Genomic DNA, 127,605 nt, shown 5'->3' with positions numbered 1-127,605 from the left:
CATTCCTTTTTATTTCTTTCCATCAGATCCTTGTGGATAAATAGGTTTTATGTCTAAAAACTGTCCATCTCTATCTAGATTAATTTAGTATTTATTGGTTTTTATACCATAAGAGCAAATTGCAATAGAAAGGAAAAGATAGAGTGAAAATACTCGTGCAGCACATGAGATGATTTTCACCTAGCTGATGTCATAAACTCCGCCCTTTCTGCAAGTGTGGATACTTTTTCTTTCCCTCTCCCTTCTCTTTTCACTAAGGACTAATTAGAGAAGTAGTCTAGAAGAATAAATTCACAGAGAAGGAGCTACTGCACTGACACACAGTAAAGGACCTCAGTTTCACAGGTAAACATTTAGCTTGTTGTAGTAAGCATTTATTCATTAAAATAATACATTTCTAATCACTGCTTACAACTGAACGAAGAAATAGGGGAAATAGAAAAAAAGAGGGATTAAGTTCATTGTTGTATAGAAAGATTAAATTATAATTAAGCTGGGATGAAAATATTATACCTATATATTTATGCCTTTAAATTGTGATGAGAGAAATGATCAGTGTGAAATATAAAATCATTTGCATTGTGATATGGGTACAACTGGAGAAACAGATGAGAGGAATAGCTCTAAACAGAAAATCATTTATCTGGAAAAAAGTTACTAGAATCAGATTACAGTTGCCTTAAAAGAAAATAAAACCTCTTTCTTTTCTCACTAACAAAATACCCATCATTGTATTGTAAATGGTGTTTTATGCCATAGAAACAGAGGATCTTATGTTTTATTTATTTATTTATTTTAAAGATTTATTTATGCAAGAACTGGGGTACAGGCCAGAGGCACAGGAGGGTGAGAGAATTCACCAGAGACAGAGTGGGGAACAGAGCAGGCAGACTGACTGAAATACACTGCTGAGGGGAGCAGCAGGTGAGTGAGAAGAGGTCTGCTGCACCATGTGGGTAGCTCCCTGGCCAGGGATTGAACTCATGCTGCAGTGGCTGCAGATAGCTTCATAGGTTGTGTCTTAACCCCTTGCACCACCAGGGAGGCCCCTGTTTTATTTATTTATAAGAATTAAAAGTCTCCCAGAAGAGTATCAGACTTTCATTATAGGATTAATATTAATCAACAAAACATTTTAGGTGTTTGCTTGTGCACTGATGGACCAAAGAATACACAAAAGAAACTTCAGTCCCTAAAACTTAGTATGGCTATTTTCTTTGATAAAGGCTTTAGTGAGTCTGTTGTTGATAGCAGTTTGGCTAAAAGAATTAAAAACCTTTGCCTTACAATTTTAGAACATATTATTTATGGAAAATTTACAATTGAATGATGAGGATATGATATTCTGCTTTTGTAGCTTCCAGTGTTAATAGTAATATGTCTTTCTAATATGACTCAAAATGCATAAAAATAGTCTCCGCTTCTATGAGAATTTCTAAATTATGTTTTGTGGTCTTAAAAATATCTTTTGTATAGTAAATGTAATCTCCTTATGATATTCATGACTGTTTACTGAAAGGATATTGTCCAATGCTGTTTATGAATTACAGTTTGCTTTTTGTGTGAACCCATGGGAAAATGTCTCTCTGATTTTAATGTCTCTAATATGGTCATCCTGAGTAATTTGTCTGTGAGTTGGAAGAACTGCTTCATGTGGAAGGCCATATAGAAACCACAACAAGGAAAATTTTTATTATTAAGCAGTTAGAAAACTGGATCTCATTTAGAGATGGTACAGGTAGAAAGTCAAGCAAATGCTTTGGTGAGGAATATAAGGATAATGTTATGGGCAAACTCTATCATACAACTAATCCAGTTTGTTTCTCTTTGTGTTAGCCGCTAGAAAGTTTGGCAGATAATTTAGGGACTCATTTCCTGCAAGTACGGTTGACTCTCATTATCAAGATAGTAATATTCAATAAAGTTACAGGGAACACTGATATGAGTGAAAAGTCAAGGAGATACAGTGGTGAAGAGATGATGGCTATATTTTTTTCTTTGTTTAACATAAATTTTGGAGACTTCATCTTTCCAAAGTTCCATATTTACCCAGACTATGAGTGCCAGGATCCAGAAGTCTGATTTTCTGATGCTAGCTTAACCCTTAGTATTTTTTCTGGCTCCTCTAGAGAAACAGATTCTTCAGGTACGCAACACAGTGAACTAGAGCCCACAGGACTTGATCATAAGAAAGTATGCTTCTTAGAAATTCAGACTCACAGAAACTCTGATCGAGTTTATCCCTGGATTTTAAGTAAATCATAATCAAACACTCTGAGTGTCTTATCACACAGAGATGCCACATAGGTAAATCAAGTAGATGTCTCTATCTGGAAAATGTGCTGTAGAGAAATGATCCACCATAATCCAAGAAGCACCAGATTCTTGCCTGGCTAAGTTAACTTTGCCATCCTAGTGCCTGGTTGCTAAAATAAGTGGATAGGCTCTAATAGATTGAATATAGAAAAGCATTTCTTTAATTTAGCCAGGACCTGATTGGCATGGTAGGAAAAACATTTTCTTGGGAACAAAAAGCAAGGGATATGGACCCCCATATCTAGAAAATATAGTTGCATAAAAATCAATGAAGTTACCCACATTATAGACACGTTTCCATTATTTAATTTTATCTGACAAGGTGAACCTCAACTTTTGTTTTTACATCTAATTCTTCATCTTGAATCCAGATGTTCCTCTCCAGATAATTCCTTATAACCACTAGATTCATGATTCACTCAAGTATTTCTCTAGTCTATGCCCCTCGTTGTGAAAAGGAAATTTCCCTACTTAATGGTAAGATTCTTACTTTGAGTTTCACTTCATCTGTTCAACAATTACTTAAGATGCTAATTACTATGTGCCACACCCTGGACTCAGACCTGGGGAGACTGTGGAGCACAGTACAGAAGTGGGCCCTTCCTTCATGCCACTCATAGGCCATTTTAGATACACTGAAATCAAATAAAACACATATGTAACATTATAAAGTTTTAAGTGTCCCATGGGAAAGTTTACAATTAACATGTATAATAGAAAGACTTCACACAGTGTAGAAGCTCACATCTTTCCAGGATTCCATCATTAACCCTCCATGCCCATGTATTCTCTGATTTACCCAGCCCTGAAACTCCTTCAGAGGGAGCAATGGCATTCAGAATTACACCCATTGAAAGCAGGACTTCAAGGATTTTCCTTGGTAGATTCAAATGTTAACAGGCAGACATTAAATGTACACTTTCAAGTTTTTAATTAGGTGTGGAATTGCTAGAGCTTTGGAGAAGATGCTGGTGCTAAGCTGTTCTACCAAATTACTGATATTGGAAAAAATGTTGAAGAGTCACTTTCCTGAATCACTCAAGGTACTTTAAATTTAAGAGTTCTACTTTATATCTTTATTTTATTAATTTGTGGAGTAATGTCAGACATGTGACTATGTCCCAAGATTTTCTGATGATTATGCTTTCTGGGAGCATTTATTTAACATGCAGCTTCCCAATCCCATTCTTTTAGAGACTGATTTGATGGACTGTGGATAGGATCCAGATAATTATATTTTTAGCAGTCACTGTAGATGACTCCTGGGAAAAAATAGGTAATGTTAAGGTAAATTTGGGTTCTAAAATTTGTTAAGTGGCAGAGAAGTATAGGGTATGTAGCTTTACTTATAAGAACATAATCTGTATACACAATGGGACTGAAGTTTAGGGATTATTTTAAAATTTTGTTTATTTCAAGTTCTTTATTTTTGAAGTTTATTTAATGGCCTAGTTGGGCACAATCATCGCTCTCTGTTAAAGTCTTCTACTAGTCTAGGAAGACCTGCTGGTAACTCATAGCTATTGTGGAACATGACACTAATCAAAGATTATGGAGAAATATAAGAATAGAAATATTTTAATCTCCTAGAGAAAAAAAAATGCAAGATGAAATGAAATTGTCTTTGAGGACTGAGCTTCTTGAGCAAAGTGATAGCCCTCCAACAGTGGTTTTCAAATATGAACAGCATGCTAGAAGAAAGATATAATGAATAATAATTTCTCAAGAGAGAGACCTGTATTTTTAACAAACACACTGCACAATCCTTACATACACTAAAATGTGAGCAAAAGTGATCTAGACAAAGTCCTGCATGCACTGTGCTGGGTTGACTAAATCAGTCATCTTGCCTTATTGATTTTGATTACACTATATGATTTAGGGAAAATCTGAATGATAATTTATGACTATATGGCTAAGAAAAAGTACCAGATGGACTGTCAGACCTAAATTTTCCCAGGCTGCATGCTGACACTGAGGTGAATAAATAAGATGGTAGGTTACTTTACTTCAACATCTTTGACTAACTCTTTTTCCAACGATAGCTAAAAAGACTTTAAGTGGTCACAAGAGATATTATTTCATAAACACAAATGATGGACCCTTAGATTATAAGTATTATATTTGGATAGTACTCTACAATAAAAGTTTGGATATTTTTATCCTTCCAGCAACTTCATAAGATGTTTATTAGTCCATTTTATAAATGAATAAATTGAAGCTCAAAGAAGATAATACAGAAAGTAAAGAAGTGAGGTTAAATCTCATTCTTTTGATTTCATATTTATTGTTTTTCCCACAGCAACATAACTACCAGATGCCTGGGTATAGATATTGAATTTGAATTAAGATAGCACTAAAGAAGATAAAATGTGGGTTCCAATTCTATTGTAATTTAATTTTTTCATTGAATTCAATCACATACTGAAAAGTGAATATAGTATAATTATGCAGCTCAATGTATTTTCACAAAGCAAATCTCTGTGTAATCTCCACTCCAATCAAGAATGAACATTACTTCAGACACTAGTCTTCCCCATTCCCCAATGCTCCTTTCCATACTTTACCTTTCCCTGCTCCCTAAACATTACCACTACCCTGACTTCTGAAGCCAGAACTGTGTTTTGTCTGTTTTTGACTATATTATAAATTGGATCACACAATAAGAATATTTTTGTATCTATTTTCTTTCACCAACATTTTGTTGCTGTTTTGTAATTCATAGGGATTACAAATATGCAACAATTTAATTATTCCACTATTGATGAACATTAAAATTATTTCCAGTTTTTGTCTATTATGAAAATGCTCCTATGAACATTGCCTACAGCTCAGCTCTCCTTGTTACCTCCACAACTTTCTCTTTTCTTTAAGTACACATATAACACATGAATGTTATTTTGTAGGATAGACACCAGTGATTATCATGGAGATAAAAATTGTGAAAGACCGCAGAATATTCTGGAGTAATACTAGAATAGTTTAATCAATAAGCAATTGATAATCTAAGACTCCATGGATATAATAGTGAAGGAGATGTAAGACTCTCCTCAGGAGATACTAAAAAGTCTTACTTCATCCGGAGGGAGGTGGTTCATTTCATTCCCAAGTGATGTTTAATTAAAATTCAGGGTTGAAGCATTTCATGGGTTGTTTTCAGATAGTATAATAAACTTCCAAAGCATCTGAGCATCAAAATAATCTCTGGAACTGCTTAATTTATACAAGCCCTAAATCTATATATCAGATTACAATCCATTCATCGAGTATGTATTAATGATTTATGTGCCAGCTACCCACCTAGTAAGCCAGTTGATGGCTACCTCTTAGTGTTATAATATTACAAGCAAAGTTCGGGGAGAGTTTCCATAGACTTTTTACCAGTTTTCATGTGTGCCAATGAAATAACAGGAGAGAAGTTTGTATGTGTGTAAGTTGTGCATATGTATTTATCATTTCTCCACTCATGGCCATGGTTATACAGCAGAACAAAAAGTATAAAGAGTAACATGCAATTGAAATAGCTAGCAATGTGGTTAACTTTTTTCTGGGTTCTCTGTCTCAGGTTTATGGAGCAGTGATGAACATAAATCGTGGGAATCCCTTTCAGAAGGAAGTAGTATTGGATTCATGGCCAGACTTCAAAGCTGTCATTACACGGCGGCAGAAAGAGGTACAGTTGTGAAAAAGAAAAAAAAAAAAAAAACTAAAAAAGAGTGGACATCAGCTGGAACAAAAAGATTAAATAAAAGGGATTCTGTAACCATCATAGCCATATGCTTTAGCTTATCTGGCTACATATTTCACCATTAAAATCTAATTTGACTGACTTTAGAGTATCAGAATATGAGAAAGCTCTAGTGTAAATATGTTCAATAAATGTTTCCTTAGTGTCTGCTGATCTCCAGAAACATAAAGCATACAGGCTGGTGTGTGCTGGTTTTTTCCATTGGGTTAATGATACCATGTAAGTGATGACTTATGTCATGTGGGTAAATATAAAAGAAGATTGAAAAAAAGAAAGGCAGGCAGCCCCATTATGCTTTTGAGAATAAAGAGAGGCTCAGGTGATCAAAGGTGTGCTCTCCTGACCACATTAGTAAAATTTGAATGTTCTGTTTTCTTCTTAATGGTGGGTTCACTGCTTATAACTTTATATATGTAAAACCCTAGTAAGCTGTGAAATAAATATCTTACAAACCTACCTGATAACAGAAGCTCCCAAATCCTGTTCTTTCCCTGATATATTAGCCACATTTCCACCTAGCCATTGTTCATAAGTTGGTGATTTTGCTGATGAAATTATCTAGACATATATAGCTAATGTAGCTAATCTATCTAGGATTTGAATTTTCCAGAGGGTATTTTTTTTATGATTATTTCTTCTGTCCTAGACTGAGACAGATAACCTGGACCATTATACTAATGCCTATGCTGTGTTCTACAAGGATGTGGCAGCCTACCAACGGCTGTTAGAGGAAAAGGATGTTATTAACTGGGACCAAGTTTTTCAAATACAGGGTAAGGTCAGGTACAAAACATACTAAGCAGCCATTTCCCCCCTCTTTTTTGGTCATATATATAAAGTAGATATTGCATTTATTTCGTGTATACACACATATAAGCATAAATACCTATACATACTTTTTTATAATTACAATTTATGAATTACAGTTTTGTAGGAACACTTATTTTTTATTTCTAATGAGGCACACTGTTGGGGTAAGTGGAGACCATTTAATGGGGGCTGCTTTTAATTGATATTTCCTCCATGGTTGCTATAATAATACAGTTATCAGTATCACAACATATTTTGCCTTATTACTTCTAAATTTTTCCTATCACAATCTTTTAAAGTAACTGTAATTTAAGCCTAAGTCAGTAGACAAACTTTTTCTTCTTTCTGAAGCAAACAATTCTGGAAAGAGGTACTCAAGAGTATATGTGGGCCTCCCCGGTGGCGCAGTGGTTGAGCGCTGGGTTGCGAAGCTGCCCGCAGCCTCTGCAGCACAGGTTCGATCCCCGTTGCTCCCTAGCCACCAGAGGAGGGTCCCACATGGCCCGCAGACGTCTCCTGCCGCCCGCTGCTCCCCTCAGCAGTGTACTTCGGTCCTTCTGCCTGCTCTGCTCTCCGCTCTGGCTCTGGTGAATTCTCTCACCCTCCCTTGCTTCTGACTGTACCCAGTGCTTGTGTAAATAAATAAATCTTGTATAAATAAATAAATAAATCTTAAAAAAAAAAAAGAGTATATGTGAGTTCCAAGGACACAATTGCATGACCTTCAGTGCTAGTGGAGAACTTGAGGCCAAGACAGAAGCATATTAAGAATTTCTGATAGTTTGTATGCACAGTTTCAGCTTCAGTATGTGACTTACTCCTTCAACTTTTCAAAATGATTGGGAGTTGATATAGTCAATGAACTTACAGTTTATAACTTTTCTAATGAAACCTGTCCTTAAATCACTTGACAGGAAGATAGGATTCCCATGTTAGAAAAGTAAAGTCTAGTAGTATTTTTTTAGTCATAGACAGCTGAAATCCTCTTTTGAAGAAAAGTTTCTCAACTACAACAATTAATGCATAAATGACTAAAGTTTTGGAATGTTCTATAAAATCCATCTGCAAATTCTTAAAAAGACCTCATGTAAGAAATTCTAAATTAGGGCCTCCCTGGTGGCACAAGGGGTTAAGGTGCAACCTATGAAGCTATTTGTAGCCACTGCAGCACGAGTTCAATCCCCAGCCAGGGAGATACCCACATGGTGCAGCAGACCTCTCCTGACTCTCCCCCTGCTCCCCTCAGCAGCGTATTTCAGTCAATCTGCCTGTTCTGTTCCTCGTTCTGTCTCTGGTGAATCCTCTCATACACACACCCCCACACACACCTCTGGCCTATACCCCAATTCTTGTGTGCATAAATAAATAAATCTTTAAAAAAAGTTCTAAACTATCTCTTGCCTTTATGAAATTTAACCCTCTTATGCAGCTGAGAAGTAAAACATGGTTCGACCAACAATTTAAATTTTTCTCACCAATATTACTTTAATGTGAAAATGAGAATATCTCTTCCTTGAGGTTGGATAGATTTTGGTCCTATTGACCTACTGCCCTCATATCACCAGAATATATCACTATGTGAAGAAGTTCCCTGTCATTGCAACAATTCTTTTCAGAAAGCTAAGTTTACAGTTTAGTCAGTTATAGTCCTTTAGGTTGACCCAAAATTCCCTTCGAGAAGGTTTGGTGGGACAGGTATAAACTATAATGCCTAATGTTGGTGACTGGGTAAAGACCCCTCATTTAGCATATAAGTCAGTACAGGCATGACTCTTGGCTTCTGATGTGGTCTCTTGACTATATACTTTTTGTTAATAACTGTTATCTCTGAAATATTGAATAGCTTCTAAGAAGTCATTAGTATCTTTACTATTCTTTTTTTAAACATTTTTCATTTTTTAAAAATATTTATTTATTTATTTATACAAGCACTGGGTACAGTCAGAAGTGCAGGAGGGTGAGAGAATTCACCAGAGCCAGAGCGGGGAGCAGAGCAGGCAGAAGGACCGAAGTACACTGCTGAGGGGAGCAGCGGGCGGCAGGAGAGGTCTGCACGCCATGTGGGACCCTCCTCCGGTGGCCGGGGAGCAGCCGGGGATCGAACCTGCGCTGCAGAGGCTGCGGGCAGCTTCGCAACCCAGCGGTCAACCACTGTGCCATCAGGGAGGCCCTCTTTACTATTCTTTATCAGAGTCTAAAGTGATGCTGTTTCCCAAAAATCCTCAAATCATGAACAATTCCTCAGTCTAATTATCTTTTGTCGCACTGCAGGCTCCAGTCAGAGCTACCGGCAGGGCCACCTGCGTAGATCAAGCCTTAGCCTTAGACACAACTTTAGCACTGAATGTTCAGAACAACAACATACCCTGCACAGAAATGCCTTTTTCATTTTTAACCTAAGAGCTATCTATCCACAAACCATGCTAAATTAGGGTTAACCCTAGCACTAATCTTCGCAGTGCAACAAAACTCTTGTGTTTGCCATGCAAGAGGAGGAGATAAAAAAATACAGAGCTCCCCAGACATGTCAGACTCTTTTGATTGCACAATGAGAGAGGACTTGTGGACGTGAGTACTAACCTGACATTTTCAGAAGCCAACAAAAAATTTGGGAATCAAACAGGGAGTCATTGCAATAATTCATTTGTAAAAATTCATAGTGATTGAGATAATATAAGGAGGCAAATTGATGTATTATGTACAGTATAAAAATACGGCAACTAATTTATTTTTTGTGTTTTTAAGTAAAATCTCCTCATTTTTCATTATGTCTTCCTATTTGCAGGGCTGCAGAGTGAGTTATGTGATGTTTCCAAAGCTGTTGCCAACTCAAAACAGTTGTCTGTAAAGCTAACTTCTTTCAAGGCGGTTCATTTTTCTCCTGTTTCAACTCTGCCAGATACCAGTTCCTTGTATGTAAACAAGGTTTCTACATTTGGGATTAGGACTTATTGTATAGAAATAAAAACAGTCGTCACTGAAGTACTTAGTATCATGTAGGGATATTTAGGGCTTGGATTTGGATGTTTGAGTAATTGTGTGTGTGTTTTGCGGGGGTGAGGGGTGAAAGATGTATTTACTCCTTTCCTTTCTGTTTTGCTTTACTGCTCATAATTTCCTGCTAAGCAAATTATTGTCTTTGTCCATAGTAGTAAATGAACTCTGGAGACCTGTATTTTCACAGTAAATATGGACAAGTCATGCCTTGGTATTTCCCCTCAAATAATTCTTTTTTAATAAGCATTTATTTTTTATTGAAATAATATTGCATTGTAACTTTATGTACATTTCTAGTATGTATATTTTTTAGATTTCTTTATATATATTTTACATCAGGTGTAGTCCCCATAGCATTCCCACCACCTATTCACCTGTGAACCATCACCATAGTCCCTTGTGCTCTTCCCACCCTCATTTTAATCCTTCTCCCTCTCCCTCCCCTGCAGAATGTCTCTGATTTGTAGTCCTTCTTAATAGCCTCTGTTATCTGAATTCAAGAGAGTTAACAATGAGAGTGTGTAACTGACTTGTGCTGAGCTTTTATGTACCAGGTACTGAAAGTTCTAAATATATTATCTCTTGAGTCCTTTACACCACCCTTGTAAAGTAGTGCTATTCCTACTCACTTTGTGAACAAAATTGAGGTAACAGGAAAAAACAGTAGAATCAGGAAATCTTCCCAAGAAGTCTGGGACCTGAATCCAAGTCTTCAAAACATTTGTTAGTTTATATCTGCTCTCCAACTTTCTTCTTACTTTGGAGTCCTTCCTCTATCATTTACTGTTTACCTTCTTTTCTGCTTAACCTTTGAGTCTCAATTTCAGCTTCTCTCTTTTTTTAAAAAAATTATTTATTTATTTATTTATTTACTTATTTATTTATACAAATACTGGGTACAGTCAGAAGCGCTGGAGGGTGAGAGAATTCTCCAGAGCCAGAGCAGGGAGCAGAACAGGCAGAAGGACCGAAGTACACTGCTGAGGGGAGCAGTGGGCGGCAGGAGAGGTCTGCGCGCCATGTGGGACCCTCACCCAGTGGGCCGGGAATCGAACCGGCACTGCAGAGGCTGCGGGCAGCTTCGCAACTCAGCGCTCAACCACTGCGCCACCGGCAAGGCCCTCAATTTCATCTTCTCAAAAATTTTTCTATAGTATCTTCCTCACATCTTTTTTGAATGAAACATGATACTTGAAGAGTACCCACCTCAGTGAATGTTAGTTTTCTTCACTTCCATAGAGTATATTACAAAGTAATTCCTTCATAAGCAAAATAAGACTTGAGTCCAAATAAGAACAGGCACGTTGAGTCACATAAAATAATAGCTTTCTCTTTTTATTTTTTTCAGTTATGAAACTTTCCAAAGACTGCAAAGTTTGAAAGGCTAGTATAATGAACCTCCCATCAATCAATGGCTAATCTTATTTCATCCACTCTTCTATCTACTCTTTCCACTCCTTGGATAATTCTGAAGGAAATAGCCCAGGCATTATCCTACTATTAGTTATTTTAATATATATCACTAAAAGATACAGATTCTTAATAAAATTTAAAAAACACTATATAGTAGTATCACTTCTGTGTCAGGGGTTCCCAAGATCACCCACAGGCTTAATGGTTGCCTAGGAAGACTCATTGGACTCAACATATAGAAAGCATACAAAGCAAGATCATCAAAGGGAAAAGGAGCATTGGTGAAAATCAAAGGAATCCAGACACGAGTTTCCAGGAGCTTAATCTAGTGGAGTCACACAGGGCATGCTTAATTTCCTCAACAATGAGTTGTGACAACACGTGTAGGATTTTTATTAGAGGTAACCACTGCCTAGGATATGCCAACTTCCTGCATTCCCAGGGGAAAGCAGGTGTTCAGCATGGAGCACACAATTGTACACACAGTTAGGCACAGTGAGCCACTCCTGTCTGCTCTGGGGATGGCAGGGAGGTTCCAGAATCCAAGTTGCCAGACAACCACCAAAGGCCAACCTGGCAAGAAAGCTTTTCTAAAGAAAAGCAACTTCAAGCCTGCTTTGCTAACTTTTTTCTCCTTAAAATTTCAATAACTATTTCTTTATGATAAACTAGCCAGTTAGTAGCCACATTTCCCAAATTATAATATCATTTGCCATTTGTTCTTAATTTTATTTGACATACAGATTCTCTTTTCATCTTTTTTGTTTCTTCCATTACAGTTGTAGAAGATAGCATGCTATTTGTCCTTTAGAATTTTAGAGTTTCCCACAGTCTATTTAATGTCATATCCCCGAGATGTTATCTAAAAGTTTTCTTTATCCCCAGTCAGGTCTTTTAAAAACAAATTTTGACTTGAATTGCTCTTTTATGCATGGGAAGTTAGATGATTTGTCTTTAACACGTCACCACTCAAATTTTGTAGACTCTATTTTGAGTACTCTGACCTTTCGATACAAAGTCATCTATCCAGTCATTGCTTGTATTTATTTATCTCTGCTTAGTGGTTAGGCCATTAATTCAATGTGAGAGCCCCAGTATGCTCAGAATGTGGACTAACACTCCATAACAATGAATGAAAAAAACAAAACAAAACTTGTACCTTATAAAGAAGATCAAAGCAAGAATGGCATTATCAGTCTCTTAACGGTTACAAGGGATGATCTTATAATATTTGATAACCTCAAGAATAAAAATTAATTCTGAGACACAGCTAGCCCATAGGACTTCCACTAAGTAATCGATCTCATTTCTTAGAAATTGCACCAATTCCTGTCTTTTTCTTTACCATATCTCCCAGCCATTGGCTTTTAGATATTTTCCCATATCTTTTAGATTAAGGTTTGGAAGCACTGCAATTTCATGAGCATCTACATAACCCTGGAATATTAAGCAACTCTTATTTCTGCTCTGGTCACAGATGCATAATATAGAAGTTCTACCCTAAAGCATTTTTTGTGCTAAAGAAAAGACTAAAGGCCGTAGAATCTGTATTAGTTCAAGGCATCAGAGAGTATCAACTTAATAAAAGCCAAATCTGAGAAATGTTTCACAGAAAAACAAAATGCTTTTTAAAATCTACATTGAAGGGTCTCCCCGGTGGTGCAGCTGTTGAGCGCTGGGTTGCGAAGCTGCCCACAGCCTCTGCAGCGCCGGTTCGATCCCCGGCTGCTCCCCGGCCACCGGAGGAGGGTCCCACATGGCGCGCAGACCTCTCCTGCCGCCCGCTGCTCCCCTCAGCACTGTACTTCGGTCCTTCTGCCTGCTCTGCTCCCCGCTCTGGCTCTGGTGAATTCTCTCACCCTCCCGCGCTTCTGACTGTACCCTGTGCTTGTATAAATAAATAAAAATAAATCTAAAAATTAAAAATAAATAAAATCTACATTGAAGACAATAATAAATGTGCATAAAACTAAAAGGAAAGACTTAACTTTGATATAATGTGTATTTTGTTCTCTCAGAAGTGAAATGTGATGATTCTCAGAAATGAAAGTGAGGGATTCTAATGCACTGAAGATGTTTGGGTGTTTACTAAGTGCTATTTCTGGGATGGTTTTTCAGTTTGAAACAGTGTAAAAAAAAAAGATGTTGTTTGTAATCACATGAGTCCATATTTCTTTTCATGTCATCTTCTTCTAGAATGACATCTCCTCCAAGACTAACCTACCTGAGTGTTGCCGATGCTGATCTACTCAATAGAACTTGGTCTCGAGGTGGCAATGAACAGTGTCTCCGGTACATTGCCAGCCTCATCTCCAGCTTCCCCAGTGTGTGTGTCCGTGATGACAAGGGAAACCCAGTCTCCTGGAGTTTAACAGATCAGTTTGCTACCATGTGCCATGGCTACACCTTACCTGAGCATCGCAGAAAAGGTTATAGTCGGCTGGTGGCTCTTACACTGGCCAAGAAGCTGCAAAGCCGGGGATTCCCCACTCAGGGCAACGTGCTGGATGACAATAAGGCCTCCTTAAACCTCCTGAAGAGTGTTCATGCTGAGATCTTGCCTTGTCGTTTTCATAGACTTATTCTCACCCCTTCAGCTTTCTCTAGCTAAACTTACCTTTTAGCCCAGTGAAATACTAGGAAGTGTTTTCTTTTCCCTTAACACACACACACGCACACACCACACACACACACACCCCTTAGCAGCCTATGAGGGGAAAATTAAAATTGGAGTCAGGAAAATCTTAGGTGGTTGATGAGGTCCTGGAAAAGACATGCAGGAACAAACAGAGAAGCCTTAGCTCTCTCTGTCCCAGATTTCTACAATAAATAACTGTAAGGGTCAGAGACAACTATGGCTGAAAATAAAGGATAATTATCCTCTTTTGTGTTCCACCATCGGAAAAAGGTTCTGAAATCAGCTCTTGCTAACACAATAGCAGAAATGAGTACCTGGCGACAAATAATTTAACACAGAAGCCTGTGGCTCCTGTTTTATTATCACTTCTGTTTTATAATTAGTATTGGACTTCTACTTTACATTCTCAAATCCACACCAATTCCCAACTACTATAAGTAACAGTACCCTTTGCCCGCTGCTGCTATATTTCACCAAACTCTTCCTAGCCTCTGACCCAAGTTCATTGCAGAATATCCTACTTTTTCCCTTTTAATTATGGGCTCTCCACTTCTACATGCTATATGAGGCTATAGTTCTTCCTTGGGAACATTCAAATGTAGAGATTTTCTTCAGAATGCCCTGGAGGGCTGGTTGCAACACAGATCACTGGGCCTCTCTAGCAGTCTCTGATTCAGTAAATCTGTGACAGGGTCTGAGAATTGGCATTTCTAACAAGTTCACATTGTTCAGTTGCTTGGATGGAAGAATGACAAGGGCATTTTAAATGGTAGAAACAGCAGATGATGTCAGGATAGAACTGGACCTTATGTATCACCTATTCCAGACTCTTTGTTTGCAATCCTCTCGCTCATAAGAAACTAGGATACATACATAGGTGTGAAAGTGGATGTTCAAATGCATATATAAACATACTTACATATACAACACATATATATTCATTCCTTTCATATGTTCTATCTGCATATGTATATGCTCAGAATTTTGATAGGATAATAAATGTTAATTCTCTCTCTATGTAGGAAGACTTTGAGGACCAAGGAAAATAAATGACTTCTCTGAAATTATATAATCAATGCTAGAGACTAAGACAAAATGCTGTCATTTATATTTTGATTTATTCTTTTCACTAAATCTTTTTTGTAAAGGATAGTTAAATGTTTAAAAAATTAAATTGACACTTTAACTAGTCTTTTATCCTTTTCATTTTTTAAAAATTTGTGTTTTCATTGGTTGTGGATGTATGTCTTTCAAGCAGAGTAAAGGAGGAGATAAATATCACGAACGTTGCTCTTCCACTTGCAGCAAAAGCAGGCACAAGCACAATGGTTGGGTTTGCCTGGTCTAGATAAAGTTGACTTTGCCATGTAGAAAATATTGGTTTCTTATTCCAGTGGAGGACGCAAATTCCCAACTACAAAGATAGAGGTGAAAGTGTATCCTGAGAAAAGTAAATAAGCTGTCTGAAGGAGAGTTTCATTTTGATAAAAAATAAGACTCCTTGGGAATGAATATATGCTTAGGTCATCCTGAGCCAGTGGTTACCTGGAAACTTGTCCTTGGTGCCAGAGGGAAGAGCACCAAGTAACAGGAGTCCATAAACCTCTTGGGATAATGTGGTCTAGTTTCTGCCCCAGGGATGCTCATTATCTTTAGCATTGATTGAGCATGGGTTTCTCCTACCTCATACAAAACAATATTATTATAGCCTTATTTTCTCCCTAATAATATGCCTGCTATTTATTTAACCATGTGCTGATAATTGAGCCAAATAATATCTATATCTTTGTGAAGGGTTGAGATAAGATATTGTCTTACTCTGGAAATTCTGCCTCAGATGTTATGACTCACCAAATGTTATGCAGATTTTTAGTGGTCAAGTTAGATCAGGATCCTGCATTTATCAGATTCTAAAGCCTGTACTGTTAGTCTTTATGCCATCTGACTTCTTAAGCATATTAGAACTCTGTGGGAACAATTATTTCCTTATTTCATTGCTTTCTGAATTTTCCACCTCTGTCAACTGAACAATGAATTCCACATTTTTTATATATATTTTATTTTTATATTCTCCATACAATTGCAACCCCCTTATTTTGACCCCAATCCCTCCCCTCCCCGCCCCCCACCCCCCATAGAGTGTCGCTGGTTCATAGTTGTTTCTTGATTATGAATTCCACATTTTGAAGGGGATTTTGTGTCTACCAAATTGCATCAATCATTTTATTTTACTTTTATCTTTACTGTAAACATATTAAGCCTTTTAAGAAAGTATGGAACAATTTTGGGATTAAGGAGAAAAGTGCAAGAAGAGAAAGATTCAAGTAGGAAAAGTCTAAACAAATGTAAGTAGGCACTCAGTGCTGATTTCAGAAAATTCTTCAATGTAATATATAAACAAACCATTGAAGAGTTTTAAGCGGAGGGCTCCCTGGTGGCCCAGGCAGTTGAGCAATGAACTGTGAGGCTGTCTGCAGTCCCTGCAGCGCAGGTTTGATCCCGGCTGGCTGGCGAGAATCCCACATGGTGAAGCAGACCTCTCCTGTCTCACCCGCTGCTCCCCTCGGCAGTGTATTTCGTCAGTTTGCCTGTTCTGTTCCCGGCTCTGTCTCTGGTGAATCCTCTCACCCTCCCCTGCATCTGGCCAGTACCCCAGTTCTTTGTTTATAAAAATAAATAAATCTTTTTTTTTAAAAAAGGGTTTTAAGCAGAGACTTGTCTATTTGGAAATCAACTGGGAGACTACTACAACAGTCTAAGTTAGATGTGATCCACATTTAGCTTGAATAATAGTGATGTGAAAGTGAATTATTGCCAGAGTTATTTAGAAACAAATGTCAAGATTTAGTGGTTGTAGCAATAAATGTCAAGGATGACTCCTAATTTCCAATGCTGTGATATCTGTTGCTGGTGGTGTTTTTAATTAGATAGGAAGAATTGGAATACCATGAAGCCTTGGGAAATTGGGAACAGTGGAAATTATTTGGGGATATTAAGTTATGAAACATGCAAGCAATGAGATCAAGTTAGATATTGGGGAACTTAAGCCAGGGAAGTTGTCTGACATAGAGCATAAATTTAGGAGTCATAGGCATGTAAGTAGTAACCAAAAAACCCATGTATTTGATGGAGATTACCTGGGACTGGACCTTGTGTACACCAAATATCTAAAATTGGTCCTCCCCGGTGGCACAGCAGTTGAGTACTGGGTTGCGAAGCTGCCCGCAGCCTCTGCAGCACCAGTTATATCCCCAGCCACTGGGTGAGGGTCCCACATGGTGCACAGACCTCTCCTGCCGCCCGCTGCTCCCCTCAGCAGTGTACTTTGGTCCTTCTGCCTGCTCTGCTCCCTGCTCTGGCTCTGGTGAATTCTCTCACCCTCCCGCACTTCTGACTGTACCCAGTGCTTGTATAAATAAATAAATAAATAAATTTAAAAATAAAATAAAAAACAAATATCTAAAATTGAGTGAAGAGGAAGACTTTGGAATAAAAGAAGTAGAAGTCAGAAGATAGAAAGTCGGGAGATGATCAGCATGGAAGAGAAAGGAGGAAAATATTAAGATTGAGGGGTTATTAATAGTGTTAAATTACTGAGAGGTCAAGAACACATAAAGAATAAAAATTTTCCATTGCACTGTGAAATATTTTCAGTACATGTACCGAAAGGAAGCCAGTAACAAGAATACATACTTTGTGATTCCATTTATATAAAGTTCAAAACCAGGCAAAACAAGTCTATAGCTTTAAAAGTGAGGAGATAGTTACCCTTCAGAAGTTTAGTAAGTGAAAGAAGATATGAAAGTGGTTACTGGTTTCTGATAATATCCTGATTCTTGTTCTGGGTGGCTCATATAGGTATATTCACTTTGTGAAAATTCATTTATATACTTTTCTGATGTATGTCACAATGCAACATGAAATATCCATTAACAGAAAATAGACTTGAGAATCTTGAGAAGAAAAAACCATACTTTTTAATCAATAATTCCACCTCTGAAAATTCATCCTACTGGTATAATAATATGCAAAGACTTATATAAAAGAATTTTCATTACAGCATTATTTGTAAACATAAAAATATTTTTAACTCACTGATTAAATATAGTATGACTATTGAATGCAATGCTAGAAAACTGATTGCTAACATGAAAAAATGGATTTGATAATACTAAAAGCAAAGCAAAGTAATTCAAAGTAAAAAAGCATGCAAAGCAATGAAAAAAAGAAAAATATGTATTATCTATTTAAATTCAACTATGAAGGTAAGGAAGGGAGTACACAGACAGGTAAATCCGTTCTGAAAGTAGACTATGACTTTTACTGGGAAGAGAGCAGCCTTTGGTTAACAGAAGCAAGTATTTCATGGTCTTCCATGGCTACATATGATCATAGAAGGAGTCAGTACAATTAAAATGCCCAGCTCTCCTGAGTCTCATGCTTGTCTGCTCTGGGTTGGATGTTGACTAGGTTTTGCAAGTGTGTGTATATTAGCAAGAATGAGTATTCACTCTAAGAACCATTAGGAGTATATAGGGAAACATTTGAGATTCAATCTGCTCTAAAATGTTGGGAGCAAGATAAAACTGCAATTTAGGAGTGGAGGAGGGGACATTTAAACATACTCTGGAACAGAATATACCATCTAATAATATGTTTTGATTCTATTCATTTTGCATTTTTAAACACTAATTTTTGTTTGTGATTTGAATTTTGAAGAATAATATGAACTACCTATCAGTTAAATTTCTTTAAGTTGTCCATGATAACACAAAGTTTTGTATTCCTTCTCCCTACCTCAGTAAACACTAGGAGCAGGGAAAAATAAGCCGAAAGTAAAACACAGAAGACAGATTAGTAGAACACCAATTACAAAGACTGTTAAAGACTGTTTCTTCTCTCTGGGATGTTTGCATTAAAATAATTTCAGTGGGGAAAATGAAATTCATGAAAGTTTGAAACAGATGTGTGTTTGAAACACACCCACACACGGCTGGAATTAATAGTCCAGTTTCCATTTCCCAAGTTTCTAGCAGTCTAAGGGTCTCAATATCTGATGGAAATCTTAGCCCCAACTATAAAACCCAGTTGCTGATAACCCTTAGTTTTTTCTGATCTGGGTTGTTACGATATGTAAAGAATGAGATAAAATAAGGGGAAGTAGCCACTTTCAGCCTCTCCTCTTTTCTTGACTCTCTCCTACTTCAGCAGTGCTGGCACCAGATAAGTCCCCAATCCTGTTCCAATTTTGTTCACTTTTTGAATTATTGTTTTTTTTTTTCCCTTGAATGAATTTCTGTTTAGTTCCCCTTATTCCTGCTATTGGAATTCAAAAAAATTAAAAATAAGAATTTTAATGTCTGGCATTCCTCTTCATAATTACACATGTGCATTTTTCTCTTATACTAACAAATATGCATCTACCCAAGGCAAATATGCTTAAACACTATTAAGTAGTCTTAAACACTATTAAAAGGCATTGTTTCTAATATGATAGGACAATCAATACTTTTAGTAGTTAGTACCATGCAGTTTCTGCAGCGAACACTAGATGTCAGATTTTAGTTCCAAATCGTTTCCCTACAGCTAGCATTTGAATTGTTTCTTGTAGTTTCATTCAAATGTTTACTACATTTTTTAATTATTTCCTTTCACATTTCTGGGACCATACAAGTTTGGTCTAGGGGTCAGTTGGAAAATGAATATGAAAGAATAGTCATAAAAATTATGGGGGAAAAACTGGCAAAAAAGAGAGATTAGTCCGATGAATATTGACGTTTTCACTAATAATGCTTATATAATTTTCAAGTGCAGTAATGTTACATGATTATGAAGAAAAATGAGCCAGAAATAAAAAAGCTCAGAAATGACGTTTCTAAAAAATTTAAAGTAAGATCAAAGTGGCATTTCAAACCACTAAGGAAAGGTGGAATTTTTAATAAATGGTAAGGAGACAACTGGATAGAAAATTGAAAGAGGCAAAATAAAAGTGGATTCATACATTATACCCGATACCAGAATAAAGTTTAAGTTGATCAAGATATAATTAAATGAGTACCTTTAAAAGGAAAAAAAAAAAAAAAAGACAAACAGATACTGAAAGAAAACATTGGTTATTTCCTTATGACCTGGATGTGAGAAAAATCTTTCTAAATTCAGAAACTCCAAATTTGGAAGCAATAAAAGAAAAAAACTTCATTTTGTTAAATTAAATATCTATGCCTGCATCTGTGTGTGATTTTTCAGTGGCAAAACAATAGAGTCAAGACACTAATAACAAACTAAAAGAAACAGTGCAATTTATCCACAGATAAAGACTATTTTCTGTATAGTCTTAAAATTGAAAGGAGAAAAAAATACTCAAACCCAGTAGAAAAATGGTTGTGAAACATTGTTAGTTCACAGAAAAATAAACAAAAATGGCCCTTAAACACCTAATGTCAAACAAAATGTAGAAATGCTACTAAACTATTTTGAAATCCCATCTCTTACCTCTACATCTGGAAAAAATAAAAAATATCAAAAACACAAGATTGATAAAACTGTAAAAAAAAAAAAGCATACTCATACATTGAAAGTGAGACTAGGAGGGCCTCTCCCATGGCGCAGCGGTTGAGCGCTGGGTTGCGAAGCTGCCCGCAGCCTCTGCAGCGCCGGTTCGATCCCCAGTTGTTCCCCGGCCTCCAGAGGAGGGTCCCACATGGCGCACAGACCTCTCCTGCCGCCTGCTGCTCCCCACAGCAGTGTACTTCGGTCCTTCTGCCTGCTCTGCTCCCCGCTCTGGCTCTGGTGAATTCTCTCACTCTCCTGTGCTTCTGACTGTACCCAGTGCTTGTATAAATAAATAAATAAATCTTTTAAAAAAAAAAAAAAAGAAAGTGAGACTAGGAAATGGTTCAACACCAGTGAGAGGCTTTTAGTAATATCTAATAAAATGTATGTACATTTATTCCATCAATGAATTACACTTATAGGAATCTACCCTCCATCAGTATAAAGCAAATGTTTGCACAGTGTTATTCATTCTGATAGTAATTATAATGGCAACATTTGGAAATAACCTAAGTTTTCTGGAAACAACCTAACTTCCAATCCTTAAAAGTCTAGTCTTCCTATCCTTCAGAGTCTAGTGCTCCTTACAATGGAGCACTTATAGTAGTAAGAATATTCTCTATGATATAGTTTGAAGAAATATCCATGAGGGCCTCCCTGGTGGCCAGGGGAGTTCCACCCCCCACCAGGGAGCTAACCCCATGGTGCAGCAGACCTCTCCTGTCTGTGTATTTCAGTAAATATATCCATTCTACTCCCCACTCTGTCTCTGGTGAATCCTCTCACCCCACCAACTTCTGGCCTACACCCCAGTTCTTCTATGCAAAAAAAAAATCTATGATATATTTTTAAGAAATAAAAAAACTATATAAACGATAATATGGAAGAAACAATGAAAAAAGTAGTATATGTCAGCATAGATCTCTTTATTTTTGCAGACACACAGGAAAACTATTTTTAACTCTTTAAGTGATCTATAAGTACTGAACATGAGGATGAGGATAAGACTTCTCTAAATATATCCCTTTAATATAGACTTGACTTTTGAACAGCATATGAACGTGGGATTAAAAATAATATCTAGCAATGTCAGTAGCATGGCAACATGAAACATTTTTAAAAATCTCTCTCCTTTAATCTACAACTAATAGATCAACTATATATAGATAAACAAGGGTTCCTCTCCATCACTCCATGATGATGTGGAAACCCTCTTGTTAGTGATACCGAAATGGGAGAACTGGGTCCCATGGAGACAGCTGAGACTGTCAAGCCATCAGCCTGATATGTGGCCTCAATAAAGGCGGGCAGAGATGGGATAGAGGCCCACATCCTCAGTCCATGAGTAATAGTTACTAATGCATTTTGTGTTTGTGCTGTTTTCCTCTGTTCTAAAGCCTTAACCCCAGATGTAGAAGACAATTTGGTTGAGCAATAGAAGTGGAAACCTGAGAGGCAAGGAATGGAGAAGTAGAAACAAAGAGGTCTCAAGAAAAGGAAGAGGAAGCAGGACTGCAAATAAAAGTAGATATATATGGTAGAAATAAAAAGTCACTTAATTGAACAATGGTATAAGATTCTTCTAGGAATTAGGGACATAGCAGTAATAGAGTGCAGTGAACAAAAAATGAAAACATACATTCCTCCTTTCATTCATTCTAGAAGAAATGACATTTACTATGTGACAGGTACCATTATAAGGGCTTTACCTATATTAACTCATTTATTCCAACAACAGTGCTGTGGGATTGGTACTATTCTTGGTCCCACTTTTCAAATTAGTAAACTAGTTGTTTGTTTTTTTAATGTTTTTTTTTCCTGATTCTTTATTTGGTTCCCCTATATTTCTACTACAAGTGAAACCATCCTATATTTTTCTTTTTCCTTCTCACTTATTTCACTGAGCATGATCTCTTCTAGCTCCATGTTGCTGCAAATGGAATGAGTTTATCTTTTTTGATTGCTGAATAGTATTCCATTGTGTATATATACCACATCGCCTATATATACCACATCTTCTTGATCCAGTCATTTATTTTTGGGTATTTGGGCTGTTTCCATATCACCTATTATAAACAGTGCTGCAATAAACAGAGGGATGCAGGAATCTTTTTTAATTAATGGTTTTGTGTCCTTTGGGTAGATTTCTAGAAGTGGAATTGCTGGGTCATATGGTAGCTCCAGTTTTAGTAGTTTGAAAAACCTCCATACAGCTTTCCATTCCACTATTTACTCTAAAATTCCATATCATATCACTTTAGAAAATAAGAAAGAGGGGCCTCCCTTGTGGTGCAAGAGAATAAGACACAGCACGATGAAGTTATCTGCAGCCACTGCAGCATGGCCAGAGTTCAACACCCAGCTGGCCAGGGAGCTGATGGTGCAACAGCTCTCTCCTGACTTGCCTGCTATTCCTCTCAGCAGTGTATTTCAGTCAATCCTGTTCTGTTCCCCACTTTATCTCTGGTGAATCCTTTCACCCCCCCCCCCCCCACTTCTGGCCTTATTCCACTTCTTGTATGCATAAATAAATAAATGTTAGAAAAAAGAAAATAAGAAGAAATTGCATAAAAGGCAAAAAATGGGAAAAAAAGGAGAAGGAAGAGGAATTACAGATACAAAGCATAGTCAGAAGAAAGAAGAGCTATCAGAATTATTAAAGTCAAGGAAGGCTAAATTCCATGTTTTTCTTAATGAATTCATGTTGTTGAAAATAAGAAAATAGTTAAGACTGAACTTTAGTTTTAAGTATTGTGAAAGAAGAGGGAGTGAAGATAGGCAGTGAGATTACCATGACCAATCAACTCACTATATTTACCATGTTGCCTAAGTCTTGCCCTTGAGGGGTGAATTATGAAATATGTATAAGAGATAAAGAGGGATTATTCCTAACAGTTTGTGTTCACAGACACTCCAGATCAACTTGTTTGCAGACCTGCTTGAACGGAACATACTCAATATTTTCCACCCACTCTGCTTTGTTGATAAAACATAGTATAACAGCTAGATATTCACCGAATGAAAGTTCTGTGTATGTGAAATAGTATTAGAGTATTTCCACAGCTGTTATAACCCTAACCCGGTCACATGTGAATTGATTAATATAATTGTGTAATGCAAAGAAGAATTGATTTGCTACTGGGGAGGACTATCAAAAGAATGAGACCCCTGGAATGACCAGAGAGCAATCTGACCCCAGCAATCTGAGGCTTCTCATGTCCTTTGCCTGGAATGTGAGTTCCCAGAAGTTGCTCCAAGGGTACATCTTTGAGAGGGTGTGTTACCATGTATGGCGTTTTGTTGAGGTTAACAGGACAGTGTGCATGACTGAACACAGTCTGTGTGAAACACGACTCAGCATGTAGCCATCCAAGACAGTGACTTGTCTGCCTTTTCCTTTGGTTTCTCCCTGACCTCTGTTTATTGGGCAGGTTTCAGATTATACCTGGGAAGCACCTGAGATGTGCCCCCCAATACTTGCCCTCTTAAATATTTTTTACCATAACCTAATCAAGATTTAGTATTCAGCTCATGACCTTTGTTTTGCTAATCCAAGTGATTATTTTATTTGAGATATTTAATAAGTATTAATTCACTTATATTAAGTCAAAGATGAAATTATCTCTGGAGTAACACTAAATGCTGCTGTTGAACAAGTCAGTTTTTGTTTATGTTCAGAATGGGTGGAAGGGAGAAAATATTGGTTCATTAAATGCTGACTCAATTACTAATGATGCAATTTCCTGCTTAATAAGTTGCTTACTCATACTCAATGAGAGAACTGGTCTTGTATCATGATCTCTGAGAAGAGAGGATGATGATGAGTATACCTGAAAACTTTGGCTAATGCAGATCTCTGGCACTAAATTATACTTTTAAAATCTCATTTAAGCAGTTACTACTCAGAGTGCTGCATGAGTCAGTCATTGCAGTTAAGTAGCAAAACTAGGGTTGTCTTTTAACCCCAGAATTCAACGTGTCTGGCCAACTTCATTTAAGGGTCACCAACTCTTTCCAATGGAGTGAAAACATACTAAAATGTTTCATTCAAAAATATGTGTTTAGCAAATTAGTCATAGGGTCACATGTTAGGTAAACGAGGTATTTTTTTCCTTCACAGGAACACATAAATTGGTTGCGCAAAATTTAAGACTAAGATTGCTTTTTTAAAAACATTGCCTATTTATCTTATCTCAGACCTCTGGGCTAAGCTGCTTGGTAGTCACAGAATTGCCATACTCCCATTTCTCTTCTATCTTCTCCAATTTATAATTACAAACTGTGCCCTTCTACCTCAAGATTATGAGTTTGGGTCTTGTTTCCTAACTCCAGGACTTGTTTTCTGACTACTTTCCTGAGGATCTCATTAAAAAGTGATGTTTTGGTTCTCAGTTACAAACTACAAACTTTCAAAAATGAGTTTGAGTATTTTGAAGGCTTACCAACTCTCAATGTTACCAAAGAACTGTTTCATTTGGGCTACACAACCACCCTGAGAATCAAGCAGGACAGGAATTATTTATACCTTGCAGATGAGAACATAGGTTTAGACACAGGGAGACTTGCCCAAGATAACATTGCTCATCCAAGTCTCCTGACTCAGTCCAGAGTTGATTTTCTTTGCACAGTCAGAGTTCTCCTTTGTTGTCAAAGGAAGTATGATTAAAATCTCCTTTAAAAGACTCATAATTGTCAAGTTCCATTCATACTCAGGCTGGACTTGTTTCTGTAGAATAATCTCACCTTATTCTCAAATTTGCATTATGTGTACATTTAGGTAGTTGTTCCTTTATTTATTCATTCAACCAACCATATACCATGAGAGGCTAGAGTACAATTCTGAAGATCTTTATACCATGTCTATGAGTCTGACTTTATTTTTGTAGTTGCAGGGATCAGTAAGGGCAGAAAGGGGGGGAAATGATATATGCACACAACTCACGCACACATACACACGCTCACTTGCTAGTCATGCTAATCCTTGAGATTATGTTTATCTTGAAATAAGCCACACAGAACGGGGAGATATTGAAAAAAATAATTAATGAGTTTAATCTTTCAGGCAGTTAAGGTTCAGAGTTATTGTGGAAAGTTCATAAGTCATTTCCAATAGAAAGTTGAACAGAAATATTTTTTACTAGATTAGACTTCAGTAAGAAACAACCCCAAAATTACAATAAAAAAAGTTTCTGCCCCAGAATACAAATCACTTGCTGCAGATCTGCAGATTGTCTTCATTCTCCAATCACAGTGGCAATAGCAGCTCTATCTGGATCATGCCCAGAGGCAAGCTGGCAATTACCTTTTAAAGCTTCTGCCCACAGAATGTTTATGTTCCTTGATGATTCTAAGGCAGCAGGAGCTTCTGTTGGATTAGATGTTGTGAAGAAGTGGGGCAAATTAGAGAAAGGGTAACTTGGCCATTGTTATCTAGAAAATGAGAGAATTAAAACAGGAACAGAGGGTTCATTAGTAAATCAGTGGTAGTCACATATATTAGCCATTGAGGAAAACTGTTAGGCTTTTCTGTGATCCTGAAGTTGTCTTACCTCTGATCATTGTGTGCTAAACATGGACAATGTTTGTTTATATTCTGTGAATGGACAATGCTTGTATTCTGTGAGTGTTGATTATGCTCAGCTGGGACCATTCACAGGCCTGGTTGACAATGAGGCTATATTTTACTTTCTCACAGGTAAAAAATTATTTACCAGACCAGTTTTTCAACTCAAGAATTCTAGATCTGATAGGAGAAGAAAGCTATATTATTATGGTTATAAATTACATTCAGGTGTATTCTAAAGGCAGAGGTGCTAGAACTGAGAGTGATACTAAATCATAAGTATTTAAAATAAGTTCTGAGTCTAATAGACTATTTGAGAGGTTTGGTTTCTGGGATGCTGACCCTAGCAGTGCATAGTGTCTGCCCTCATGTTTCAGACCCCAGGAATATAATTTTTTTTTTACTACCCCTCATTGGCTTACATATCTGAAACTCTACCAGGCAATTCTGAGAGGAAGTAAATGGGTTCACTTGAGGACCCTTTATCAGTCTTTTAGGCAACTTGAGATATTAAAGCACAGCAGACACCATTAGCCTAGGAGCAAGATATCTCTTTCTTTGGTTTATATTCTTTTTAGTCTTTACCTCTTGGAAATTTTATCTACTTAAGTTTCCTCTTAATGTTCTTTTATGCACAATAGACAACTTCTTCACATCTAGAAATTCAGGTCTCTGTTAGGGTGAAACTGTCTCATTTGTCAGCAAATAGTTTTTCCATCCTCAGCCCCATCTAATTCCTTGCCCAAATCTTAGTGGCAAGAAAACTATTTGAAAGCAATGAATCTTGTGGTTTATATTAAGCTTCCTTCAGAACAAAGATACCTTCATTGGAATTCCCCCAATGTTCCTGTAAAGAAGGTAGTGTTCTTACTGCCACTTGAATGCCAAAACTGAGCTAGAGTTTATCTAGGCATATTTTTGGTGATGTTTCTCATATTGTCCATGAACCCCTAGCATCAGAATTACTGAGGGGTTTCATAAAATTCATAGTCAACACACTATGGCATTCATCTGCAGGTGATCTCCATGTCCATTAAATTTATCACTGATGCATAATGCATCAAGTTCTTGAATAACATTTTGTTCAATACCATTTCATTTTAACATTGATGAGGGGAAAAAAAAGTCCCCGCCAACAAAGGATGAAAAAGTGTTGAGGACCTGCTGTCCTTATATAGTGATCCCCTTATGGTAGCAATTTCCAAGAACCTGTGGTCAGTGTTAAGTGAGGACTTACACTATAAAGAATGAAAACGTCAAGATTGACAAGCATTTTGGCATGTTCCCTCTTAAGTTCCCATCACCTATAACAATGGTTGACAGCACAAACTCAACAATTACTGGTTAAATAAAATAACAGAAAGGAACATGAAGTCACACACTTACAATAGGAAGCTTAGTAAAAACAGGAACAAGCATTTAAACATATAAAAATTCCGGCTCCACTGCTTAGCAGTGCTTGACCTTTGGGAAACTGTTAATCTCCCTGTTCTTTAAAGTTCCCATGGAGACACTAGTAGTAGTACTAATTCTTTGGTTTGTTGTGATGAATGTTTAAACATCTAGGGTAATTGGAACCATTCTTGTCTAAAATGCTCCAAAACTTTAGTTAAATTGTGATTTAGCAATAACCAGTCCAATATCAGGCATCGAATCAGCCAGATCTGACCCAGGTTTCCTGGCTCCTTCTACTCTTTAGTTGTATGACCTGGCAGACATCAGAAGATCCTCTTTTTCCAAAATTCCTCTTTCACTATATTTCCTATACAGGCAGAAACTTCCACCATTACAGCTATTTTTCTAAATCAGACAGGAAACAAGCACTAATTTCCTAGGATGGACTGAAAATGCCAAACTACGTGCCTCTTTTTAGCCTGATTTTCCCACTAACCTCAGGCAAAGATTAGTGTGTCACAGAACCTGGCTATGTGTAGATTCAGAGTCTACCCAGAGATGCATTATTTTCCTTAACTTCTAGAGTTAAAGCGGGGGTGAGGCAAGGGAGAACAGAAAGAGAAAAACAATTAAATACTATAAACACAAATAGAATTTTAAATCTTGAAGAAGCTCATTAAGCAGTTTGGTTTTTGGAAGTCTTGTTTTTTTGTTTTTTGTTTTTAATTTTTATTTATTTATTTATTTAAAGATTTATTTATTTATTTATACAAGACCTGGGGTACAGGCCAGATGCGCTGGAGGGTGAGAGGATTCACCAGAGACAGAGCAGGGAGCAGAACAGGGAGACTGAAATACACTGCTGAGGGGAGAGGCGGGTGAGACAGGAGAGGTCTGCCGCGCCATGTGGGACCCTCTCCAGCGGCTGGGATCAAACCGGCACTGCAGAGGCTGCGGACAGCTTCACAGCGCTGTGCTCAACCGCCTGCGCCACCAGGGGAGGCCCTGGACGGCTTGTTTTAAATTAAAACAAAAACAAAAACAAAAACAAAACTCTAAACTGGAATGAGCATAGATTATAAGCATAATGAAGACAGGTGTCACCAAGGCCCTACAATTCCTGGCATTCCAAGGCAGAACAATCAGGCCTAAACCATTTTCTCACACTCAAATTGACAATCTAATCCTTTGACTTGCATTCGATAACCCTGGCAAAGTTGGGGGTGAATTTAGAGTGGCCACAAAACCCTTTTCATAACATTTTGATTACATTAGCTAACTGAAAAAAGAACCCCGCCTCCAAAAATAATAATAATAAAAATAATAAAGGCAACCAAACTTCCTTGTTCCTCCATTGCGAGGAATGCGCTCGGAGAGAGACACACTTTGCCTGGCTATTTCACGAGGGCGAAGTGCAAAGGAGCCTTGCGGCTGAGGTCTGGAGAAAAACGGGAGATGGGGTGGAAACTAGAACAGCGCTGGGAAGAGGAGGAATCAGAAATTCGCCTAAGGCAGGAGGGCTGGTGTCGGGGGTAAGGATCAGAGCAGCGATTGGGGGTGGGATAAATGTCAGGCGTTTTGTCTTTAAAAGGCTAGAAAGCCGCGGCTTAGACTAGGCGGAAAGTCGCGCGCAGGGAGAGGAGGCGGGGTTCAGCACCAAACTGGCCAGGTGCCAGCCGGTTTCCTGCTCTCGCCAGCGGGAAGTCGGGGACGGCGCGGGACAGCCGGGGAGACCACACCCCGGGCCCGCCCGGCGCGCGCTTCGCGAGCTCAGCCGGAGTTTGCTGCCAGAACCCACGCAAGAATCCGCGAATGAATGACCCTCCTCCCAGGATGGGGGGGCCGGGGGCCCACCGGGCTGCTCATTTCACGGACTACCCCCGCAGCCCAGGGCGATCCCTAGGGCGTTCCCGGTCCTTTAGGGGCGAGGTGGGGCGCAGGGCTCCGCTGGCCCCAGACGCCCCTAATTCTTCAGCGGCGAGGGGGGATAGAAGCTGGAGTGACGCCCACGACGACTGCAGAGCCAGAAAGAAGCTGAACCGTGATTCCTGGGTCAGAGACAAAGTGCTTTTTCTTCTGCACCCGGAGAGGTGGCTGGGCACTAAAACGGGCCCTCCTGGGGAAGAGGTGGCCGGCGGGGAGGACGTGACCCAGTTGGAGGGACACGCTAGGGAACGGGAGTGCGGGTCTCCTCTCTGTGCACGAAGAGAACCAATTTGTGGTAGCCCAGGAGGTGCTGCCCCTGGCGCCCCGCGGCAGGACCCCGCAGCCGCACCCAAGTCCGTGCTGGTGCGGGTCGTGGATTATCAGGTGACACAAGAAGTGCTTCAGACCGCGTGGACTAACAGCCGCATGACCACACGGACCGAGGAGCGCTGCATGACCGCCATCACTTTTCGGACCAACAGGTAGAGACGCAGGTTGTGGGGCGCGGGGGACCCCTGGAAAACCCCGGGCTCTGGGCCCTGAGTGACACTCGGCTTCCACGCTACGGAGGGGGAAGCGTTTCACCATCTCCAAGGAATTGATTCCCCGAGGATATTAAACAGGAAATAGGAGCAGAGGGAAGATTCCAGGCTGCTGAATGAAAATGTTCTTTTGGGAACTCCAACCTGTAATTAACCAAAAGCAAGAAGCTTTAAAGAAACTGGCGCTGTGCTTCTGGGGGGCAGATGGTACCCAATGCATACTGAGGAACTCTAAGCAACATAATACCTCCTTTATGACTTAATACTGTGATGGGCTGGGACCTGTGTCAAATCAAAGGAAGAGAAGAAAAGGTATTTTCAAATTGCAGAATGTCGGAATTTTTGAAATTAGAAAACTGTTGTTAATTCTCATTTTGCAATACCTAGTGTTCTCTTTTCTGCCTCTCCTTTCTCTTTAAGACCTGAAACCAGAAGTGAAGTTTGACATCTGCTCTCTGCAAAAGGGGTAGGTGTAAATAGAGAGGCTTGTTTTAAAAGCTGAAAAAGAAATGGAGACTATTGAAATAAAGTGGCAAGTAAACAAAGTATCTTCCTTTTGCTCTGTTGATGTGCTTATTTTTTCTTCTTCCATATGAGAGTTAAGAAGAAAGGAGAGGAACTAGGAAAAGGAGAAACAAGCTGAGCTTTGAAGGTGAAATGTGATTTAAAAGAGCTTTACCCTAAAGTATTTAATTTAGTACAATAAAAAAGCTTTTAATATAAAATTTTAGTTTATCTTAATGCTTAAAATATTGCATATATGTCTTGATCCAAAGATAGATAGAAATGGATAGTTTTCCATAAAAATAATGGGTATCTTATATTTGTCTACAATTCTTTATTAAAAACTTGCGGTCAGCATGGAATAAAAGTACATCTCTCCTAATCCTGTTAAAAAAAATCTGGTACCTCTTCAACAACTCATTTTATTTATTCTTCTTATTTTATTAGACATCATTTTAATTAACTCTTTAGTAGCATGACCTGGTTTGGAGCAAAGCACTCCCTCTAGAAGTGAACTACTTGACTGCCACTGCTGAAGGAGTATTTGGTTACTGTCAAACAAGTGAGACTCTGGGTTCTGAGGAGTCAGCTGTTGAAAAGTGCCCCCTCCCTCCCCTATCCTCCCTTTCCCTCATATTTTCAGGTTAGATTTGAAATGCCCTCAAATGCCTTCTGATTCACTTTTTGCCTCCTAGCAGACAAGATAGGTAAGGTATGTCCCTGTTGTCCAAATAAACCAACCTCGGCCTAGAGGCCATGTGGCTTATGTAGGTCATACTTGCCACTTACTGCACATTTTGTGTAGTAATTGCACATTGTAACTAAGTTGATAGGCATATGATCATCATTCTTCTGAAGAATGACCTTTAGAAGCAATTAGTCTCTGCTATCAAAAGATGACTGAGGGCATCCCAGGTTTTCTAACTAATGTTTATGAAAAGTTGAGACTCACCTTGATGTCTTTTGAGTCTTTCTCGGCCCATTGGCAGGAGAATCCCCACTAGCAGTTCTGAAGCCTGTGAGAGGAAATTCAGCACCTTAGCTCGGCTCTGTTCAAAACTGGTAGGCAAGATTATAATATAGGCCCCATAAAATAAATTACATTTTCTTTCAAAAGTCTTGCTTTGCTATGTGAGGTCAAACTTCTTCACAGTTGCAAACCTGACAATACATTTAGTTGTGCACCATCCCATTCCACAGGTGACTGAGCACTGAATGCAGTCAACAAGAAAAGCACTTAATAGTGTTGGTAAACAGTTGTAGTGTTACGGAATGCCATGCCGGCCTCCGTTTCCCTCAGCCAATAAAAGGAAACCGAGTTTGAGGAAAAGGAAAGCAGTTTTTATTTGTCGACAAATGAGGAGGGCGGCAGACTCCTGTCCGAAAGACCACTGTCCTGACAGTGGGCAGGGGTATTTATGCTAGGGGTAGATGGGCAGGGGTTCGCGAAGGGGAGGGGAAAGGGGTCCGCATGGAGACAAGTGGGCGCCAGCTCAACACCGAGATGGATGGGTACCAGCTGATTTTCATTAAAGGGAGGGGGAAAGTGTCAACAAAGAGACGGGAAAGGGTCTTCAGAGGCCGATGGGTGTCAACTCATTCATCATAAGGGAATGGGAAGGTGTCAGCACAGAGACAGGTGATCCCCAGCTTGTTTTCTTTAGGGGGAGGGGGAAGGGTCTGCACGGAAACCGGTGGGCACCAGCTTGATTTTCTTCTCAAGGGGAGGGGGTTGCTGCAAGAAATGGGAAAGACAAGCTATTAATCCTGTTCGTGCTAGATAAGGGGGAATTGCAAGAAATGGGGAAAAGACAAACTTGTTAACTGTATCAGTAGCTTTCAGTTGCCTGTCTGTGAAGGCAACTCTAGAGTTCATCCTCCTAGGTTCAAAACCAGCTCCACTCTGTGACTTTTGAGGAAGTGCTTAATCTTTATATGCTTCTGTGCTCTTTGTTAAATAAGAATAATATGTACTATCAACCTCATAGGGTTTTTTTCCCCCTAGGATTAAGATAAGAGAAAAACTCTTAGCACAATGGTTGGCATATACCAGATGCGCAAAGTTAGCTAGTATTATTAGTGTTATTATTTTGTTAACTTTTCATCCTAACCAGGCTTTAGTCTTAAATTTATTAAAAAGCAACTGAAGGCATACAACACAAATCCTATAGAATCCAAATCAGTAGTTTTTAATTATCTTTTTTTTTTTGCATTCCTGAAATATTTATTTCTGGTATCTTCCAATATTCAATAGATCAGTAAATACATCCTTTAAATTGCGTAGAAATAACCTCCACGAATTGTGATCAAGATTCTTACTATGGTTCAAAAGCCTAACATGTACCTCACTTGACTGTCTTTGAAGATGTTCCACGGACTGCTAATTCTCATGTTGGAACATAAGAGCTTTGAGTACTTTCTTTAGGACCTGTCAGATTAGTTTGTTTTCCCTCAAGGGTATTAAATCTGAGAGTCATCTTAGAAAAGCAGAAGGGGTACTATTAGTTTTCATTTATCTCCATCCTGTCAAAAATGTATGTATTGAAGTCAGTTTAATGCATCTTTGGGTTAATTTTATCTCCTTTCAGTAAAAAAAAAAATATTTTGAAAGTATCCATCCTCCCTATTAACTGCCTACAAGATGCTTACAGATTTCTTTTAAACAGATGAGTCTCCTGGTATGAAAATAAGTTGAAGTGCTGTTGAATTTGCTTCACAGGTTTATGATTCAAGCAGAGCCCATGTGTGAGAAAACTGGGGAATCTTTTTCCAATTCACAGTGTCCTTGGAGGACACTGGAGGAGAAATAAAGAAAAGGCTTTCTATGGAAAGAAAAAAGTTACATTCACTGCAGACACATTTGAGGAAATGCTATTTTGTGAGGAAAAAGAAAAACCGAATAAAAGAAAAAACCTACGACCCCAAGTGTCTTTTAATATATGGTATGTTTCAAGTCTGGTTTTATTTTTTTTCTTTTGGGGCATGTATGTACATATATTTATACTGTATTCTGCACATAAACTATGCATAGTCATACACTGCTCAACAACCAAAATAAGTTCTGAGATGTGTAGTTAGGTGATTTTTCCCTTGTATGAACACATTGGCGGTGGACTTTGTATGCTTAGGGGCCACTATGAACAAAATACAAGATTAAATCAAAAACAAGGGGAGGTGATCCTGTTATGAAAATGATAAAGGTGAGAGGTATGATGCAGCACCCCGCCCCCCCCCCCCAACCCTTATAAAACACATGTTTTGATGGCTATGTCTTCACTAGGCAAAGGGTTTTGGACCACAGTTATATATGTGGTCTGTTGTTGAGCAAAATATGCCTGTGTAAAATCTGAATGTTATCTTCATGTAAATTAACTCTTACTGATGTTATTCAAAGTGTGATTTGAGAAACAGCAGCCATCTCCAAGGTTTTAGATAGGGAGACTCTCAGGCCCCAACTGGAATTTACTGAGTGAGAATTTGCATTTTTTTTGATAATTTGCATTTTGACTTTTTAGGTTGAGAAGTGTTGACCTTATACACCTTATTGAGATCTGTATCCTACTTTGTCATTTACAAAAACTGAAAAGATTTTTTTCTATATTATCAATTAATTGTTAGCAATAGCGTGGAGATAATATTTTGTAGACATTTGAAAATATTTAGAGATTCTGAAAAATGAAATATGGTGGATATAATGTGTGATTTGGCAGAGATCTGTGAAAAGGGTTTGGGTTTTTTTTTTAAAGGCTTTATCGGAAGTTTTTCCTAATGAAATATCGATTGGTTATTGGAGTTCAAACTATTTCAGAAACTATTCAGATACTATTCAGTGATTCTTTTATCATCTAAGAATGTGAAACAATCTGTATTTAAAACCCCTTAAGGGAAGAAGGGCAGGAAGTCATTAAAAAAAGCACAATAGTAACACCTTTGCAGACTGAGTCAGGACTTGTCTACTACTAGTGTTGAACTGTGAGGGGGTGGGGGAAGGTGGAGTCTGCATTTTAATCAACCAATTCAGATAAGAAAACAAGGGTGGTGATGCTTGAACACTAAATCTTTACAACTCAAGTCAGTACTTTGCTCCTTAATTAGGGAGGGCGAACTTTAAATTTTCTGTAGATGAAGATAAGGGAAAAATAGTTCAGTTTACTTTGGAAAGAGTAAGGAATGATAATAAGTTCTTAGGTACTACTGAGCTCATCGTTATCAACAAAACATAAGACGTGGTTACTTTCAAAAGTAAGGAATTAACTTTAAATTCAGACGCAACCAGGAAAAAAAATAAATAAATAAAGGCTCTGAGAACTGTGACAAAAAAATAAATAAAAATATTGAACAAGGAAAAAATTAATTCACACTCAGATTTCTGAGTGTAAAACAGAATTAGTGCTTTCACGAGACTGTAGCCTTCCCAAAAATAGCCTTCCTTGGTAAAGGAAGGGAGTCAGCCAGCATCTCTTGTACCTGGTAGAAAAGCAAGAGCAGGCAAAGCAATGGGAAAGGTTTACAGTGCCCAAGTTGACCTTAACATTATCCTCAGCTTCTCTGAACTTGAGACTGGTTTCTTCCTGGCCTCCCTTTTCGTAGAGCTTTAACTTTAGAAAACTTATAATTATATATTATTTCTCTGCCCCTTTGAAATGTAAAGCTCCCACCTTTGGAAATATAATCATTAAGAAAGACAGTGGCCCTATCTCAGTGTCAATTAGCAAACAGAATTGTCCTGATCATTTTGACCAAACCTCCCTGCTAATGTCCTCCAGTACTCTTATATTAGCTCACCCCAGTGCTTAAAGCCTTTCTTGCCTTTTGCTTAAAAATATTTGAGATCAGGGCCTCCCATGGTAGTGCAGGTGGTTGAGCGCAGCGCTGTGAAGCTATCCGCAGCCTCTGCAGCACCAGTTAGATCCTGGCCTGCCGGCAAGGGTCCCACATGGCATGCCAGACCTCTCCTGTCTCGCCAGCTACACCCCTCAGCAGTGTATTTTGTCAGTCTGCCTGTTCTGTTCCCTGCTCTGTCTCTGGTGAATCCTTTCACCCTCCCACGCATCTGACCTGTACCCCAGGTCTTGCATAAATAAATAAATAAATCTTTAAAAAAAATTTTGAGTTCAATTCTTTCCCCCTATTGTACTAGTAAAAGTCTTGGCCTATTTAAGTCTGTCAAGTCAATTTTTCTTTGAAACTATGTTACAGGGCAACCCTAATGTGAAATGGGTTGATGAAAAAAAGAAGGCTTCTTGTATGTAAGCTCTGATAAGAAGCTAATCAGTATGGGGAAGCTTCTGGAGGGTTACATAGATTGGATACTTATATAATTAGTTTGGGGCTTCCTCTGGTGCATCCTGAGTTGAAAGGGTGCAAAAAGAAAAATGGTGAAGGTAGTAGTCCTTGGTCAAGTCCTATTTTTACTGGACTGACAGCCTCAGAGACTGTGGTTTGTTTTCCCCAGCTAGTTGTTCCAAACATTATAGGTCGGAGTTTACTACAATCTGACTAAGTAGTACTAATTTCATAGGGTTTTTTTTCTATGAGTAAGTTAATAATACTGTGAACAGTGCCTGGCATGCAATAAATATTTGAAATTAACTGTTATTATTGTGTTGTAGTGTCTGGTTCCCTTTATCCTAGCAGACTTTAGTCTAATCTTTCATTAATAAAAAACAGAAGATACACAACAGATATCAAGCTGAAACCAGTGATTTTTACTAAGACATAAAAATATATATATGTATATTTCATATGTTATCACATGGTCTAGCTAGTGGCAATTTATATATTCAGCCTCTAATGAATTTTAGGACAGTTGAGAAGACTGACTTAGAAACTAGATAACCTAGTCAACAGAATTCTGTAACATCCAGTTATGGAACAGTTGGCTTTTTTTTGAAAAAAAATCACGTAACATTTATTTCTTAGAAATAGACAGAATACAGCATTGTTAGTAGTTTCTTTATGGGATGAAATATACTTTATAGGTCATTCCTGACTTTCAACACCAACAGTCTATGTAATGAATAGGTTCCACCTAACAAAGTAAATAGAACAGTGTAGAGTCCTCCTAGGCATAGTAAACCAGTGATGACTGAAGTTTTTGGTGCATAAATCTAATCTTACGACTGGTTTGTTGGACTATTTATCCCAGGTTCAAAACCCTGAGTGCTGAAACTGACTTGTGTTTACTAGATCATATTTAGGCACATGTCCTACTTCTAGAACTATCTTGTGACTTCAAGCTTATTTTGAAAGCCGACTAGGTTCACAGAAAAGTTAGTACGTTTGAATATCCTGAATCCATCTTACTTGGGAAAGATATAGTAGGTAGGTATAAGGACACCAGATAATTTTTACCAAACCAAGTCTACTTTTGTTTGAGGGAAAGTATGTCCTGAATTAACTCCCCAAATAGGTTTTATGAACTCCACCCCTACTCCAGACCAAAGATATCCAAGACATCAAGAACTACAAATCCCATAATGTCATCATCACTGAAGGAAGGATTGCTGGGACCTGAGGGTAGAGTTAAGCAGTCAGGCTTGGTGTAAAACCAGACATGTGGGCTTTGGGGGTCTCTTGGTTTTTCACCAGCTCTCAACGTGCTATTTGGGATTCCAGCTCAGCAGAACTGGTAGGACTCATTCACAAATTTATCTCCCTCTTTTTCTCTCTGAGTTATTCATTTCTTCATTTCCCCTTCTTTTGTAAATAAACCCTCTATTAATTTTTTTGCATGTGCCCACGGTTGAGTATTATTATAAGTCCTTTTTAAGAGCCACAGGTAAGGGCCCACAGTCAGACAACCCATTTCCTATCAGGGTTGTCCTATAACACTTTCAGGGAGGATTTTGAAGGATTCTCTGCTTCTGTAAGGATTCTGTAAAGATTCTCTGACAATAGGTGTCCATGACTCAGAAAAGCCAGGATGCTGCCTACAAATGTCCCAAGCCAGCTTCAATATTAACCCAGATTACTGGAGTTGTCAGTTTCACACTATACCTTTTCTCTATCCCAACATAGCGGGATGAAAAAGTCTACAAACTTATAAGTGAAATCTTATCATCAAAATGTTGAAGTAAAGAGAGGTGATTCTGTGATTTCTATTCTGTGCTATGCTAAGGCAGAATTCATCCCAGGGATGATCAATAAGTAGTGTGTATTTAGAGATTTTAAAACAATGATAAAGTGGAACTAAAAATTTGTCTGCTTTTTTATCATCACATCTGTTCAGTGATAAAAATCATGCTCTGGAAACAAAACCTATTACTGATCAAAATTCAAAAAAAATTTTGATTACAGTTTGAATTTAATAATAAATCTGTAACCTTCAAAATAGTACATTAAAATTTTCTGTGGAAGGTCATTTTTAAAAACTTTAGACAAACAATAAGTGTTTCTTTAATACCTCTATATTTTCTCTCTCACACACGGACATTGGCACATACAGAGAATTAGTTACATGCATTCATTTTGAGATTAAATCCCTAAAGATTCAAAATTTTTCAAACTCTTGGAGTATATTTTCAAACTCTTGGAATATATCTACAATCTCTTTATATTTCAAGAGTAGATTTAAGATAAATAATAACAATTGCAGTGATTTTATTTTTAATAATAAATTTTATTTTTATATTCCCCATACAATTGCAACCCCCTTATTTTGACCCCAAGCCCTCCCCTCCCACCCCCTACCCCCATAGAGTGTCTCTGGTTCATAGTTTTTTGTTGATTTTGATTTTCACTTTCTTATAGTTATTCATTTTCCTGGTCCCTTATTTAAGTTTTCTAGATTCCTGCTATGAGTGAGACCATCTGGTATTTTTCTTTTTCTTTCTGGTTTATTTCGCTGGGCATGATCCCTTCCAGCGCCATCCATGTTGCTGCAAATTGCATGTGTCTATCTTTTTTGAATGCTGAGTAATATTCCATGGTATATTTGTACCACATCTTCTTGATCCAGTCATCTATTTTTGGGCATTTGGGCTGTTTCCAAAGCTTAGCTATTGTAAATAGTGCTGCTATAAACATAGGGGTGCAGGTGCTCTTTGGAATTGATGTTTCTGTGTCCTTTGGGTAAATACCTAGGAGTGGAATTGCTGGATCATATGGAAGCTCTATGTTTAGTAGGTCCAGACATCTCCACACAGCTCTCCATAGTGGTTGGACCAGTTTGCACTCCCACCAACAGTGCAGGAGAGTTCCTTTTTCTCCACACCCTCGCCAACATTTGTTGTTGCTAGTTTTTTAATTTGCAGTGATTTTTTTAAAAAGAGCTTGAGGTACTTCAGTTTCTGACTGAGATTTACTATGTGTAAACTTAAAAATAGGAAAAGAGCAAATGTAATATTTTTTGTTTGAGAAGTAATTTACACATGAATTATTTTATTGGATTTGAATATTTTATTTAACAAGAAAGTTATTGTCCATTTCAAAACTAAAGAGTGAATCAAGACAATAAAACATTACAAGAGTAGAATATAATTTAGTAGTTTTCCTGTTTCATTTATAGAATTTTCAGTTTTGTTGTTTACTTGACAATTTTTTTATTTACTTGACAATGACTTACATAAGTTATCATTATATCAAACTAACCAAAGTATTAAAATTATTATTTGTTTTACCTTATGACTATTACCAAATGTTATTTAGTCACATTGGTATTAAAAATTTCTTGCTTCTGGTATCAGATTTACTAAGTATGTCACTGCTAATATGTAGCTATAAAGACATAAAAATGGAGAACTGGAAGAATTGGAATTAAAAGACAGATTTCCTGATGTCTAAGCAAAGCTGTTTGTATTATTTCCTGTGTGAGAGAAAGCAGTCCACTAATTAATCATGGATTTAGAATTAACTAATATATTGTTGAACACCAGTTATGAACAAAGTGCAATGCATGAAATACAATTACCTCTTGAATGTGTTCACTTGCTAAGTTAAAATAAAAATAAACAGGTCCCATTTCTTTATCATATGTGGTTTTGTTTAGTTTAACCTAATAGTCAGGGAACCCCTGATTATTCTCCATTTAACTTGTTCTAAAAAGGTTTTGTGGAAAATGCTTTATTGGGGATGACCAAGAGGGTCTAAGATTCCCCTCAGTTTGACTAAAGTATAGACAGGTTTGTTCCCTACTAGAGGTTCTGATCTCCCTTTTCCTTTTTCTAGTTCCTTAGATTTAGTTATGCATACAAGAACTAGGGTGTAGGCCATACGTGTGTGGGGTGGGTGAGTGAGAGGATTCATCAGAGACAGAGTGGGGAGCAGAACAGGTGGATCTACTGAAATACACTGCTGAGGGGAGCAGCGGGCAAGATAGGCAAGGTCTGCTGAGCCATGTGGGTTGGCTCCCTAGACTGCAGAGCTATGTGGGTTAGCTCCCTGGCCCTGGCCAGGGATCAAACTCAAGCTGCAGTGGTTGGCGATAGCTTAATCCCTGCACCACCAGGGATGACCTCCCTTTCCTTAGCCAATTACTTGAGAAAACTTTCAGTTATAAAGTGTTCTCTGACCCTTTGAGAATGTAAATCTTTTTAAAAAATCTCTTTTACAATAATTCAATTTTACAAAAATCAATTTTATAATCCAGGATTATCTTTCTCAAGAACCTGGGAGTCATCCTTTTGAAATGTCATCAAAGAAGATAGCACCCCTATCTCCAAGTCTCTGTGGGAGGATGGAGCCTCACTTCAATGGACACTAATTAGCAAACACAGATAAGTGCTCTAGTCACAGAGGAAAAACAATTAAGAAGTAACTCAGAGAGCTGGACATATGCCACTGATCAACCTCACTGCTAACATCCTCCAGTGCTTTTCCATGAGCTCACCTCAGCATTGAAAAACTTCCTCATGTTGTTTCAACAGAGTTGAGTTCAGATTAAATTCTGGCCTTTTTTCCCAGTTGCAATACCCTTGAATAACGTCTTTCTTGACTGTTTAACTTTATCCAGTGTAATTTTTGCTTTAACAAAGTTCAGATAAGAGCAGAGGAATAGTATTTATATTGATGATGAAATACATTTTACTTCATAAAGGCTAAGGATGCTCTAGTTTCAGGTGAACTGACAACAATTTCTTTATTTTGCTGACAGAATTCCTGCATAGACCTTTACTGGAATTTCAGAGCACTGAACCCAGATGTGAGGTCTTCAAATTCCAATTAAGTCAGGAGAAGGAAGCTTCACTGTTGACCTCAGTAACTTAGCTGTATTCACAAGCAATGATCTACTATTAAACATCCTTTTTGGCTATTCCCAGAATAAAAAAAAAAAGTCTTATATTTACTGTTATCTTTATTTAAGTGTTGAATTTTTTTCAATGCAGCTTTGAAGATGTTCATGGGCATCCCAGGACACAACATTAAACGTGCCTCCCCTTCCACTCCAACCTGACCAATTAGAACTATTGATGGGTGATACTTAGGTCCATCTCATATGCCTTGGAAGAAAAGGATAGTTTCAGTTTGAGGGTCAAAACTCTAGAGCACCAAGTGAAGGTTCTATTTATCAAATTTCTGTTCATTTGCTTTGTCTTAGGGAATGGCAGTAGGAGGTTTCTAGTATAATGACTAGCACAGGGATTCAGTGTGATCTGCCATGAGAACCCTCTGCAAATATGTGGCTGACTACTTAACATAATGCTGAAATGCTCAGCAGAATATAATGAGCAATGAAATCCAGAAATGAAAGTCCATGCTTAGGGCCACAAGACAACACCAAAAACCTGGGCTGCAGCTCTCATGCAGAGCCTACATCTAGAACAAAGCGCATATCTTGTAAGGCATTGGTCGAGTGGTGAAGCCAATGTCTGGGCTTAGGTCCAGGTCCAGATGGGAGATCCCAGGGGATGGCTGGAAGGTGAACTTCTGCATGAGGCTGGTGAAGAAAAGGAAAAGTTCCATCTTGGCTAGTGACTCGCCAGCACACATCCGGCGACCTGGAGAGGTGAACATGGTGGAGAGGTAAACATAGTGAAGGGTTATAAACTGTATTGGCATCAAAATCTGAAAAACAATCACAACAAAGACAAAATCCATCCAGGTATGATTTTTCCTACTTTAGAATGTGTGAAAATTGGTCACTTTGGGGAGGTGGCACAGGAGGTAAGTCTCAGCACTCAGCACTATCAAGTTATGGCCAGTCACTGCAGCATGAGTTTGATCTCCTCCAGGGAGCTGCCCATATGGCGCAGCAGACCTCTCCTGGCTTACCTGCTGTTCCCCTCAGCAGTGTATTTCAGTAGATTCGCCTGTTCTGCTCCTCACTCTCACTTGCTGCATCTCTGGCCTACACCCTAGTTCTTGTATGCATAAATAAATAAAAATAATTTTTTAAAAGATTTATTTATTTATACAAGAACCAGGGTACAGGCCAGATGTGCGGGAGGGTGAAAGGATTCACCAGAGACAGAGCAGGGAACAGAACAGGCAGACCAACAGGAAATACACTGCTCAGGGAAGCAGCGGGCGAGACAAGAGAGGTCTGCCCGCTCATGTGGGGCGCTCCACGTCCGGCAGGGATCGAACTGGCACTGCAGAGGCTGTGGGCAGCTTCATAGCGCTGCACTCAACCACCTGCGCCACCAGGGGAGGCCCTAAAAATAAATCTTACCAAAAAAAAGCGGTTACTTCATCTCTTTTGAAGGGGCTCTGTTTCCCAGGTTAAGTATGGGAAACACAAAACTGAATATATAAGTCAGTTCTATCTTTAAGCTCCCATAAGGGAGGCAAGCAATTAAACATTGCCATTTCAATGTGAAAAATGTTGACAGGTAACGCCAAATGTGTCATGAGAATACATAGGAAAGGTACCTATGGGAGAGCCAGGGAGGACTCGCTTTTTGTATGTGTGAAAACTTTATATCTATGTTCTTGTACAAAGTGTGAGCAGAAATTAGCCTTCTTAGATGGGGGGAATATGTGGGAAGGGCTACAATGCATTTGAGGAATGAAAGAAATTTGATTCTGGCTAGAGTATGGAGTATGAGGTAGCTAGTCTCAGACCTAACTCTGAGGGAGCCATCGAACTGACATTGTGCTGAAGATTTTTAAGAGAGATGTTGGTATTATTTTTTTTAAAGATTTATTTATGCATATAAGAGCTAGGGTACAGGCCAAAGATGTGATGGAGGACAGCACTTCCAGCTATGCCTCTGGAACCTCTTGCTTTATTTTTTAATTTTTTTAAAGATTTATTTATTTTTGCATACAAGAGCTGGGGTGTAGGTCAGAGGTGCAGAGGATGGGGTGAAGAGGATTCACCAGAGACAGAGTGGGGAACAGAACAGACAGACTGACTGAAATACACTGCTGAGGGGAGCAGCAGGCGAGCCAGGAGAGGTCTGCTGCACCATGTGGGTTGCTCCCTGGCCAGCAGGGGATTGAACTCGTGCTGCAGAGGCTGCAGATTGCTTCATAGTGTGGTGCTTAACCCCTTGTGCCACCAGGGAGGCCTCCTAATTCCCTACTCTTAATTCCTAAATGAAAATAACCATACTCCAAGACTAGATTATAATAATTTCTAAAATGATCTTCCTCCCTCCAGCTCTCCTCTTTACATGTTAATTTAAAGTATTATTTATAAAATACATTTGTCCAAAATAGGTATTAATTTTACTCTAGCTGGTCTTCCTTTCCTTCCTCCTTCTCTCCACCCCTCCCTCCCTCTCTCAAAAATTATAATTTAAGGAAGTGTTGAGAGAAATTGATTTCACAACACTGCAAATTATATATAGATTGTTTTATTTCCTTTAACTTTTCTGGTTCAAGATATAATCTTTTTTAAATTTTAAAATAGGAGTTATTAATACATGTAGCATTTTCTTCTAATTATCCTATGTGCGTATATAATAAATTAGAATGAATGTGGTTTGTGCATCTCTGTTATTAGTGGTGTCAATCTTTAGTGTGGCTGGTGTTTCCCTATCTCTGAATGGGGTTCCAAAAGTTAAAGCTAAGTGGTTGTTTGTATAAGTGGAGGGGCTAATGCACAATTTTGTTAAGACTCTTCCCCAGGAATGAAGAAGAATTCATTTCAGGTTCTTAGATATTCAGACAATCACAGAGTCAGATTATTCAGTTCCCTGAATTTCAAATATTACAGTACTTCCTTCCTGAGGAATCCTGAGAAAAACACTGGTATTTTCACATATTTAAGCAACACTTTTCTTACTGAAGTGAAGTAGGCTGCCCAAATTTAACTTTTGTCTGGAGTTCCTGAGGCTCTACCTGGATCTCAGCCACAGGATTATTTAAGGATCCTTTAAGACAGGCTTCGAGTGCCAACTGTCTCACAGCCAATTGAAAGCCAACAGAGCATAAGATAGATCCCTGATCTTTCCTCTCTTCCAAATTTCTAAAGTTTTGTGTCACATGGAAAAATATAAAAATCTTAGTCCAGTCCGAAGTCAAGGCCAATTCTCTCCAGACTTTTCAAACTATTTTTCTCAAGTACCATATCTTACCAATTGAAAAGGGCATGAAAGCTTCTTTCTTGATAAACTTTCCAGTAGAGCTGAGGAAATGTTCTGGATTGAATGTGTCTGGTTTCTCCCACTGTGTTTGATCTCGAAGTACTGAGGTCAGTAAAGTGATGACTTCGGTGTCCTGGAATAAAAATGTTAGAAGTGACTGAGATTAAATTCCTTCCTAAAAATATGACTCTTTAAAGATGGATGACTCCCATGGGCAGCAGTTTTTGAGAAACAGTATGCTCCAGGAGGAAATAGAAGGTGGGCATGAAGGAGTGGCAAGGAGGCAGATAGGGATTGAGACGGAGTATGGAATATTTATTTTCTCAAACAAATTTTCCTTCAGTTCCTACTAAAAAACAGAAGCACTGGATCCAGAACTTGGAACAAATTCTAACTTAGTCATGCATTTGCTATGTGGTAATGGCATTTTATTTACCTTGATAAATCCCAGTTTCCGTTTTGTGTGATGTAAAGTAACCTTTATTTGGTTACAGTGAGCCTTTAGGTATGAAACAATCTACACAGTTCCCTGCAGATTTGGTGGCTCATTGAAGGTTTGTTCTTTTACCTCCAGGGACTGTGATAGTGAACCAATTAAATATAACATGTCCGTCAAAAACAAGCAATTCACTTCCATGGCTCTCTACATAGTTAGAAACAGTTTAGGATCATCTAAGGAGTATTTTGTTGTTGTTGTTAATGAGTGTTTTTATTTTTATTTATTTGTTTGCATAGAAGAACTGGGGTGTAGGCCAGAGGTACAGGAGGTGAAAGGATTCACCAGAGACAGAGTGGGGAGCAGAACAGGCAGATCTACTGAAATACGCTGCTGAGGAACAAGATAGGAGAGGTCTGCTGCACCATGTGGGTTAGCTCCCTGGCTGGGGATCAAACTCAGGCCATAATGGTGATAGCTCTAAGACTTTAACCCCAAGGCCACCAGGGAGGCCCAGGAAGTATTTTTAATTGTGATACAATTAAATACTGAGAGTAAAATTAAATGATAAAACAAAGCCTGCCCCTAAATGAAGGACAATATCCGCCACTTCACTTTAGTTTATCACAACTTCCTCTTGAAGAAAACTTTGGAATATTAGCATTGAAGTTAGCTATTTTTTTTAAAGATTTATTTATTTATGCATACAAGAACTGGGGTATAGGCTAGAGGCGCGAGGGGGGGGGGGATTCACCAGAGACAGAGTGGGGAACAGAACAGGAAGATGCGCTGAAATACACTGCTGAAGGGAGCAGCAGGCAAGACAGGAGAGGTCTGCTGCGCCATGTGGGTAGCTCTTTGGCTAGCCAGGGATCAAACTCTGCTGTGCTTAACCCCTTGTGCCACCAGGGAGGCCCTGAAGATAGCTATTCTTATCTGTTGTTTTCTAGTCATGAGCAGAAACAACTGCTTTAATGTATTTTTTTACAATTATTTATTCAGTTATTGTTTATTTGTTTCTCTTCATAACAACCATACAGCATGATTTTTATTTCACAAAAGAGAAGGCTGGGATTCAGGGACGTTAAAAAACTAACACCCAGTGGCATGGTAGGTCAACTAGATCCCCTATAACTGCAAGGTTCTTTCTGTTACAATGCTCTAAATAGTTCACAGCCTCTTCTATAACTGGATATAAAATCTTGCCATTATTATTGCTTCCTTGCTGGCTTCCTTTTTATTTTTTAACTGATTGCATTTGTTTTTCCATTTCAGTTACAGATTTGCTTAAGTCAAGTAATGCGCTTAATGTGTGCTGAGAACAGAAGCTCTGCAGATGGGTGTGGCCCCTTTGCTTTGAGGCATATTCACAGTGTAGGAAGTGATAGTGTAGGGTGGGGTCCACATGCTTCACATGCTTCCCTGGGTTCACACAGAGATGTGTCCAGGAGCAGTGAACTAATTACCAAGGAAAAGAGTGAGTGCTGAGACCTGTGAATGGAGCATGACTTTATGACAATTCCTTCCCGTTCAGTTTTAGGAACGATCTATGCATGTGTCCTCAGCTTACCAGTGGACGTGATCAGCTGTACTGAGATGTCTGAATATTAGGAGGCAGAGGTCCAGGGGCAGGTTTCTGTGTGAGGACTGAGTGAGGTGTGGCGGTACTGTGGGAGAAGGTGAAAGTGTAAGATGGCACACCTTTCCTGGAATCCTGGCTTCCTTATACACCAACCTAGTTTAAACTCTCTGAACCCCATTTTCTTCAATCATAAAATAAAAAATAATAATGCCTTGAAAAGTTGCACAGAATAAGTATCACCTATTACTTATATATACAGAGATGGACACTGAGTGACACCTATTACTTACATTTACAGAGACCTTTTGTTGTATGGTAGGGAGAGAGAAGACAAGTTGGGAGGGGGGTAAGGAAGGGAGAGAGAAGAAAGGCAGGTCGAGATTGTGATAGATTATCTTTTTTTTAAGATGTATTTATTTATGCATACAAGAGCTGGGGTACAGACCAGAGATGCAGGGATGAGAGGATTCACCAGAGACAGAGTGGGGAACAGAACAGGCAGACTGAATGAAATACACTGCTGAGGGGAGCAGCGGGCGAGACAGGAGAGGTCTGCTGTGCCATGTGTGTTGCTCCCCGGCTGGCGGGGGATCGAACTCATGCTGCAGAGGCTTCGGATTGCCTCATAGTGCGGTGCCCAACCCCTTGCGCCACCAGGGAGGCCCTGTGATAGATTATCTTAATGCTTCTGTGATTTTGAATCACTGTTCTTTCCCTCTCTCCACATCTCCCCATCTTAAACCCTTACCTTTGGAATAAAATAATTTTTAAATAAGACGTTCGTGGTCGTTGCATGAGGAACGCCTGTGGGCAGGATGTTAGCAAATCTCTGCACTTCATGAATGACGGCATCTGTGTATGGCAGTTGAGTTCGGTGTGCGATTCGCGGTTGCGCGGACCCCACAACTGCCTTTATCTCATCATGGACCTTTTCTGTATCAAATGGAATTAAAGTGGTTAATGCGGTGGGAGGGGTTGTGGCAAGTCTTCCTCATTTTCTTTGCCTGTGCAAGTCAAACCTAAGCGCTCCCTGAATTCTGCTCACCCTTTTCCTGCACTGCTTCCACCCCTAGACCCAACCTAATGCGCCTCTGGGACCTGTTTGTAGTGACATTTTCAGATCATCTCAGACATAGAGGGCACCATCTACTGGCTTATCCTAAAAGGAAACAAAAGGTACAAACTGTCCCCAAGGGTGCAAACAGAAGGTATCCAGTAATGGCTGTGGAATTCTTCACCATTCAGTGCAAGACATTTGTGACTGCGGAGACTCACTCTGGATCTCAGGATAGCGCATCATGAGCAGGATCGCCCAGCGCAGCGTGGAGGCGGTGGTCTCCGTTCCTGCCGCAAACAGGTTGCTAACCAGTGCCACCAGATTTTCATCACTGAAATAGTTAGTAGATGTATTTTTCTCCTGAAAAAAGGGAGATATATCATTAGTGATGACATTATTTTATAGTGGACAACCGTAATAAATAACGTAGCATGAATTAAAAACAACTACAACAACAACAACAAATGTTGTATTCTTCCCTCAAAGGAGTGGATTTTTTTTAAAATGAGAAATGTGTAAAATTTTAGAGTGAAGCACATCACAGAGGCTAATAATGATAAATAATTTTAACTCTGGAAAATGTTCTTGGCCATTTAGAAAAATTAGGAATTAGTTTTTAATAGATTGACTAGAATATTCCAAACATGATGTTTTTCTGATTAAGTAATAATTCTCGGGTATTTTGACTGATATTGAAAAAAGAAGTATTAATTGTAAAAGCTGCTGACATATCTGAGATCCTGTATATGTCTTGTTCCCCCCCAAAGCCCAGTGATTTTAAAAGTGGTGGAAAATACTCGAGAATGCGAACTATAATAAGTAACATCATTGTAGCGTACAAATAAATATTATTAACGTAAATGATTCTAGCTTTCTTCTTTGAAAGGAATAATTTTCAATCAGATACTATTGATTACACCAAGTAATTAACAATAGGCTAAAGTAACCCTGAAATAAAACTCTTACCTCCAGCTGTTTCACCAAAAAGGCATCAATGAAACTTCTTGGATCATTTTTGTCCAGTTTATGACGATAATCTAAGAAAGTCATCCTTACAAAAGAAAATAATTCATCTCTATTCCTGAGTACTGTCTTAAGGCTTTTTAGGAAAAGTCCCAAAGCAGGAAATGTGTTAAAAAACTGAAAGAATGAAAACCAACAAAGTAAATTAAATATACATACACGGTGCATGAATTATAAGAATGACACAATTATTTTTGAAAACATTATAGAAATAATATCTGATATAGATTTGAATTTTATCTCAATTAACAGTGCAGACTAAATTAGAAAAGGAAATCTCACAGGAATTAAGTATCTTACAAGAATATTGATATGGCTTAAAGTAAGATCTACGTATTCAGTTCATTTTGTGTTTTATGTTTTTGGAAGTGGATGTACTTACATGAGATATGAAAATAATGTGAAATTTATTGTCAGAGCTTGTAAACCTAAGTGTTTTTCAGAAAATTCCAGATAATTTCAGGTATCAACCTAGTATTTTAGTTTCGTGTAACACACTAAATTTACCACTAATAATTCCTGTAGAAGCAGCATAATTATATTTTAATTTTATAATAGGTTTACTGTCTTTGGGTCCCATAGAGCAACATTATTGAATCTAATATTCTTTGACACTTAAAGAGTTTTGGAAGGATTTCGCAGTTTGCTAAATTTGTGTGTTTGTCAGTGTATTCATTTATTGAGAGATAAATTCTCCTTTTTTTTCTCAAATTCTCAAAGGAGTTCCTAATTCTCCAAGTGACTTAATAAATATTAGAGATAAAACGTCATGCCCAAATTAGACATTATATTTGCCTGATCCATCTGTATTTAGAGTATACTTGCATTTATAATGTCAGAATCCAAATTCTTGTAAAGTGAAATAATATGTTTGATCGTTAGTGGTGTTTTCAAAAAGAAGAACTATTTGACAAAACTCTTTTTTTTATATCTAGAAAATTGCAATTTGTCACCTGCAAATATAAAAAAAAAGATTGTGGCACTGTTATGAATTTACATGATTAATACATATTGAGATTTTACTAACTACTTTTTTTTTGGTTTTTGATACTTCTCTGTTGTTAAAATTCACTTTCCCAAATGAATTCTACTAATTTCTCCTTTTTCACTCATTACTTACCTAACATTTCATGCATAATTAGTGACATCAGTAAAAGATAAATAGCCAAGTTTATAACATTTTGTTGAAGTCGTATAATAAATGATCTCATGGTGTGATTAACAAAATACTTGCATCATTTTAATGCAATATTTTTTGATGGGAAAATTATAATACATGTTTAAGCAGGTTTGTCAGAATTTTCTATGAAGTATACAGTTTTGTAGTGGCAATTCTTTAATAAAAACTTTTTCATACCTTTTTGAACAATCAAGTATATCTTAGAGAAACTGAGTGAATAAGAAAGAGTTACCAGAATTCCAGGAGTGCCTACGAGTTTCACATTTTCACCAATCAAATTTAAGAGTCTCAGAAACTGGGTGTCCTGGTAGTCAAATCGTTTTCCAAGTAACACAGACACAATGACGTTAGCAACAGAAGCATTCATTACACTGTTGATCTCAAAGGGCTTTCCTACAAGAAATTTATTAATCACACTAGGAATATTTACATGTACAGTGTTAAACTAGTTATATACTAATTTGGACAGATGGTCATAGAATTTCATAGAAGAGAGGGATTATTAGAGGTCTTCCATGGAGGGGAGACTAGACTGGGTACTGAAAAAGACCTAGAATTTGAACATGCCAGCTTAGCTATTTCAGTGTGTGTGTGTGTGTGTGTGTGTATGGGTGTGTGTATAGGGGTTGTTAATGCATAATATCTGGGAAAATATCATTTCAACTTAGTAAGCTACACTCAAGTTTAAAAGTTTAAAAATAGGACATCTATGTAAAGCAATTCTACTTTAAGGAACTTCAGAACAATTCTTTGTTTCAGTCTCTTATGCTACTACGTCATTGATAATGACTCAGATTATTAAACATGTATCAGCAGGAAATCATTTATTTACTTTTTTAGTTCAGGAATAATCAATATATTTAATTAATTAATTAATTTATTTATTTAAAGATTTATTGATTTATTTATACGAGCACTGGGTACAGTCAGAAGCTCAGGAGGGTGAGAGAATTCACCAGAGCCAGAGTGGGGAACAGAATAGGCAGACTGATGAAATACACTGCTGAGGGGAACACAGGGTGAGACAGGAGAGGTCTGCCAGGCCATGTGGGACCCTCGCCGGCGGCTGGGGATTGAACCGGCGCTGCAGAGACTGTGGGCAACTTCGCAGCCCAGTCCTCAACCACTGCGCCACCAGGGGAGGCCCTAATTTATTTATTTTTATTGAGGTAACATTAGTTTATAACATTGTGTATGATTCAGAGATATAAGTTCATATATCTTTAAATGTATGTTGCCACAACAAATCCGCCTCTGAGGCACCCATAGTTCTCCACTATAGTCCATTGCACTCCCCCCACTCTTTGCTCGCTACCATTCTTTTCCCCTCATTTCTATACATGACAACAAAATGCAATGCATAATTCAACATTTTATTTTGCAATTTAGTATATTAATGATACACTAGCAAAACCAGAATAAGTTCTAAAACCATGTCAATGTTAATATCTAGATTGTTTGAAATTGTACTTTTGCCAAAAAAAAAAAAAAAAACAACAAAAGAAAATGCTTTTGTTTTTGTTTCAGGGAATTATTCTGACTGCTTCGCAATGAGACAGTGTGTCTGCAAAGTACCCTGAAACAGTTCTAGGAGAGAAAGAACACAACTGTAAAATGTTGATATCAGGGAATCTTAGCGAGGAATAAAAGTGTATTTGGATTATTTGTATATCTTGGAATTTTCATACAAGTCTGAAATGTCAAAATAATAAACAACTATATCTTATGACCAAATTAGTGGTCACCAGAAGGGAGGGGGAATATGAAATCGGTCAATTTTATGGGGAAGGATAAAATTGAACTTTTAGTGGTAAACTCTTAATGTAGTATATACAGATACTGACTTAAGATGCACAGCTGAACACAGCAATGTTGTCAATAAAAATTATAAATAAGTATGCCTTTTTCTAACTTCTTTTTTTTTTTTTTTATAGAGGCATGCTTTATTTATTTGTTTGCTGGTTTGTTTGTTTGTTTTGTTTATACATGCACTGGGTACAGTCAGAAGCGCGGGAGGGTGAGAGAATTCACCAGGGCCAGAGCGGGGAGCAGAGCAGGCAGAAGGACCGAAGTACACTGCTGAGGGGAGCAGCGGGCGGCAGGAGAGGTCTGCGTGCCATGTGGGACCCTCCTCTGGTGGCCGGGGAGCAGCCGGGGATCGAACTGGCGCCGCAGAGGCCGCGCGCAGCTTCGCAACCCAGCGCTCAACCGCTGCGCCACCGGGGAGGCCCCTTTTTCTAACTTCTTTATTATAGAAAATAAGATGTGGTTTTTATTTGTTCAACGCACCTCTGTGAGACTCAAAGTTCTGTATAAGATGTTGACATTCCTCGATAATTATGTCTTCTATGACCGATTTGCCCATGCCAAAGTCCCTTAAGGTGGTCAAGCTGAATCTTCTCATAGTTTTCCAAGTTTCCCCATGAGAGAAGACAATACCTTAAAATGAGGAAAATTATTTCATTAAAACTTTCAAGATTGAATTTGCAAGGACAAGTGAAAGTAAAAAGAGATAATTTTCACTGTTGAAAGTTAAGTGAGGAGACATAGACTCTTTTTCTTACAGCATCTACTTTAGAAAACTTTGTAAGTACTGTCTCCTCTTTTTGAATCATGTATATATCATTTTGAAAACTAGATAGGGTTTAGGACCTAGGAATGTCTTTCCTAGGAACCTGGGAAACAGACAAACCTTTGGAATGTAAACATCAAGGTAGAGAGTGTCCCTATCTGTCAGTTTCTGTAGAAAAGTTGGAGCTTAATTTTGGTGGGCTGCAAAGTTTTCCAAGTTGTAAAACTATCACCTGTCATAATATAATGAAAAGTTTGTTTTCCTTCATGTAAAACCAGTTAACACAATGGTGACTCCAATTATTAGGTGAATGTAAGATAAACTAACTACACCTGACAAATAATGCTGTCTATTTCGCTTGATGACAAGTTATTGCTTATCTTGAGAATATGTTTGTAATGGGTTGTATCTACTTGATTATATGAAAGGGTAAGATTTCTTTCTTTCTTTGCAGTCTTTTAGAGGGTTGTCTGTGATGTGCATCACATTCAGGCTTAATGGTTATTCAATAAGAAAATAATTTTTTTTATTATCTTTATGGGGAAAAGGATTTCTGAGTTTTGGTGAAGAGATTATTGAACAATAGGAAACAAAAGTCTTTTCTGACCAGGGAAAAATACAGACTTATGGACAAGTTATGCAACCAAATAATTTATTAAGGTGAAGTAACAAATATTCCAAAATGGTGTAATGGTAATCAAGCATTAAAATTTTATTTTGTTTATGCTAAATTAGTCTAAATAATGCTCATATATATTTGAATGATTTTGGATTAGTAGACTGGGAGAGGTGAAATTTGCCCTTTTCCTCTTCGAATAATATTCTTATGATCACTTAAGTTAAAAAATGATTTCTAAAATGAATGACTTATGGGGGAAAATTAGATTTGATAGCAATAAAATTAAAATAATTTTATAAAATCAGTCAGTAATCTTTGAGATATTGTGGTAAAGAGCAGAAATGCCAGTGACAAGAAGGTATCCCAAATTTCTAGAAAGAATAAAAGAAGAAACAACAGATCAGAGTACTTGAATTACCCTTATTTCTCAGTGCTGACATCATGGAATATTAATGGTAATTCTAAGAGAAAGATGTCCCTAATAAGGACTAATAGGTCTGGAAAAATTGGATTAACTTAAATTAAACAGACTTGATTTTCTCAAAGGCTTTGGTATACTTAATAGATGCCCCAAAAGTCCAAAGAAAGGTCTATGATATATAACATTTCTCAAATTCAACTCACTGATACTGTTATTCTCACATAAAACATGCAACATCTTATGAAACTATTAGTCTGAGGAAAATAATGTGGGAAATACTTTTTAAAAAGTTTTGTGAAGAATTAAAATGGTGAAGTTGTATTTACTAGGAGTCAATATTAGTTTACTAAAAATAATGTCAGGATGAAACAATTCCCATTTTTGAAAGGTTATTAAGTTAATCTTAATGAGCTAGAGATTTTTATTAGTGTTAAAGAGTTAATGTGATAATTTATTTATTTATTTATTTATTTTTTAAAGAATTTTTTTTTAATGGAGGCATGTTTTTATTTATTTATTTATTTGTTTGTTTGTTTGTTTGTTTTGTTTATACATGCACTGGGTACAGTCAGAAGTGCGGGAGGGTGAGAGAATTCACCAGAGCCAGAGCAGGGAGCAGAGCAGGCAGAAGGACCAAAGTACACTGCTGAGGGGAGCAGCGGGTGGCAGGAGAGGTCTGCGCACCATGTGGGACCCTCCTCCGGTGGCTGGGGAGCAGCCGGGGATCGAACCGGTGCTGCAGAGGCCGCGGGCAGCTTCGCAACCCAGCGCTCAACCGCTGCGCCACCGGGGAGGCCCAATGTGATAATTTAAAGAGTTTAGTGAACTGCCACAAATGTTGAGTATTAGGATTTTACAAGGCATTTAGCAAAAATTCACATGAACAAGATAAAACTTTATCCAGGTGAAAATATTATCCAACCTAAATGTCCCAAAACAGAAGACTGATCAAGAAGATGTAGTGTGTGTGTGTGTGTGTGTGTGTGTGTATAATGTGTGTATATATACACACACACTATACTCAGTGATATATATACTATATAAGTGTAGAGTATATATATGTGTATATATATTATAAAAGTGATAAAAAGGTGGTAAAAAAGTGATAAAAAAAGATAAACTCATGCCATTTGCATCAACATGGATGGAGCTGGAAGGAATTATGCTAAGGGAAATAAGTCAGAAGGAAAAAGATAAATATCAGATGGTTTTATTTATGTGTGGAATATAAAGAAACCAAACAAAGAGTCAGACAAAGACAAACCTTGTAAATTGACCATGGATATGAGGCATCGACGAAGAAAGGGGAAGAGCACATGGGACTATGGCAATGGTCTATCAGTGCTTTGGAGGTGGGACAACTATGGTGACCATACCTCATGGGAGAAATCAATATACTGTCCAAAAATCAAGAATGATGTAAAACAAAATACTTCATTTAAAAATAAACTAACTTTTTTTTTTTAAAGAAAAGAAAATGTGATTCAGTGTGCTTATAATGCTCAATGTATTGTTTGATGGAGATATGTCAGCCACTAGACTGACCTCTTAAAGCTGGTGGTTTAAGTTTCCTTTATCTTTGTATTTCCCTGGTATTTTACTTTCACCTAGAAGCTGGTTAATCATTAATTGTTTAATACAGGTGATTATCATGTACAATGAAAATAAAACCATAGATAACACATTTCCTCCTAAGTAAATCCTGTTTGTGTAATATATCTTAATGAAGAAAATATTAAGGCATGACTAGAACTATGCAAGAGAATATAGGGCAACTGATTTAATGATTTTAACCACATGATATATGTTTAAAGTTTGAAATTCATTACCTCTTCCTTCAAACATTTTTTCAAATATAGGCACTTGTGGTCGTTCTCCAAATTTATCACCATAATTAACCAAGGCATCTTTTACTGTTTTATATCCAGAGAGTACTACCACCTTCCTTGGTCCCAAATGGATACTGTAAATGGAGCCATATTTCTGGGAGAGCTTTGGTGCACAAGAAAAAGAGAAGGTACTAAAACATCATGCTATTATAAAAGGTGAACTTGATCTTATCTTTGGTAATTAGTTAATTTCAACAATCTAGTTTTATGGTCCTATGAAATGACAATGTTAGGATTATTTTATTCACAAAATATACTCCTGTGATTGCTATACCAATTTAAGCCATAATTATTATCATTATCAATTGATTGTCCTTAAACTTGATTTTGTATTTGATTTCATAGAAATAATGCTCTCACATCATAAAATTGACCCATGGTTTCTCCCCATTATATTTTGTTTGATCACAGAAAATGCCCACTCAGGACACCAAGATCGGAAAACTCAAGTCCTGATTTTTTCAATACCTAATAAGTCATTCTACTTGAGTCATTCTAACCTGTAAAATTATAATTAAAAGCATCATGTCTATTTTTTCCCCAGAGTGGTTGAGAGGAGTAAGTGAAATCCTGCAATACTTTGTAAATAAAAATATACAGTGATATTATGATGCTGTTCACTGAGGTAAAATTACACTCTTTAGTGTTTAAAATTACAGGTATATAACAAAACTCAGTTTAAATATCTGCCCTTCAAAACTTGAAGATTGAACTTTATGGTTAGGTGCCAATTATGAATATTACATCATCTATTTTTATCCATCCATCTATCCATCTCTCAATCACTTATCTGATGCATCTTACTTTCTTTCTCTTTGTTTTTTCCTTCACTTCCTCCCACCCTTCCTCTTTCTCCTTTTCTTCCACCTCTCTCTCTCTACCTCTTTCTCTCTCTCTAACTATATATAATCTTTGAAGTAGAAATTGGAGATAATTGGTCCAGTAGGTAACTTAAGTCCTGTAATTTTACAGATGATGAGACAAAGATTAAGTTCTTACATAAATTTGCACAATTTTTTTTTCAATGAATGTTTTATTACATTACGAACACTTTCCTCGGTGAACCCAACAGTATCCATTTCCTTCCCTCGTGGAATTTCCATAAAAAAAGAATTAAAGGAATCTGATTTAGGCATCTGAGTGTCTCTGGGAGGGCACACCCTCTCTGGGGTCTGTTGTGAGGCTTAGTCTAGACTGGGAAGGACACTAAGGGATGTCCTATTGAGTGTATCACTAGCAACTTCTCACCCACTCTCTTCTCACCCACTCCATCATCCCAGAGCACACAAACCCCACAGATTAGGTCATAAGTAATAAAGAGGATAAACAAAATTAATAGCAAATTAATGGCAGCAAGAACTAAAATTCTGCATCTTAATGTATTAGGCCATACTCTTGATTGTGCCTTTTGTACAATTTTGAGTTGGTAACTAAGAGGCAAGAATAACATCAAAATTCATTTCCTTTGTAGTAGGTTATAAATGAAATATGTAGATCAAAATGGTTAAGATAAAGGTTACAGGTAATAAATAATCCAGGTAATATATATTCTTAGATATATTATATTTAAAACATATATATACGCAAGGTTGAAAGAAACTTAGAGTTTAAAGCAGCTCTATTAATTTTGAATCCTATGTAGTTACCTAATTATACAGATATGAATCAATTATAAATATATACATGCTAATTAACCCATGAAGGTAAGCATAATCTAGGGAATTAGTTATAAATAGGCATGAAATGTATAATAATTTATTTTTTACCTCTAGCATGGTTTGATATGGCCTCTTCAGGTTGAGGATGTGCAGATTTCCAATGATTGGCAAAGGTCTGGGTCCTGGAGGAAAGTGGTGCTTGAGAGCTTTAGTCATGAAGAATTTAATATTTAAAATTAAAATAAGAATCAAGCTAAGAATTGAAAGTATGACAAAATAATCAAAACCCATCATTATCATCTGTAGAAGTAATTCTAAAGCAATAAAAATATTTGATTACAACCAAATAGAATCAGCAGCTTCAATTATAAATCAAAAACATGAAGGCACTTGTTAATAATTTTGCTTTAACCTATATATAGTCCACTGTCTAATTTATAGTTAGAATGAATTAAGTCCTGTATGTATGCTTGTCTTATTCAAGTTCCTTTCCCCTTTCCTCCTTTTTATTTCTCAGTATAATCTGTCTTATTCCTCTAATAAGGAACGGAGGGTTTTTTTTTCATGTAAACCAGGGATTAGTCTTAACACTCTAGAGAAATACACCATATTTAATCATCAATGTGAAATCTACACTTTCACAATACAATCAGTTGTATTGTCTATTAAGGTACAGCATAGTCTGTGTGTGGTTCTTCAAATAACAATATCACACCAGAATATTAATGTTCTTCCAATTCTGTGTAACAGCCATTCCTTTGTTTACTGTCCCTTTTCTGGTAACCCTCTATTTCTCTTCCTTTCTTCAATGTCCCTTATCTTTGATGAAGATTTTTTAAGATGGAGATTGGAATCACGTGGATAAGTTACTCAGTCTTCATATGTATGGAGGATGTATTCATGTTGTTAAACTTCTTTTTCTCTTAAAAAATGTTCAAGTTTCACCTATATTTCCTTCTATGTATTTTATGGTTTCAGGTCTTATGTCTAGTTCTTTAATCCATTTTGAGTTGATTTTTGTGTATGGTGTGAGGTAGTGGTCAAGCTTCATTCTTTTGCATGTAGCGACCCAGTTTTCCCAGCACCATTTATTGAACAAACTTTCTTTGCTCCAATGCATAGTCTTTGCTCCACATCAAAGACATCTTTACAGACACATCACCCAAAGCAGTGATAGTGAAGGCAAAGATAAACAGCTGGGACTACATCAAATTAAAGAGCTTCTGCACAGCAAAAGAGACAATAACAAAAACAAAGAGAAACTCCACCAAATGGGAGAACATTTTTGCACCCAACACTAATGATAAAGGACTGATCACAAAAATCTGCAAAGAGCTGATGAGACTCAGCAACAACAAAGAAAATAATCCAGTCAAAAAATGGGCAGAAGAGCTAAAAAGAAACTTCTCTGAAGAGGAAATGCAAATGGCCAAAAGACATATGAAAAAATGTTCAATATCACTTGTAATCAGGGAAATGCAAATCAAAACTACCATGAGATACCATCTCACACCAGTGAGAATGGCACATATTAAAAAAACTAGCAACAACAAATGTTGGCGAGGGTGTGGAGAAAAAGGAACTCTCCTGCACTGTTGGTGGGAGTGCAAACTGGTCCAACCACTATGGAGAGCTGTGTGGAGATTTCTGGACCTACTAAACATAGAGTTTCCATATGATCCAGCAATTCCACTCCTAGGTATTTACCCAAAGGACACAGAAACATCAATTCCAAAGAACACCTGCACCCCTATGTTTATAGCAGCACTATTTACAATAGCTAAGCTTTGGAAACAGCCCAAATGCCCAAAAATAGATGACTGGATCAAGAAGATGTGGTACATATACACCATGGAATATTACTCAGCATTCAAAAAAGATAAACACATGCAATTTGCAGCAACATGGATGGTGTTGGAAGGGATCATGCTCAGCGAAATAAGCCAAAAAGAAAAAGAAAAATACCGGATGGTCTCACTCATAGCAGGAATCTAGAAAACTTAAATAAGGGACCAGGAAAATGAATATAAGAAAGTGAAAATCAAAATCAACAAAAAACTATGAACCAGAGACACTTTTTGGGGGGTGGGGGGCGGGAGGGGAGGGATTGGGGTCTGAATGGGGCGTTTGCAATTGTATGGGGGAATATAAAAATAAAATTTATTATTTAAATTAAAAAAAATGTTCAAGTTTCATTGTATGAGAATAATTCATTCCAGATGACTTGCTCAAGAAAGAAATATTGATATTTGAATCAAACTATCTCACATATATTGGCATCTTGATAACAATCTTTCCTTAAGAATATACTAGATGCTATCATATCATATTTTTATGTTTTAGCTTATCATTTATCTTCTCCAATGAATTTTAAAATTTTTAAATAAGGACTCTGTTTCCACACCACATCTGCTCCTAGCCATATGCACCACAATGTGAAATCCTTAATGTCTAAAACAGTGCCTGGCACTTCATGGATTTATTTATTTGATTTATTTTAAGATTTATTTTTTTATTTATACAAGAACTGGGGTACAGGCCAGAGGCGCGGGAGGGTGAGAGGATTTACCAGAGACAGAGCAGGGAACAGAACAGGCAGACTGACTGAAATACACTGCTGAGGGGAGCAGTGGGCGCAACTGGAGAGGTCTGCTCGACATGTGGGACCCTCGCTGGCAGGCTGAGATCGGATGGGATCCAACCGGCGCTGTAGAGGCTGCGGACAGCTTCACAGCGCTGCGCTCAACTGCCTGCGCCACCAGGGGAGGCCCCACTTCATGGATTTAATAAATAAATTAATAAATAAATGAACAAGTATATATATGATTTAAGTCTTTAGAATATCTTATTTCTGGAGAGCCTTTTATGATAATGTGGAACTTATGAGAACTAAGTTACTATAGGTATCAAATTCTGATATTTTATAGGTAAGGAAATTGAGACTAGACAGTTTAGATTTGGTAGGTTCAGGCAGCTTCTTTCAGACAGCAGCATTTAGTACTCATGTCTGTTCCTGCTTCAACCTCCTTATACCACATGGCTTAATGCCATAATACTAAATGTTTTGTACACAACTCCCTGCCTCCTTTTCTTGGCATGGCTTAGAGATATTGGCAGGCACTAATGAAAACCTTGAGCCAAATTCTGAACACTTGAATAGTGGAAAAGATTAAGCTGCAGGCATAAAACAAAGAGCAGTATTTCTTGGTATGCAAAGTGACTGTTTCAGAGTCATTTTTTCAATGACATCCACACTTAACAGTATTATCATCAAATAGGATCATTTTCATAAACAATGGGTAGAGGAGGAGAAAAAGTTAGTCTGATGAGACCGAATGTGGATGTGTCAGAAATTAAAATGATTTCTATTTAATTTTTTCATATTCTTATATAATAAGCAATAGATCCTAGTGATGCTATTATTATCCCAATGTTATAAAAGAGGAAACTGAGGCTTTAAGCAGCTAACTCATCTGCCCAAGGTCACATATATGGTAATTGAGAGAATTCAAGTTTTCCTGATTCCAAAATTCTTAATCTCTTTGATATATTGATAATTCTCAGTACTGATGATTCACACATCTGGTTCTGATTTTCATCTGGAAATTGATTATAGCTAATAACCAAAAACAAACTGACAAGTGTTTCTAGATATACTCACCCTTTGAATTTATCACAGAATGTCTTCTGGTAATATTATATAACTTTTAAATACTATAGTGTGCATACAAGAGCATACTTCAAGTTCTTCCTTCCTGGCCATTTTGTTATAGTTGTAATAAATTTTACTTTTTGTATATTATTAACCCCAAAGTACATTGTTAATATTTCTTGTTTAAACAGTTATGAAAAAAAAGGCACCCATGAAGTCTTTTTTTTTAAAGATTTATTTTATTATGCATACAAGAACTGGGGTACAGGCCAGAGGTATGTGTGTGGAGGTGAGAGGATTCACCAGACACAGAGTGGGGAACAGAACAGGCAGATTGACTGAAATACACTGCTGAGGGGAGCAGCGGGCAAGTCAAGAGAGGTCTGCTGCACCATGTGGGTAGCTCCCTGCCCGGGGATCGAACTTGTGCTGCAGAGGCTGTGGATAACTTCATGGGTTGCGTCTTAACCCTTTGGGCCACCAGGGAGGCCCCATGAAGTCTTTTTTAAAATGGAACAGGGGAAGTTACTAAGAAATTGTAACACTTACCTCCTTAAAAAGGGTCAAAGACCTTTGAGCTGGGAAAAAGATCTTTGGACTGGGCCAAAAACAATTATTTTAAGAAATCATCAAGTGAAGAAAGTTTGAAAATTGATGATTATGGATTTTTAGGTGGGAAAATGAATCAGTCAGCCTCCCCCCCCTTTTTAAAAGATTTATTTATTTATGCATCCAAGAACTGGGGGGTGGTGAGAGGATTCACCAGAAACAGTACGGAGCAGAACAGACAGCTCTACTGAAATGCACTGCTGAAGGGAAGAGACAGTGAGGCAGGAGAGGTCTATGAGCCATGTGGGTTAGCTCTCTGGCCGGGATCTAACTCATGCTTTAGTGGCTGCAGTTAGGTTAGCTTCATAGAGGTGAGACTTAACCCCTTGTGCCACCAGGAAGGCCCCAGTGGCCCCCCTTTTTTTTTTAATACTTTCTAGAGAATCAGTAACCAATCATGCGTATTTTTTGTCTTCAAAAAGAAAACATTATTAAGCTGTAAAAACATGGAGCAAAAGTTTTTTGGCTATTTAATTGGGAAGATGGGAGCTTAGATGTGTCCCTTCTCACCACACCCCACAATGCTAATCAAACTACAAAACTCCCATGAGCAATGACCAGGACTTGGCGGGGGGGAGGGGTGGGGGGATGTCAATTAGAACTTTGGACTCTGGCAAATATGATCGAAAACATCCATCCTCTGTGTTGGAGAGTTTGGAAGCAGTTAACAGAGACACATGTGGAAGTATCTGGGAACTATTGATCTATAGACATTTGTGGATCCCTAAGGGGTGGTGATTTATCTTCCCAAGTGATTGTTTCTGGAGTGGCAGCAGGTTTCTTTGCTGTATTATATGTCCATGTATGTATTAAGTCCCTTATGGCTTCTATTCTATGTTTTGCCAGCTGAGAAGACTGAGGAAGAGAGATTTTATTCAGTCATAAATCCAGGGGAATTATATTTTAGCATCAAGCAGATCTCTGACCCATTCTGCCAGCTATTGCTGAGGTTAAAAGCCAAAGTATATAAGGTACTCACGCAACTCAATGGCAAGAAAAAAAATACGATTAGAACATGAGCTGAGAAACTGAATAAATATTATTTCCAAATGTCTAACAAATACAAGATGTCTAACATTGCTAGTCATTCAGGGCAATGAAAATCAAACCACAACTTCACAGTTGCTAAAATAGCTATTAACAAAAAAAGAAAAGATAAATTCTGGTGAGGATGTGTAGAAAAGATATCTCTGTGTACTATTATGGTAATGTAAATTAGTTCCAGCACCATAGAAAAAAGTAGGGCTGTTCCCCAAAATATTAAAAGTAGAACTACCATATGATTTAGCAGTGCCACTTTTGGGTGTCTATCTATTTATCTATCTATCTGCCTACCTACCTGTCTGTCTGTCTGTTTGTCTCTGAGTCTATATGTATATATGTATATGTATATATGTATGAAGGAAATGGAATCAACATCTTGAAGTGACACCTTCACTGTCATATTTATTATAGTATTATTCGCAATAGTCAAGATGTGGAAACAACCCAAATGTCAGTTGATGTACGAATGGATAAGGAACTTGTGGTATATACGTACAATTGGAAAGGAAATCCTGCCTTTTGCAACAATATTTATGACTCTTGAGAGCATTATGCTAAGTGAAATAAGTCAGACAGACAAAGACAAGTGCTGTATGAGTTCACTTATACGTGGAATCTTAAAAACCGAATTCATAGAAATAGAGCATGGTGATAGTTGATGGGACTAGGGAGTAGGGGAAATAAGGAGATGTTGATAAAATAGTAAACTGCCAGCTATAAAATAACAAAGCTCTGAGGGTTTGATGTACAGCATGGTAACTATGCTTAATGATGCTTTGCTGTATTTAGTGAAAGTTGCTTAAAAATTAGAATTTAAATGCCCTCACTACTACTACTACCACCAGCACAACAAAAAGGTAATTATGTGACATGATGTATGTGTTAACTAATTAACTAATTTTATTGTGATAATCATTTCACCAAATATACCTGTATTATATTACCATGTTGTATACTTACACAATTTCATATGCCAATTATATCTCAATAAAGTTGCAAGTAAAAGAATATTACCTTCCAAAGTACTTCCGCAGCTGGAACTTAATAACAGACAACCCACATAACAGGTCCCAGCATCCAGAGTGAAAAGAATTGAGAAAACACACAAAACAAGTGGTTTCTAGCAAAACAGAGCAGTTGGACAAGTATTTCCATCCCACCCCCACCATCTGCCTCAACCCCAGCTCCTGCTCCAGAGCAGCAGAGCTCTCTTACAAAGTAGCTCAGTTTTCACCAAACAGTATAAAATTGCAGTTAATTATAGGCCAGTCTTTTAGATTTAGACTAGAACAAAAACTTCCTGAAATTGATAATCTAAATAATACAACTGGGCCTCCCCTGGTGGCGCAGGTGGTTGAGCGCAGCGCTGTGAAGCTGTCCGTAGCATCTGCAGCACCGGTTTGATCCCAGCCTGCCGGCAAGGGTCCCACATGGTGCGCAGACCTCTCCTGTCTCGCCACTACTCCCCTCAGCCGTGTATTTCATCAGTCTGCCTGTTCTGTTCCCTGCTCTGTCTCTGGTGAATCCTCTCACCCTCCCAAGAATCTGGCCTGTATCCCAGTTCTTGTATAAATAAATAAATAAAACTTTAAAATAAATAAATAATACAACTTAAAATAATCCAATTTATATAAATTAGCCAAGTTATATATATGTGTGTGTGTGTATATATATATGTATATACACACACATATATATTATTTGACAACTTAAATGTTTTTTGGAGATGGTAAGGCATAATATTCACTTAAATGTTGACAGAATTGGGTTAGACTTTATACTTAAACTTAAAAATAGAACTCTTTTCCCCAATAAACAAAATCATAAAAACAATAGTATAGCATACACATACACACACACACGCACACACAACTTTGCTGGCTGTACAAAAATGAAACATAAAATAATAATTGCAAACAAATCAATAGATGAATTGAATGAGCAAAGAGAGAATCTCTGTTGCAGAGCCTTGGACCTATAACCTCCAGATACAAATTTGTAAACCTACTTTACCTCAAAAAACATAATTTGGGGAAAAAAACAAAAAACATTGAAAAAATGGGAAAGATAAAATAGGTTTGTATCTGTAAAATAGGTTTGTATCTGTCAGCAGATTTTCCATGTGAATAATAGAAGCACAAAAGGAGAAAAGAGAAGAGAAAGTTCTTAAATATAGACTGAAGTTTATCTGAGCAGAAGAATAATCAAATCTTCAGATTGAAATGCCTCATTAAATTCTAGACAAGATAGATATTTAAAAAGGAGACATACATTATTGTGAAGAAAAGAGCCCAGACACAGAATGAAAAAAGTAAGACTACTCTTCCTAGGAACTGTCTTACAGAAAGTAGGAGAGAAGCAGGTATTGCTGGCCATTGCAACCCAGTTCCTGAACACAACAAAATTAAAGGCTTTATTTTACATCTGCGACTACTCAACATCCTCCAAGTTTTGCCTTATGAATCAGCAGGGAATTAGGAAGTCTCAGGATATTCTGGTAGGGAAGATGACTCTTATCGATGATCAATAAGGGATTATATGTTTATAAATGAGCAGACTTAAAAGAGAAATTGATGTGCATTTGAAAGAGCTCATCTAGTTGATAGAATATTTAAGATCTATCAATAAATTATACTATTTTATTATATGATTATATAAATATAAAATATATGATTTTCTGTTACTTGTAATTTTTACATTCTAGCATTCAGGATCTGAAATTCTATTAATTGTGGCAGGACTAATGTGCTTAGGCACACCCTGGCAATATTTTAGGATTCTAGGAATAGAAAAAAACCTTAATAAACTTCAGAGAAGAAAAAATTATTTGAATGCAACTACGTCAGTTTTATACCACTATGTTTGTAACCTTTTCTAAAACTCTCTTCTTTTAAACTTATCCTATAAAATAAAAATATTTGCTTCATATTTTTATAGTACATATAAATTGTGATTGTTTATCTGGACTGAGTATGACCTAGATGTAGGGACTGTGTAAATGTGTGTGCTTGTTACTAAAATCAATTCCAACCACCAGAGAAAGGAGAGCAACCAACCAATGCTTTGTTTTATAATAATATTTAATCCACTGAAATTTTATACAAAATAGACTTTGGTCAGATAGCATTCAACTCTGATTGCAAATAGTAAACATGCAAAAGGAATTAAACATTAGAATATTCATGCAAAGATAACATTACTAACTATATCCACTTTCAAAGTAAAAAAAAACATGAACAAAAACAAGCACATTATTGCTTTACATACATACATTTCTTGCATTTTACTTATACAGATTTCTTACAGATTGTTCTTTCATTAGCTTCTGTTTTATCATCTTTTATGCAGTATCCACATTAAGAAACTGACATGATTAGATTATGTTGATTTCTTTATAAAACTGTCTTTATGAGAAAAAATACAAGGATGTATAAGAAATATTCCCCATATACCTACCCATTAGAAGAATCATATGGGAATCCTGAATAGATCCATTTTACCACATTTTGTGAGTCACAGTCCTTCATTTGAACAATCTTTGGATATCAAGAGTCAGATAAGGATGATTCCACACTGGATGTTGTGGGCTCACGCTCGATCTTGTCTGGGCCCTATTCTGTTTGGATGCTGATTGTTTGTTTATTTTAAACTTGATTCTACATAATGGGGAAGGAAGCTGAAGCCCAGGAATGGTATTCAGATGTCAGGTTCCAGCTGGTTGTGACTGTCCTGTTAATAATGGAGGTCACTGTCATGTTCTCTATGCACCGGGACCTTTAAAGAGATCAAGATTAGGGCTTTTTATTGATCCTTTGCACTGGGCTGTTAGAGGCTAGTATTGAAACAAAGGTACTTTCTAGAATTATTATCCAAGCTTGGTAAGAACTGGGAACAAAAATGGTCTGAGTTGTAGAAAAATAATAGAATAAAAATTTTACCCAACTCATCCTGACTACATTCTCTCCTTCCCAAACCGATTCTCCCTGAAAGTCCCATTGCACCACTCAAGCACTTCTCACTCTTAAAGATTTTGCAGGCAATAATTTGGGAGAAAATTTCAATAGATGAAGAGGTATAAGCTGGAGAAAGAGACTGATGCTTTGTTATTCACAGGACCATTTGTAGGTACTCACAGATTCTTCAAAGTTCCATGTTCTACATGATTTGGCCTACTTATATTTATGGTTTAAGATCTCACACTCCTGCCCAAGATTTTTATTATTTTTATGAATAGCTTTTCTTGTTTTCAGAGGAGTAAAAGGACATTTGTCAGCTAAGTTTTGTCTTTTCTTCCTCTAGTTTCTAATTCTATCTGTCTGGACACATTGTCTTAATAGCTCTCTGTAAATAGGGGTTCATCCAATTTCATCAAATGGATGCCACACAGACATCCAGGCTGGAGGTGAGGAAAGCTTTCGCCTCCTACCACAAGCTATCATATCCTTATCAAGAACACAGTACCATACCTCCCAATAAACAGAATCATCGTAGCAGGTTTGGTCAGATGGCTGCCCCCAGATGGGTATCTTTAGAATTAAACCTGTGAAAGTGGGGAGAAAATGGCAGGTTAGGAAATTGTATAGGAAAAATCTACTGGCATAGTAATTAAAATACTATTGATAAACAGCCATTCTCTTGAGTTTACTTGGCTACTTTACTGCCAGATATTTAGATAGCTTTCAAATTTACTGATAGGTAAGTTAATCATGTATTGTATTGAAAACATATGGCACAGGGAAATGTTTGCTTTTTATCCTGACCTGTGATCAGCCCTCCAACAATAGCTGTTCCGATGGAAGAACCTAGGGCAGCTGCCTGCATGGCCACTTTAGACCTAGGAAACAAAAAGAAAAGGATCACCTTGTTTTTCCAGGATGCACTCCTCTCCTCAAGGCATGCACGCCTGCCATCTTCAGATGAGGGAGTAGCATTACATACAGCAAACAACCATTTATTAAAATTTTACTTCTCTTTCATGTTTCTGCTTTCTTTGAGAGTTTTAAGCAATATTCAAAACAACCAAGCACCCTCCCCCCCAAAAAACAAGCCAAAACCCTTATAAGCAAGAAACACTTTTTTCTTCAGCAATGGTTTAAAAAAAGATCCTCTTTAAGAGGGGTTGAGTGTTTTCTAAAATCTTGGTATCAGGTATCGGATTCGTTCAACAAATATTTACTGAGAACTCGTTTTGTGTTAGTTTCTCTTCTAGGTACTCAGGATAGAGTGACATACACCGCCATTTCTTCTCAACCCATCCCCAAAAACAGTTGTGATAAAACTCAAAACTCAATAAGTTAATTTTAGTATACATCAATTTTAGTATATATTATAGTAACAACTCACTGAAGGTATTAAAATATATCTCTACATGTCAAGGCACATGTAGTTACCTTAAAGTGAAATGAGCAAAAAAGTGCCTTTTAATTTTGGAATGGGAGAAAGGGAGAAAAGTTATTAAAATGTATAATGGTATTGCATGAGCTATAAGTGTGCAGGGATTGTGGGAGTGTCCTTAGCTGAAGCCTCACTCTTAGGAAATTAATAAATACTTGCTGAAAGACTGAATGAATGATTGCAGGAAAGAAAGAATTAGAAAACAAGTCTGCTGGTGATTTCATCCTCATCATCCAAGGGAAAGAATGCACTAAAACCAGATTTCTTTATTTGAGGGCTTAAATTTTTCTACTGTATAAAAAAAAATGTGCAAGTAACACATGAGACATGGAAAAATATTAGAAACCACTAGTTAAAAAAAAGAAGGGAGAAAGATTAATTTCTCTCAAATCCTATCAGTATGAAATGTAAAAACGTAAAATATAAACATGTATTTTCATAAAAATGCTACAGTATCAATATTCCTATTAAATCTTATGCCTTTTATGTCAGTAAATGTAGATTTGGATCACAATTTTAATTGCTAAGGGTATAACACTATGCAGATGTACAGTAATAATAATTTTATAGGTTGAATGTTTAGGTTGCTTCCAATGTTTTATTAAAATGCTGTGAGAACACATTTTTAATGAATGTGCTTGTGAACTTGTCCAGTAATTCCACGAAAATAAAACCTAACTAGACATGAGGTTATTAGTAGAAGGTTATATATTCTTAAGAGCTTTTCCAAAGAGTAAATTGTACAATTTATATACTTATTTCTCTACTTTAGCTACTACTCAGTATTGATAGCCATTTAATCTTTATCAATTTGTTAACTGAAAAACTGGTAACTTGTTTAATTTGAATTTCTTTGATTACTGGTAAGGTTGAATATTTAATATATATTTATTATTTTATTTTCTTCTTTTGCAAGCCACATTAATTTTACCAGAATTTTGCCATGATCCTTCCTATGGTCTTAAAAAGAATTTTAATGAACCTGAACATTGTGGGTTCCTATGAGCTGGCTACCAGCTGGCCACTCTTGGGCAACTGTGACCTATTTGCTATCTGCAAATCACAGCAGAGCATTCCTTGACTACCTATGGAGTATAGCCCGTGTCATGAAACAGGCCTGGGGATGTCCAGACCGCTGTTGACCTCATTATGTGACTATCTCCATGGTGGCCTCGGGATAACTCTGCCTGTGATAACATCAAATATTTTGCTGATGCAAATGTCCCCTTCTCTGTTCCATGTAAAACTTTGTCCCCCATTGCAATCCCACCCTCTGGACTTCATTCCTCATACCATTGTCGCATGATCAGCTTCACTAGCCTATATGATTTCAATAATTGGCACAAGAACTTCTGCTCAAACAGCAGAGTCTTGACTTGCAAACTTGCTACATGACCGCTGCATTCCTGCCACAAAGCAGCAACAAATTTCTTGTCGCAACAGTTCATGACAAAATAGACTTGAGAAACACTGCTGCTAAAAAAATAAAGAGCCTTATTAGAGTTAGGCTATCATTACTGTTGAAATCTCCCTAAAGATTATTAATTTTTCCTTGTATTTTGCTTACTAAGAAAACTGATGCACTTTAGTATTCTGAGTCCATGTGAGTAAATAGTCTTGACTTTTGGACAAGGTATTTTAGCTGCTCTGTGAGAAGAATAAATTTTACTCTCGTGAGTGGGCCTTCAGACTTGGCCCTGCCAGCTTCCCCTGTGTCAGTTGTGAAGTGTTGCTAACCCTGCACGCACATGGACTGCACTCAAACATGGAATCTACCCCAAATCCTGCCACCCAGTGAGACCCAGTCTGCAAGAGCCAGACAGACTTGTTTAGTTGCATCTATGGAACAGGTCTAGGCATGATGAACAAAAATTCTTCTCTCCCTAATCATGAGGCACCTCTTAGAGTTTACAGAGTGTTTACACACTTATAACATTTAGGACTTGAGCTCATTCACTCTTGCTTTTATGTAGAGTCCTGATTTGCATTAAAAATCTTGATTTGCATTAAAATACTTTAGTACATGATCTCAACATCCTGTTAGGGCCTGGGGGAAATGGAAAGAAAATATAGCTATTTGGGGGTTTTCCTTTAAAAGGGGAAAAGAAAGGAAAAGTTATAGAAACGAAATGGATCAACTATAGACATGACTTTCTATTCAGTAGAAAATAAGATTAAACAGGTTTTGGAAAAATATGTCATTACCAGTTGCAACAAGATTAAATCTGTTGAAAAGAAAATAATCCAGCCAAAAAATGGGCAGAAGAGCTAAAAAGAAACTTCTCTGAAGAGGAAATGCAAATGGCCAACAGGCATATGAAAAAATGTTCAACATCACTTGCCATCAGGGAAATGCAAATCAAAACTACCATGAGATACCATCTTACACCAGTGAGAATGGCACATATTAAAAAAACTAGCAACAACAAATGCTGGCGAGGGTGTGGAGAAAAAGGAACTCTTCTACACTGTTGGTGGGAGTGCAAACTGGTCCAACCACTGTGGAAAGCTGTGTGGAGATTTCTGGACCTACTAAACATAGAGCTTCCATATGATCCAGCAATTCCACTCCTAGGTATTTACCCAAAGGACACAGAAACATCAATTCCAAAGAACACCTGCACCCCTATGTTTATAGCAGCACTGTTTACAATAGCTAAGCTTTGGAAACAACCCAAATGCCCAAAAATAGATGACTGGATCAAGAAGATGTGGTCCATATATACCATGGAATATTACTCAGCATTCAAAAAAGATAAACACATGCAATTTGCAGCAACATGGATGGCGCTGGAAGGGATCATGCTCAGCGAAATAAGCCAAAAAGAAAAAGAAAAATACCGGATGGTCTCACTCATAGCAGGAATCTAGAAAACTTAAATAAGGGACCAGGAAAATGAATAACTATAAGAAAGTGAAAATCAAAATCAACAAAAAACTATGAACCAGAGACACTTTTAGGGGGGCGGGGGCGGGAGGGGAGGGATTGGGGTCAGAATGGGGGGGCTGCAATTGTATGGGGAATATAACAATAAAATTTAAAAAAAACAAAAAAAAACAAAAAAAAAACAATAAAAGTAGATACTTTAAAAAAAAAAAAAGATTAAATCTGTTGAAATTGATGAGTGATTTATCTTTTCCAGTTAAGCAACACTAGCTGGTGGTCCCCTTGAGACATTTTCAAACACACATGCAACTTTTTGTAATGGGGATAAAATCAGGGTGAGGCCAGAGGTGTTGGGGTGAAGGAGTCACCAAAGACAGAGTGGAGAACAGGAAATACCTTTCTGGAATACCCCGCAAGGGAGCAGTAGGCGAGTGTGGAGAGGTCTGTGCATAAAAGAGGATTTGAGGCTCTTATGGTTTTCATGGGCTTTCTAATTTGGGGCACCAGTTTGCACCAGACATTTGCTAGGATGTATGGTCTTGGGTGCTGTCTTTTGACACAGAAACATGCCCTGGGCTCTGCTTCTGCATTCCCGGAGCTGGGCTGGTTTTTCTGGTCTTGGTGATCAGTCTTGTGACCTAGTCTCCAAGGCAACCTTATCACTTCCTTATCTATTCATTCCTCCCAAACTTGTCTGCTGGGCCAGGAGTGGAGGCTTAGTTTTTAACCTTATTACGCAGTAGACACTTCATGTTTTCAATTTGCTTCAGAAATTGAGTATTTTGATTCCTCTTTCTTTCTCAGTGTTATGGAGTTTATGATCTTCCTAGTTGATTCATATCAAGTTGTACTAATCATGTTGCCTAAAAGTGATAACTGATGGTTTATGAAGGACTTGATTGATAGTTATTCTTCCTCTGGCCACTTAAATGAATACTTACGCTCTTTCGAAAGAATCCAGGTCTGTTAGAACTAGAAGGGATTTTAGGGAGTAAATAGTACAATATTTTCATTTCACGGAAGAAAAAACTGAGAACCCGAAGGTTGGGTGACTTGCAAAAGTGCTAGTTAGTAGCAAAATTGGAGCCACCTGCAAGTCTTCCTAATTTCCTGGATCCAACTGCTTTCTACATTATTTAACTCATCCTTTTTTTGTATGGGTCGAGTGGAAATGATTCCTCACTCCATCACATCTGTCCCCCACCTCTTAAGATTACTATAATCTGATTGTGATCATTGCATTGCCCTAACTGCTAGGGGACAGTGGACTATGGTACAGAAATTTAAATTAAGAATGCTAATTAAAAAAAAATTAACAGTGGTTAAGACATGTCTTCTAGTCCAATTCTATTTGATGAACTGTGTTTCTGGTTTCAACAAGAACACTACTTACAAACTATGGCTTAGATTACTAACGAAAAAGTTGCCTCATTATGGGATTTCTTAAAGAATAAAAGAAAGCTTCAAAGAGCCTCGGAAGGCCAGACAGAGGCAGGAACACCCATAGTTTAACTCACATGTCAGATGATTCCATGGCTACGGCCACAATGCCAGCGAGCCCTCCGACCAGACCTGGTAAGCCGTGCAGGTTATGAACCCCACATGTATCTTGGATCCTCAGTTTAGTAGCAAAAAATGGCTAAAATTGTGAAAAAGAGGATTCTGTATAACTGACATAAATGATCGAGCAGGAAAACTTTTATCTATAGTCTAGTTCTCCATTCACATTCAAAATCTGCTTAAATCAAAGACTCTGAATACGCTGGTGGTAAAACTACTCTTTCAGGCTTTAGAAAATGGCTGTGAAGGTGAGTTATATCAATCCTATTGAACTGCCGGATGATAAGTGCGATATTCTTAAAAAGGCACTGAGTCCTTAATTATATAAAACAACCAAGCAACAAAACTCTAATGGAGTTGCCCCAGAGGAAAGTAACACAAATGCTTAGCATTCAGTTCATTCTAAGTTGTAAACAACTGATATCAGATTCTTTACTGCAACACAAAAAGTCAGGAAAATGTAGAAAGCACAGGACTCCTAAAATGTGAGTGTTATTTCTGACAGGAAGGCAAATCACCCTCAAGAAGAAAAGGTGCTTATGGGAGGGATTTTTGTAGCTGTTCCCTGCAGGTGGGATGTGAGAAGGTAAAGTTGCAGATTCAATATTTGACTCGAGCAGCCATCATACTTACAGTCAGGAACTTGTACCCAAGCACAGAGACCATTCCTGCAACACTCCCAATGATCATAGAACCGTAGGGGTTAATTGCCATGTCGGCACACGTGCCCACAGCCACTCCACCAGCAAGGGTTGCGTTCTGAATGTGGACCTGTGTGGGAGACAGAGACAAGGATGAGGTGAGCTAAACCAGACAGAGTTCAGGTGAACTGAAGGATTCTAGAATTCGGTACACACTGTGGCATATTCTTTATTTGAAAGGGCTACTGATTCTTTGTAATTCCAGAAGACATTTCTTCCAAGCAGCTGATTTTTTTTAAGTGCTAGAATGACATATATTTATTCATTTATTTTTAATAACAACAGCTGTGGCTTCTTTATTTTAATTTTATATCTTGTTATTTACACATGCTTGGAGTGCAACAGGTCCACAACAGGCTTGCAGTTGCCAATAAATTCTCAGGCAGGAAGATTTCATTTTATATAAATGCATGTTTATATGAAACTGTTAGGGGGAAAAGGATGTCCTAAAGCTAATTCCATACAGGCTTTGTGGACTCCACCCCCACTCCAGACAAAGTCAAAGACACTGGGAACTCCAAATCCCATCACCACCAAAGGGAAGGTGGCTGGGACCTGAGGGTGGGGTTAAGCAGCCAAGTTGGTATAAAGGCAGACACGTGGGCTTTGGGGGGGGTCCCCCATTTTGGCTCTCCACCAGCTAGCAGCATCCGGCCAGCTCTGAGAGTGACTTTGGGTTTCCGGGTCGGTGGATCGGGTAGGACACATTAAAGACTTTATTTCCCTATTTTCTCCCTGAGTTGTACATTTTCCTTATTTCCTTTTCCCTTCTAAATAAATCTTTTATTAACCTTTTGTGTGTGCCTGTAGTGGAGTATTAATAAGTCCCTTTTAAGCACACGGGTGAGGACCCACAGCCAGGCAACCCGTTCATTCGGGGGTGCTCTATAACAAAACCACAAACCTGTCTCCCCTTAGTATCTTACCACTCAAATTCCTGCTAGGAATTTAGTTCCATATTCTTGTCTACTTGGGTCATTTTAATAAGTTAGGAAATAACTGTCTCTGTTCTCTTTTTGGGTGATAGCACTTATTCATGCTAACACTGTTGGATAACCTTCCAAGTATTTTTCAAAATAGCATGTTTCTGTGATCAAAACTACTTAAAAGTTAGCACTTATGTTCTGTTATCTATTATCCCTGTTACCTTGTATTTTCTTTCATTTATACATTTTAAAGGTAGTATTTTTTTCTTACATCATTTTTAATTTTTGGACAATACATGAGTTCTCCCCTCGATGGTCACTGTAGTTCTCCCACCACCATAACACCCACAGTCCACCACCATGTTCCCTTGTGCTCTTCTCCCCCCCTTGTTTTCATCTCTCTCCCATCTTCTTTCCCTCCCCCTTCCTTCCTGGATGCCTCAAAGCTGTGGTCAGTTTCAAGGTTTGTCTTTGTTTGGTTTTTCTAGATTCCATATATAAGTGAAACCATCCATTTTTTTTCCTTTTCCTTCTGACTTATTTCCAAGCAGTTGATTTTTAATGTCTTTCTCACCAAGGCTCCTTGGCAGAGCATGAGTGATAAGTTTAGAATCTAGTTGTGGCAGGATGTGAGGAAATGTAAAGCAGTTCTAGTGGAATGGTGGGAGTGTATAGAACAATTATCCAAATGGAGAATTTGTGGGGGCCTAATATTGGAGAAGAAAGAATTGGGGTTTCTTTTTATAACCTGTTTTCATAACTGGGGAGTTGGTCTCCGCCTGTTGCTGTCTGTTGGACATCATACATTTGATGAGTAAATGCATGAAGGGTATTTTCAAAATATGCTTCAAGTTCTGAAGTGTCAATCTGTTCTGATAGCTCAGCATTGATTCAGAAATGACCTACCTCTGAGCCACCATCAATGTGTTTGGTGAAATCTGCATGGGGGCTCATAGGGCACTCACCATATCAAGTTTGCCTCGGTGCTCAACAAGGCTGGACAATGCATAGGCTGTGACCACACAGGCGGCTAGAGAGAAGTAGGTGTTTACAATGGCCCGGTACTGATTGTCTGCAGGTTCAGCAATGGCCGAATTAAAGCTGGGCCAAAACATCCATAGGAAAAGAGTCCCTGGAATAAACAACAACAAAAAAGTATCAGTTCTGAACTTGGAAGACAGTCCAGGTGAGGCTGGAACTTGGAAGACAGTCCAGGTGAGGCTGTCTTGGGCACTGATAAAAGGTCTACTATTGGAGCATTGAGTCAGCATAAACAAAAGTAGTATTCAGAGTATGTTCCTTCTTGAACATCTTTGCATTTTCATTAGAGTTAACCTCCCCCTTGAATGATGAAATAGACAAGAACAGGTAAGTTCATCTCAGCTCACCAATCATTGCAAACAAATCCGAGTGGTACACAGACTCCTCATTGTCATGCCCCATTCTCAGGCCAGGTCGATATAAGATGCCTGCTACTGCCAAGCCAAAGTAGGCCCCAAAGGCATGGATGGTCATTGATGCTCCAACATCAGATGCCTGAGAGGCAAAACATTCAGGTAAATGGAGGTGATACTGAGTCTCCCTACAGGAGCAAAGTCAATTAAAGAATGGTGTCTTTGATCAAAGAACAAAAATATTGAGAGAGAAAGAATATTGGGGAAAGGAAAGTAAATGGATAATACTATGAGAAAAAATACAGGTTTCAAAACCACAAAAAATTAACTTTCAGTTCTAACTAAGGCACTTCCCTGAAATGTGGCTTTAAACAACTTATATTCCTCTGAATCTCACATTTTGTGATCTGGAAAAATATTACCCAACTGGAGAGAGCTGTAATGAGACTTAGACAAGATCATGTTTGTAAAATGCTAGGTCCCCAGTGGGAACTCAATTCACTCCTGATGAGGGAGATTTTCAGTTAAATATTATGCATGACATTTGATACAACACAAGGGTGGTTTTGTATTCACTTGACATTGCATTTAAACTCAATTGCAACTCAAAGACTTGAAGCTTCAAAAGCCCAAGTTCTTCCCACATTTTTTTCTTCTATATGACAACATGAAAACCAACTGAGGTCTAAAGATCATTTGAAGAACTATTCTTTAGTCTCCCTTGTAGGCCACAGTATGGATTTGATCTAGCTTTCTTGTCTCTAGAGGGAAGTTCAGTGTTAGCAAGAGAACGTATTACTTATTTATTAAGGTAGAAAAATGATGCTGATTTAATAATTTACATCAATATATCCTAAATAATGTAGATTTTCATGCTTAATAAATACCTATGTACCTTTCAGCTTCAGCATAATTGTGATGTCCTCGGAGAACCCTTTCTGGATTCTACAACCTAAACTGAGTCTTCTTGTTACACTCATTCTTAGTGCTGTCAACTTGTTTTTTATATCATGTATTACAATTTATAATAATATTTGAATGTGTGTGTATGCATGTGCACATGCATGTGTGAGCACACCTGCCTGTGAGTGGGTGGATGAATGCATGATTGGTGCTTATCGTCTGTCTACACCACTAGATTGCAAACTCTATAAAGAGAGGTGCTTTATTCTATTGGTCATTGAATCACGAACACATGACACCTACAGAAAAGTATCAGAAATGTTTACTATTGGGTTAAATGTTCAGTAGAAGTATATTCAACATACTGGAAAGTGCCTGGGAATGTATCTTGGGGTGGCAATGACATTTTCATGGAGCAGAAGAAATTTGAACTAGACTGGAACAGAAGCCCTAGCAAAGACCATTCACATCATTGAAAAAGGAACTGATCATTGGTAGAAATTAGGGCCATGAAGTTAGAAAAATTCTGATTTGAGTCCAGATTTAGGTAAGACATTTAGCACCTGTGATCCTCTGTTTTATTGTACACAAATAGTAATGATAACGTATACTTTACAATGTTGTTGTGATAATGAAATGAGATCTTTATAAAACTTCTGGTTGATAGTAGGAAACCAAATAAATGATAACTATTCGTTACTGTTTGCTACTACATAACTCTCACCCAAGTTTGGCCTTGCGTAAAGTGGGAATCTATTATGTGTTGTGGCCAGAACTAATGCCTAAAGCTAGGTAAGTGTACATATTCTATCCCTTACCTGAAACTTTTCCACAACCAGATGTTCATTGCCAGCAAAGATAGTAATTTCTATAATAGTCATGATCAGCATCTGGACTGGACTTGTTTTTCCCAGAACAGCTCCAAAAGAAATCAGGGCTGTTGCTGTACTGAAGTCTGCATTTATCATGCTGAGGGGTAAAGAAAGAATACATTGGAGAAGAACAAATGATAACATAACCTTATCCAGAGTACAAGGCCCTCACCCAACTAGCCTCATCTGGAGCTTCTCACAGGCCTAAATCTGTCCTTTTCCACTTCTTACCCCAAATTTCTTCTATATACCAGATACTCTATAGTTGCTTAACATTTCCTTTAGTTTAATATACCCGCTCTTTCTCTCGTTTAGGGTTTTACCGTTTTTTTTTGCTGATCTGATGAATGAATTATTTCCTGGAGTGTTTGTACTCATGCACGACAAGAATATATGTTTACATTTCAAAAACAATCTTAGAAAAATAACTAATGGAGGGTTTTTCCTCTGTAGCTGAGATGGAAGGGTTAATAATTATATGAAAGGGAGGGGCCTCCCTGATGGCTCAAGGGATTAAGCACAGCACTATGAAGCAATCCACAGCCTCTGCAGCATGAGTTCGATCCCTAGCCCGCCAGGGAGCAACCCACATGGTGCAGCAGACCTCTCCTATCTCTTTTGCTGCTTACTTCAGCAGTGTATTTCAGTCAGTCTGCCTGTTCTGTTCCCCACTCTGTCTCTGGTGAATCCTCTCACCCCCCCGCCCCCATCTCTGGCCTGTACTCCAGCTCTTGTATGCATAAGTAAATAAATCTTTAAAAAATTTTATATGAAAGGGGATTTCTCATACCCTTACATTTGAGCCAAAGAGAATATAGACATGAGCGTATGACCCAGCTCAGTAGACTATGGCAGTCACTTGGATCCTTGGGTCCCAACAACCATCTGTTACCCAAGGGAGGCAATTTGCCAGGTTGTCAGACAATTTAAAAGTCTGCACAGACCCTGACTGACAAGAGACTGAGTAGGGAAACAATTGCTCAGAAAACACAATGCTTGAAAAGTACAGGGTGTCACCTCTTGATTCCAATGTGGATTTTCTCTCCGTGGCTGTGCAGGAGGCCTTGTGCAATAGTGCCCCACTGGAGACCCAGAGCAGCGATGAGTAGGTTGATGCCCACACTGCTGAAGCCATATTTCTTCAGGAAGGTCATGAGGAAGCCAAACCCAACAAATATCATAACATGCACATCTTGGAATACTGGAAAAGATTAAAGAGGAAATCTGCATTAGGGAAGCATAAAGAAAATGTCACATTATAAATATCCCATTTATTAAGTGTACATCCTTTGCATAAGACACTGAGGAGGGAGAACATTAACTGGGCAGAAAAAGACTGGGTTCCAGCCATTTGCCTACTACCAGCCATAAGACCTTAGGCCAGTTATTTGGTATTTGAGCCATTTTCTGGAACACTGTACTACCATTTCAGAGTACCGTTTGTCCTCTCCTGAAAGAGTTTTTCATTACTTTTCACTAGGGGGCGTGCATGCACTCTTTTAAAGATTTCCCCATTACTGCAGGGGAAATCATATTTCCTCTTGACTTCCACATTGCTTTCTGTATTTACCTCAGCTTTGATATTTGCCATGTATGGCATTTATCTAGCATGCATCTCACTGTCATAGTTACTTAGTCCATGAGATGTCCTTTTCCCGCACTGTGTTGTGAATTTCCTGATGAAGAGTTAGGGCATATTCATCCTTTGCTGCCCAGAGTTTTCATTTGCCCCCAGGCATAAGAACATGCGCATAGGGAAAGAGGCAATCATGACTGGATGAATGAGTTGCAGTCTCCACATATCAAATGTGTAGAGTAGCACTGACCTTGGAAATCTTACCAGATCATTATTAGAATCACATGGGGTAATATCATTGTTAGCACTTTCATTGTATTTTTATTTATTAAATATTATTTTATTTATTTATTTTGTAAATTACAACATGTTAGCTGAATTATTTTATTTTTTAAAGATTTGTTTTTATTTATTTATGTATACAACCTCTGGTGTAAGCCAGAGGTTCCAGGGTGAGGGGTGAGAGGATTCACCAGTGACAGCGTGGAGAGCAGAACAGGCAGATGTACTGAAGTACACTGCTGAGGGGAGCAGTGGGCAAGACAGGAGAGGTCTGCTGAGCCATGTGTGTTAACTCCCTGGTCGGGATCATACTCAGAATGAAATACAATCATACTTGTATTTTCTACAAGGCCTCCCTATGCACCTATGTGTATGTGAAAGAATTGGATTAGGCATCCCTGCATGTCTGCCTTGAGACAATGGCCCACATCATGAGGTGGCCGGGGATGCATAGGTAATGACTGACTGAGTGCATGTTCAGGGTCCAAGACAACTTGGGATCATCCCAGAAATTACACCAGGCACCTGCACCGGAAATACTCCCTGTAGATGTGGCCAACATGTCCCCTGTTCCCTATATAATTGATTACCCTTTGATCCCTTTGAAATCCTGTTCCCCATAAGATGAATACCCTTTGTTTTCCCTGGGCCCTGCTTCTCCTGCCATTGCCACATAATCAATCATGTTTATTCATTATTACTAAATAAATAGCAAGAGAGCTGCTCACAAAGCAGCAGAGTCTTGCCTTGCAAATGTGCTCCACGACTTGTCTCTCAAACGTGTTCCCGGGAACGTGTGGTATGCTCCTGAACACCAGAATCTAACAGTTGTAATTGTAAGTTTCTTGTTTTTTCTCAGTAAAATCTGTAGTTACGATGACATGCTGTCAATGTGGGGTCAAATATCAATGTGCTTAACAACCCAGCACTGTGAAAACATAGGTTTTTTTTTTTTATCATTTGAAAATTATATTTTTATTTTATTTTTTTTACTTTTTTTAATTTAAATTTTATTTTATATTCCCCATACAATTACAACCCCCGTATTTCGCCCCCAATCCCTCCTTTCCCCGCCCCCGCCCCCATACAGTGTCTCTGGTTCATAGTTGTTTGTTGATTTTGATATTTTCTTTCTTATAGTTATTCTTTTTCCTGGTCCCTTATTTAAGTTTTCTAGATTCCTACTATGAGTGAGACCATCCAGTATTTTTCTTTTTCTTTCTGGCTTATTTCACTGAGCATGATCCCTTCCAGCTCCATCCATGTTGCTGCAAATTGCATGTGTTTATCTTTTTTGAATGCTGAGTAATATTCCATGGTGTATATGTACCACATCTTCTTGATCTAGTCATCTATTTTTGGGCATTTGGGTTGTTTCCAAAGCTTAGCTATTGTAAATAGTGCTGCTATAAACATAGGGGTGCAGGTGCTCTTTGGAATTGATGTTTCTGTGTCCTTTGGGTAAATACCTAGGAGTGGAATCCGCAGATTTATGGTTAACTAATCTTTGACAAAGGAGCAAAGAATATGCATTGGAGCAAAGAAAGTTTGTTCAATAAATGGTGCTGGGAAAACTGGGTCGCTAAATGCAAAAGAATGAGGCTTGACTACTACCTAACACCATGCACAAAAACCAACTCAAAATGGATTAAAGAACTAGACATAAGACCTGAAACCATAAAATACATAGAAGGAAATATAGGTGAAACACTACATGATATGAACATCAAAGACATCTTTACAGACATATCACCCAAAGCAGTGATAGTGAAAGCAAAGATCAACAGCTGGGACTACATCAAATTAAAGAGCTTCTGCACAGCAAAAGAGACAATAACAAAAACAAAGAGAAACCCCTACCGACTGGGAGAACATTTTTGCACCCAACACTAATGATAAAGGACTGATCACAAAAATCTACAAAGAGCTGATGAGACTCAACAAAAACAAAGAAAATAATCCAGTGAAAAAATGGGCAGAAGAGCTAAAAAGAAACATCTCTGAAGAGGAAATGCAAATGGCCAACAGGCATATGAAAAAATGTTCAACATCACTTATAATCAGGGAAATGCAAATCAAAACTACCATGAGATACCATCTTACACCAGTGAGAATGGCACATATTAAAAAAACTAGCAACAACAAATGTTGGCGAGGGTGTGCAGAAAAAGGAACACTCCTGCACTGTTGGTGGGAGTGCAAACTGGTCCAACCACTATGCAGAGCTGTGTGGAGATTTCTGGACCTACTAAACATAGAGCTTCCATATGAAAATATAGGTTTTTAAGATTGAAAAGTTTGGTGCCATTGTAAATAAAGCAGTACACCCAATATCATAGCATGCTTTGTGAGAAAAAGAGGCTAAATTTCCTTGACCTGTTTTGTTAGCACTTTCTAAACAAAGAAGCACCAAACAGACAAAAGAAAGTCTGTGGGCTCTTTGAAAATAAAATATTTGTTTTGGTATCTTGAGATGTAGGATCAGGTCCCTCAATTATTATGTGGTTGTGACCTGGGCCAAGTCACTAATTTTCTGTGAGCTTTGTGTTCTTATTTGCAAAAGTGAAAAGGTCCTACTTTCCAGGGTAGCTTTGAATCTGAAAACCCTGTGGGCGTGAGTGTGCAGTGGGCACTGTACACATAAAACATAAGATCAGATACAAATACTGAGACTACAAGCCCTTCCCTCAAGAAATTTACAACTTAAACATCTATTGGGAAACATCTATTTGACTGAACCATGTGAAAATGACACTTTTGCATTGAAATAACCAATGGACATGTTTGGAATATTTGTGAATTTCTTATCATTCAAATGAATAGATACACACAACAAATTGAGTTAAATTGGGAACAAATAAAAAGCCGGAGAGAAAAAAATAGAACCCTCAAATGTTGAATTAATAATAATCACTGTGGCCAGAGGTTTAAGTGGAAATAGCTTTCAGGAGACCATGCCTAGAAAATACAATTCCAAATTTGTTTGTCCAAATGAGGGATGAGGATTTAAATTGAGGTCTGATTAGGGGGCCTCCCCCTGGTGGCACAGGGCTTTAAGTCTCAGCCCTATCAAGCTATTGCCAGCCACTGCAGCATGAATTCGATCCCCAGCCAGGGAACTAACCCACATGGCACAGCAGTCCTTTCCTGTGTCGCTTACTGCTTCCCTCGGCAGTGTATTTCAGTGGAACCGCTTGGTCTGCTCCTCATTCTGTCTCCAATGAATCCTCACACCTCTGGCCTACAACCCAGTTCTTGTATGCATAAATAAATAAAAATAAATCTTAAAAAAATTTAGGCCTGATTCCTTCAATTTCTTCATTTATTGAGCACAAAAAACTTTTGGGACATCTGACATATTTTAAGGACTGCAAGGTATAGTTTTGGCTTCCCGGATACTCGGAGACATGTGCTACCCCTTGATTCTCTCTAGTTCTGTTCTAATGTCAAGCTCAGGAGGAAGTCTATTCAAATGTGACAGCTATGATACCTCACTTGTCTCATGTAGCAGAACCAGTAATGACTGCCCACAGCTGCCCTTCAGACTCCAGGGATACATCTCTTCTATTTTCCTCTGCTGTAGGGGATGCTACCAGTTGATAGCCCTAGGCAATCAGTTCTCTGGGAGAAGAGCTTTTCTTGCTCAAAGTCACAGTCCTTCCCCAAGCCCACCCTCAATGATTGATTCTCATGAGCATGCTCTTGCTTCAGGAACCAACCACCTGAAGCTAGATAGTCCAAATTCAGAGCTTCCTGTGAGGTCAGCAGAGAAATTCTCTTTGCCCAAATCCTTCCTGTGCAGGTTTGATCCTTAAATGTCCCCTAATAAATGCCTTTCAGGCTAATAGCTGTCTTAGAGTCTGTTTCCTAAGGAACCTAAGCTGTAAGCCACCTTGCCTGTAGGCTCCCCTCCACCCCCCCTTCCATAGCATGAAGAAAGAATTTACCTTGCTTTCTCCTCTGACACAAGCTACAAACCACATTTAGTTTAGGACATTGCATATTAAATCTGATAACTAATCTATGGTGGTGATCTTGCCCAGTTTGAAGCTATTGGATTTCCAATGGTACCTCCCATTTGAAAAGGGTCCCTAGGAGGCATGGGACTTATCCTGATGTATTACAGTATGACAAATAACAGGCCAGAGAGATCAAGGTGGCATTATAGATTGAGTGACAGTCTCTTTTGGTGTTCAAGAAGCCATTCTTTTGTGTTTGTGCAGCAAATATAAGAATCAAGAACATGAGAAACACAGATTCAACTTTCCAGGACTCAAGTATACACCAGAGTCCTTCACTCTTTCTACTCTGACCATGCATTGAAACGTTGGTTATTTTATTGTTCCCTGAAGCTGCCTCTGAGAGCAGGTGAGCAAGGTTATCTGGTCTCTGAAAATCTTCCCTCCCGGAAGCTCTGCTGAAGTCTCAGGGCAAGGAAATTAAGTCTTTTCTCTTGCAAGGTAGTGCAGGTTAGCAACTATCTCACTTAAGGGAGTGCCCAAGGCCCAGGCTGGCTCCTTTCATTCCTACCCAAGGAACACCATAATTGGGACATTCATGATGGGTCACTGTCAACTAACTTCAACTTGTTTGATTTTTGAAATGTAGGTGTGTGTGTGTGTGTGTGTGTGTGTGGCTGTGTGTGGCTGTCTCTACAGATAGTTTTGCCCTCCACCAAAATTTTATATGTAAACATTTGATTTCAGTCATAGGATAACTTGGAATGGAACTAGAAAATATATGTCATTTATAAACTGGCTATGATTTTACTTAATCCTCCTGGGCCTCAATTTTCTCCTCCTTAAAGGAGGGTTTGTATTAGATGAATTCCTTAATCTTCTAGTACCACAATTTGCTCATAGTCACAAAGTTAAGGGAAAAAAGAGGATATCACTGTTTTTTTTACCAAGATTTTTCCATAAACATTTTCTTTTTTTCTTAGTGTACTTGTTTCTCCTGGAATCTATTGATTTTAAAGCATGCAATAAAATAATAATTTTTAAATATAACTGTAATAATTAAAGTAATATGTCTTCATATTATGTTCCCATCTCTCTTTGATGGAAAAGCAGGCATTTTACACGAAGCAAAGAATTTCTTGAGTCAACTGTGCTCCAAAGCCTTTTCCTCTTTACTTCTTGTTACTACATTTTGCCACAAGGGGGCCTAGGAACCTCATCCATTATTTAAGTTGCTAGAGAACTTATAAAGTTGTGAAGACTCTTGACAGATAATGATTCTGTATACTTGAAGTTATGGTTAACACATTTATAAATAATAGGATGTTCTATATATATATATATATATATTTCATTCTTCTCTGAGGATCCATGAGTGAGTGGTGGGGAGAGGGCTACGGTTTTAGTGCTACAAAAAAAGATTTCTTCAGTGGTTTTAACATTTGGGACATCTGACCTGTTTTAAGGACTGTCAAAACTTGTCTAGATCAGCGATTCTCAGTAGCGGCTATTTTAGCCTTCTGAATAAGTTTGGCAATGTCTAAAGACAGTGTTGGTTGTTGTAACTTGAGTGGGTAAGGTAGTGCTACTAATATCTAGTTTGTACAGATTAGGGGTGGGACTAAATGGGGCAGGATGTGCCTGCCACCAAATGAGCAATTATTTTGTTCAAAATGTTAATAATGCTGCTGTTGAGAACTCCCCATCTAATTCAAAATGTCCTTTTAAGGATTCAGAATTCTATAAAATTTTCCCTTTCATCAAAAACTTGATCCCACAGGAGAAAATGCTGACCAGATGTATTTAAGAATTTCTTCCCAGTGGCATAGCAAATTCTGGACTCCCTTTTTGAGTCAAGATATCAAGGCAAGGGAACCAGGGGCAGTGCTTCCTTGCTCCCTTCACGTCTGCATCATTGCCTTCTTTCACTACTTTGACACAGCTTTTCAAGTGTTTTCCTGAAAGTTCCTAATGAAAAATGAAGGAGGATGCAGAAGGAAAAAAAAAAAAAGTGGAGCAATCTCAAGGTAATAAAATTCTACAGTGTTCCTATAATTTCTGTGTCCCTGGCTGAAATAAGTTTGTTTTCTTGACATTTCAGTCAAGAATTGCACTGATCAATACTACTTCACTAGATTTATAACGGTAGTCCACAATCCATTTGCATTTTTACCAGCTACATGCCCTTGGAATAATACAGAAGGATGTTCCTCAGTCTCAGCTTCCTCATTTGCAAAATGGGAATAATCCCATCTCCTAAGATTCCATGATAGCATGACTTTGTTTTCCTCCTCACTTCTCTAATACCCAGGACAGAGCACATGTTAAATTAATACAGAATAAACATGCAAAACTATTGCATAAATAACATTCAGGAAGCTCATATTTTATCATTGTTAAGGTTATTACATTCAGGCTCAATCTTAAGGGAGTTCACAATATGTAGTCATTTTCTAATAACTAAACTTATTTTTCCTGTTAGTTGATGATAGGCATGAAAACTCCCATTTCAAAAAAATGTATCTTCTCTCTATAAAACAATTTGCTGTAAGCCTGCAGCACTGTATCTCAGACACCTTCAACAACTGCCTTGAACAATACAGTTTGTTCATAATACAGGAAATTAAGATCATTTATGTTATTTTAACTGAATAAACTCACTATCCCAGAAAGAATATAATTTTGCTCTTTAGAGATTGATTGCTGTTAGTTGGGGATCAAAAAATATTTCAACAAATCTGTTGATGACTATGGTTCATGTAGCCAAAAGTCCTACCTTGAAAACAACACTGCCCATATAATAGAGTAGTTAAAAGATAGGTTTTTTTTTTTTTATAAATTTTATTGTTATATTCCCCATACAATTGCAGCCCCCCCATTCTGACCCCAATCCCTCCCCTCCCGCCCCCGCCCCCCTAAAAGTGTCTCTGGTTCATAGTTTTTTGTTGATTTTGATTTTCACTTTCTTATAGTTATTCATTTTCCTGGTCCCTTATTTAAGTTTTCTAGATTCCTGCTATGAGTGAGACCATCCGGTATTTTTCTTTTTCTTTTTGGCTTATTTCGCTGAGCATGATCCCTTCCAGCGCCATCCATGTTGCTGCAAATTGCATGTGTTTATCTTTTTTGAATGCTCAGTAATATTCCATGGTATATATGTACCACATCTTCTTGATCCAGTCATCTATTTTTGGGCATTTGGGTTGTTTCCAAAGCTTAGCTATTGTAAACAGTGCTGCTATAAACATAGGGGTGCAGGTGCTCTTTGGAATTGATGTTTCTGTGTCCTTTGGGTAAATAGCTAGGAGTGGAATTGCTGGATCATATGGAAGCTCTATGTTTAGTAGGTCCAGAAATCTCCACACAGCTCTCCACAGTGGTTGGACCAGTTTGCACTCCCACCAACAGTGCAGAAGAGTTCCTTTTTCTCCACACCCTCGCCAGCATTTGTTGTTGCTAGTTTTTTTAATATGTGCCATTCTCACTGGTGTAAGATGGTATCTCATGGTAGTTTTGATTTGCATTTCCCTGATGGCAAGTGATGTTGAACATTTTTTCATATGCCTGTTGGCCATTTGCATTTCCTCTTCAGAGAAGTTTCTTTTTAGCTCTTCTGCCCATTTTTTGACTGGATTATTTTCTTTGTTGTTGTTGAGTCTCATCAGCTCTTTGCAGATTTTTGTGATCAGTCCTTTATCATTAGTGTTGGGTGCAAAAATGTTCTCCCAGTTGGTGGGGTTTCTCTTTGTTTTTGTTATTGTCTCTTTTGCTGTGCAGAAGCTCTTTAATTTGATGTAGTCCCAGCTGTTTATCTTTGCCTTCACTATCACTGCTTTGGGTGATGTGTCTGTAAAGATGTCTTTGATGTGCAGATCACGTAGTGTTTCGCCTATATTTCCTTCTATATATTTTATGGTTTCAGGTCTTATGTCTAGTTCTTTAATCCATTTTGAGTTGATTTTTGTGTATGGTGTGAGGTAGTGGTCAAGCTTCATTCTTTTGCATGTAGCGACCCAGTTTTCCCAGCACCATTAAAAGATAGGTTTTGAAGGCAGACTTCAGGGTTGGAATGCCACTGAACCCTAGCCTAGTGAATATTTGATATGAAGCACATTGCTTAATCACTCATACCCCAGCTTCATTGGTATTATAATGTACTTTTCATCCCCTAAGTAGCAGGCAATCTTTGGGGTGACATTTTCAGACCATGTGTCCTCCAATAGTTTTTTACCTAATGTTTTTTGGAAGCCATTGATGAACCTTGCTAGAATCAATTATTACATTCTTAATTTCAAAATTATATATGTCTATATTGATTACTCTTTTTATATTAATAAATTGGAATTCTTTGATAGAGTTTCCTCCTTCTTCCCTTACTCCCCTTTAGGGAATATTTTAATGTGTTCCTTGAATTATTTTCTTTATTTCAATGTGTAACCTATTACCATCACATTATTATTATTATCCAATTATTTTATTTTATATATTTTGTATTGATGTGACATTGGTTTACAACTCTGTATATGATTTACAGGAATAGGATCACTCCTTTCAGATGTATGTTAGCACGACACACCCAATACCAAGGCACCCATAGTTCTCCACCATAGTCCACTTCATTTACAATTCATTTCAGTGTTCCACTTATTTTTCACTTTGGATAGCTGGTACTCCATCAAGCAGAAGCCTGTGTTTTTATATATCCCCTTTCATCTTTAAGTAGGTGGCTTACCTTGTGTTTTCTTTGCCCTGACTTGGATCAGCGATTTCTCCAGTGAGCCCCTGAGTGGGGAAGAGTATTTACAAACTGAGATTTGAGTTCTAGTTGTGCCCATTGTTTCCTTTAAGAAGCCAAACATTAACAAGCAAAATACAGGTTTCTTCTAGAGGCTTGTTGTGGGTCTGCTACTCCTAGGCAGCTTATTCGGCCACCATTTTGTCACTTAAACAAGGTCAAAGTGGTCCGGCCAGTTAGGAACAGGAGCCCAACCCTTCAGCCCTTCAAATCAAACAAGAGCACCAATCTGGATCACACTGGGAAGGTTATGCATCACAAGGTATGTCCAGAATGCCCGGGGGGCTGAGGACCTACCCATAACATGTGCATCAGGAAGTATGTCCAGAATGCCCAGGGGGCTGAGGAATGATGCATAACACATACTCCCAACTTATACATCACGAGGTATGACCGGGAATGCCTGGGGGGCCGAGGACCCATGTATGACAAGGGACCCCAGAAGCTGATCAGTGGAGCGCCTTACTGATAAGATTAGAACCATGGCTGGGGATTAGGGTGTATCATCAAGTAGATTAGAAGTGCCTGGAGGGCATACTCACAATCCCTAATGTTCTACATCGTTCCTCTTTCCTTAATCTCCTTAATCTCCTTAAAATCAATTACATGTGTCAATAAAAGGGCCAGGATCTTGCTCTTCAGCAGCATCCTGCATTATGTAGCCTGCTCCACGACTCCCGTTTGTCAGTGTGATGTTGTCCAACACAACAGCTTGTATTTTATTTTTAGGTCAAAAACTATTGCTGTACATTAATTTAGGTCTCAAAACAATGCCAGGTAACACTTAGAACAGTAGCAAGCAATCCTAGAAATTGTTTACACTACACAAATTAGTTATCCTTTACCTGTAGTATATATCCTGATTTGCTAAGCCTTTGATAATAACTGAATTGAATGATATCTGGAAGAATATAGGAATAAATTCTTAACTGTGGATTTAAAAATAAAAACCCAATAAAAAAAATAGGCAGGGAATTTGAATAGACATTTCTCCAAAGAAGATGTGTAAATGGTTAACAGACATGTGAAAAAAATTGCTCAAATTCATTTATTATTAGGTAAATGCAAATCAAAACCACCATGAGATAGCACCTCAACCCTATCATTAAGACTGGAGCCTATATCAATGATAGCAACCCATATCAAGAAGACTGGAAATAGTATGTGTCGGTGAAGGTGTGGAGAAAAAAGGAACTCTTGTTTATCATTGGTGTAAATGTACTGGTGTAGTGCTTATGGAAAATGGTTCAGGGCACCCTTAAAATGAAAAAAAAAAAGAGAAAAGAAAATGCACTATGACCCAGCAGGACATGGGAATATGAAAACATCAATTTGAAAAGACATGTGCACCCCTTTATACACAGCAGCATTATCAAAACCAAAATGCCTGTCGACGGATGGCTAGAAAAAGAAATGGTGAAGAGGAAATGCAAATGGCCAACAGGCATATGAAAAAATGTTCCACATCACTTGTCATCAGGGAAATGCAAATCAAAACTACCATGAGATACCATCTTACACCAGTGAGAATGGCAGATATTAAAAAAACTAGCAACAACAAATGTTGGTGAGGGTGTGGAGAAAAAGGAACTCTTCTGCACTGTTGGTGGGAGTGCAAACTGGTCCAACCACTGTGGAGAGCTGTGTGGAGATTTCTGGACCTACTTAACATAGAGCTTCCATATGATCCAGCAATTCCACTCCTAGCTATTTACCCAAAGGACACAGAAACATCAATTCCAAAGAGCACCTGCACCCCTATGTTTATAGCAGCACTATTTACAATAGCTAAGCTTTGGAAACAGCCCAAATGCCCAAAAATAGATGACTGGATCAAGAAGATGTGGTACATATATACCATGGAATATTACTCAGCATTCAAAAAAGATAAACACATGCAATTTGCTGCAACATGGATGGTGCTGGAAGGGATCATGCTCAGCGAAATAAGCCAAAAAGAAAAAGAAAAATACCGGATGGTCTCACTCATAGCAGGAATCTAGAAAACTTAAATAAGGGACCAGGAAAATGAATAACTATAAGAAAGTGAAAATCAAAATCAACTAAAAACTATGAACCAGAGACACTTTTAGGGGGGCGGGGGCGGGAGGGGAGGGATTGGGGTCAGAATGGGAGGGGGTTGTAATTGTATGGGGAATATAAAAATAAAATTGAAAAAAAAAGAAAAAGAAATGGTAAGATATAGATAGACACATTTATATAGATTAAAGATTTCATCTTTAATAAAACATTTCATATTTAATTATCTATCTGTATCTCAATAATACCATTCAGCAATTAAAGAGGAAATCTTACCTTTTGTGACAACACGGATGGCACTTGAGGTGATTATGCAATCAAAATAAGTCAGAAAGTAAAAGATAGTTTCCCTCATATGTGGACTATAAGTAACCAAAACAAACAAACTTACAAGTCACAACAATACTAACTTTTAGATTCTGATACCTATAGTGGTCACCAGAGGAGGAGGGGGAAAGAGTGGGAGAGCAGGAGAGAGATATGGACCTAATGGTGGGAATGGCAGTAGAACATCAGGGGTGGACGAGGTGAGGTGTAACCCACACAGTTGTGAAGATGTACCCCCCAAATATATATAGTATTATAAATCAATGGTAAATTTGTACTATTTGCTTAAATTAAAGCAAGAAAACATATAGATTAAAAAAATGTTGTGCTTGATCTGTGGCTAATATTGAAATATATAAAATAATTTCTGGTGTTGTTTACTGGTTTGCCTTTGTTAATCTATGTTCTGTGGTTTCAAAATTGTGAAGGGCACACATATGGGGGTTTGGGAGATACTTTCAGGGAGTCTAAGAGGTTAAACTATTTTCATGATAATTCTTAAAATGCCTTTTCATTGAAAGGGATTTAGGTTGTGAAAATGCTGCTGTATATATAGGGGTGCACAAGGGAAAATATCTTTTCACTTGTTGCGAGAAGCAAAACTCCTGGCATTTAGCATGAATGAAGGTGGGGGTGCCAAATTGTATTGATGCTCTTCATTACCAGGGAAAAAAGCCAATTTCACTTAGAATTCCTTGATGTATTTGTGAAAATTGTTAATTTTAATTAAAATTAATAATTTTAATTAAAATTGTTAATTTTAATCCTCACATAAGTTTTTATTGTTATGTATGAACTAGTATGTTATAATGTAACAACACAAAAAGCAACACTGAAACATGATGGTTATCTTAGAAAAAAACGTGATGCTTTTATTGTTGAAGTTGTGAATGGAATGAGCAACTTTTTTCATGAAACTGGTTTGTTGAAAGATTAACATAATCTATGGTTTTTAAGACACATATTGATGTTTTCTGAAAAATGAATGGAGACTGACATCTCAATGAAAATAACTAAGAGGATATGTTGCCAGTAATACATTTTGAGATTTATTTTTTTGACGAGAATTTAGATCTGCTTCTACAAGCTTACCTACTTCCTGGCACTTCTCAAGGATTTCTTGTTGAAATTCTTGGTGGTAATAAGAAATATCCTTTTTGATATCACATGATGAAATATGTCAATATTTGGAAATCCTGCATAACTATGAATCAATAATTTTGAAATGATCACTGCACAATATAGCACAATCACCTGGGTAAAAATTGACTCAAACTGCAAGATTGACTTAAAGTAACAATACAAAAGGTCATGGACATAGTTTTAATGGCCCATAAATGTTAAAGAATCTCTGTTATGATGTTAAGAATCCTCAAAATGACTTCTTAAACAGACAATTTTTTCTAGTCTGTCAATATGTTAGCAAGGATTAACTTAGAGTCATGGTCAAGTTTCATTCCTTGCCAAACTATTTACACAAACGGAATTTGCCACAGGAAGTCATATTTGATTACTACTTTGTTAGTTGCCATAGGAGCCAACCACCATAGTGTGTAGCAAGTTCCCCAAGTCAGCACATCTGGAGTTATTATGACAAGAATCCTGATATTCAGGTGTACAACACACTTCCTTGGTTGTGCCTGAGGCTAAAAGAACACAACAAGTAGTGAGAGGGAGGAAAAAACTGAGTCTTCACTATGTGTGAATCCCCACAATGTAATTCCCGGGCTGTTCTACAAAATATTTGAACCAGGGATAATACAAATGAACTGGAAGATTAGTATTGGCCAGACTTTTAGGTGTTATGTGGAGACTGTGTTAGGACTGCCATTCTGAATGAACGTGGATGCCCTCCAAATAAGATTTCACTTTGTGTTCTGCTCATAGCCTTCTTCAGTGTCCACAGGGCCTCCTATTGCTTGAATTTCCCCCATTTCCTGTATCCCTTGACCTCACTCTCATTTGTCTTATGAATGACAAATGTCCTCTGTGTGTGTGTGTGTGTTTGTACACTCTAAGTAAGAACCTTTGTTGTTTTCATGCACAATGTGAATGTACTTAATCATTAATTATTATTATTAAATCATCATTATTTACATCTGTGTTTTGATAATTTCTTTAAAAAGTGAAAAGAATCCTGTCCCTGATACCCTTTTATTTATTTATTTATTTATTTTATAGAGGCATGTTTTTATTTATTTATTGGCTTGTTTTTTTGTTTGTTTTGTTTACACATGCACTGGGTACAGTCAGAAGCACGGGAGGGTGAGAGAATTCACCAGAGCCAGAGCGGGGAGCAGAGCAGCCAGAAGGACCGAAGTACACTGCTGAGGGGAGCAGCGGGCGGCAGGAGAGGTCTGCGCGCCATGTGGGACCCTCCTCTGGTGGCCGGGGAGCAGCCGGGGATCGAACCGGCGCTGCAGAGGCTGCGGGCAGCTTCGCAACCCAGCGCTCAACTGCTGCACCACCGGGGAGGCCCCCTGATACCCTTTTTGATTACTTTTTTTAATGTTGGATACTACTGATATATCAGAAGTCCTGTTAGCTATACTTTTCAAATTATTGCTAGAATTTGACTAATTCTTAGTGTACAACTAATATGGTCCAACCTAGTATGGCCCAGTCTAATATTCAGTATGCTGAATTACTGTATTGTCCTCCTAATGTGTCTTTCTGTATATCCTCCTGGGCCTGTAAAAACTATACTTAATAGCTAGAAGGTCTTTAAGGCATGTCAAACATATTCCTCTTCTCAAAGTCCTCCAATGGCTTTTCAACTAACTCAGAGTAAAAACAATTTGCTTAAAAATCTCTAAGACTCTCACACCTCCCCATTTACTTCGTCTTCCTCACTTACTGGCTTTATTTATTAAATTCCTCTGGGTCTTTGTGCTTGCTGCTTCATTCACAGAAAATGTTCTTGTCCCAGTATCCATTTGGTTTGGCTCTTGTTTCTTTTAGTTCTGCTTAACATCACTTTGCATTAGAAGGAATTGCCCAGACTATAAACTAATTACCTTTTATTTCAGACTTGTTATGTAAGCCACAGAATGAGAAAGCATATTTTAAATCAGATTTTATTGATTTTTCTCTGCCTTTATTTAATTATATATTCTACTTTGGAAATTTATCACATCCCAACATGCACACATACTTAATTGACTCTCCACTTCTCCACTTAAGCTCCTGTGGCAATACACTATCAAATTCCCTTTCCCACACCGGTCAGGTAACCACTACATTTCTGTTGTGTTTTGCCAGTTTTTGTTCTTTGGTTATTTATATTCCACAGCTGACTGATACCATACAGTTACTATCTTTCATTTTCTGACTTATTTCACTTAGCATAATAACTTCAAGTTCCACTCATTATTTCCCAAAAGGTACTATTTCATCTTTTTTCAATAGCTGAGTTGTATTTCATTGAGTATATATGTGATGTGTATCACACAATATCTTTATCTAGTTGCCTGATGAAGAAAGCAGTTTCACTACTTTCCAATCATCTCAGAGATGGTACAAGTTTAGGGCCTCCCAGGTGGTGCAGCAGTTGAGCACTGGATTGCGAAGCTGCCCATAGCCTCTGCAGCACCGGTTCGATCCCTGGCCGCTGGCGAGGGTCCCACATGGCATGCAGACCTCTCCTGCCGCCCGCTGCTCCCCTCAGCAGTGTATTTCGTCAGTCTGGCTGTTCTGTTCCCCGCTCTGGCTCTGGTGAATTCTCTCACCCTCCCATGCTTCTGACTGTACCCAGTGCTTGTATAAATAAGTATATAAATAAACAAACAAACAAATAAATAAATAAATATTTAAAAAAAAAAAAGATGGTACAGGTTTAGTACCATTTTAGATGCATAGGAGACAGGATATTTAATTATATACTATTGATGCCTTGGGCTTATTAAAATTTAATTCTCTCACTTTACAATGGTTGTCCAGATTCATCTATTTCCTCATATCATTTCCTTTATTGGTGTGGTATTGTATTACCAATTAAATGTGTGTGTGTATATGAATATATATTTATCATATATTAATATACAATTGTATGTGTGTATATATCCATATATAATACGTATCTATGTGTTATAGACATGTATATGGTATATTTTTTCTTTTTTTTGCTCGTATATTTATAGTCTCGTTTTCCTCAAATGTAAACTTCCTCAAAATGTAAACTTCATAAGGCATTGACTTTGCCTGTTTGGCTTTATTTATTGGCTTTATTTATTGGCTTTATTCACTGGCTTGAACATAGAGCTTTGAAGATTGCTTGACAAGAACTGGGAGGTTAATAAATATTTTCATAATGATTACAAAATGAATTTCCATGTTTCTTATAAGCAGAATATAAATGTCCTGTGACAGCTAGGTCAATTGAAAAAGTCTGCATTTAGTAACCATTTCCACAACTTGTTTTTTATCTTAAATTCTGAACTGAAATTTTACCTAGGATCTCTAAAACTAGAATTCAGCCTAAGTTATCCAAATTACAAACTTCTTAAGATAGCTTTATTTGAACAACTCTAATCTTATATTTTTGGCATTTTGTTTATACTATATTGCATCTCTTTATTTACATATGTTCCAGACAGTGGAGTCTCAGAATAAAGAGATCATATTTGCAGTATCTTTGAAAAAGTTTGCTGCAGTACATGCTTGGTACTTAATAAAAACATTTTATACACTGAATAAATGAAGTGTATAAAAGCATAATGAGGGTTGAATAAAATTATGTTCTGTTTCAGTGGTCTCTAACTTGCAATTTAGAAAATGATTTAATAAAGAATTCCTCAGACATCTATGTGGTATGAAGAGAGTTTGACTTAAAGAGTTTCAGTATCTGAATCTTAATTTGAAATTCTGCATTTTGGCTGAGTCACTTAGAGCTCAAAGTCATAATTTCTACATGGAAATATTGTCAATTATATAAACTCCTCCCAAAAAAGTAAGAATAAGAGAATAAATATCATCTTGCTTATAATAAAGTTTTGACCTATGCTGTAAAACTATATTACTGCTATTTTAAATAATTTTTAAAAGTTTAAAATTATTGAACCTCATTAAACATATAAACAATCTGTACAATAAAGATATTTTACTCTCTCCCTGGTTAATGAGGTAATGAATATGCCTGACTCAAAATAGGCAATAAGTAAATGGTAGTAATTATTGTTACATTTACTTGCTCTTTCAAATTTGAGACTAAAACCCTTTTTTTCCTATCAGTACATTCCCTGGGAAGAATTCTGCTTTTAAAATATGTTAGATATGCACAGTTTTCTTTTCAACTCAGAGAAACTGCCAGAATATTACAAAATCCCAAGTGCATCCTTTTTTATTAAACTCATTTATTTGGGGCCTCCCTGGTTGTGCAAGAGGTTAAGAGGCAGAACTATGAAGCTATCTGCAGCCACTGCGGCATGAGTTTGATTCTGGCCAAGGAGGTGACCCACATGGCACAGCAGACCTCTCCTGTCTTGCCAGCTGCTTCCCTCAGCAGTGTCTTTCAGTAGCTCTGCTGTTCTCCTCCTCACTCTGTTTCTGGTGAATTCTCTCAACCCCCACATCTCAGGCCTGCACCCCAGCTCTTATATGCATAAATGAATAAACATTTTTTAAACAAACAAACTCATTAATTTCCTATGTGATCCTTCATAACCCTCTTATACCACGAGGCCCACACATGGAATCCAGGATCCCCTTCTAAATACTCCACTTTTTTTTCTATTCACTCTCCTTCAAAGTCACCTATGACTATTTTGTTGTTGTTTTCATTGTTTGGGGAGATGTTTTTATAGAACTAGTCATCAATTCAAGGGAAAAATTAAGACATTTAGCAGCATGTAGGCAACAGAAAAAAATGATGTTACTTTAATTTTCAGTTTCTCTAATATTTTAACAGACACAGGTTATTCAAACACAATTTAAGAGAGAAGACAAGATGCCACAGTATAAACTTACAGTACCCTTAGCACTCATAACTGTTACATAATACTACAAACAGCTCTAATGGAGCTCAAGTGGCCACAGTAGTCAATGCTTTCACATGCTGAGAGCATGAAGAGCCCCCAAATGTTTAAGAAGTAGATTGTTTACTCACGAGGATATAACTCAAGGGATCTATCCATGCTTGCTGAGCTGGTCCTGTTGGGATGCTGGACAATGTGCTGCTCCACCTCATACTCAACAAATAATGCAAATAAAACAATCATAGTGATCTCCAGGCCAAGGGCCATTAGAGGGAATTTGAACCTCATGTTTGTGGTAATGGACAGAGGCACACTGAGGGCTTCACAGGCTGTGTGAAGGTTGATAAGAACAGAGGGACTGCTCTGTGGGGAATTAGGTTGCATATTCAAGGTACTCCAATGACATCACAAGAAAAAAAGTGGGCAATTCTGGTGAAAATGCCCCACCCATTGGGGAAAGTTGTACTCTGTAATTTGTATTGTTCCTCTAAAGATTGGTTTAAAAATATATAATATGGATATTTTAAATCCATACAATGAAAACTATAAGATATTTTTAAAAGAAATACAAGAAGACATAGGGAAATTAAAAAATATTCCCTGCTCATGGAGTGGAGAACAAACATTACTAAAAAAGTCATCCTACCCAAAGCAATATATAGATTCAATGCAATTCCTATCAAGTATCCAATGGCATTCTTCAAAGAAATTGAACAAAAATTACAGAAATTCCAGTAGAACAAGAAAAGATCTTGAATAGACAAATTAATCCTGACAAAAATGAAGAAGAATCACAGTATTGTACTCCCAGACCTCAAACTATACTACAAAGTTATAGTAATTGAAACAATATGGTACCGGACAAAAAATGGACACATACAAATGGAATAGAATTTAGAGCCCAGAAATAAACCTGCAGATCTAGGGACAGTTAATCTATGATAAAGAATATTTACTGGAGGGCCTCCCCTGGTGGCGCAGGCAGTTGAGCACCACGTTATGAAGCTGTCTGCAGCCTCTGCAGCATCAGTTCGATCCGGGCTGGCCGGCAAGGTTCCCACATGGCACAGCAGACCTCTCCTGCCTTGCTTGCTGATCCCCTCAGCAGTGTATTTCGTCAGTCTGCCTGCTCTGTTCCCCACTCTGGCTCTGATGAATCCTCTCAAATTGTGGAGATTTGTCCACAACTGCAAGAGAAGCAAAAGCAAATAAAAACACCACTAAAAGCAACCGATAATTTACTTTCTGTCTACTGATTTCCCTATATTGAACTTTAATATGAGTGAAATCAAATAGTATGAAGTGTTTTGTGACTGGCTTCTCTAACATAGCATAATGTTTTCAAGAGTCGTCAATGTTCTAGCTTGTATCAGTACTTTATTCCTATAATAATAATTCTCCATTGTATGGCTTTATCATGTTTTGTTTACCCACTTGTCTATTGATAGACATTTTGATTATTTCCAGTTTTAGGTTATTATGAACAATGCTGCTGTGGACATTCATGTACAAATTTTTGTTATACATATTTTTATTTCTCTTGGGACTATACTGAAGAATGGAATTGCCAGGTAACATGGTTACTCTGATTTATCATTCAAAGGCATTACAGACTGTTAATCAATGTGGTTTGCACTATTATATCCCTACCAGCAGTTTATAAATGTTCTGATTTCTTCACAACCTCACCAACACTTGCTGTTATCTGACTTTTTGATGTAGAATTATAATGGGTATGAAGTGGTTTCTCATTGTGACTTTAGCTTCATTTGCATTTCCCTGATGGTTAATGAAATTAACATCTTTTCTTATGATTTTGACCATTTGTATGCCTTAGTTGAAGAAATGTCTACTCAGCTTCTTTGCTCATAAGGTAATTTTATTAAAGTATTGTTGGATTGCACCAATTTGTGTTCTCAACAATACTCTGTCACTAACTCATATGCCATGAAGTAACTCTCTTAAGCTGTCTTTGTCATTACTTTTGTCATCTTTAATGTGTCAATGAGGACTTTTGCTCATTTCAAACAATTGTGAAGACTAGGTGAGAGAATATATTTGAAAGTAATTAATAAATATTAAAGAGATGAGAAATCTAGGTTATTAAAGAACTAATAAGGTAACAGATGTGTGTTATTTTATAGTTTTTCAGAAAAAAATGGAAACCTCTTTTTAAATATAATAAATTACAAAAATGAAGCATACTGAGCCTCCCTGGTGGCACAGGCAGTTGAGCGCAGCTCTGTGAAGCTGTCCACAGCCTCTGCAGTGCAGTTCGATCCTGGCAGGCTGCAGAGATACCCACATGGCACATGGCAGAGATACCCACATGGTGGGCAGAACTCTCCTGTTTGCCATCTGCTCCCCTCAGCAGTGTATTTCAGTCAAGTCTGACTGTTCTGTTCTCCACTCTGTCTCTGGTGAATCCTTTCACCCTCCCACACATCTGGCCTGTACCCCAGTTCTTGTATAAATAAATAAATCTTAAAAAAATAAAAATGAAGCATTCTATTTAAATAATAAAGTCATAGAAATGGCCATAGCCTATCATTATTAGGAAGTTTGAAACATTTTTATTGTGAGGATGTTCAGACATATAGAAGAGTGGCAAAGGTAACAGAGAGTTCCTTATCACCTTCATTAGTTACTTCTAATGTCAATAGCTGGCATAATCATAGTACAATGATCAAAACCAGGATATCTAACACTGGTACAATGCAACTAACGAAACTCCAGACTTTTTCACTAGTGTCCTTTTCTGTTCCAGGCTTTCATCCAGAATCCCATAATTGCATTTAGTCATCATGATTTCCAGTGATATCCTATAATCTATGATGGATTCTCAGTCTTTTTTTCCCTTTCATGACTCACCTTTTTTAAAAAGATTTATTTATTTATGCATACAAGAACTAGGGTACAGACCAAAGGTGTGGGGGTTGAGAGGATCCACCAGAGAAAGAATGGGGAACAGAACAGGCAGAATGACTGAAACACACTGCTGAGGGGAGCAGCAGGCAAGCCAGGAGAGGTCTGCTGCACCATGTCGGTAACTCCCTGATGGGGGATCGAACTTGTGCTGCAGTGGCTCAGGATAGCTTCATAGGTTGCATCTTAACCCCTTGTGCCACTAGGGAGGCCCATGACACATTTTTGACATACTGGCCAGGCACTTTGCAGAATTTCCCTCAATTTGGGTTTATCTGATGTTTTCACATGATAAACCTAGGGTTATAAATTTTAGGCCAAATGTCACGGAGGTGAAATGCTCTTCTCATCCTATCATAGCAGGGAATGCAGGACATCTATATACCTTATTACTGGTGACACTAATCCTGGTTACAGGGTGACAAGGGCGAGAATTTTAAATGTTTAAAAATATTTATCCCACACTGTCTTATCAAGAATGGATTATATATTATATAGTAAATAAAAAATTGACAGAAATGATTTATTGTCAATTATTTTGCCCTTAGGAACTACTTATTCATCTTTTTAAACCATAGACCAAGTAAAAGAAAACAGTGTAAAATTTAATCAGGAGAAACAAACATCTATCCACATATATTTCTATTTTGTGTCCTTAACAATATAAGGTCCTAAAACACAAATCCCTATTAACTTTGTTTTATATCTACAGTGTAGTTAGGAATACAGCGTCTTCTGATATTCTTTTGTAAGGGATGGTTGAGGCATTTCTGCCCAAAGTTTAAAAACACACAATAAAACTAGCAAGCTAAGCTCAGAGCCTGGCAGATTTTCTGACTAAAAGAAGATCAAAGTATTTGGATCTAAATACATTTCAGAGTGGATGTTTGCCACAGTTACCAGAAATAATTTTATGAGTGAGAGGAAGGTACAAAGAACGTCCAGGAAAGTACTACCTGTCTTCTTGGATGGTGTCTAGAGGTGTTCAGAATGGTTCACACCATTTTGACACGTGGTTGTAGGCTATCCTACAACACAGCCTCTGACCAAACTAAGCTGTCCCACCTCCTATGAAAAGAACCACGTACCTTTATACCAAGCAGGTTGGGACGGCGCCAAAATCTGTGTCCAGTGTGTGTCCAGGCTGAATTTGAGGAGTTCACGCTGTGAGATCTGAATTTCTTATGACTGTGACTGTCGGGCCTCCCCGGTGGCGCAGCGGTTGAGCGCTGGGTTGCGAAGCTGCCCGCGGCCTCTGTGGCACCGGTTCGATAACTGGCTGCTCCCCGGCCACCAGAGGAGGATCCAACATGGCGCGCAGACCTCTCCTGCCGCCCGCTGCTCCCCTCAGCAGTGTATTTCATCACTCTGCCTGCTCTGCTCCCCGCTCTGGCTCTGGTGAATTCTCTCACCCTCCCTCGCTTCTGAGTGTACCCAGTGCATGTATAAACAAAACAAACAAACAAATAAAATAAATAAATAAAACATGCCTCTATTTAAAAGAAAAAAAAAAAACTGTTTAAAAAAAAAAAAAAGACTGTGACTGTCAAAGATGAGAAAGTACAGCTGCCAGACCTATGGTAGTTCCATGTGTGCTAAAGTGTCTGTGACAGGATTGAGTGTGCTTTTCTTCTTCAGAAGCAGAAAATTGCGGTAAAAGTGTAGAAGGCACAAGGAGTCAGAAAGCTAATTAAAAGTGGAAACTTATGGGGTAAAAGAGATATTGAAGAGAAAAGTACCATCTCACCTCTTTCCAGACCTGAAGGCTCAAACCACTCCAAATTCACAACCCAGATGTACAACAAATATTTATCATATAGCAATCATTTTAGAAATTGTCCTTGTATCACGCCACTTGGAATGTTCATACTCTTAATTATTTGCCTGGCCTTCCAAGTCATACCCTCTTCCTTCGACCTAAATATAGAGAACAGGGAACCTCACAAACTATGCAAATAAAAAAGTGTTACTTAACATCAACGTGAACAATGATCATAAGAAAAAAAGTTTTTGCTACAGTCTCTGTTATTTTGAATAAATATTTTTTTAAAGTGAATAAAAAAGGATTATGTCCCCAACCTTTCTTCATAAATTCACTAATAATGACTGCAGTAGTGTAGCTACTATCCTGCTACACAGAATTTAAAGAAAGATAAAATGGAAGGAGGTAGTGGGAGAAGTGGAGGGCATGGAGCCGCAACTGGCCTCTGAGCTCTCAGGAGATCCCGCCCGATTAGTGTCCTAGCCGTTGGGCCCAAGGGGGTATATAACTTGAATGAAAGGGAAGTCACACACTTCAGGCGTGGCCTGGAGCAAGCTGCTCTTCTAAGATAAGGGTGGAACAGGGGGGCTCCCAGAAAGCATGACAGGTCTTTATTTTTTTTTCCCTTCCAGACCTGATGCTTCCCTCACCACATTTATTTTTGCTCTTATCAACATGCCTCAGCTTGTTCAGCTTTAGTCACTGAAGTGTGCTTAGAGTAAGTGTTTAGTGGCATTTTTAATATTCACCAGCATCTGATAACCTCAGGCTCTTTATGCATGCTAATTATAATGCTTAACAAGAGTCCAGCAAGGTAGGCTCATTTCTTATTGTCATCCTACAAATGGGAAATCCAAGAAACCAAATGACTTCCAAACTCTAATAGTATTTGAAAAATTCCAGGACCCAAATTAAAATGCAAGTCTGCTTAACTTGGAAACTATTCTTTTTCTTTGGTTAATCGATTTCAGTGCTCTTATATCAAATCTTTCAGGTATTACATGACATCCAATACATATGTATGTATATTTCTACATGTATATATATGTATGCACATGTATAGATATAGATGTATTATACATGTATAGATATATAGCTATATACTTTTAAAAATTATGAAACAATTTTTGTTTGCTCTTTTTAAATGAACAGATTTGTTCTTTTTAAATAATGTATACCATATAGAACTTATAATAAAGTAAAAGTGAGCATCTATTCATTCATTCCCAATGTAACATTATTGAGGTGAGAATATTAAGTTTAGTATTTAACATTTTGGTCTCCCTGCATATTCTTGATTTGTCTTATTACTGGTGAAGTTAACCCTGGTTAACTATATCGAAAAATAAAAATACAGACCTCCCAGTGGCGCAGTGGTTGAGCGCTGGGTTGTGAAGCTGCTTGCAGCCTCTGCAGCACCAGTTCGATCCCTGGCTGCTCCCCGGCCACCAGAGGAGGGTCCCACATGGCACGCAGACCTCTCCTGCTACCCGCTGCTCCCCTCAGCAGTGTACTTCGGTCCTCTGCCTGCTCTGCTCCCTGCTCTGGCTCTGGCGAATTCTCTCACCCTCCCGCGCTTCTGACTGTACCCAGTGCTTGTATAAATAAATAAATAAATCTTAAAAAAAAAAAAAAGAAAAAGAAGTTTTTTTAAAAAAAGAAAAAAACACTATAATAAACATAAATATGCTCTAATATGTTTCATTAATATCAATAATAGTGTAATATTCTTACTCTATTTAGATAAATAGAATGAATGTTTTTGGGTTATTATGATATTGAAATTTTGAAGTGGAGTGGATTATTACTTTTGAAAGCCAGATATTTTTAGTATAATTACCCTATAATGCATTTAACTTCATTAATGCTATATCCAAGGGACTAAGGATAAAAATAGTAAATATGATGGAGGTGACATCCTGATAATTATTCAGCAGTGTGGGAAACAAAGACAATGAACACAACCTTTAAACATAATTCTAGCAGTAATAGTAACAGAAGTAGGTATTGGACAAGAGAGTGAAAGATGTATTTGTGTGTGTGTGTGTGTGTGTGTGTGTGCATGCGCACACGCTCGTACCCATATATTTGAGAGAGTGTGGGAAAGAGACAGAGAGAGACAGAGTTAGATCAGGGTAAGTTTTAAAATGTTATCAACATTTGAGTGGGGTTCTGTACGCAATTCCATGGGGAAGGGGAGGGGTGTTTCTCACACCTACAATCAATTCTTGGGTCACCAGGTAGGTGTCCTACAATTCGACTCAATTCTGGCACCATCTATGTGGAGATAACATCAGATCTTACAAGATTTTCCTCCACTTTATATACTAGTCAATACCTACTTCACTTTGAAAAAGATTTAGTGTTTTTTTCTCAGCCATTAGGTTGGTGTACTGTGGCCTCTTTTCCACTTAGGGCCTCTGCACCTGTGTGCACATGGCCTCTCTATGAACCTGTGTGTGTGTGAAAGAATTGGATAAGGCACTCCTTCATGACTTCCTTGAGACAAGGGCCAACATCACGAGGTGACTGGGGATGCCTAGGTAACTGTTGACTGAGTGTGTGTTCAGGGTCCAAGACATTACACATGGGAAGTATTCCCTGTATACGTGGCTGACATGTCCTTCCCTGTTCCCCATAAAATTGATTATCCTTTGATCCCTTTGAAATCCTCTTCTTAATAAAATGAATACCCTTTGTTTCCCCTGGACACTGCTTCTCTGACCATTGCCACATAATCAATCATGCTTGTTCATTATTACTAAATAAATAGCAAGAGAGCTGTTTACTGAGCAACAGAGTCTTGCTTGCAGACTTGCTCCAGACTTGTCCCTCAAACCTGCACCTCTGAAAATAAATCTAAAAAAAAAAGAATGGGAGAATGGGGGTGAAGGACGATGAAGGGTCAGCTGGTAAATCATCATTGACTGTCATTGCTGTCTGCAAAAACAAGCATGGCGGTGGCACCAGCGTCCTATTATAAAGACAAGGAAAATAACAGACATAAAATAATCTGAATAAGAGTATGAATACTAAGGCCAGACTACCAGGTGCGGAGATCCGCCAAGGAAGAGGACTTCAGGAGACCATCAATAGTGTATTGTGATGTTTTTTGTTGGGGAGTCTTCTGCTCCTCCTTTTTATTCCTACTGTCGAAGCTCAAATAAAATGGGTGCATGTTATTAACCTCTCTGTCTTTCATGTTGTTGGTTGGGGGGACCCAGAACTCCCTATTAGATCTAATGACTCCCTTCACATAGGTTAGCCAGAGATTCCAGGCTCTTTAACTGCATATCCTACTCATACTCTTCCTTCCCCTTGGACAATTTCTAGTCCAGGACACACTTTATGCTTGACTTTATCCTTTAATACTTACTGTGTGTCCTTGCAATGGTACATAGTTTAGTTCAAGCTCCACCTGATGAATCTTGAATTGTTGCTATCCCTCAGCAGCGTTTTCTATGCACGGTGGGAATAGGAAAGTTCAACCCTAAATTTAATTATGACTCCATCCTAGCCCCTTTGATTCATAATTGCCATCAGCCATGGACACAGATGAAGCACGTAGACAATGAATTCCATTGGGAAGTTTGCATATCTACCTTCAGCTCAGAAACTTTTTTTTTTTTAAAAGATTTATTTATTTATTATACAAGCACCGGGTACAGCAGAAGCATGGGAGGGTGAGAGAATTCACCAGAGACAGAGCGGGGAGCAGAACAGGCAAACTGATGAAATACACTGCTGAGGGGAATAGCGGGCAGCAGGAGAGGTCTGTCGTGCCTTGTGGGACCCTCACCGGCTGTCGGGGATCGAACTGGTGCTGCAGAAGCAGCGAGCAGCCTAGCGCTCAACCACTGCGCTACCACAGGAGGCCCTCAGAAACTTCTTTATTTAATAAAACTTGCTCCCTACAAAATTGGGGCCGACAAGGCCTCCTGGTTATGGATAAAAACAACATGGCAGGGCAAAACCTGGAATTGGACTTTTCCCTATTTTTACCAGCACTCCCATCCTTTATGGAATCCAGACTGCTGCAACAACCATTCCATGTGCTCTCCCCTTAAGACAAAAATTTGGAGAGCCACGACTTGGTACTTGCCCTATGTCCTATCCAAGGCCCGGCTCAGTTCACTCAGGGCAAATTTCTACGGGATTATACAGATACTTTCAGTTATACCCCAGTCTGTACCTCCTGTCTCTTTCTTGTTAACCCCTTCTCTACCACCCTTCTCTGGTGATAGTATTACTTTTCCAGCTGCCACACTTATCAACCCCTGTGTTGACAGTCAGTATCTTCACAATCATTCCATCTTCTTTATTAAACAACAGATATAAGCTTGGATTTCTGTTGTTTTTTTTAAAGATTTATCTATGCATACAAGAACTGGGGTACAGGCCAGAGGTGCAGGGGGTGAGAGGATTCACCAGAGACAGAGTGGGGAACAGAACAGGCAGACTGACTGAAATACACCGCGGAGGGGAGCAGCGGGAGAGACAGGAGAGGTCTGCTGCGCCATATGTGTAGCTCCCTGGCTGGCCAGGGATTGAACTCCCCTTGCACCACCAGGGAGGCCTGCTTGGATTCCTGTTAACATCACACACCCTTAGGAAGGTAGTTCCCCTTTAGCTCAACTGGTTCATGCTCTAGACCGCTGTAATAGAGTCTGTCATTTTTTAGCCTCTTTGACTACTGGAATTATTTTTCTTGTTTCTCTGGCTGCTATTGCAGCCCTAACCACATCTGCTTTGGATAAATCTCTTCAAAGAGCTAGTGAAGTTCACCAATATATGACCAATACCACTGAAGATTTGTTGGCACAGGCCAATATAGATTCTTGCCTGGCTTGATGCCCTAGAGTCTCCTGTACTATGGCTTGGTGAACATCAGCTGGCTTTGTGGACACAATCCCTCCTCCAATGTGGCACTGGTTATGATTGGTTTTGTGTGACTAATCTTACTGCTGATAATTTCACTTCTTTCTCTTGGATGTCTCAAAAACAAAACCTGCTTCAGTCATTTATTTCTCCTTTACATACTTCTGTCCAAGAACTACAAACTAAACTTCTCCAACTTCATGAGATCCAACAAAAAACATCACAATACACTATTGATGGTCTCCTGAAGTCCTCTTCCTTGGCGGATCTCCGCACCTGGTAGTCTGGCCTTAGTATTCATACTCTTATTCAGATTATTTTATGTCTGTTATTTTCCTTGTCTTTATAATAGGACGCTGGTGCCACCGCCATGCTTGTTTCTGCAGACAGCAATGACAGTCAATGATGATTTACCAGCTGACCCTTCATCGTCCTTCACCCCCATCCTCCCATTCTTTTTTTTTTTTTTAAGATTTATTTTATTTATCCATGCATACAAGAGCTGGGGTGTAGGCCAGAGGTGCAGGCTTGGGGCAGTGAGAAGATTCACCAGAGACAGAGTGGGGAGCAGAACAGGCAGATTGACGAGATACATTGCTGAGGGGAGCAGCTAATGAGAGAGGAGAGGTCTGCTGCGCCATGTGGGCCAGCTCCCTGGTCAGGGATCAAACTCATGCCGCAGAGGCTGCCAACAGCTTCCCAGTGTGAGATCCAATCCCTTGCTCCACTAGGGAGGCCCACCCATCCTCCCCTTCTGCCCTATAAAACAAAAAGGGGGGATATGTGGCCTCTTTTCCACCTAGGGCCTCTGCACCTGTGTGCCCATGCCCTCTATATGCGCCTATGTGTGAGTGAAAGAATTGGATAAGGCACTCCTGCATGACTGCCTTGAGACAATGGCCCACATCATGAGGTGGCTGGGGATGCCTAGGTAACTGTTGACTGAGTGCGTGTTCAGGGTCCAAGACAGTCTGGGAGCATCTCAGAAATTACACTGGATACCTGCATAGGAAGTGTTTTCCTGTATACGTGGCTGACATGTCCTTCCCTGTTCCCCATAAAATTGATTACTCTTTGATCCCTTTGAAATCCTCTTCTCAATAAAATGAATACCCTTTGTTTCCCCTGGACACTGCTTCTCCTGCCATTGCCACATAATCAGTCATGCTTGTTCATTATTACTAAATAAATAGCAAGAGAGCTGTTTACTGAGAAGCATGACTCGTCCCTCAAACGTGTCCCCGGGAGCATGAGGCGTGCTCCTGACCAGCAGAGTCTGCTTCAAACTGCTGTTATCAATCTTAAATGAGAATATAAACAAAGATTTATCAGTGGTAGAATATTTATTTTTGCTCTTACTTTTTTGTCCTTGATGGTATTATTTGTGTGTGTTGTAAAATAATGCCCTCTTTTTTAAATCTGCAGCCAAACTAATGAGGAGGACATCAAAATGTCAAAAAGCTAAAAGTAACTAAGAGTTGAACTGATTCTTTTGTTAAAATTTAATGTTATAGGTAAATATTTTGGAAACTTTGTTACATATGATCGTTCATCTCTTTGGAGTTAATTACACTACAAATTATCACACAAGAATTGTATACATACATGTGATTCTTAAAATAAGTTGTTTATTCTAAAAGCTAAGTACTTTTGTTTAAAAAGGAGGCCATACAACAAAAAGAGATGTCAGTCTTTCAGTTTTTTCTTTATACAGGTGAAAAATGGTGTAGTTGAAGTGACAATGGTGTTCTCTTTTTTTGGCATGTTGCTTCAGGAATCATGTAATTCTTCATTTTCATCAAAATTTTTATGACCTAAGTCTCATGGTTGTATAAATTTCAAAATCCTCAACTTTATCCAATTCATTAAGCTTAAAGTACCAAATTTATATCAAAGCCTAAAGTTGTCATCTCATCATATGCCCTGCTTTTGTCATAAATCCTCGTATGAAAGAGGTCCCGTAAGGATCCAAGAGAAAAAGATGCATTCCTTTTTTGTAATCGAATTTATAACTAAAATGTCTACAATTTCCCCTTTGGCATTTAGCATTTCAACGATGCAGCCTTTCTCTGCCTAGTTCTGCTCAATGGACATAGGCATTTCAGTAAATTTTGTTTTCACAGAGACAAGTGGCCTTGCACTTTTCCTTGAGCAAGTCATGTTCACAACCAGCTGTTGTCTTCAAGGAATTACAGTTACTAAGGAGATCTTCATACTCACAATTATTGGCTGTTAACAAAAACACAATAGTTATGTCATTATCATTTTCTTAGTACAAAACAATCTATACATTCAAAGTGTATGAGGGGCTAGGACTGGACAAATAAGTCAGTATCATTTACACTGACATTTGCTTCTTGAGGGGAATACAAGATGTCTTAGTTGAGTTCACTGATAAATCCATCCTTTTTTGGTGATATGTTTTTAAATAAATTGTCCTACTTTTCTCCTTTAGCAAAGACTAAATCACTATAAATAAATCCAAACATGCAGATTCTAAAATAGGAATCACTAGTCACATGTAGTCATTTAAATTATTCTAAATTAGATAATCTTAAAATTTCCTTACTCTTACTAGTAAGAATACTTACTAGTAAGAATTCCTGTACTCTTACTAGTCATACTTCAAATGGTCAAAGGTCACATGTGGCTAATGGCTAGTTACAAGACACCTGCTGATAGAGAACATGTCCATCATGGACAGCAATAAATTAGTCTACAATGCTTTTTTTTTGGAGAAAATGTTATCTGATAATGATGTAAACTAAGATAACATGTCTCTTCTCCTTTTGATATTTCTTCTTGTATGCTCTCCATGGGCCCCAAACTCAACAGATAAATCTAAACTCATCAGATTACCCACAAGCCTGACAATGAGTAATTATTCCATCCCTCCCAAATCTTAGTAAAAGAGTGCTCTGACTACTCAATATTTTAGGTCAGGTAGTGAATCATTCTTAACAGCTTTTCTACTTCTGACCAGCACAGGTAACAAATCCTGCCTATTCTATTGTCTTTTTACCCTGTCCATTTCTCTTCATTCATTTTGCTATAATATATTAAAAACATCCTTTTTTTAAAAAAATCCACATTTTCAACAGTTTTCTAGTAGATTTTCATGCAACTGGTCCCTCAGGATATTTCTAGAGAGTTTTCTATAAAATATGATTCTGACCTTATCACTCTTTGGTTTAAAATTTTTCAATTAACACTTTATTACCAATAAATTCCAAACTCTCTTGCAAACAGCATTCAGTAGAAGTATACTCATTCAATTTTTTTTCTTCCTTGATTTATATCCTTTTATATCATCAATATTCTGAACTATACAACTCAGTAGAAAGAATGCTAATTTATGGTGAATGCATTGGAAAGGTAAAACTCTCAATGAATGGGTCAACACTTATTACTCAATAATTTTAATAAAAGTATCATAACTATAAAAAGGCAACAAGTATTTTTACTTCTACTCCACACATCTTTAGGAATTATGTTCATGACATTTTATTTTCTCTTTTTTCAACAATATATAGGTTCTCTGAGTTAATATTGCATAAAGATTGGATTTTGTCCTTGAAATTGTACACAAAACAATCAAATTATAGTGCAAGTGATTATGAAGTTAAATATGATGATTTCAATTATACTATAGAAAAAAGTTAGACAATCAACATGATGAGCTCTCTAGATATGTTTGCCTAACTAGATTAAGCAATAATGTAGTCTCACATCCTTAGATTTATACATTTTGTTTCTTTCAAAGAACCAGTTTTGTTATAAATCTAGCCTTGGTGAAATGAGCTGTTTATCAGAAACATGTATATTTGATATTAACAGGTTTTGCATAGTCACAAAAACACTGATAGTAGGGGTTCCATTATGCTATATAGGATTCCATTCTTTCCATGACAAAGAAAGTGTAGGTTACTGGAGAATGTGAAATGTTTACTGATACATTTTTACTTACCCTCTTTGGTGTGTGAGATTACTGTCTTTCTGTCTTTTGCATAAAGACATTAGGTAAATTGGTTATTTCAGGCTATTTCTAATTTCATAAAAAGAAAAGAAATTAACTATTCTAAAAGGAAGAAAATCACTAACTTACTGCATAGTCCATTGTCACAGTTATCAGGGCAACTGGAACAAGGTGTTCCTTCTTGGTAAGGTGTATTCTTTTTGCTCAGAATATTACCACTGGAATTTAAAATATACAATGTTAAATATTTTTTACCTTATTGTTTAAAATATACACTAAGAGCAAGTTAGTCACCAAATATAGTTATAAAATTAGTTAACAAAATTGAAAAATTATAGTTCTTAATGAGTGATTCAGATAATATCCAAATTAAAAACTTCACACATTGACCAGTCTCCTTGACTATAATTCTGCAAGCTGAGAAATCAACACTTGAAATCAGACCATAGATTAGAGGCATCCAGGAGGGGAGGGCAAGAGAAAGGGAGAAGAGGAAGCGTGAAAATGAGGTGTGGTGGGCGGGGGAGCACAAAAGACTACGGTGACCACACCAAAGGGGAGAAATCCTATACTGCCAAAAAATGAACAAGGATGTAAAATAATGGTACTTCATTACATACAATACATAAATACATAAAAATATATAAAAATCAATAAATCAATAAATAAACCACATAAATAAATAAATGTTAGGACAGTTCCAGTCTCTTAATTTTCCAATGGACTAGGTCAAATTGGTGAATTGGTAAATGTGCTGACTAAGGGTATGTTTTACAGATTCCCCTAGAGAGACAGGAGAGATGTAGGTGAAATTTGCAGTATGGAAAATAATACTGAATGTTACAATGTTGACTCATATTTGAAAGATGCTAAAAAACCATAAATGTTCTTATATGAACTAGAGAAAGCAAAGCCCCAATGTTTATATTTTTTGACATTGAGATGGTGGTAGTGATATTTTTGTAATTAATGTTGTTTTGTTTGTGGTAAGAGAGCTGGAAAATGTAAGTTTCTAGAGGTGGTATGTGAGAGATTTTCAAATTTATCCAAAAAGGATTGCTATTGGAAAAAAGATGATAAATAACAATATTCAGGATATAGTCACCTCACAGTGTCTAACTTGTAACTCATGGAAGATCATTATCCTATTAGTCACTAAATTTATTTGAAAATACATGGGAGTGCAAATTTTAATTGTGTCACGAGGCCTGAGACAATGCATTTGAATCTCAATCTTGCACATAGGATATAAGTGTTTGTGTGTGAATTCTTGGAAAAATTGTGAAATACTTTCAGAAGTGTTCTATATTCCTACTTTCCCTGCTTATATATTTACTTTTATTCTTACTTTAGATGCTTGGTTCCAGATGACTCACCTTTCATAGCTAGGCAAGATAAATTGTGGATGTCTAGGATCCCTTAATTCTTTCTATTAGACCCTAATAGTTGCTTTTGGGGAAATAACTTTGGAGGTAAACCTTTTCAAACTGGAGATTCATTTACTTGGATATCTCAAAATAAATCCTGCAGGAAGGTTGGTTATAGATGACCCCTGCCTCCAATGGCAAGGAATTAAACATTAAAAGCAATTAAGACTAACATGTATTACTATTAGCTCTTTAACCTTTCCATATGATTTATTGTGGATAACTTCAAACACATTTCTTGATGAAATAGCACATTTCATGCTATATATAAAGGTCATAAGGGATGCTTCATTATGTATTTTTGGTGTGAAAAATTCTAACAAAGGTTTAAGTTGTTACCTGTCTCTGTACTCTGAAGTATATTAAAAAATGTTTAAAAAACTTTGAGACTCAAAAGTGAACCATTTCTAATGGTAATGAGATCAGTGGTTTTTCAGATAAGCAGGAACAGGAATATCTTAACAGAAAGAGCCGAAATAAAAATATGCTATATCCCATTTGCCACTCCACTACCACTTCCTTGTTAAAAAGTTAGCAGCTGCCTGCAATATTAAATTAATGAGAAGTGATAATACCAATTCTAGAGAAACTCACATGGAATATCCTAGAGCTCTAGGTGCTGAGAAAAAAACCATTTGTTTATAAATGGTGAGGGGGATTTCAGATTTCGTATCTGGAACTGAGAACTTCTGCTCTTCTCTGAAGACATCTCATCTTAAATATGCTTTTTATTCTAGTTTGCTTAATAAATGAGAATCCTAAAATATTAAATTGCAGATGGACTTATTGGCATTAAATTGTCAAGTGAACACTTACGCTGGACAATACTGGCAAACATAGAAGTATTTTAGATCCGCTTGATTGGGACAATAGGCAACGCCACATCCAACACGGTAAGATGAGTACCAAACAAGCTACAAGGGAATGTATGAGAGCACATAAGAGAGCAGGGAAAATAATTTTAAATGTAGCAAATGGAAAAGTGAAAAAACACTACCATTATATTTTCAGTCATATATCTTACAGAAATGTTTAGTTAATTCATTGAAATTCACAAACTTTAAAAATACTACCATTTCATGTACATCTACTACTTTATCCACTTTATAAAGTTAGAGAAGTACAGAGTGTACTTCCCTATCAAGAGTTCTGTAAGTCTTAGGAATAAATGACAGCTTTAGATTAAGTACAGAGGCCTAAGGCAATGCACTGGAGTCTTGGGCAAATGCCAGAACTATATTATACCTAATCAGGCTATTTCTCAAAATTAAACATTGGAGCTGATCATAATTTGGAGAAGCTTTTTATAGTTAGAGCATCAGTGGCAGAAGTATTTTTCTTTGTTTCCTTTGTTTCCTTACCTGAGTATAATGTCCAACAACTGCATCGGAACTCTTTGGTCCTTTACCATATATGAAATTGTTACTCTCATCATACCAGCTTTGGATTGCATCTGACCAGGGAGCAGGGTCACTTGACATATAGAGATTCTCACCACATTTTGTATCTAGGAAGGAACAGATTATTCATGACAAAAGTAATGAAGCTTGCAAAACAAAAGAAATCAATTATATGAACACAAAGATGTTGCTGTTTCCATGCCTGCCCATGCTTGATTAAAATGTAAAAATTATTAAAAAGATGCTTCTATTCCTCATCAGCTATAGAATGGAATAGAAGACAGATCTGCTTAGCACATCGAGAGTAGACACAACAGGCAAAATTTTGAGTAGGTTGAGAACTTATTCATTAAAAATTATCCTTCTATTCATTTGTCTAAGATGCATACTATTTCTTACTAAAGTCTTCATGACTATAATGCCTCATTGTTCTTGGTTTTATATGGTAAGTTTGCAAAAGACAGTGAGCAACTTTTCTCTCTCTCCTCCTCTTTCCCATCCTTCCAGAGATACATATAGCCCTCTGACTAAATGCGTGTAATTTTGATTTTGCGAGAACTTTGGTTAAAAAAGTTTTATAGGCAGTCTTTAAGGAACTCCTATCAAGAGGCAACTCTGACTTCAAGAAGGATGGAAGTTTTTAAAACTTTTGGGTCTTTTCAGAGTTGATATAAACATGGTACAATAAATATCACAAGAATATCAAATAATATCAAATAATAAATATCACAATAAATATTAAAAGAATATCACAAGGCCTAATCCTCTTTAGAGAATTAGGCAAGAATGTTCTTGCAGAAGGTGACACCATTAAGATATTAAGTAGGAAGTCCTGGACTTCCCTTTCCCCAACATATATACTGATTCATCAACAAATCATGAACAAATTATTCTTATGTGAGAAACCAAATACATAATTGAATTAATTGTACCCCAAATAAATATGAAACCATATTCTCTGAAGCTTGCGTGAAATTGGGAGACCCTCCTATCAGAATCCCTACCCTTGGCACAGAGCCATATGATCAGGACAAGAGCTGCTGGCTCCCACGGGATATGGGTCATGTGCCCAGCAACTCAACTTTTCTAAGGGGACTCTCCAGGGGATTGATTTCTGTCCTGTTAGTCTTGGAACTTATTATGTTCAGGTGCAGGGTGAGAATCGAGATGGTGGCTTAGGCTAGTAGATGCCATAACTCCTACTCCTGGCTCAACACAGGAAGTAAGTGGAAGATACTGGCTTTCAGCAAAGAGTTGATCATTGTGTCCAAAGCTCTAATATCTTCAGAGCTACTCAAAGAACTAGCATCTCTTGCCAGTCTGGGAGCTTTGTTAGTTTTGGCATAGTCTAGTTAGCTTGGAGAGAAGTTAGCTTGGCTTGGAGAAGAGAGAGATAGCAGTTTATACTGGCAAATACCATAGCTCCTTTCCTAAGCTCAACATAGTACAAATAAAGAGAAAAATTCCTGTTTTAAGATTTCTCCCAGGGAGGTGAGTATAATGTCCCACATCACCAGGAATGTCCCAAGAACTGGAATTTTTCTTGCCTATTTCGGAGGTTGGCTGGGTGTGGTGGAGTCTAGGCTTATAGAGGACAATAGAGATGGTAGTCTGGATTGGTAGATACCATTAACTCCTCTATCTGGTATACAATTAATATAAAACACCTGACTATAATCAAAAATTTAAAAGTAGAGATTGAAGGCAGAGCCAAGATAACATCAGAGAAGGTTCCCCTGGAGGATGATACAGGTAACCAGTAGAGTACTGCACCCAGAGAGTCCCATGGCTTGGGGTAAAACCTCTTGGACATCAGGGAGTAAGCAGAAGGGGCATGGAGATTGATGCTTCAGTGAATAACTGGTGGGTGAAGAGAGAGGCTTGAAGGTTGTGGTTGGGAGCAGGAGACTTCCATACAAACTCCATGGAATTGCCACTTGGCCAATCACTCTGGGGAGGGGAGAGGTGGACAGTGGACGCACACAGTCTTGAATGAGAGGGGAAATATGTGCAGAGGATCTTGGATGCTCCCAGAAAGCCAGATTCCCAGTGAAAGGAACAAGGATACTATGCTGGACTTTGCTCCCTCCCCCACCCTTTGGGACATGTATTGATCTTGTAGGACTCAAGTCTGGAACTCTACAGAGGAGTGCTATCAGCAGTGTTAGAAACACGAGCCACTCCCAAGCCCCCCATTCCCAAGCACCAAACACATACTGGAAAGGTAGACATTCATATCTCTATGATCTAAAAGATGGGCAGACAAAATACACAGTAGCATGAAACCTCAAGGGAATACAACACTCAAGAAAAGAACTATACTTCAGTATCCAGCCGCAAAGATATGGAAGATTTTATCTTCCTGATAATTGGAGAATTCAAAATTGCCATGATAAAGTAGTTCAAACAGAAGAAAATGCAGATAAATAAGTCAGTGATACAAGAGAACACTGAAAAGCTAATAAAAGCAATACCACAAAATTCAGAAAAGCAAACATATTATATGATGATTAGCAAACAGAAAAATATAAATTGAAGATTTAAACAAGAAAATGAGGAAATTGTAGGATACAAAAACATCAACAGAGAAGATAGGACATTCTGAGTGTGATTGTAGAGTTAAGACAATCAGAGGTGTAAGGAGAAACAGAGCAGGGAGGAGGCGGTCCCAAGGGACCATGGTAGAGGACTGTTGTTGCGTTGGTATTGGGTGTGCTATGGTAATAAACATCTGAAGAGGTGAATCCTATGCCTGTGAACCATATACGGTATTATAAATGTAATCTCCATTTTAAAAAAAGAAATATTCCTCCTTAAAATAGATTAAATATTTTTGTAACAAAATTCAGGAACAAGTCAACATACTCAGTACATGTAATAAATACAAAATATTTCAAAACACCAAACAGCTATACAATAACACAAAAAGACAGTGGGTTAGAAATTGGACCGTTTGGTTAATTTTATAAATATACACTATTCCTTCAGATTGTGTTGTTGGGTAAGTCATTTCTCCCATGTCCTAGTTTTCAGATCTTTAAAAGTGGAAAAATGATACATTACTTGTTTACTCATAAGGGAGCTGAGAACAATTGAAACCCTACTTGAGAAAACACTTGCATGTAAATAAGAAACAAGCATGAAATTGACACCAGATTACTTCTATATACAGATACCTTGGTTTCATAAAGAAAGCAGTATAGATAATATTTATTCATAAGTCTTCTTAATACAGCATACTAGAATTGTGCTTTATATTTTATTCATTCAATATTATTTTGCCAGCAAATATTTATTAATTTACATACTGGTTTTTCGTTCCTCTGGATTACTGTGCTGTAGAGTGCACTTGTTTGCCCACTTTTGAGCATTTTTTGCTGCTTCTTTGTTCCATTCCTAAAAGTCACAAGGAAAAAAAACCACATATGAAGATTCAACTTCCATGAAGCACATGCTTTATAATCTGATTGATAGATTGATTTTAACTATTTTAAAACTTCTCCAAATGAATTTAAATGTCATTGGCATTAAAATATCTTTTTTTTAGTGTGTATTTATTTGCCTTAGTGCCAGTTTTCTCATGAAGAGAAGTCAATAGATTATCTAACAAAAGAAATACCTAATACAATATTTACTTAGGATGTCAGAGCAGGTACACCTAGGATATTTAACAATAGTGCTACTCTAAATTCTGATCCACTTGTAAAATATCCTAGTATTTACAGTAATAAGCTGACTTACATAATTGACATTTCTATTTGCAGTCCATTGGGCCCATACGCAAGATACCTAACTTTCTGAATTAACTTGTATGAACTGTTTTTTTTCTTAAAGATTTATTTTATGTATACAAGAACTGGGGTGTAGGCCAGAGGTGGAGGTGGGGGTGAGAGGATTCACCAGAGACAGAGTGGGGAAGAGAACAGGCAGATTGACTGAAATACACTGCTGAGGGGAGCAGTGGGTGAGTCAGGAGAGGTCTGCTGCGCCATGTGGGTCACCTCCCTGGCCGGGGATTGAACTCGTGCTGCAGTGGCTGTGGGTAGCTTCATAGTGCTGCGTCTTAACCCCTTGTGCCTCCAGGGAGGTCCTGAACTCTGGAAAGTATGCTATTGTTTGCCTGAAATGGCACTGATCCATAGGTAAAGGGGTGTTTCTTTTAGACTAAGAGTGAACTAAATGAAATAGGTTCATATTTAACTTCTGAAAATTTGATTTCTAATTCTGCCTTCTCATCTTAACAGGCCTGGAAGCCCAGCAAGTCATTAAACCATTATAAAGAAAAGAATTTCTGCCTCTCATGGTACAGCTTAAATGAAATAGTAAAATAAGGAAAGAAGTTTGTAAGCCACAAAGTTCCTAAGAGAAGCAAGTACCAGCTGCCTCTCTTAACACCGCTTGTTTACACCACTTGCCTCATATTATTGCCTCTTACCATCTTTAGCATGTTGCTGGCAGGTGGAGCTACTGATTTCCTTAGTTCATTGTGTTTATTTACAATTTCTTTTTGGATTTTCTTTTGAGAGGTTAATATATTAGTCAAATCCGGATCCTAAAGAGAAATAAAATTAGTTTTTTTTTAAACATTTCTGAAAATTGGCATACGAGTAAGTTAATTAAATGAAACAAAGACTACTTCTAAAAACATTCAGTTCAAGCTAATATTAGTTGTTGGGCACTGACAATCTAAGCCAAAGCTCTGATAAATAGGGAAGAAGTGGTTGGAAGTTTTGAGATTGGGATGCAATTACTGGCATAACATATAAAAATATTTCTGATCACAAATGTCAATATTTGGTTTCAAGGGACACAAAATGCAATTTTTCTAGACAAGAAGAATGATTTTATTTTATAACTACAAAGGTACAGAAGAGGAACAGCAGGACATATTCATTCATATTTAGTCATGCTGCAACAGGAGGAATAACGATGCTGCTGATTCCTCCTAGACTTGAAGGGGAACATTTACCTGATATGGTGTCTGTATTTAGAGAAACTTTAGTCCTAGTTAAGTGAATTCTTAGTGGACAATTTTACTTATTATGGTTAGATTTTTTACAGAGTTTCTAAGAAGATATAAAATTATTTTCCAAAATTAAAAGAATCTCTATGGCAATTTAGGGACCAATATCATCAAATTACTGTACTATTACTGACTTTGTTTCATTTAGTAACAGAAATGTAACTGATAAGGCTAATATTTTTGGATGATCTTTGTGTGTGTGTGTGTGCGCGCGTATATTATGCATGGGGATGGTCAAAACAGGTGGATTGGGGTGTGTAAATTATTTGCAAAAATTTAAACAATTTGATGACCTAAATTTGCACAAGAGTATGACATTATATGACCAAGATTTTGGAGTAGAAATATAACAAGTATGGTCCTTTGTTGATTTTCCTGACACCTTGGGATGTTATTGTATCCTCCCCACAATATTGAGTTCCCTTGAAACTCTCCAAATCCTGACCACATTTTATCTCCACTCTATATTTATGCTTCTATTTCTCCCCAACTCGTATATTCCTAAGGAGAGGGACCAACAGTGAGTGAATGCCATTGTACTGCAGACTCCACACAGCTCCTGAGTCCTAGATCAGAAAGGATCTACATGTCAAATAGTAATAACATTACATCAGAACATAGAACAGCATCTCTGGGTATTTCCTATTGTCCCTCAAAAACTTGTTTAAAATTATTTCATTTCAAAGCATGTCAAAATTTTGTCCTTTATAAAGAAGTAAATAGATTCTGATCAAAATATCATTGCATTATCTATTCAATATAAAAGTGTTTTTTTCCTTTATGTGTGCACTAAACCTTTGAAATATTTTGTGTATTTTGTATCTACAGTATATTTTGCTTTGCACACTCCAAATCAAGTGTTAACTAATAACATCTGACTAGTGGCTATTGTATTGGACAGCACAGCATTAGACTTTCATTTAGATAATTGTGATATTCTCAAAGCAATTCGTACTTTATATTGTACTAGACACTCTTGCTCTTTCCACTCTCAAAATGCCTTGCTATTATCCCATAAAGTTGCCTGTATGGTAACAAAACTTTGCAATTTAATCTTACCCCTCCTTCTGCAGGTAAAGGTGGAAGCAGCATAGCAATGAGAATCACCAGCACTGGAAGTAAAGCCATTTCTAGGAAGTGAATCAAAGAGAACAAAGATGTTCATGGAAACATACAGTATGTGAACCTCTAACCAAGAGGGAGAAACCGATGTTTCTCAAAGGAATTGTGATTCCCTAGTTGTAACATGAGAAGATTGTCATTATAGTGCCAATAGAATCATAGTGGCATCAACCTTGTTTTTGATAGGGACAATAAAAAGATAAGCTGAAGTACCTAAGTGAAGTCTGGGGAGCCAGGGAACATACAACCTTCTTTCTGTCTAGTTCTATTGCTCCTAAGCCCATCAAAATGCAAATGTGTAAAAAACAGATTTCTTCATAGTTCAACAGTGTTACTGGCATTGATTTTTCATCTCAGTTTTTTAAAGTTCATTTTTAATGTGCTATCTATTGGTTTGCTATTCTTTATGAAATGTATTTCATTATCATTTATGAAAATTAGAGCTATATTGTTTTATTTACACTTGACTCTAATCAAATATCCAGAGTTGTGATAACACAGAAATAAATGTACAAACACTTAATTAGTGACTATTTCTCCAATTGAATTAGAAATTAGTCTTATTTTATTCCTCATTCTTGTCTATATTTGAAAGTTTTCTGGTGTAGAAAAAACAAACATGGCTAATGAGTATCTAAACTGTTCAAAATTGAATTTACAATTTGGTACAAAGTTTGTTTAACATCTTCTTTACTGTATAAGAAGACACTCAAACATTGTGTTGCCCATGTTGTCCTTTGTTATTGTGTCAAAAGAAAATCCTTTATACTTTATTTTTTTTTAAGATTTATTTATTTATACAAGAACTGGGGTGCAGGCCAGATGCGTGGAGGGTGAGAGAATTCACCAGAGACAGAGTGGGGAACAGAGCAGGCAGACTGACGAAATACACTGCTGGGGGAAGCAGAGGGCCCGGCCGGGATTGAACCAGCGCTGCAGGGGCTGCCGACAGCTTCACAGCGCAGTGCTCAACCGCCTGCGCCACCAGGGGAGGCCCCCCTTATCCTTTAGATGAAGAAATAAAGACCATATTTAGGAAGGACTCATTTACCCACCACTACTCATATAAATTGTTCACTATGAAAATTAAAGGAATACTATATTTCCTGTGTGTGAGATTGATGCTCCCAAATTTTTAGAGGGAAGGAATTGCTACATAATTTATTTGTGGTACTTCTTAGACCTCCCTGATGTGTAAATAGTGGACAATTGATACCTGTTCCATGTATTCCCTGTGTGCCCTCAATAGTGTGCTCATAAAAGGAATAGAATGAATATTTATTACCATGCATAGTAAATTATGATGTCTGATTTCACTCACTATCTTGTGGGTATGAAAATATTTTACAGATGAAGAAATTGAAACCTAAAATGATAATTAACCTGTGGCATTGGTAAGTTACTGTCAGTAATTAGCTTTGATACAATTTTGATTTCAAAGTTAATGATGCATATTGAAAAGAGTATTTTTAAACTGGAAATGTTTTTAACTTGAAAGAAAGAATTCTAGCCTGTTTTGAACAGGAGAGATATTCATTAGCCATCATTGTTTTTTTCTGTACTAGAAAATTTTCAACTATAGACAAGAATAAGGAATAAAATTAACTTGATATCATTCTCAATAAAATTTTATCTATAAAGTTTTGAATCACAAATTAAAATTATTTGGGCCTCCCTGTTGGTGCAGGTGGTGCAGCACAGTGCTGCAAAGCTGTCCACAGCCTCTGCAATGCCGGTTCGATCCCCAAGGAACCCACATGGCGAGCAGACCTCTCCTGTCTCGCCCGCTGCTCCCCTCAGCAGTGTATTTCGTCAGTCTGCCTGTTCTGTTTCCCGCTCTGTCTCTGGTGAAGCCTCTCACCCTCCCGCGCATCTGGCCTGTACCCCAGCTCTTGTATAAATAATAATAAAAAAATTAAAATTATTTTATTACTAGCAAAATAAAAATTATTGACAAAATGTTCACACTAAAATGAACATTATTACTTACTATTGGTTCTCAAAGCAGGATGAGGTATCTGCTTTATCTGTAGGAAGAAATATGGAGAGAAAAATTTGCAAAGTATATATTAGACAATTTATAATAGAACACAATGTCACATTCCTTACTCACTCCTCTTCTATCCTTATCTATCCAACTAACAATCATCTTTGTTACATGTTATATGTGAGCATTTTGGCAAATACCGATTTTTATTACATGTTAATAAAAATGTTTTGAATAAAAAAAAGTTTTCTCACAGTAAAACATTTTTTAAAAAGCAATGACATTTTGATGATAGTATATTTTATGAAAAACTGATCATATTTTATTCTTTTCAACAAACATTTAAACAAATTCAGTTGAACGTTTGGTGCCATTTTTCTTTTCTGTGCTACTTACTAATGGAAAAGTGCTGCGCTTTCTTGCAGGTGTCTTAAAACCAGGATGACATGGTTCTTTCCTAGGGTGACTATGGGAGCAGCATGATATAGGGTTTCATAGTCCTAGAAGAGAGGAAAAAGAGAATATTTAAAATAAAAACATGAATAGACAGGTAGTATCAATAATCTGCATCACAACCTTAAAACTTGATTCACTGTTTAGTATTGTTCTCCAGCACTTTACTGTTTGATCTCACCATAAAGACCATAAACTTTTTTTTTTAATTATTTTTTTTTTAAAGAGGCATGTATTTATTTGTTTGTTTTGTTTATACAAGCACTGGGTACAGTCAGAAGCGCGGGAGGGTGAGAGAATTCACCAGAGCCAGAGCGGGGAGCAGAGCAGGCAGAAGGACCAAAGTACACTGCTGAGGGGAGCAGTGGGTGGCAGGAGAGGTCTGCGCGCCATGTGGGACCCTCTGGTGGCCGGGGAGCAGCTGGGGATCGAACCGGCGCCGCAGAGGCCGTGGGCAGCTTTGCAACCCAGCGCTCAACCGCTGCGCCACCGGGGAGGCCCAAGACCATGAACTTTTGAGATCAGTCTGTTTTCTGTAACAGGGGACTAAAGCCAAAGAATGTTACAGGTGGTACCCCCTGGGGGGGGGGTGCTGATGAGGATTGATAGCCCCAGCCATGGGAAAATACAAACAAAGTATCAGTGTGGGTGGAGACTCAGATAAGAAATGTAAGGGAGGGCAGAAGCAGCCCCCAGGATTCAGCATTCAAGATATCAGCATTTTCCAATCTTCGGCCATTTCTGCTCCCACCAAGGTCATGTAAAAGCTGTTGCAGGCCTCTGAAGGACATGGAGAAGCTTCCAGCCGCCAACCTCAGAGGAAGAGGTCGGAGGCTTTGCAGGTAAGCAAGTAACTGAAATGGTTCCCAGTTTAGCTGCTGTTCCAGCCTGGTAGGGAAGGTGAAGACCCAGAGCTGAGCTCCTCGCTGAACCCGGTGAGTGTGATTGTTGTTTATTGGGTCGTCCGGCTGCTGCAGTTGCTGTTTTGAGCGTTGCTTGTCTGGTGCTGTGCTGGTGCATTTCGGCAGCTCTGGTGAGGATCTCCTGTTGTGTCTTCTGGTATTGTAACAGGGTGGTCCCCAGGAAAGGGGGAAGTTCCAGGTTCCCTGCCCCACCCAAGGGAGGGTGGAGCTGAGCAGGAAGAGGAGAAGCAGAAGAAGAGACTGAGGAAGGAAGCAGGATGGAGCCAGGAGACCTGGAGGAGGCGCATGGAGCCTAGAGACACGTGAAGAAACTGCGCTTGTCTTTTGGTCGTGGACGGGGTGACACAGATGTGGGTGAGACCCGTGGGGAGGTGGCAATGGCAGCTTTTATCTTGATGTTGATTTTGCTCTTTTCCTTCCGGGCTTGTTTGGTTGTTTCTGACTCTTTTCTGTGGGTCCTCACTGGAAGGTGCTTTAGACTTGTGGCAGGCTTTGGGGCCTTGCTCTGGGCCAATCCCATATGTATGGACTTTTACCCACGAGGGGACGGGTAACTTTGGGTGCTTCATTTAGAAACTGGACTCTTTGCCTTACCTGTATTGTTTCCTAGTTTTATTAAAGATCCTTCCCATTAAAGCCTCATATGTTTTGTGTTGATGCGGCGGATGGCAGAACCCATTTAGAATGGGCAGGTTTGCGGGGCTTGGGCTGCCCCTCTCCCTGTCCTATAACAGTATCTTTGTGAGTTGAAATCGGCCTATAGTCTAGGTGCTGGTGCTCCAGGTCCGTGGAAAGAGGCCATTTTGAGAGTGTGGCCTTTAGTTCAGGGGAGGAGTTCTGCGTCCTCAGGGGTAGGAAGACACTATCTTGGGAGCGTTTGTGTTTAGACTTGAAAACACTGGACACTGCTTCCAGTGAGGTAAACGGCCATTTTTGGCCTCAGGAACTCTTTGTTTTCCCTGGTTTGTTAAGTAAATTCAATTATATTTATTCTCTGAACCTGAATAGTCTTGAAATTGTGCGCGTGCTTGAGGAACTTAGTGACCAGTAAAATATTTGGGCAGTAGCCTTGACTGGTCTTAGTGCCCCTTGCTGCCCTGTATCATTTCCATGATCTGGCATTTCCTTCAAAAACTAACAAAGAAGCAAGCTTCTTAAAGACGGTCAATAACTATTAGCTGACTAACTCTTGGGATATTGCAGCACATGTTACGTTTCTAAGACTTTACTCTCCTTATCTAGGTCTCCACAAATTTTATGCTTTTTAGAATAGGTAATTTTTTTTAAGGAGACAAATTATTTTCACTTAAGCATTTGATCATGGCTAATTTTGTTGACATTAAATCTAAAGGTATGGTAAATTTAAGTGGAAAGAAACCAAAAAACCAGAAAGTAAATTTGGTAAAAATGGGAATAGTAGTTTTTGTGTAATTTCAAATTAAAAGGTAGAAATCAATTTAGAGAAACATAGACAAACTGCATGTCTGCAATGATTGTGCCATAGATTTGAACTCCAGATCTTGAGATTTGACAGGGTTTCTTGGGGAAAGAAAAAAAAATCACATTACCTTGTACAAATAATCAGACTGTCATGTACCATGTGGACAGTATATAACACATGCTAAATGTGTTCATAAGTTATGAAATATAAAATACAGTATAAGCTGTGATTTTAATCTGATGTTTTGCACTTGTATGTTACTACAAGGTAAATTTTTGTTTTTTGTTCCAATTTCCAAGAATCTAGGAATTTTGGAAAACTTTCACATATGTACTGAAACTTAAGTTTGAACTTCCAGGAGAATGTTTACATCTGCTGCCACCAATTCTCTAACTTGGTGGTAATTTTTAGTTGTGTCTAAGAGGCTTTGGAAGAACACTAGGAGAAGGTGGGTGACTGATCTTTGCCCAGCATAATTTTATTTAGGTCTTCATCAGTTAGAAATGCTGATTTCTTTAAATGCATATTTGTACTGTTCTCATTATTTTTAAATGGTTTTCCCCCCTCTGCTTCTGAATTATGTCAAACAAAATGGAATACACCCCAAAGTTATTTTCATTTCTTTTTGTAGAGCTGCTCTTGATTAATAGTAAGTTCTATTTTCCTTCCTTCTTTTTTCCTCCTTTCTCCTTCCCTTCCCTTCTTCCTTTTCTTTCCGCTTTTAAGCTTCACTTATTAAAGAATCATTTGCTTTCTTTTAACACATAATAACATAAGAATAGACAAAAATAATAAAAAAAACTAAATTTTTAGTGTTTACTTAAGTTTAGTATTTGCTTTTCCATCTTTGGTTGTTCAACTATATAACATGAACAAAACAGACATCAGGAATGACGAATTTCTGTAATTTTCCCATCTCGCTGATTTAAAAGCTGTCTTCTGTAGGGGGCTGGGGAGACCTTACTTCCTCAGTTGAGTTCAGGTTGCTGGACTGATAGAGAGGATTTTCTTCACTTTGGCCTGTGGCTGGGTTTAGCCAGTCCTCCAGGGTTGGTGATGCTGCTGGTACCTGTGGAAGTGACTGGGCAGCTGCCCTCTTTAGGGCTGCTTGTGGGATGAAGGTCCTGCCCCTGCACCTCTCACACCCCTGCTGGGCTGCAATTTAGCAGAGATGCTGGAGCTAGAGTCTGATGGCTCAGAAAGGGACCTTCTTCCTCTAGGAAGGAGGAGAGTCAGGGTAAGTGACCATAGGTCTGGCATCTGGGGTAAAGGCAGGGTACCCCAGATCACCATAGGAAGGCCCCAAAGTATTCCAGGGAGGAAAAGCCCAAGGGCGTAAGGCACCCCTAGGATGAGGGGTGGAATGGAATGGAAAGGAAAGTCTTAGGCAAGGAGAAAGTGGCTCTGCAGGAAAAGAGGGAGAAAGTCAAGCCAGAGATCACAGGGCAGCAGGTTGTGCCTGGACCAGGCTCCAGCAACCGGAAGAGAGCCTCTAACTAAACACCCCCATAACAACTATTGACCACATAGAATTGTGTCTTTTTCTCGAAATCGGTTCAATGGCATGAGTCCAGAAAAGTCAACAGCCATATTTCAGAGAGTTAACACACACTAATAACAAAGCATTTGTAAAAGGAATGGAAATTATTAATTTGACCTCACAAAAGGCAAGATTTAGAAATGACTTCAGGCTTCTGCTATCACTCAAAATGTAAACAGAATTACCCTTCAAGATAGGCAGAGGTTCCAACAGGATAGACAGAAAGGCACGTTGAAAGTCTTTGGGGGAATCAGTGCTAAGTGACCAAACTGAATACTGGCCTTCTGCACAAAACCAGCCATGTGCCAGGCAGAAGAAGCACAGAGGATCAGAAGATGCTTCACCTCATCCCACCTCCTTGGCGTCCCAAATGCTTACCCTGGATCCGGAGCCCTGATGTTAATGCTGGGCAGGCTGCGGAGCTGGAGCGCAGCCGCGGTCCACCTTCCCGCAGCCGCTGTGAAACCCCCAGCCAACCAGGCCTGCGCGTGCCGGCCACGTCACAGGGCTTTATGCCCTCATCAGGCAAGGCTAAGTGAGGTCTTCCTTCACTTGCCCGTTTCCCTCCAACTTGCCCATCTCCTTCTAAAGCTTCACTGAGAAAATATGGCGCATTTTCCTCTGCTCTGTTTTACTCTCATTACCATGGCTTGAATAAGGCAAATTAATGTCTAATGGGTATATACAGCTGAAGAACAATTAGGTGGAGATGATATTAGAATTCAAAATGCTCTGGGGGTGACTGAAAAGGGGTACATGATCTCGTGACTCAACGCAGGTTAGAATTTAAAGAGCACAATGGAGAAGTCCGTAGCTACTGCATAATGCAGCCTCTGCCCTGTGGTACCAATAGTGCCTTGTGGGATACATGGATGGCCTTGCCATGTTTCACCTTCACTCATAAGCATTTCATGTTTTTTGCCCCTCTTCTTTCTTTCCACAACAGTTTTGTGGTCAGGAAACTCAAGAAGAGTAACAGGGTCAAGTCTTAGGAATATGCCCAGAAATCCTGACCCAAAGTGGCTGGTTTCAAGTACAGCAGGTATATTAGACTTCGGGTGAAGATATGTTGCTTCTCTATACACAGAGCAGATGAGTAAGCTTGGTGTTTTCAAAATTTAAGGAAATGGATGAACTCATTACCTACAGGCTCAATTGAGACAAAAAGATGTCAAACCAAGGACTAGCATCCATCATACTGTAACTCTCCATGCTCTGTGCAGAGGTTGGAAATCTCTCATTTATTTACAGTTATTTATGAATGTATTCATTTATGGGTAGCTCATTCTTTCCATGTTTCGTGGTGCTGAGTGCCATTTTCCCTTGCCACTATTAAATTTTTAAGGTAGAAGTCCTTAGACATTAGTTTAGTTCTTTATTCCTTATTTCAGTATAAGTACCAGTGAATTAAAAAATTTGAAATTTATAACTCATTCTGGACTACTTTATGGTTACTTTTAATCAACGTTAAATTTATGACAGTTTGTCTTTCTGAATATTTATGAAATCTGTGTACAGATTTGTTTCTCATTGCTACACTTGTGTTTTCCCAGTACCATATATTATTAATTTAACATTTCAAAAATTTAAATTCACTAAATTGTTACCCATCTGTTTATAAGGAGAATTGCTTAGTCATTTGTTCTTTTACTAGTGTAAAACAATTCATTGATATCCTATAACACCCTATAATTTACTGTGAATATCCTGTGTTTCATTCTTAAAGACTCCATATCTATTATTATCCATATCTACACCATTCTTAGAGACACTTATAATTATTACCTGTTCCCATGGATGACATCAGAATGAGACAACTTGAGTGTTGTAGTGATAGATAATGTCAGTCTGTGAACATCGGCTTTGTCTCTTCTGATTATTGTTTCATCTCCAACGCCTAGCACAATGCTAGTTACATAGGTAGCAGTAAATATTTGTTGAGAAAATTAATATTCACCTGATGTAGAGCCTTAGGGGGAACAGAAAAAAGGGCATATAATCTCTTTCTTCCAAAAATCACAATACTATGGCAAAGATACAAATATATATGAATATTGAAAGGTAGTCTAGTTCAGTACTCACTAGTAGGAACAGAAAATAAATACATCAGTTGGAAGTTCCGGGAGTAGATAATTCTGGGCAGATTCTAGATGGCAGCATGACATTTGAACGGCTTTGAAAAAATGTATATGATGAACAGAAAAAGAATTTGGTGTATCCGAAAGAGAAGAAACAGACAAATCAGTGTATCACAAGGCATATCTAAGTCAAGAGTGATGAGCTTTGAAAATCTGGGACAAACTTTGTATAGAAGTCTAAGAAGATTTGCTTCTTTATGTCAGAAAGTAATTTCATTAACATTTAGAGAGTTGGAAAATTATATGATCAAACATTTTATGGAAGTTACCTGATAGCATTGAGTGTGCATGGTGATTTGCAGAGATGTGAAATTGGTGATGGGAAAAATGTGTCATGACAATTCCCCATATTAATTATAAAGCAGCAAAAGGCAAAAGGGAGGAATGTGAATAGATAAGACAAAACAGTGTTGATAATTATTTGGTATGAATGGAGGGCAAATAAAAATAGAAGAAAGTGTGTAGATTTTGATTATAAATATGTCGGTAAGCACATGAAAAGTATCTATACACCTTAATTATTGAAAGGAACAGTATAGTCTTAACTACTCATGTAAAATCAGAAGTTGGCTATTTGCTGAGCTGAGATTCCTTTGTATTTTCTACAAAAGGATCCTATTAATCTGCAAATAAAGTCAGCTTCTACCTTTCCAATCTATCTGCCTTTAATATCTATTTTTATTATTTTTAAAAAGATTTATTTATGCATACAAGAGCTAGGTGTAGGTTAGAAGTGGGGTGTGTGTGAGAGGATTCACTAGAGACAGAATTGGGAACAGAGCAGGCAGATTGACTGAAATACACTACTGAGCGGATCAGTGGGTGTGACAGGAGAGGTCCGCTGCACCTTGTGGGTTATCTCCCTGGCCAGGATCGAACTCATGTTGCAGTGGCTGGTGGCAGCTTGACAGCTCTGTGTCTTTAACCTCTGCACCACCAGGGAGGCCCCTACCTTTAATTTAAAAAATATTTATATTGGCTATTAACTTAAAATATGAAATGAAGTTGTCCAAACAAGCATCCTTTCCTTTCTCCTGATGTGGATTCCAAACTGAAAATGAGCACGATGGTGTTTTCACATGTAAGCTGAGGAGAAAACATTGTCATTCACTATTAAGCATAGGTTAGCTAGAGGACCTTGTAAAATGTTCCTTTTTAGGATAAGGAAGCTATTTTCTAGTCTAGTTTTCTAAAAATTGTTTTTGTTATATTACAGGTGTTGAATATTGTCAAGTGCATTTTTTCGCATCTTTCATAATGAAGATATCTTTATTATATTAATAAGTACATCATATTAATAGGTTCTGGATGTTGAAACAGCCTTTCATTCTTGGAATGATCTCACTTTGTTATATAATCTTTTTCTATGTTACATCTATGGTCATGGGGAATAATAGCCTATAG

At 37.9% G+C, this 127,605-nt stretch overlaps 4 protein-coding genes across 4 annotated transcripts; 1 reads left to right on the top strand and 3 right to left on the bottom strand.

The window, feature by feature from the left end:
- Positions 1 to 3,260: 3,260 nt before the first annotated feature.
- GLYATL3 (glycine-N-acyltransferase like 3) lies at positions 3,261 to 13,895 on the top strand (the record flags this gene model as incomplete). Its single annotated transcript, XM_084258921.1, has 5 exons — positions 3,261 to 3,359; positions 5,882 to 5,989; positions 6,711 to 6,837; positions 9,660 to 9,786; positions 13,481 to 13,895. Exons 1-5 carry the CDS (start codon positions 3,282 to 3,284, stop codon positions 13,893 to 13,895), a joined length of 855 nt encoding a protein of 284 aa, XP_084115047.1. The 5' UTR covers positions 3,261 to 3,281.
- A 27,264-nt stretch (positions 13,896 to 41,159) lies between these two features.
- On the bottom strand, positions 41,160 to 56,529 carry LOC311187526 (cytochrome P450 2K1-like; the record flags this gene model as incomplete). The annotated part of the gene is made up of 9 exons (XM_084258917.1): positions 41,160 to 41,341; positions 43,868 to 44,009; positions 46,643 to 46,827; positions 47,170 to 47,311; positions 47,918 to 48,091; positions 49,387 to 49,547; positions 51,444 to 51,593; positions 54,596 to 54,758; positions 56,422 to 56,529. 9 exons carry the CDS (start codon positions 56,527 to 56,529, stop codon positions 41,160 to 41,162), a joined length of 1,407 nt encoding a protein of 468 aa, XP_084115043.1.
- Positions 56,530 to 65,973: 9,444 nt separating this feature from the next.
- On the bottom strand, positions 65,974 to 95,494 carry RHAG (Rh associated glycoprotein; the record flags this gene model as incomplete). Its single annotated transcript, XM_084258912.1, has 9 exons — positions 65,974 to 66,158; positions 66,379 to 66,452; positions 71,417 to 71,538; positions 72,093 to 72,230; positions 74,052 to 74,218; positions 74,475 to 74,622; positions 76,202 to 76,352; positions 77,273 to 77,456; positions 95,338 to 95,494. The coding sequence occupies 9 exons, from the start codon at positions 95,492 to 95,494 to the stop codon at positions 65,974 to 65,976; spliced, it is 1,326 nt and encodes a 441-aa protein (XP_084115038.1).
- Positions 95,495 to 106,872: 11,378 nt separating this feature from the next.
- Positions 106,873 to 117,725, bottom strand: LOC311187504 (cysteine-rich secretory protein 2-like; the record flags this gene model as incomplete). The annotated part of the gene is made up of 7 exons (XM_084258905.1): positions 106,873 to 107,000; positions 108,877 to 108,965; positions 110,991 to 111,088; positions 111,536 to 111,681; positions 114,883 to 114,970; positions 116,010 to 116,126; positions 117,657 to 117,725. 7 exons carry the CDS (start codon positions 117,723 to 117,725, stop codon positions 106,873 to 106,875), a joined length of 735 nt encoding a protein of 244 aa, XP_084115031.1.
- Between the last annotated feature and the right edge of the window lie 9,880 nt (positions 117,726 to 127,605).

The sequence above is a fragment of the Talpa europaea genome, assembly GCF_964194135.1.
Source record: "Talpa europaea genome assembly, chromosome: 2".
In the NCBI taxonomy this organism is placed as follows: Eukaryota; Metazoa; Chordata; class Mammalia; order Eulipotyphla; family Talpidae; genus Talpa; species Talpa europaea.
Note: the sequence above shows the minus strand (reverse complement) of the source record. Positions and strands in the feature narration are given on the sequence as shown.